The 141,311-nt window shown below is 36.3% G+C and overlaps 14 protein-coding genes and 1 long non-coding RNA gene across 31 annotated transcripts in view; 12 read left to right on the top strand and 3 right to left on the bottom strand.

The window, feature by feature from the left end:
- The window catches only part of LOC107549054 (transcriptional activator Myb-like), a 10,389-nt gene extending 9,442 nt beyond the window's left edge, over positions 1 to 947 (top strand). For all 3 annotated transcript variants that reach the window (XM_016229976.1, XM_016229975.1, XM_016229974.1), the window contains one exon: positions 1 to 947. This exon is cut by the window's left edge. The gene's annotated coding sequence lies outside the window, so the exon portion shown is untranslated.
- Positions 948 to 32,280: 31,333 nt separating this feature from the next.
- Positions 32,281 to 43,116, bottom strand: LOC107549052 (mitochondrial fission regulator 2-like). Of its 2 annotated transcripts, none has more exons than XM_016229968.1 (8): positions 43,037 to 43,116; positions 42,563 to 42,740; positions 42,329 to 42,433; positions 40,136 to 40,260; positions 39,689 to 39,891; positions 38,500 to 38,794; positions 38,239 to 38,422; positions 32,281 to 33,081 (listed from the first exon to the last, which is right to left on the bottom strand). In XM_016229968.1, the coding sequence occupies exons 2-8, from the start codon at positions 42,632 to 42,634 to the stop codon at positions 33,037 to 33,039; spliced, it is 1,029 nt and encodes a 342-aa protein (XP_016085454.1). In that variant the 5' UTR covers positions 42,635 to 42,740; positions 43,037 to 43,116; the 3' UTR covers positions 32,281 to 33,036. The 2 variants fall into 2 exon arrangements, with proteins under 2 accessions (XP_016085454.1, XP_016085455.1); XM_016229969.1 differs by lacking the exon at positions 43,037 to 43,116 and adding an exon at positions 42,868 to 42,888.
- On the top strand, positions 42,804 to 46,619 carry LOC107549053 (armadillo repeat-containing protein 1-like). 3 transcript variants are annotated; one of them, XM_016229972.1, is made up of 8 exons: positions 43,161 to 43,242; positions 43,958 to 44,122; positions 44,253 to 44,344; positions 45,008 to 45,194; positions 45,318 to 45,434; positions 45,528 to 45,602; positions 45,885 to 46,094; positions 46,128 to 46,619. In XM_016229972.1, the coding sequence occupies exons 2-7, from the start codon at positions 43,970 to 43,972 to the stop codon at positions 46,074 to 46,076; spliced, it is 816 nt and encodes a 271-aa protein (XP_016085458.1). In that variant the 5' UTR covers positions 43,161 to 43,242; positions 43,958 to 43,969; the 3' UTR covers positions 46,077 to 46,094; positions 46,128 to 46,619. The 3 variants fall into 3 exon arrangements, with proteins under 3 accessions (XP_016085459.1, XP_016085458.1, XP_016085457.1); XM_016229973.1 differs by lacking the exon at positions 43,161 to 43,242 and adding an exon at positions 42,804 to 42,900 and having other exon boundaries at positions 45,885 to 46,135; XM_016229971.1 differs by having other exon boundaries at positions 45,885 to 46,135.
- A 5,145-nt stretch (positions 46,620 to 51,764) lies between these two features.
- Positions 51,765 to 56,305, top strand: LOC107549036 (uncharacterized protein C1orf115-like). The gene is made up of 2 exons (XM_016229943.1): positions 51,765 to 52,180; positions 55,331 to 56,305. The coding sequence occupies exons 1-2, from the start codon at positions 51,935 to 51,937 to the stop codon at positions 55,466 to 55,468; spliced, it is 384 nt and encodes a 127-aa protein (XP_016085429.1). The 5' UTR covers positions 51,765 to 51,934; the 3' UTR covers positions 55,469 to 56,305.
- Positions 56,306 to 57,446: 1,141 nt separating this feature from the next.
- Positions 57,447 to 62,007, top strand: LOC107549035 (nuclear envelope integral membrane protein 1-like). Of its 2 annotated transcripts, none has more exons than XM_016229942.1 (9): positions 57,447 to 57,646; positions 58,141 to 58,262; positions 58,352 to 58,571; positions 58,714 to 58,786; positions 59,039 to 59,132; positions 59,282 to 59,396; positions 59,947 to 60,172; positions 60,885 to 61,052; positions 61,325 to 62,007. In XM_016229942.1, the coding sequence occupies exons 1-9, from the start codon at positions 57,541 to 57,543 to the stop codon at positions 61,536 to 61,538; spliced, it is 1,338 nt and encodes a 445-aa protein (XP_016085428.1). In that variant the 5' UTR covers positions 57,447 to 57,540; the 3' UTR covers positions 61,539 to 62,007. The 2 variants fall into 2 exon arrangements, with proteins under 2 accessions (XP_016085428.1, XP_016085427.1); XM_016229941.1 differs by having other exon boundaries at positions 58,138 to 58,262.
- Positions 62,008 to 65,126: 3,119 nt separating this feature from the next.
- ormdl2 (ORMDL sphingolipid biosynthesis regulator 2) lies at positions 65,127 to 67,332 on the bottom strand. Of its 2 annotated transcripts, none has more exons than XM_016229939.1 (4): positions 67,278 to 67,332; positions 66,684 to 66,858; positions 65,949 to 66,100; positions 65,127 to 65,692 (listed from the first exon to the last, which is right to left on the bottom strand). In XM_016229939.1, the coding sequence occupies exons 2-4, from the start codon at positions 66,855 to 66,857 to the stop codon at positions 65,557 to 65,559; spliced, it is 462 nt and encodes a 153-aa protein (XP_016085425.1). In that variant the 5' UTR covers position 66,858; positions 67,278 to 67,332; the 3' UTR covers positions 65,127 to 65,556. The 2 variants fall into 2 exon arrangements, with proteins under 2 accessions (XP_016085425.1, XP_016085424.1); XM_016229938.1 differs by lacking the exon at positions 67,278 to 67,332 and adding an exon at positions 67,038 to 67,192.
- A 1,148-nt stretch (positions 67,333 to 68,480) lies between these two features.
- On the top strand, positions 68,481 to 82,769 carry LOC107549051 (PAB-dependent poly(A)-specific ribonuclease subunit PAN2-like). 2 transcript variants are annotated; one of them, XM_016229967.1, is made up of 22 exons: positions 68,481 to 68,552; positions 70,024 to 70,294; positions 72,265 to 72,610; positions 74,100 to 74,196; positions 74,505 to 74,624; positions 74,980 to 75,099; positions 75,450 to 75,578; positions 75,698 to 75,897; positions 75,978 to 76,126; positions 76,663 to 76,769; positions 77,293 to 77,391; positions 77,644 to 77,726; positions 77,798 to 77,939; positions 78,074 to 78,211; positions 78,298 to 78,357; positions 78,510 to 78,600; positions 79,165 to 79,322; positions 79,431 to 79,574; positions 80,191 to 80,370; positions 80,457 to 80,550; positions 80,643 to 80,834; positions 82,157 to 82,769. In XM_016229967.1, exons 1-22 carry the CDS (start codon positions 68,505 to 68,507, stop codon positions 82,189 to 82,191), a joined length of 3,003 nt encoding a protein of 1,000 aa, XP_016085453.1. In that variant the 5' UTR covers positions 68,481 to 68,504; the 3' UTR covers positions 82,192 to 82,769. The 2 variants fall into 2 exon arrangements, with proteins under 2 accessions (XP_016085453.1, XP_016085452.1); XM_016229966.1 differs by having other exon boundaries at positions 80,643 to 80,846.
- A 2,347-nt stretch (positions 82,770 to 85,116) lies between these two features.
- LOC107549050 (zinc finger protein PLAGL2-like) lies at positions 85,117 to 89,568 on the top strand. 5 transcript variants are annotated; one of them, XM_016229962.1, is made up of 4 exons: positions 85,452 to 85,661; positions 85,857 to 85,898; positions 86,223 to 86,290; positions 86,551 to 89,568. In XM_016229962.1, the coding sequence occupies exon 4, from the start codon at positions 86,597 to 86,599 to the stop codon at positions 87,734 to 87,736; it is 1,140 nt and encodes a 379-aa protein (XP_016085448.1). In that variant the 5' UTR covers positions 85,452 to 85,661; positions 85,857 to 85,898; positions 86,223 to 86,290; positions 86,551 to 86,596; the 3' UTR covers positions 87,737 to 89,568. The 5 variants fall into 5 exon arrangements, with proteins under 5 accessions (XP_016085450.1, XP_016085448.1, XP_016085449.1 ...); XM_016229964.1 differs by lacking the exons at positions 85,452 to 85,661; positions 85,857 to 85,898 and adding an exon at positions 85,117 to 85,135; XM_016229963.1 differs by lacking the exon at positions 85,857 to 85,898.
- Positions 89,569 to 90,172: 604 nt separating this feature from the next.
- On the top strand, positions 90,173 to 92,434 carry LOC107549033 (trafficking protein particle complex subunit 6B-like). Of its 3 annotated transcripts, none has more exons than XM_016229936.1 (6): positions 90,173 to 90,441; positions 90,584 to 90,651; positions 90,881 to 91,016; positions 91,138 to 91,221; positions 91,636 to 91,729; positions 91,940 to 92,434. In XM_016229936.1, exons 1-6 carry the CDS (start codon positions 90,364 to 90,366, stop codon positions 91,969 to 91,971), a joined length of 492 nt encoding a protein of 163 aa, XP_016085422.1. In that variant the 5' UTR covers positions 90,173 to 90,363; the 3' UTR covers positions 91,972 to 92,434. The 3 variants fall into 3 exon arrangements, with proteins under 3 accessions (XP_016085422.1, XP_016085420.1, XP_016085423.1); XM_016229934.1 differs by having other exon boundaries at positions 90,878 to 91,016; XM_016229937.1 differs by having other exon boundaries at positions 90,174 to 90,441; positions 90,899 to 91,016.
- An 806-nt stretch (positions 92,435 to 93,240) lies between these two features.
- LOC107549025 (targeting protein for Xklp2-B-like) lies at positions 93,241 to 101,099 on the top strand. Its single transcript, XM_016229926.1, has 16 exons — positions 93,241 to 93,392; positions 93,949 to 94,074; positions 94,364 to 94,510; positions 94,605 to 94,722; positions 94,823 to 94,888; positions 95,848 to 95,970; positions 98,089 to 98,198; positions 98,291 to 98,454; positions 98,543 to 98,711; positions 99,406 to 99,544; positions 99,649 to 99,865; positions 99,962 to 100,057; positions 100,145 to 100,315; positions 100,402 to 100,548; positions 100,777 to 100,959; positions 101,085 to 101,099. The coding sequence occupies exons 2-16, from the start codon at positions 93,966 to 93,968 to the stop codon at positions 101,097 to 101,099; spliced, it is 1,974 nt and encodes a 657-aa protein (XP_016085412.1). The 5' UTR covers positions 93,241 to 93,392; positions 93,949 to 93,965.
- A 1,042-nt stretch (positions 101,100 to 102,141) lies between these two features.
- Positions 102,142 to 103,650, top strand: LOC107549032 (uncharacterized). Its single transcript, XR_001604527.1, has 3 exons — positions 102,142 to 102,252; positions 103,011 to 103,287; positions 103,633 to 103,650. It is a non-coding gene; the product is annotated as an uncharacterized lncRNA (long non-coding RNA).
- LOC107549024 (probable WRKY transcription factor 19) lies at positions 103,647 to 109,684 on the top strand. Its single transcript, XM_016229925.1, has 11 exons — positions 103,647 to 103,718; positions 104,208 to 104,277; positions 104,637 to 105,366; positions 105,636 to 105,829; positions 106,267 to 106,375; positions 106,507 to 106,600; positions 107,238 to 107,380; positions 107,807 to 107,878; positions 108,042 to 108,122; positions 109,213 to 109,345; positions 109,447 to 109,684. The coding sequence occupies exons 2-11, from the start codon at positions 104,241 to 104,243 to the stop codon at positions 109,537 to 109,539; spliced, it is 1,686 nt and encodes a 561-aa protein (XP_016085411.1). The 5' UTR covers positions 103,647 to 103,718; positions 104,208 to 104,240; the 3' UTR covers positions 109,540 to 109,684.
- Positions 109,685 to 113,969: 4,285 nt separating this feature from the next.
- Positions 113,970 to 124,634, top strand: LOC107549048 (CD63 antigen-like). Its single transcript, XM_016229956.1, has 8 exons — positions 113,970 to 114,073; positions 115,425 to 115,508; positions 121,401 to 121,583; positions 123,087 to 123,161; positions 123,248 to 123,340; positions 123,693 to 123,839; positions 124,026 to 124,109; positions 124,203 to 124,634. Exons 2-8 carry the CDS (start codon positions 115,443 to 115,445, stop codon positions 124,266 to 124,268), a joined length of 714 nt encoding a protein of 237 aa, XP_016085442.1. The 5' UTR covers positions 113,970 to 114,073; positions 115,425 to 115,442; the 3' UTR covers positions 124,269 to 124,634.
- Positions 124,635 to 126,357: 1,723 nt separating this feature from the next.
- LOC107549047 (LETM1 domain-containing protein 1-like) lies at positions 126,358 to 132,078 on the bottom strand. Its single transcript, XM_016229955.1, has 9 exons — positions 131,929 to 132,078; positions 131,515 to 131,672; positions 131,297 to 131,412; positions 131,124 to 131,206; positions 128,155 to 128,341; positions 127,953 to 128,054; positions 127,715 to 127,867; positions 127,534 to 127,630; positions 126,358 to 126,557 (listed from the first exon to the last, which is right to left on the bottom strand). The coding sequence occupies exons 1-9, from the start codon at positions 132,045 to 132,047 to the stop codon at positions 126,466 to 126,468; spliced, it is 1,107 nt and encodes a 368-aa protein (XP_016085441.1). The 5' UTR covers positions 132,048 to 132,078; the 3' UTR covers positions 126,358 to 126,465.
- Positions 132,079 to 133,050: 972 nt separating this feature from the next.
- Positions 133,051 to 137,123, top strand: LOC107549049 (gametocyte-specific factor 1-like). Of its 3 annotated transcripts, XM_016229958.1 has the most exons (8): positions 133,051 to 133,151; positions 133,383 to 133,539; positions 133,731 to 133,849; positions 133,980 to 134,106; positions 134,316 to 134,396; positions 134,589 to 134,652; positions 135,706 to 135,776; positions 136,987 to 137,123. In XM_016229958.1, exons 2-8 carry the CDS (start codon positions 133,455 to 133,457, stop codon positions 137,022 to 137,024), a joined length of 585 nt encoding a protein of 194 aa, XP_016085444.1. In that variant the 5' UTR covers positions 133,051 to 133,151; positions 133,383 to 133,454; the 3' UTR covers positions 137,025 to 137,123. The 3 variants fall into 3 exon arrangements, with proteins under 3 accessions (XP_016085444.1, XP_016085443.1, XP_016085445.1); XM_016229957.1 differs by lacking the exon at positions 133,051 to 133,151 and having other exon boundaries at positions 133,173 to 133,539; XM_016229959.1 differs by lacking the exons at positions 133,051 to 133,151; positions 136,987 to 137,123 and adding an exon at positions 136,168 to 136,509 and having other exon boundaries at positions 133,173 to 133,539.
- Positions 137,124 to 141,311: the final 4,188 nt, after the last annotated feature.

The raw sequence follows: 141,311 nt of genomic DNA, 5'->3' as shown, positions 1-141,311 counted from the left end.
TATGGGAAATGAATTCTCTATGTGGGTTCTAATTTTATGGATTTTAATATAAGGAACAATTTGCAGTAATTTATTATTATTTTGTATTAAGAATAATAATTAACTACGGTGGGCACCTTTGCCAGTGTTTGACCCCAGTATTGCTCACTTCTTAATCGCTAAACGTGTGTTAATTGTAAGGAGTGTGTGTCCTCCTAGCATTATCAAAATCATACACCCAAAACTAGACAAGATTTGTACTCCGTATCTGTGGGTGTCCGACAGAACTGCCCTTGCAGAGATCGTATGTATTTCAATGCCAAATGCCTAACAGCACTGCTATGTATTTCTGGCCAAAACAAACCGTGCCCAATGCCTAAAAATGACTTTGCCAAGTTTAAAAATTCAAGTTTGCCTAATGTAGATTTTAGGTGATATATCTAGTGTACAAAGGTACTCTGCCAGTTTAGTAGTGTTGCCATTTCAAAAGCATTCAAGATCGAAACCACAACATTGAGCTTTCACTGTATTAGCACTATTTCAGGTTTTAGATCAACTATGCAGAGATTTCAACAGAACAAAAAGTGTTTTTGTATTTGCTAAATAGGAAAAACAAGGTTTACCAAGCATTTTCAAATCAAGGGTTTAAATGGTCATAAATTTGCCTTTGAGATGATAAAACATTTCTTGATCATGTTTTCATAAACACTTTTGTGTGTCAATTTGTAATCAGATTTACATTGGTATTTCTAGTTTTTGAAACACTGAAATGATTGTTGCTTTTATACCTAGTCGGCTTGTTTTTGATATTACAATCAGCCTTTGATACTAAGATTGCAGTGTCCAATCAAAAGCATTTAGCAATAACGTTTTTGTTATTCGCTGCCTTTTTGTATTAGCTTCAAGTACAAACACTTTTTTTTACACTGATTATGAACTTTTCATACTTTTTTTATACAAACTTTTATAACTGCATTGTAAATAAAGTGTGTTTTGGAAAAAAATATCTGGCTTACTGGTTTCTTTTCCACTTTGAAACCATAATTGCTAAAGCCATTGTGTTTAAAAAGCGTGTTCTTCAGTGTGTCATAAAATCTATTCACTTACATTGATGTCAATAGATCAAATCAAAACTACTGTCTGCATTTGATGGCAAGTCTCATATAACCCTAAAATAGCAATTGATTTTTATTATTTAATTTATTTTAATGAAATGCTATACACTGACCCTAAAAAGTATTTGAAGACTTGAGAAGTCTTTTTAGCGTCTTTTAAGTCAGTATGCAAATATATATATATATATATATACACACTGTCTTAATTATGAATAATATCTTTTGTTTTATAACTGATAACAGAGGTATAGGAATATGTAATATTACTAAAATGCTTAAAATCTTTTGGTAACACTTTATTTTAAGATGTCATTGTTACACATGTTATATGTACTTACTTTTACAATAACAATTAATTATGCATAATTACATGCAAGTAACCTTAATCCTAACCCTAACCATATAGTAAGTACATGCAAATAATTAATATTACTCCGTACTTAAATGTATAATTACACTGTAACAAGGACACCTTAAAATAAATTGGAACCAACCATTTTATTTTTACATGAATGCAACTTTAATATTTTTTGTAATAAAATGCAACACCAAGTGGCTATGGCTTTTTTAATAAATGCCACTTGATTTTCAAGTTTGATTTTTTAAACAATAAAATCCAAAGACATTCATACATTTTTAAGTGTGACCTACCTGAGCCAAAGTGTATCTAATTACTTTTTGAGGTCACTGTAAATATGATGAATCATTTTGACCTTAAAGGGGTCCTATTATGCTCTTTTACAAAGTCTTGATTTTGTTTTGGGGGTGTACTAGAACCGGCTCTCATACTAGGTTGTTCGAAAAACACATTATTTTTCACATATTTTACATTATTACAACACCTCTCTCCTCAGTCTGGCATGAACGGCTCGAATAGTTCCTGTATCAAATGAAGGCCCGTCTTCTGAAATACGAAATGTGCTGTGATTGGTTAGCTGGGCCAGTGTGTGTTGTGATTGGCAGCACTCGGCGCCTGGTCGGGAAATGTCACGCCCCTTACCGTAGCCGCCTGTGAGCTTCAGTGTAGATACTGCGTCAAAATCAAATTAATTTGAGAGCGATTTAAACCCGGATGATTGTAACCACTCTAAGTTCATCTGCCTTGGGAAAGCTAGCGTGTCTCCGACATAGTGATAACACTCGTTGCCTTCTCTTAGTGCAGCTCAACCAGGTCTCGTCCCATTCGCCGATATTTGTGATATCACAAATCCCGAGAAACATGCGTTGTAGTTCAAACGAGTCGTTCGTTGTAGTTTTTGAAAAGTGTTTTCTGTTAAATAAAATATCTCCTTTTGAATTGGACTTTGAGCTTTGTAACTTTGCAGATCTTTTTTATGCTCAAACAGCAACATTACAGACTAACTAAAGTTGAAAAAGCATAATAGGACCCCTTTAATTCTCTTGAATAAACAACACCACATAAATGAAGGCAGCCATTTTCCATAGACCATTAAGCCATCTCAACAAGTGCCGCACTCAGTATTTACTCAAACACTTGCGCCAGTGAGATAACTACAGTACAATTGTATAGTATTAAAATGGTTCTGTGTAGCTCGTAACATCGGAATGAAATGATAAAGACTGAGTATAAATGGAGAGAATCTGGAATGACCTATTAACTCTTTATCAGGGTTTGTAGTAAGAGATATGCAAATGCCACCAACTGTATTCTCTCAGGCTATCTTAGGAATGCTTTCCCTGAATGCCAACACACCATCACACACACATTAGACCACATTAGATACATATTCTATTTGTTCATATGGGTGTGTTGACTGTTTTTGAGGGTGAATTTGAGATCTTTAAGCGAGGTGTTTTGTAGCGCGCTGTCAGTCCCCCAGGGCTTCACACTGATGGAAACACTTTCCAACTCGAGCCCTAACAGATGCTCCCCCACTGTGTGTGTGTCGGTGCGGGTGAGAAAATTAAGTAAAAAAAAAAAAGAACGGTATGGGTTGTATACTAGCATTTGAACATGTAAAAGTGCATTTTTGTGGTGTAGAAACTCTGCTTGAGTCTCTTGAGGATAATGCTTTTCCTGTGTGGCTGTTGAAGGCGGAGGCCCGGATCAGACCAGGGCCTAAATTTACAGCTGCCCAGCTCTCACATCATCCTGACCACCTGCTTGCTGGCCTCCCCACACCCACATTTAACCCAAAAACACACCAGAGGTGCCAAATATACATGGATACAGTGCAAGAAGAGCTGGGGAGCTATTTATGCTTCAGTACACTAGAATAATATCACAACTTTCAACCACCCATAACGTTGATGTACTGTAAGGAAGATATGTGTTCAAAACAGGGTGGTTTTCTGACAGAAAGAGGTGATGATGATCAAATATGAATTACACAGCACCTTATTATTTTCAATCACCTAAAAGTTTTTTAGTTAAAACACTACACAAAAGGGGAAAGGGAGGTAAAAATGGGGGGAGATGAGAGGAGAAACAAGAGAATTATTTTCTAAAAAGAGTTTTGCTACTGTGTCAGCTGATGTTCTTTTGTGCAAGCATCTGTTCACTAAATGTGTGTGTTAGTGTGTGTTTGAATGCTGTGGGTTACAGGAACGGAAAGGCCTGTCAATGAAGAGACATGAGCAGACTTTCAGAACAGGAGCACAGCCCCCCAAAACCCCACACACCTGCTCTCTGTCTGAGAGAGAGAGAAAGAGAGAGAGAGACAGAAAGACAGAAAGAAAGAAAGAAAGAAAGAAAGATGATGTGGTGGTGCTGGTGGGGGGTGTAGCACCACCCCAAAGTGACACTAAAAACACAGGTGCAAAGAGTTCCTTCCACTCATACACACACACACACACACACGCACACACACACCCTCCGAATGTGTGACCTTTGTGTTGGAAATATGGTGTGTGGAACGTTTCCGAACTCAATAATGACATCACATATGTCTCTGTAGCCATCCAATCAGAATCAAGGGTGAAAATAACAGGGGGGTTGGAAGGGAGGATCTGACCCCCACAAGTAAAATTTTTTAAGAAAATGTTTGGGAGATTTAAAGTAAAAAGTATATATTCATGTAAAGAGTTTTGTTCATATTACACATGAAACGTTTCAACAGCATTTTCCAGTTTTAGTAACTACAAAAGTTTATTATATTTTTATTATATTTTTTATATTTATATTTAATTTTTATATTTAATTGTAAAATTGTAAAATATTTTATATATGCTGTTCAAAATATATTTTTTGAAAGAAATTAATGCTTTAATTCAGCAAGGATGCATTACATTTATCAAAAATGACAGTAAAGACATTTATTACAAAAATTACAAAAGGTTTCTGTTTCAAATAATCATCAAAGAATTCAGAAAAAAATGTAGAATGGTTTCCAAACAAATATTAAGCACTACAACTGTTTTGAACATTGATAATAAGAAATGTTTCTTGATCACCACATCAGCATATTAGAATGATTTCTGAAGGATCATGTGACACTGAAGACTGGAGTAATGATGCTGAAAATTTAGCTTTGCCATCACAGGAATAAATTACATTTAAAAATATATTAACATTTCACAATACTACTGTTTTTACTGTACTTTTGAACAAATAAATGCAGCCTTGGTGACATAAGAGACTTAAATGAAAAAAAAATATTGCCAAGCCCAAAACCTTTGAAATTTTAGAATTAATTCAAATTTTAAATAGATAAATATATCATATAATTAAAGTATGTTTTCCACTGTAGTTTACATTTTTGTTTAAAAACCAGAGTTGACTTATTGCTAACTGTGCTAAGGACCTAAAAATTCAATTTGGGTTTGGGTTTGTGAGATGAACCTCAACATAAATTGCTTTTAAAAATTCAACCGCCCTAAAAGCTCTGACCAATTTACCTGTCAATGGCTAGTTTACATGATGACACAATCAAAGCAGACACAAACATGCACAGGCACCACAATGCAAACTCCACCTTCAGTGCGACTGACATACAAAACCACAGACTTTGCACAAAGCAATTAGAAACTTGCATTCATTTATGTCTCTAATTTGAATGGATTTGTATGTGAGTTTATAGGATACTAGTTGACATTAGGTGACAAGAATAACTCGGGCATTTTTCATATCTCTCGGTTGAGTCAGAGCTTCTTTTCCTCTCTGTGTTCAACAAGGCATCTCTGTGTCGCAAGTAGATTGGCACATAAATTCAGTTCGTTCAACCTGTCACAATAAATTATTAGCCGGATGTTGCAGCAGCGCCATTTTCCTTGTTTTTTCACTTTTGCACTCTCTCTCATTCTCTGGCTTACTTTTCTCTGACTTACCCACCCATACACACGAACACACACACACACACACACACACACACATGCGCATATACCCAATGGGAAGATTACAATAGGCTGATTTCCTCTGTGGTCAGGCCTAGTAGCCACTCCCTGTTCCACTGGCAGGTACAATGTCTCTGAGCCACCATGATAAGTCTATATGTGTGTTTGTGTGAAAAACCTAGCAGACTGTCACAAAATTTGCAACCCGAACATTAATTAAAAACTTGAAAAAAAAATCACATTACTGCCCATTTATGATGCTGCAGTAATGACCAATAATTACAACAACAAAAAAACAGTGGGAGGCATAGATAAAACATGTTTGTCTGTTATTTAAACTTTACAGTAACATCATCCAAACCACAATACTCATGTACAAACACTGCATTTGATGCACAAACAGCAGTTTTATGTGGGAAAAAGAGAAAAACATTCTTATGATAGATCATGCAGATAATGTCAACAATTACTTACTGTTAAATATGAGTATATTTGAATATGTTTGAAGTTGTATGTGTGTGTGTGTGTGTGTATACACACTTTTCAGTTCAAGTTATAAATACATTCTTCCAAAGTGTGTAAAACTTGAAATTAATTTATCCAAAAAAAGGATTACATGCGGAAATACTTGCGATCTTATTATTTAATGTGCAAAAAATAAAGTGCTCAGTGCATTTAAAAACCACAACAATCATTTCAGTCATGCAGGACCTTCCTCAGTGTTCACAGTTATTTATTTAAACAATTTTATATATGTTTTCTCACATATCAACACACATGTATTTAATCAATCATTTATAGACCAGTTACTCTTCATATGGATTTAACTCATTTCATAACTGCAACTTAATCTACTACATATCAAAACATGCCGCCACGACTGTTAAGAGTTTCCAACTAATAAACAACAACACATTTGTTTATATTTATACGTATGTCAAATTAATGTTCTATTAAGACCTTTAAAAGCATTAAAGGTCCAGTTCACCAAAAAGTTCTTTGTGCAATGAACACAATGAAAGTAGTTACTGAAAATCTTGACATCCACCCTACATGACAAATTACAAGTTCATGAGAGAAGCGACAAAACATGAACAAATCATTCATTTGTATCAGACCCTTTCAATGAATCTGTTAATCCAGTTCACAAAACCCGCCTGAATGAATTGTTCATTATCGGACTGATCTGGTTCATAATTTCAAACTCATTGAATCAAAGATCTGCTGGTATACATTTCTCAAATGATAAACTTCCTTAAGGGGAGGATGGATGAAACCTACAGTCTGGCCTGTTTCTCACACAAATCTTACATATGGCTTCAGAAGACAAGGAATATAGTGCATGAGTCATATGGACAACTTTTATGATACTTTTAATGCACTTTTGAAGCTTGAATGCTCTGGTTTAAATTAATTTGTATGGAAAAGAGGGACCAACACAGTATGCACAATTTTCTTTTTTGTTGCAAAGAAAAAACAAGGTCATAGCGGTTTGGAACAACATGAGCAATTTTCATTTTCAGGGTGGACTATCCCTTTAGCCTATAGCTGAAGCTCTTCAAAGTACATTCATTTGTCTGATTAATATGATACAAATTATTATCCGAGGTATGTTTAGCATGCAAATCAGCCTTACCAATTCAATTGTTTTATTTAAGACAGAAAAATTTAAATCAGCCTATATTACCTGTTAAAATGAATGAAGTGTAAGTTAAATCAAGACATTATTCATCTCACAATTACCAACATGTGCTTTTATGACACACAAATCAAGTGCACATTATAATCCAGACTTTTGATAATAACAATCATTTAAACCACTAACCATTTTCTATTAGTAAATATTTTCAAATGAAATTTTTTCCTGTGAGACAAAGCTGAATTTTCAGCTGCCATTACTCCAGTCATCAGTGTCATATGATCCTTCAGAAATCATTCTAATATTTGCTGATTTGCTGCTCAAGAATCATTTATTATTATTATCAATGTTGAAAAGAGTTGTGCTGCTTAATATTTTTGTGAAAACCCCCATACGTTTTTCATGATTAACTGTTGAATTGAAAGTTCTAAGAACGTCATTTATGTGAACTGATATCTTTTGTAACATTATAAATGTTTTTGATCAATTTAATGCATATTTGCTCAATAGAAGTATTCATTTCTTTCAAAAAACTTACTGACTTTTGAACTCTTCAAACTTCTCAACAGTGTATATTCTTCTACAAGTGCACATAGGGGGGGGGAAGTTGTGGCCTAATGGTTAGAGAGTCGGACTCGTAACCCAAAAGGTTGCGGGTTCGAGTCTCGTACCGGCAGGGATTGTAGGTGGGGGGAGTGAATGTACAGCGCTCTCTCTCCCACCTTCAATACCACGACTGAGGTGCCCTTGAGCAAGGCACCGAACCCCCAACTGCTCCCCGGGCGCCGCAGCAAAAATGGCTTCCCATTGCTCCGGGTGTGTGTGCACTTTGGATGGGTTAAATGCAGAGCACTAATTCCAAGTATGGGTCACCATGCTTGGCCACATGTCACTTCACTTGTCACTTCATATCAGTGCAGCTCAAAAAAATTTCAAAGTAGACAAGACTCAAACATTTAAACACATTTGAATGAAATTACAAAGACAGATTTGCGCTTGACAGAATTACAAGAACAGTGGAAACATGAGGAAGATGAAGTGCTGTGAATATCTGTCTGTTAAGGTAACGGTCGAAAGGATGAGGCAACACCGTGAGATAAAGATAAAGCTTGTGATGATGAGTGCATCAAAACAACCAAAAGCAACCAAAACCAAGTCACAAACACACCCCGAGGGATTGAAGTGACAGATGGTTTATTAGCGATAGAAAAGAGAACGCAGGACCAGACCCCTGCCCAAAATGATCCGCTGGCAACCAGACACGTGAATTCCAGCACACACTTTCTCAAACCCAGAGAAACATACACAGATTGATCAGATAAAGAGAAAGCGAGGATAAAGGGAGGAGGGCCGAGCGAGGGAGCGCTGCACTGAGGGTGATTAGCCCAAGAAACTGTCTCTGTCCTCAGATTTGGCCCCGTGTTGGCATGCGTTCGTTTGACCGTTCGTTTGTGAGAGTGCAGAAACCTATAGAGCAGCGTGCCAGTGGCTGATAATCACAGAAAAACAATATTAACTGTACACACACACACACACACACACAAAACAACAGTACAACAGTTCATAGATGAGAAGTAGGTCAAAGAGAAAAGCTACAACACAAGGCAAAAGTGATGCGAGAACAATAAGGAAACAAAGATCATTTTAAAAATCACTGAAATCAGCTAAAATATTTAGCTTCTTGTAGTCAAGTAGTCATTGCATTTCACTGGTGTGCACTTCTAGCGAATTAGTGATGGAATTAAAATTCTAGGTCTGAAAGTATAGTTCAGTTGTTACAGTTTGGAGACTAATGTGTTCATGTCAGAAGTACTGTAATTTGAGACACCAACTGTTTAAATACATGAGCTCTATAAATTATTCAGGTCATTCTACAAAACGGGTGGCATTGTGTCCCTCAGATACATTTTAAAAATGAATTAAAAAATGAACAGCTGACAGATGCCAGATTTCACAATGTGATGATACAGACATTTTTCTACATCTACACACATTAACAAAAATCCTGTAACTTTGTTTTATATTTAATATAAATATAACATACATAATGTGTGTGTGTGTGTGTGTGTATTAAATATTATTGTTTTTATTAAATTTTACTATTCCATAATCATAATCATCAGGTTTTCAACAATGACAAGTTAACATCTTTACAGGTTAAAAGGATAATCTTAAAATGGTAAAACTGTCAATCCTGTTACTATCTGAAGGCATAATTGTATCTTCAAGAATACAATTAACACTTAGATTAGACTGCAGATGACAATTAACCACTCAAATTATGAGTCTGAAAAATATATGCATTGTTTTTAGTACTTGGAAAATCGTAACTCCAATTCTGTGGTTGATTTCTGGTTAAAGGGACATTTGCTCAATGAAAATTCTGTCATTTACACACCTTTTAAAAAAATTTTTTATTGTTTTTCCTGTGGAACATAGAAGACCTTTTGAGAAGTGTATTTTTTTCCCTGTACAGTGGAAGTCAATGGGGTCCAGTGTTGTTCCTTGAAAAAAATTTAAAAATTATATATATATATATATATATATATATATATATATATATATATATATATATATATATATACAGTATATATAGATATATATAAAATATTTTTTAATAATATCTTAAAATTAAACCACATGCAAAATTAGGCAATTACTTACATACATAATGTGTATTACATACATACTCAAACTTAGATGTAGGCTACAGTTCACCCACATGCTCACATGATTTAACACAGAGGGCAAAACTAGAACTACCACTTCTGTGTAAACTGAAAGCCCAGAGGGGCCTGTTCAGTGACTGCTGGTCTTGCTGAAAATGATGACATATCCTTGTCGTGAACATTTCCTTATGTGAAACAATCTGCATATGTCCATATTGCTCATATAGGCCAAGCTATTCAAACACATAATAAGGCAAAACAGTTATTAAAAGGCAGTAAAAGTGAATATGAATAAAGAATAATGCGCACATGTGTATGTATGTGGGCTGGGGTAGTTTTGTTGCTAAAAAGTAAAAAGCAGCCTCTTGCTTCCCGCGCTAAATCAGTTTGTGTATGTGCGTGTTGTGCCCCATTCACCTGGTGAAATAGAGCAGAATGAAAAGACTAAATGGAGCTCATTATTCATCCTGATGCACACTCCCGCCACACACACACACGCATGTATACCCCCTGCCCTGAACCGCCAACACCAGGCTGCTGGCCGCTCTTTTGTTACCCTCTAAATGATCCTGACAGCAAATGAAGCAGCACACACACACACCCAATTTAGGCCACTTTTCATTGGTCACTGGAAATCACCAGCTTGAAAATCTCTAAATGTGTCGCTCAGTTACACTATATTCATTTTTCCAGGATCTTCATCTTTACAGTGATGCAACTGGTTCAGAATACTGTGAAATGAAAGTGAAAGTTGGTCTGTAAATGACAGTACAGGTTGGTCACAAGTCTTTCCGGTTTCTCCTCTTCAGTGGTGTTTAAAAGTGAGCACTGATTTTCCACAGACCTGTCCTTTTGTAGTATGTGCCATTTCAAATGCATTCCCACTTATATTTTAGAATCTGAACATAGCATGTGATTTGACTCCGGCTGTTATGATTGTGATGTAAACTCAATGACAGTCATTCATGAAATGAATTTCTCTGAATCGTTCCTAAAACACTCTTTCATAAATGTCACTTGAATATTTGTCAGTTGTATGAATAATTGTGAATTGTAAAAATATGTAATAAATAAATAACAGGTGATTTTCCCCCTTACTTTATTTGTACATTTTTCAAGTATTACAAAATTTTTCAATATTTCGAAATGCAGTTCTACATTGTATCATTTGACTATATAATGAGAGGGGATCAGAAGAAAAATGGGAAACTAAACTATCAAAATAATAGATAGTGGTAAATTGCAATCAGTTATCCCCCAAAAAAGATACAATAACAGGTGATTTAAATTGAAAGCAAAGAATTTAAAATGCACTTTAATTCAAAAGACTTTCTTTTTTTTTTTTTTAAGAAATTAATACTTTTATTCAACAAAGATGCATTAATTAATTAATTAATGCATTAACATTTATGATGTTACAAAATGTCAGTAAGTTTGCAAGAATTTTTTATTCCTTTTTTTAATTAATTATATCACTCTGTCTGTGTTGCATATATGAGTTAAAATGACTTAAAATTCACTTAAAAGTCTATTTATCAAAGTAAAACATTTTTTTTACATTTTTTAAAAATTATTGTGTGTGTGCTACAGGGGTGTGGCGTGAGTGTGTGTGTGTATGTGTGTTATTGTGTAGTGCAATGCAGTCAGGGGATTCCACAACACCTGCTCAAACATTATCACTCATTTTATAGTGGTACATTAAATAACAGTACTGCTTCTATAAATACACTCAAGTACAAAAACAAACAGACAACTCACATTCATATGCATGATATCAGGGAATATTCATATTAGACACAGTAGCCCCTCATGAGGGGGTTTCCAAGTTGTGTGTGTGTAGTTTTAAGTTTTATGCTGCTTTGTAGAAACTATAGAGTTAAAATTAAGTATATTAGAAACATGAGTGTATTTTTAGTACATTTTGTACCGTGAATGTGATACATACTCTCAAATAATGTTGCACGCACATACACAAACATGAGTACAACATACACAAAAGAAAAGAAAAGAAAAAAAGGAGAAGTAGTATATATGTGGTTAGCGTAAGAGAGCTGGAGTACGAAATGAAAACAACTCAACAAGTCACTTCCCCTATAGCTACACACACACACACACACACAAACACACACAATACCCCATTAATATCAAAGAAATATCCTCTTAGGACAGTGGGAGGAGGGATTTAGATGTTTTTTCATTCTGTGTTTGTGTGATTGGGTCAATACAGTGGAGGAGAGGTTGTCAATGATGGACAGTGCATGACGATGCGTGGATGTGTGAAAACGAGCGACAAGAGATTGAACCAAGGGAAAGTGTTAAAAAATAATGCTGATGATGTTTAGAAGAAATGCAGAAGCATGATAAAAAGAAATTATGCTAACTGTAAAAATACAATAAAAAATACAATATTTAATGCACTTTGTGTGTGTGTGTGTGTGTGTTTGTAATGTGTTAAATAGATTAAAAACACACACACACACACACACACACACACACACATATATATATATATATATATATATATATATAAATCATATTAGATTTACTTAAATAACAGCAAAAAAATGTTAGTACATCAAACAGAAAAGCTGAACTTGCACACCATCACTGAACACATTTCTGCACAGACACACAACTCGTGTGGAAAATAACTTTTGAGTTCTCTCATATCCACCCTAAACCACATCGCTATTAAACTGGGAAGCCACCACTCTGGGTTCCCCTTCACACACAAATGCATGCATCCATGCACACACACACACACACACGCAGAGAGAGAGAGAGGGAGAGTTAGGCATTATCAGAGTACAGCACTTGGGTAATGTGTCATCAGAAGCACTTGGGATTCAGACAGACCTAAGCAAAGATAACAGAGACAAAAACCACAGACACACACGCAGAGAAAGAGAGAAAAAGTGGATAGGATTGAAAAAAAGTAGAAGCACAGAAGGGCAGAGAGATAAGAGATGTTTTTGTATGTTGTTTAATGGATAAAAAGTGAGAATGACAACATATCAGTGAGGACTTCTCAAACAATCAACTACCTTCGTATCATAAATAAGGCAAGAACACTGAATATCTGAAAAGAATACTTCACCCAAATATGTGACCCTGGAGCACAACACCAGTCTTAAGTCGCTGGGGTATATTTGTAGCAATAGCCAAAAATACATTGTATGGGTCAAAATTATAGATTATTTTATGCCAAAAATCATTAGGATATTAAGTAAAGATCATGTTCCATGAAGATATTTTGTACATTTTCTTCTCTAAATATACAAAAAATTTATTTTTGATTAGTAATATGCATTACTAAGAACTTCATTTGGACAACTTTAAAGGTGACTTTCTCAGTAATTAGATTTTTTTGCACCCTCAGATTCCAGATTTTCAAATAGTTGTATCTCGGCCAAATATTGTCCCATCATAACAAACCATACATCAATGGAAAGCTTATTTATTCAGCTTTCAGGTGATGTATAAATCTCAATTTCAAAAAATTGACCCTTATGACTGGTTTTGTGGTCCAGGGTCACATATATAAAGCCAAGCTATTAAATGGGAAATTAAAAATTATAACCCATATTCTTTTCTACAAAACAAAAAAAATGTGAAATTATGAATATTACAGGTACGATGATTTAGTACTGAAGCTTTTAAGCTTTAATATGAATGCAAAAGTATCGGAAAATGTGGCCCATACTTGTTTTGCTATATTCCAAGTAATAAAATAGCTTAGTTTGAGTTATTAGACAGTGAGCTGAACTTCAGAAATGAACCAATTCATTGAAAAGATCCAACTTAAAACAACAATATGCTCATGAATTGGACATCATTCTTCTCCTTTAAAATTAATTTGAAAGGAGAGCTGTTGCATGGACAACCTTCACAATACTGTTTTTGCTTTTGTGTCCTTTTTAATGCTTAAAAGCATCCATCCTCATGCAACTACAGTGACCTGAGAACATTCTTTACAATTTTCCTTCTTGTGTTCCACAGAAGATATCATACACTTATGGAACCACATAAGGAGGAATAAATATTTTTGAGTGAACTATCCCTTTAAGTTTAAATTCGTCTAAGATGAAGACCAAAATGAGCAGAAATCAAAGTTATTTCTTTGTTAAATGATTCTTTCAACAGAATATATATGTTTTTATGTATGTGGAATTTTAGAGGAAATTTTGTTGTAAATATACTGTGCAGCCTTGCTAACTTCAGAATCGTTTGAAGAATTTGTCATAATCCTTTTATTGATTCCGTACTGACTAACTAAATATCACTTTTTTAACGTCTGTAAAGTTAAGTTCTGCTTTACAGTATTTTTCCATTAAGACCTTTGACAGTGAAACAGAACAAAAAAAAGTCATCATTAAAGTAAAAAAAGAAAGAAATCAAAGGTCACAATGGCTTTCAACTTTCCTCACACTTTCACAAATAATTTCAAGACTGTTGTCATAGTAACCAACAAGCCCAGAGACTGTTATGTTGAGCATATTTGAAGAATTGTCTCATTTTTCTAAACTCTGATTCATTACTAAAATACCTTAAAAGCCAAAAGAAAATAACCCAGAATGGAGAATGAAAGAAAGTTACCCATGTAGGCGAGCCTCCATCACTGCGGCGAATTAGCCTACCTTCACATTTTATCCTTTAACATACAAAGTCTCTAATCCATCTGAAAAACCACAGAAACACACACAAACTACATCACATACAAGTGCTCAAATGATATTTGCTTCATACTCACTTTGTCCTTTGAAATCTCACCAAATTGACTACATACAAGCCACACGCAAAGCTAAGTTAGAACAAGTAGATTAAGCCGACTCACCGTGTGATGTTTGATCGGAATGGGGAAGAGGGAGCATAGGAGTTATGCAAAACACACATAGATTCACTGCCACTTTTTGCATGGCTGACTCATTACTCTGCTTTTGGACAAACTTTTGGCGCAAAGATTAGAGTTCTGATGTTTAAGGGCATAACAATTTTAAGAAGCATAACGTATGAACACATAAATCAATCCAGTCACCTGCTTTTCAAGGTAAAGTCAATGTATTGGGAATGTACCGCAAATATTAGTCTACTTCCTAAATTCTCACAGACTAAAAAGAAAGTCCATGCGGCCAACACTATACAATGTAAGTCATTGCAAAGTGTGACTTTTGACATGGTGTTGTAGTGTAGTGCAATGTTAATTGCTAAATAATCTAATGTAGTGATAATGCTAACTATAAACTTTTGAATTAAGCATTTCAATTAAACGATTGAATGATTTTTATAACAGTTGCAAATTAAAATATTTTTTGTTAATTCCACAAGCTAAATTTGCAATATCATTAACATATATTATTATACTTGTTGTATAAACAAAGGAACACAAAAGCACACTAGCATAAATGCACACAAAGTCCAATATAATAATGAAGATTTTAACTGAAAAGGAATTTTAGTACTTAAAGGAATAGTTCATCCAAAAATGAAGATTTGCTGAAAATGTACTCACCCTCAGGCCATCCAAGATGTAGATGAGTTTGGTTCTTCATTGGAACACATTTGGAGAAATTTTGCATTACATCACCAATGGATCCTCCGCCGTGAATGGGTGCCGTCAGAATGAGAGTCCAAACAGCTGATTAAAACATCACAGTAAGTTATCCGTGCACCATTTATACAAGCAGTTCTCAAAATTTTCAAACCAGTTCTAAACAAATATGTTGGTGGATTTTGATATGAGAGGACAACAGGAGATGGACTTTTTATTATGGACTCGTATTTTGGCAAGAAGTGACGGTTTAAAGTTAAAACGCCTTATTTATGAATTTGTTTCTTACACTTTACAAGATGTTAATTGATGGACTGGAGTTGTGTGAATTACTTGTGGATTATTGTGATGTTTTTATAAGATGTTTGAACTCTCATTCTGACGGCACCCATTCACTGCAGAAGATCCATTAGTGGTGTAATACTACATTTCTTTAAAAATCAGAACAAACAAATTGATCTACATCTTTTAAATAGCCTGAGGTTGAGTAAATGTTTATTTTAGGGTGAACTGTTCCTTTAAGAAAAGACAGGTGCATGATGTCACATTTGTATTGGTGCATGTTGCATGTGCATTCATATGATTATACTTTATATATACTTTATTACTGATTATATGTTCGTCAAACATTGGTTTGATATTGTATAATTCTGCACTTATACATGTTTTATTATTGACATTTTTGCTGAAAAGTCATTAGATATCAAAAGTGAAAGTTCCAATTTGACAACTTGCCACATATAATGTGACAACATGCACTGATATTGAGACTCATGACAATGGGAAATATTCACTGGAGTAAAAAAAAAAAAAACATTTTGACAATTCTCCCCAGTCTTCCATATTTCACAGCTTAGAAAAGTAAAAAAGTGGATGTGAGCTATATGTGGGCAGGCAGACCATCAAAAAGTAGACTGTTCCTATTTAACATAAATAAATGTGGATGGTGAGGCGCCTGTTAGTCAAACTGGAGAAAGATATAAGGAAGTGAATTTTAAGGCATTAAAACATTACAAAACAAAGTTGAAAAACCTGAGGGCAAATGCAAGTACAAAATAGAAACAACACTGAAAATAAGACAAGAAAGACCTCCACATAACGCAATATTCTGTGTGCTGGAATTTTCCACTATTTCGCAATTGCCAAATTTATTGAGATAGTGTTTCAGGGGTTCCCTGGCATGGCAGAAATCCACCACAAACTGCCTTGTCTTGCTGATTCAGCTGAAGTTGTCCTGGCACACAATACAAATGGCCCCACCAGTTCCTGTACTCTAAATCATTCTCCATTGTTGATGCCGTATACAATGGACGAGTCGTCAGAACACATTTTAGAGAGGAAGTCTAACTGGTGCCCCAAGGTAATTAACTATACTTCTGGTGAATCATTACCATAGTCTTTCCTTTACCACCCATTGGTAAGATAATATGCTATCCTGGAAAATAAAGTCCCAGGATGTTCCACTTCATCACCCTTGTGAGGTTATTCACAAGTCAGATAGGACGGTGGTAAAGCCACTGGAGGTGTCAAAGAACATAAAATTGTGGAGCCAATTGCAGATGAATTGAGTCTGCCAGTTTGACCTGAAGTAGCCAAAGAATGCATCATTAAAATTAGAAGAACATTTAAAATGGAATGAGATTCACAGACATTCATGCAACTGCTGTAAGTGTAGTTTTAATGATACATTTCTTTCTTTTTCTTCTTCTTCTTTAATTATGAATTACCCATAAACAACACGTCAACAACTGGGCATTTCCAGAAACATTAGATGATATTAATAAATTAATGAATGTTTATTTAAATTTATATTGAATTAATTTATTGAGATAGTGTTTCAGGGGTTCCCTGGCATGGCAGAAATCCACCACAAACTGCCTTGTCTTGCTGATTCAGCTGAAGTTGTCCTGGCACACAATACAAATGGCCCCACCAGTTCCTGTACTCTAAATCATTCTCCATTGTTGATGCCGTATACAATGGACGAGTCGTCAGAACACATTTTAGAGAGGAAGTCTAACTGGTGCCCCAAGGTAATTAACTATACTTCTGGTGAATCATTACCATAGTCTTTCCTTTACCACCCATTGGTAAGATAATATGCTATCCTGGAAAATAAAGTCCCAGGATGTTCCACTTCATCACCCTTGTGAGGTTATTCACAAGTCAGATAGGACGGTGGTAAAGCCACTGGAGGTGTCAAAGAACATAAAATTGTGGAGCCAATTGCAGATGAATTGAGTCTGCCAGTTTGACCTGAAGTAGCCAAAGAATGCATCATTAAAATTAGAAGAACATTTAAAATGGAATGAGATTCACAGACATTCATGCAACTGCTGTAAGTGTAATTTTAATGATACATTTCTTTCTTTTTCTTCTTCTTCTTTAATTATGAATTACCCATAAACAACACGTCAACAACTGGGCATTTCCAGAAACATTAGATGATATTAATAAATTAATGAATGTTTATTTAAATTTATATTGAATTCATATTTAGTTTTAAAAAATAATTCAGTACTATTATTCAGCAAAGAAGCATTAAATTGCTCAAAATTGACAGTAAAGACATTTATAATGCTACAAAAGATTTCTAGAGCAGCAAATCAGCATATGAGAATGATTTCTGAAGGATCATGTGACACTAAAGACTGGAGTAATGATGCTGAAAATTCAGCTTTGCCATCACACGAATAAAATACATTTTAAAATATATTAAAATAGAAAACAGTTATTTTAAATTGTAATAATATTTCACAGTACTACTGTTTTACTGTATTTTATATCATATATAATTAAGGACCTCTTTCAAAAACAATTTTAAAAATCTGTTTTCTGAAACAATATAGTGGACATTGTTGTATTATGTGGCAAAATGAAAATTGCTGATGTTAATTGTTTTGACAGTACTAAACTAAGTTTAAAACGACCAGTGCATCAAGAAATAAATAGGCATAACTACTCAAAATTAATTGAGTAATTATTTATATGTGTTGACACAAGACTTGTATTAAACTAATGCAGTTCATCTGTTGAATTTCAGTTCAGTGAATTCCACTTCCTGGTGCTTTATTTCATCTTCCTTTGGGGCTAATTCAAATACCAATATATGAACTGAAATAAAATAATTGTGTATTTTAAATATGCACCTTTGGCTCCATTAGTACAATAGTAAACACAGCAGTTCTGTCAGGATGCATCAGTCCTCACGCATGCGTCCCAGAACTAACCTACCATCTTTCAGACCAAAACACTCCCTGAACCACAGACACGCCTTGCACACATACACACAAACACAAACAAATAAACTTTACTACCTCACCTCAATCTGTACACCCACACAGCCACATGAAAGACAAAAACTCTTATTTGCTGTAATTTATTCCTCTATATTATTTCCATTAACCTTTCTAACTTTTTGATGACGACCTCTGAGATCTCATCTCGTACACACAAAAACACTTCCAAGGAATTTTTAGCAGAGCAAATATTTAACACAAGTGGAGGGGGGAAAAGCTATGACATGACCCTATTAGCTTTTTATTATATAATATCAGCACACTAGCGTGAGCATACAGGTATGTATAGTGGCTTTGAGGTTGACTGACAGGGGAGTCATAAAGAACAGGTGCAGAGCCTTGAGACCTGATAAGAGCTTGTCATCCCTGCACCCTCCCCCATAAAGACACACACACACACACACACACGTTTAAACACATATACATATGCATTCATGCAAACATGCTAAACTAAGTTTAAAACGACCAGTGCATCAAGAAATAAATAGGCATAACTACTCAAAATTAATTGAGTAATTATTTATATGTGTTGACACAAGACTTGTATTAAACTAATGCAGTTCATCTGTTGAATTTCAGTTCAGTGAATTCCACTTCCTGGTGCTTTATTTCATCTTCCTTTGGGGCTAATTCAAATACCAATATATGAACTGAAATAAAATAATTGTGTATTTTAAATATGCACCTTTGGCTCCATTAGTACAATAGTAAACACAGCAGTTCTGTCAGGATGCATCAGTCCTCACGCATGCGTCCCAGAACTAACCTACCATCTTTCAGACCAAAACACTCCCTGAACCACAGACACGCCTTGCACACATACACACAAACACAAACAAATAAACTTTACTACCTCACCTCAATCTGTACACCCACACAGCCACATGAAAGACAAAAACTCTTATTTGCTGTAATTTATTCCTCTATATTATTTCCATTAACCTTTCTAACTTTTTGATGACGACCTCTGAGATCTCATCTCGTACACACAAAAACACTTCCAAGGAATTTTTAGCAGAGCAAATATTTAACACAAGTGGAGGGGGGAAAAGCTTTGACATGTCCCTATTAGCTTTTTATTATATAATATCAGCACACTAGCGTGAGCATACAGGTATGTATAGTGGCTTTGAGGTTGACTGACAGGGGAGTCATAAAGAACAGGTGCAGAGCCTTGAGACCTGATAAGAGCTTGTCATCCCTGCACCCTCCCCCATAAAGACACACACACACACGTTTAAACACATATACATATGCATTCATGCAAACATACAGTTGTGGTGATACAAACAATGGGCGCTTGAGTGCTTGGGCTGCTTAAACAACAGGATTTTGATAAAGACAGGGAGGCGGGTTGTGGAGATGGGCAATGCATCCTGTAAACACGGGCTATTTCCAATATCTACCTACTCAAAAGTACCCACCAATGCAACACACATACATTTTAAATATTTAAAGGACATAAATGCTCCATTCCAAACAGTGTTGTTATCATTAACTACACTCTACGAAAAATTCTGAAAAACTGTTAGAATTTCGTATATTGATTTTTCTCAGATGTTTTTTATTTTCGCATATTTTGAATTATGCATTGTATCGTGCTGTATTTTAGGGTTAAAGGAAATGCCCGTAAACCTAACAGATAATGTCCTGCCAGAAAATTACTAGTACTTCAAATTTTAAAACTAAATCTAAAACTGTCTTTCTTAATTTAAATAAGGCTGAAATAAAATGTAAATATTAGATGGAAAACAAAACAACAAATTAAACAAATAAACGCTAAAATTAAAGTGAAAACTGAAAATATATATAAAAAAAAATCTAATTCAAAATATTAATAAAAATTATAATAGTATATAAATAATGTTCTAAAACCTAGTGAGTTGCCTACATTTACGGCATCATGACGTGAAGGTTTTTCCAAAAGTAGCTATTTTAATTATGCTACCTCCTAAGAAGCTTCATTCTAGCCTTAAATTTTAAGGCAGCATTGAATGCATCCTTCATGGGGTAGGCAATCCCAGAATGCATTGCGGTGACCTCAGTGAAATGACTTCCTGAACACTGAAAAAAGCATCATAAAACATTGAATTAAAAAGTTGACTCTTTACCTAATATTTGCTTATGCTGTGTATTTTTATGGTTATTTGAGTGTTATGCTGTTAGCTTAGCAATATGCTAATGGTAAACTCTATTGAAGGCAATGCAAAAGCACTGCATATATGGCACACAGAGATTCTGCCTATGCAGAGTGCTACAAACTAGTCACTTATGAGGGTCCTTGATTAGGATGATGACTATGTAGTAAATATGCAGATCACTTTGTTTTGGAACAGTGCTAAAGATGAGAAACTGAGAAGAGAAGACAAAAGGCATATTTCAGTCATATATCTACAATTCTGTCATGTTCTGTCCTCCCATGCAAACACACACATACAAATGTGTGATCATACACACGCAATGACGAGGAAGGAACACAAAAATAAGAAGAAAGGATAGGATAGAAAAGGAGGATGTAAGAGTGGTGCTATGTGATCCTTCTGGCAGAACCAGATTGGGATAAGGGTGAATCACCACAGGCTCGGCTCAGCTCGTCTCTGCCCCCTCACCCTCCCATCACACCCTGGACCTCTCCCCTGGGATCCGGGATCAGTCCAGACACGCTAACACACACAACACAACCCGGACATGCACGACTAACCTGTACTGTCAACCTGCTTCTCATTCACGTCAACAATATCAGAGTGAAAGAGAGATGTGTGAACATGCACATGACAAGCCAGGGAAGAAGAGATGCATATATGTGTTGTTTACTGCAAAGTGGGGTCACAGAGATGCTATTTTCTTATTAAATTGAGATTTAATAACTGCAATTTCACTTACTAGGTAGCAACAACTGTGACCAAACAAAACTCAAAAACAAACTGAAATGTCTGTGGCCAACTATGCAGTGTAACACATACATATTTTTCAATGGAAAGCAAAATAAACAATGTAGGGAGTACCTAGTGTAAGTTATAGCTGAGTGCCAACAGCTACACAAATGTGAAATTACAAGGTCTTAAAGGGTGCTTAAGAGCTACACTGTAATTCTTTTTGTATTTTTTTACAGAAAAACACTGTAAAAATGCTTTCTTGGTTTTCTTACCACTATTAAATGTTTTAACATTGCATTATATGTCAGTTTACTTCAAACTGTCAAATGGTCATGGTTCATGGAAGTAAAAACAATGAATTACCATATAATTTTGATTAAAAACAATAAAAATAATCCCCAAAAGTCCCTGTATGGCCGGTCACATATTACTATATGAATAATTTTGAATAAATCAGTGTTTCGTATTATTTTTGTTATCAGTAATGCACAGTAAGTATTTTCTCTTACTTAATGCTAATGTTTATTGAATTTTAGAGTCGTGTGTTATTCTCTCTTTGCATGTATCACCTTTGAGTATTGGCCATGTTTTATGGACAGGCTCCTTACAATTAACTTTCTATTGAGTGACCATATCATTATGGTGGTTATCAATACATTTGACAGTAAAAAAGGATTTTTGTAATTCAAATAGGTATATTCATATTCTATCACTTTACATATATGGTTATAAGTTGTACCATTGTTACCATTGTATTTTATGGTGAATTTCTGACACCCACAGCTGCCAGTTTTTTGCCCCAGTAAAATTGACAATATTATTTACAGCATATTTAACCAGGTACAGATGGAAGCAGCAGGCCTTTGGTGGGGGAAACCACAGCTATTGTGGTTCAGTGGGAGCATAGAAAGAAAAGAAAGAGTGACAATAGAATAAAAAGACATATGGTTAGCAAGAAAGTTGGATTGCAGAGCATTGTCAACAGAGTCGTCAGCCTGCCAGACACATGGAAGAGCCACAGGCCATGGCAAACCTTCCAATCAGAGGTACCTACGTCAGTCTCCCATGTCCTGGGAACCTAACCAGCTGGTTTAGCTCAGAGATATCTTTGCCTCCAGTCCAAACAAGTACATCATGTCAGGCTGCAGCACTGATCCAGGAGTGATACAGGAGGAGACACAGCCAGGTTTCTGCCCACCTGAAGCACCTCTTACACTTCAAAACTGCTGTCAGTGCTTTTCAAAATAGACAAACTATATAAGCTAAAAAAGGGGAGTCAATGATTATTGGGAGAAATATTAAAAAAAATAAGGTAAATAAGTTTGCAAACTACCCACAGATGTTACAGTCCTTTGACACAGAGCTAAAATCCAATTGCTAGTACAGGTTCAAATTACTGACATTTTATTCTTGATGACTATTATAAACAGTGCCATGATACTTAACAAATAGCAGATGTCTCACATACTGCCCACATGGCACTTATTCAGACAAAGAGTAAACATTGAGACCTTTTCATGGTGATTAAAAATGACTCTTTACGCAACACTTCAACAAACACTTGTAACAACCCGACACAGCATTCATGACATTCCCAATCATAGTTATTAATGTTGTGCACTGCTGTTTGGGCTGCGTGTGCTGAGCTAAAGATGATCACTGGTAAACTGAAGCGCTCTTTTAACTTTACCAAACGCATTCTATATGAGATACATCAGATATACATCAAATAAACACAATATTACAATGTACAATTGCACAAAAGGCTGCAAACGAACAGCGCGCATCTGAAGTGTCTCTGAAGGAAATAATGCATTATTTATCGGCTTTAAGATATCGGCCAAATTTTCTTATCAGGCCGATACCGATAACAGAAAAAATGAGCATTTATCGGCCGATACCGATATGGTGGCCGATATATCGTGCATCCCTAGTTTTTGGAAGTGAAATAGGCTGTATAATTTACAGTGAATAACCGTAAATTGACATTCCCAGAATTCCCTGTGTTACATTTCAAATTTGATGTTTTTTTGTTGAAATAACTATGTTTCTTCTTAGATTTTTCTTATCGGTTTTGTATATTAGGGTTGAGTGTTTTTTACACCTAATGTTTTAAAATGTTTATTGCATTATTTCAGTTTCATGTGTGTTACCATGATGGTGTTTGGTGTTTGTGTGAATGACATGGCGCACCTTCTATATATGTTATTATTTAGAAGCTACTTGTGATGGGCTTTTGTTCATCATGTGACTTTCTCATCACCACCTGCATTTGGTGGTTATCAGTGTATTACAAAGGTACAAAACAGATGTCAGTGCTTCAATAGGTTGGTATATAATAACATTTTATCAGTTAATGAAATTACGGTATTTCACTGTAAATTTAAGTTAAAACCGTAAAACCTAAAACGTTGCTACCGTATTTTTTACGGTAAAATTCCAGTAACCACAGCTGCCGTTTTTTTACCGTAAATTTTACGGATTTTTTTTTACAGTGTGGATAAAAAGTGAAATAAAAAGCTGTATAAAAGTATTAGTATATTTCTTTTACCCATATAGCTTATTGACCAAAGTTTTGAACAGTAGGGTACCTCTTCTTATTAGGTAAAAAATGCCATAAATGATTTTTCCATCACTGCAGTATCGAAAAATACAATGGGCTTTTAAGCTTCAGTGTTTTACATCAATACAGATAATATCTATTTCAGCCAAGAGAAAATAACTCCTTCAGGACAAACTGCTTGCAAATAAGACATTGGTTAGTGATTCATAGAATTGTTACTTAATGATTTATGACAGCACAGTACGGACAAATATTTGAACATGCAAAAACTTCTAAATCCAACATTTAAATTGTTTTCAGTTCATTTAAAAAACAAAGGTCACAAAAGTCACAGAGACACGTGCTGGATAAATCTCTGATAACACACAGACACCCTCATATACAGATTCTTCCCTTAAATCCCTGTGGGACCCCCAGAGTCGCATGGAAGGTCACGACTGTTCGCGTGGGAAAATGCTGGACCGATACTTCCTCAGTCGGGACACAGAGATGGAATCCTGTCAGGCCTGTTTCCACCTTCTCCCTATTCTCAGAGTTCCGATCCCAGCATGTCCAAACCCGCCATGGTGAAGACTTGCTGAACGGGAAAAATATGACCCATGACTTGGGGATATTATTTAGGTTTGATTTGGGCTTGTTCTGTCAGAAAACATTGTTTGTTCTTCTCATTTCTTGTAAGGGTCACACTTTTGACTCGATCACAGGTCAAGTCAAGTCACCTTTATTTGTATAGCGTTTTATACAATACTGATTGTGTCAAAGCAGCTTTACAGTGTCAAACAAGACAATAGTCTGTCAATAATGCAAGAGGACAATAACAAAAAGTCATTTTTCCAGCTAAAGTCAGTTCATTGATGATTTAGTGATGTTATCATCCAGTTCAGCTCTCTTACAACAGTGTCAGTGCAATCAGTCAAGTGTCCCAAACTAAGCAAGCAAAAGGCGACAGTGGCAAGGAACCAAAACTCCATCGGTGACAGAAATGGAGAGAAAACCTTGGGAGAAACCAGGCTCAGTCGGGGGTCCAGCACAAAGCTTCAACTTCTCATAAAACACAGAACATGCCTGAAAAATCCTGATATACACGGATAAGCCTAACCTCTTCCCCTCCACCTCATTCACCACTTCTTCTTTCCTATAAATTCCAGAGATAGAGGAAAGAGGAGGCAAACAGGACAGACTGGATCTGACTGATGTATAGTTGCAAGAGGAGTGAGATGAGGATTCTCCATCTTAACGTGGGAGGTTAATCACCTGCCCGAAGCTCTGACAAGCAGGGTTTCGCCTGAAAGAATGAAGTAATTTTCCCCAAAATTTGTCAGTGTGCCATGAACAGGTTTTGCTACCTACGTTCTGAATTCTACTAAACCCGTACATTCCTAGTTCTAAAGGATTATATGTGTTGTTTAAAATTAGTGCACTTAATTGCAAATATTCTCATATTTCCCTTAGATAATGAATTCAGTTCATTTTTAAGGAAAGAACAGTAAAAATATAGTAATACAACTAATATAGATGCCACTTATAAAATGCAATCGCATTCATTCATTTTTGAGTGTCCAAATACTAATCTCGGATCCACTGCATTTTGCATATAAGCAATATAGCTTGTACTGGTGAGTATCAAATTTATGAGCCCAGTTACTGAGTTAGCCCATACATTTGTGTGTAGTTTGAGCACTGTGGTAACACTTTACAATAAGGTTTCATTTGTTAATATTAGTTAACAAGAACTAACAATGAACAGTACTTCATATTTATTTATCTTAGTTAATGTTAAAATCAAAAGTACTGTGAATTGATCAATCAATCACTTTAACAAAGTTTATTTAAAAAAATACTGTAAATATACTGTATATTGTTACATTTCGCATTGTTAGTTTATGGTAGCTAGTGCATTAACTAATGTTAACAAACAAGACCTTATTATAAAGTGTTACCAATACAGTCTCATATTAATTTTAAGTATTCTAATACACCTATCTATCTTATTTTACTGCATATGTTTGCTACTTAAGAGTTCATAACAATTAATCATTTTAAACAACAATACTTAATTTGCCTCAGTACCCATTATGATGTAACTCTCTCTTTACCCCTCTGAAAAACACCTGGCAATGTCTTGACATCCCTCTAGACACACCTTGTCATGGTTCTCCTTATTTGCATAGCATTTGCAAGTCAAATTAAATTATCTGCCTGATATCAGTCCAGGGGTCTCAGCAGCCAGTTTTCCACACATTCTGTCTGCCCCCTCAACCTCCCAGACAGATCTCAAACTACCACTAAAACATAGCCTCAAGCACAGACACATACATGCAACACACATCCAGAACTCCAGAAAACACCACACACCAGTTAATGAAACACACAAAATTAATAATTAAATTATTAACTACATAGGCCATTTGTGAACAGTGAGCAGTTGCAAACAGACACCACTGCATGAGTGTTTGTGCTTTCTTATTTATAGATTTTCTTATAGTTTAAACTCCCAATATTCTCCACCACATTTGAAAGAAAGTTGAACTAGGGCTGCATGGGCTATTTTTCCGATTTGATCGATTAATTTGAATTTAATGTTTTGCCACGATTTTATTTTTTAGAAATGGAGGAATTGCAATTTTGAATAGAAATATTACCAAACGTCAGAATTAGACACTTTGACAATATGCCAATGATAACAGTAAAGAGAAAAGAACGATCCAACCACACATCTGCGCACGCGATTAACCACTCACGTGTGTATGCTAGGCGCCATTCACACAAAATGCACTTTTGTGTTGACAAAGATGCGAAGCGGGCAGTGGAATAGGAAAAACATGCAAGAGGATGGGAGTGAACTTCTTTTAACTTGAGCGCCACATTTTTATAATGCATTTTCATGTATGAGACGCTGCAAGAGACACGAGCCCAACAGTCAAATGTCCCCATGTTTACTTAGAAAAAACAATGGAAAAGCAGCACAAGATAAAAAAATAAACTGTAAATACTAGCGTTACTGTATGTCTGATATTTCATGTTTGCATCATGGTGACAGGCTGAAAGCTGCTGTTGTTTTTATAGAATATATATAGTTAATAATAGCCTAGTCTACTGGTGTTACACCTTCAGTCATTTTGAATTTGAATTACCTTGACTTTTGAGATTTTTTAAAGCACTTTCCTCGTATTATTTCTCAACATATAATATGTATAAAACAAGTTTGTACAAGATAGTTTGTAGTTGAATTTCATGCATCTTTTCTGCAAAGATACTTAAGTGATTTGTTTAAAGGGGTCATATGATGCTGCCAAAAAGAACATTATTTTGTTTATTTGGTGTAATGAAATGTGTTTATGCGGTTTAAGGTTCAAAATAAAGAACAAGTTACTTGAATCATGTTGTAGTTACATTTTCAAGTTGACTAATTCAATCGTAGAAAATCGAGAATCAATTCATGAATAGTGACAGCACTTTATGTTTTATTTTCACATTTGTAAAAAAAGAAAGCTCAAAAGTTCGAAAGAAAAAGAGTGTAAGAAACTTCTTCCAAGCAACGTCACAATAAGAATTCTTGGGAAGAAACGGAGAACATAATGTCGCAAAAATGCTGTGGACCACTGCACTGCACATATATTGTGGACCGAGAGTACACGTGTGTCCCTGTCTCAGCCTTCATGATGCATGCATACTCACCCCTCCCCTCTCTCAGCGTGACCCCCACATACACAACTGGCAGACACATGACCGCCTCCTTGACACACCCTTACTCAGGGCCCTCATTTGCATAGAGATTTGCAAGTCAAATGAGATTGAATATTCCGTGTCCAGGGGTAGACATCTCCAAGTTTATTTCACCAACACACACACACACACACACTTTCCAGCCCAAACACTTCAGTCTCACACAAATTCCTGATACACATGCAAAATGTTCCTGGTGCTCATAGTTCCAGACACACAAACTGTAAAACAGACATATTCAAGCTAAATATAAAAGTGTGTAATTTCTGAGGAACTACCATCACCAAACTTAACTGTAAAAATGACAGGTTTACCACCAGTCATTGCTCAAAAAACAGTGCTACCCATACTCATGTCAAAGAGTGCAGGTATCCATCAACTTTTTCAGCAAACTTGGTTCTCAAAGTATTTTTCCCACAGGGATTTAAAAAAACCTAAATAATAAGTAATAAGCCATGAACCAAACCAGCAACCTATGAGATTAATCACAACATTATAAACTTTAATATGAAGCAAAAATAATTAAACAAAAAGACAAAGCTATAATCGAATTTTTTATATTATATATATATATATATATATACACATACACACACACACACACACACACACACAATATTAAGCCGTTTGAGAGCAATTGCTGTGATTTACTGGAGCAGAGGCAATTCGATTCTCTGATTGGTGGATTTCTTTGCAGAATCATGGGTAATGTAGTTTCTCACCAGGATTTCTGCTGCTAAATGTGATTATGTTAAAAAAGTCGATGAACATCCTCAGGGTCACAGTGAGCCTATCTTCAATGGTTTATAAGCTATAAAAATGTATTACCCTATGAAGAAAATGAATGGGAATTACTTCCAGAACTTGACTGTTGCACTCTATTGGTTGAGCATGTTGCAGGTAAAAATTCTCAATCCAACAATATTTTAATAGCACCTCATAGCCACAATGTTTACAGATTTCAATGGAACCAAGCTACAAACATCTTACTTGCAGTTGTAATATTAAACTAGGATAATTGAACTACTATAATTGAATTACTTTTTACATCTCACTTTTAAGCTGATATCTCAACATTATAGCTCAATGTAATGTCACACATTTGTATCATGAACCCCTGAGAAACAAAAGTACTGAAACATCAAATGTTTTCATAATCATGGTAACTTTTTAGTCATCTCATTAAGTCACGGTGAGTCAGTGTGTACTCACGGAAGGAGTCGGTATTGTTTGTGACCTAGTATTTGCCTTTAATTAAGCCCAAAAATACAATAATTAAAGCAGACAGCTGAAAAGCAGACGAACTAGCTCAACTCAGCCTACAGGTTCAACTTATTGAAACATCTTTTTCTATTTACCATCTCTCTCCTTGTGTGGAAATCACACACACAGAGCAGCTGACCCGTGACACATAGCAGCCACTCTCTCTTTCTTACACACGCCTATTTGTAATGTTTATGATTGCAATAAGAGCAGGTGATAGAGACAGGTGTGCTTTCCTGTTTATGGGGGCTAATAAAAAATACATGAGACTGTGAAAAGCACAAAGTAGTATTTAAACACACGCATAACCACTATCCACAAACAAAACATGCACGTGTGTGTCAGAGGGCAAGATGTGCGTAGAGTTCATATAAAAGTCTAAATGAAGTAGAAAGCTGCCAAATGAAACAGAAACAAAAGGAGAGCAGGAAGAGACAGAGAGTGACAGGAAGAAAGAGAGAGGAAAGAGAAAATTAGAGAGAGAAAAATAGATGGGGGCAGTGAAAAATTAACCCTTTCCTTCCCAGAATCATAAGCTTACTCATTTAAGAACTCAAATGACTCTCACGGGGAAAGTACCAAGCCTGGGCCAGAAAGGATGTTATATGCACACAACATGATGTTTATACAGTGCATTTGTGTGTTGTTAATGTTCAAATGAATTTAATTCTAGAAACTGAATTAGTCAAGTGCAGTCCTGACAAACGGTACAAATAGGGTCATACCAATCACAATGGGCCTCATGGGGCTTTGTGTTGAGTGTAAATAGTGCTTGTGTAACATGCACACATAAAAACAGATTATGTTCAATGACTTTAAACATGTAATTTGCACTTCCTGCTAAAACTCGCAGTGTAGTCTGTAGTCTGAGCTCTTTAACAATGCAAGTCAAAAGTCACATGAACATTGTAACCTCAAAACCATAAAACTGATTGTTGATCCACAAATATAGTGAAAAAAAAACAAATATTAAATAAGTTTTCATCAAGCTCTGAGGTTCAAGTGCTTTGTAGTGTTGTAAATACCTTAATTTGACCCCTGTACTTTAGTTGTTTAGCTTTTTGTCAATAGCATGGAAACAGAAAACACCTCTGGAACACAAACACACACACAAAAAAAAATCTGCAAATTGATGTGGAAAACCTCCACAAGGAATTCTTCTCCCATGTAAATAGGTAAATGTTCAAAATAGTGAACAAAGAGTGTGTTAGGTGACCAAACAAGCAGCCAATCACATTGCAATGTTCCTTTAAATCTTTGGCTTGACTTTGCATTGCAAATAGCTTCATACAAGTATGCAAATTCAAAAAGACACCAACTCATGAACTCTCGTGGCCTCACCCTTGCCTTTTTTCCCCCCACTCTTATCACATCTCTGCACTGTAGTGTTTGTTTCTCCTTCTCTGTAAAGTGGCCCTGTTCATAAGTTAGATATCAGTTTCTGCAGCATTGTTTCTGATTGAACGATGACGGCAATCCTTAAGCGCCATCAAGTGGTTCTTTGACTCGGTTTTTGTTCATAGAGGTTGTCAAGCACAGTATCTTCATGTACTTTACCTTTTTTATTTATTATACGTGGAGTTAAGAGCTCATATTAATATGGAATACGCACTTATTTGTATTTTAAAAATTAATTACATAGACAATTAAAATATTTACTGCATAAAAACGGGAAAAAATATTTAAAAATATATTACAAAAATATCAAAAAAATGTTTTATGTATATATATGTGTGTGTGTGTATTCCCTTAAACACTCAATATCAATTTTAATGTAAAAATCTGATGAAGAAAAAAAAAGAATAGACTTTATATTCAGTTTGCTACATGCTATTGCTAATCAGTAATGAATAATAAAAAAAACAACACCCACAGTGTTATGAAGACAAATATAAATGTTCAAAGTTTTGACAAGTTTTAGTAATACGCTAGCAAATTTATGGCAATTTAACAGTTTTGTGCCAACTTTTGACAAAACTCAAATTTCTAAACAATGAAAACAGAATTGTGATTTTTGTCCTCTTCCAAACACTCAAACCATCTTACATTGCTCAAAATCTTTGAAGGAAAGCAAATAGCCACCTACAAAATGATCAGCCAACAGATGCGGGCTGTGGTCAGGGTTGTCATTTAAAAAAAACACAAAAAAAAAAAAACAGTATTAACAAAAAGAAAAGGGGAGGGAAACACCTCATCCCCCTCCTGACAGTTTCTGTGAGCCTTGAGAACAAACAAACATGTGTAACGGAAACGTGGGGGCATTAAATTTAGTCCACAAGTTTCTCATTAGAGCAGGTGCATTTCTAAAGATAAACAAAAATAGAAAGCATTCGCCAGATATAGCAGTGGGGGAGAGATTTTACACTACAATATTCCACTCTGAACACCCTCCTGTCAGGCCAACATCACATGTCTGACGGAAGAAAAGGATCAATCAGATGTTCAGCGTGTAACCATTTCCTGTCTCGGTAGACCAGCATATCCTCTCCATGATAACCTTTAGTGATTGGAAGGATGTGGTTTACAGACACAACACATTGCAATTATTCCATCAAACAAGCATCCACCCACACACACAGATACACTGGGCCTGACAACAACAGTGTAAACATATACTGGTGTGTGGAGGCTGTTAGGTCAGGGTCAAAGGCACACACAATGCACATTCAGTGCTTCATACAAAAAGGTTTGCATATGTAGCTTTAATGCATTTAATGCCTTTTTATTGCTGCCATTTCTTTATATGGCAGGAAGAACAGTGATAGTATGCCCCTTCATAATCATAGAACTTTTCCTACAGAAAAATAGAAACAAATTATAATTTTTACTTTCATATTTTAAATTTTACTTCTGAGCATTCAGCTTAATTAGATATGCAATTAAAATTATTAAAATAAATTACTGAAAAATGTATTTAAATGACATCGCCAAACATTATTGCAACACATACTCTTTCAGGGCGATACAGGACACTGTCAGGGTTTATTTTGTGATAATTAATAGCTGCTTGCACATTATCCCGCTTATTATTATCCCACCAAATAAACAAATCATTTAATTAATTAATTACAATTAAGTTTTAAATTATTTTATAATTGAACTTTTATATTATCTTGACATTTCCTCTCCAAAAAAAAAAAAAAAAAAGTCCATTACAATGTATAAAACAATCAGCCAAGAACTGCAACCATTTTACGGAAATATAAATACTTTAGTGCTCTGAGGTCTTTTTCACTACAACTGATAACTGAGACGCAAAATGGTGCCAATAGCATTTACATGAACGAAGAGATCACGAGTTCAAGGTTTGAAAGAAAAGATGTGTGTAGCATCAGTTTCAGTTACTTGGATAAGGATATATATATATACACATGTATACAAGAAATTAGGAAATCAGACTGCTGGATGGTGTAACTAACCAGTCAGAATTAAGTATTCCATACAGCTGTATAATAAACTAGATTATGCAATAGCACACACTTTGAACATATCTGAAAGGCTTATAACTTGTTTATTGCTTCTGAATATGATACTGCATTAGCATTTTGTAGGAAAGGATGAAAATACAGGAGAAATATGGATGAACAAATAATTAGCAAATCAAGTACCATCAAGTTCGAAACTTAAAGACTGATAGTATTTTGTTCAGAGAACTTTTGTTAGTCCAACTAGGCTTTAAAAAAAATCTGTATAAAAAAAAAGCATTGCATAGATCAGACCATAATTATATACAACATTGGTGGCTGAAAGAAACTGACCTGTAGCATTATAAGATTAAGAATATTATAATTAATGCCATCCTGTCTCAATACTCATCATTAGTCATTCACAATTAAGAAGCCCATTGTACATAATATTTACAAATAAAAATCAGCATGTACAAAAATGATGATGTATGACAATAAATCTCAAAAACATGCACAGTGTACTCAGATGGAGGCCCATGTGATAAATTCAGAGAGAAACGAGGAAAGGGAAAGAGAGACAGTGCAACCAACAGTGACAAGAAATCTGTCACGTCAGTCAGTGACACAACTTTGTTCCTGGAAGACTTTAAGGTTGAGGGTCAAAGGTGAATGCGTCCCTGGCTGCGTCTGGAGTGAGGGAGAATCTGTAAACCAATACAACACTAAAGTCACAACAGCACACAAAGCATTCTCATTAAACTGCATTCTCAACTAAACTTTATAGCAAAACGTCAAGGCTTCTATCCAAGTACTGTCTAGTAGTGCTAGAAAACCAACACAGGTGTAGTAAAGTTTTGGAAAGTGGGGAAGAAAATCTCAGAGGAAGAAGACCACAAGTATTTCATACTTACATATATATATATAATCTGATTTAATATTCATTAACTTTAGATACTGCTAGGAAATGTGTTCAGTCAATGCTGATGTGGCTTGTTTGCACAGCTTTTATGTGGCTGCTGTACTGGACACAGTAATAAAAAGTCGCCCTCTGCTGGTCTAAATGCAACACTTAAAGGTGCAGTAGGAGATCTTGGAAAATGCTAACTTTAGCCTGATAGCACTGAAAGTGAATGTCCCACCCTCCCTGCAATCGCCATCCAAACACACGACCCCTGAACACATTTACGCTCACAGACCAGAATACCAGAGGCAACATTACTACAATAGGCTACATCAGCGGTTCCCAACTCCAGCCCATGTTCCGAAGTGAAGTAAACTTCAACGGATTTCCCCTGCTCAGGGAGTAGGGAGCAATGAACACTGTGTAGGGATCATATCAATCGGAACACAGTTCATGCACATAGCTCACTTCTAACGAGCTAGTGCGAGGACTGGATTAACCGCTGGGCTACATCATGTGTCATTCAACGGTGAGAAAACTTTAAAAGTAATACAATACCAGGAAGGAAGATCGGGTTGTTGATGTTTGTCTGCCATTCTCACTCTGTCTGCACAGCGTGCGTGAACGAGCTGATGACGTATCCGGTCTGCGCGAACCCGGTGCGCAGAGGTATGCTAATACATATGTTGACAGGCAGGTAGGAAAGCATATTAAAAAGCTCGGACCGAGCTAGACCTGCACTCCTGCTGGACTAAAGCTGGCCACACACTAGAGGATTTTAAGGCCGATTTTAAGGCCGATTTGCATCCCTGAACGATCGGGGGTGTGGCCCGATTTTGTGGCTTGTTGCAAACGATTTTTTGCCCAAAAAAATCCTCTACTGTGTGGTATCATTACGATTATTTATCTGCTCCCGATCGAGACGGAGTGTCCCCGAACTCAAATCAAAACTCTTGCTCGGCTACCTCTGACGTGATACCTGCGATAGCCAATGAGAGCGAGCAAGCGTCACCAACCAGATGTTGCGTGCTTCTATAGCTGAAACTTGGCAGCCACAAACATGCCAAGAAAGCAGAGAACATCACCTATATTCTTTTGTATACTTTGTTTTTCACTGCGAAACAACACGCGCCAGGAGAGCCAGCTGACAATGTTGATTGTCCTCTATTTGTTTTTCTTCTCTAGTCACGTTTGATCTCGCGAGTGTCCGTGAGATCACATGTCACTGTGAAATCGTTCCTACAATCAACAAGTGTGTGGTCTCGTGATCTGGTCGAATCATCTAGTGTGTCTGTGTTCAGAGGATTAGAAGGCTAAAAATCAGTTGAACTGTGGTCTACCATTGTTTTAAAATCGTTTAAGATTTGAAAATCGTCTAGTGTGCGTCCAGCCTAACGCAAGACCCATGGGACGGGTGCGGGTGGGTAGACACTCACGTGTGTGCGGGATGCGGAGGAATAAAAATTATTTGCGGGCCTCCCGCAAAATAGAAATATCTAAAAACAAATATATTGTTATTCATCTATTGCACAAAAACAACAAGAACAATAAATATAAAATGAAAACGATTAGCAGGCGCAAGCATAGGCAGTTTCTATTTAAAACACGTTTGCAGCATTGAGCAATGTAGCTAATCACAAACATATCTGTTGATTTCTGGAGTGCAATGGCCAATCAGAGGTGTTTAAAGGGATAGTTTACCTTCAGTTGCTGAAGGTGATCTATCCCTTTAAAGGGTTAGTTCACCCAAAAATGAAAATTAGCCTGTGTTTTACTCACCCTCGAAGCATCCTAGGTGCATATGACTTTCTTCTTTCAGACGAATCCAGTCGGGAGTTATATTAAAAATTGTCCTGGCTATTCCAAGCTCTATCATTGCAGTCAGCTGGTGTTGCAGTTGAACAGTCCACAAGTCGTCAAATAAAACGCGCGCGCATCCATAATAAAACATGCCTCACACGGCTCCGGGGGGTTAATAAAGTTCTCCTGTAGTGAATCCATGCGTTTTTGTAAGAAAAATATCCATATTTCAAATGTAATAAACACTTTTCTCTCACTTCTGGTATCTGTCATACGCGGAAGCCATTCCGGCGGATGATGTAGAAGAAAGTCACATACACCTAGGATGCTTCGAGGGTGAGTAAAACACAGGCTAATTTTCATTTTTGGGTGAACTAACCCTTTAAGTTAGAATTCACTCACCAGTCAGAGTTCTTGAGCAGTGCTGAGATTTGCGTGCTTACAAATTCTCATATTATAACACACAAACTGTAGACATTAGCCATTAAAAGATTCATTGGGCATATATTCATTGTGTACTAACAGAGCTTGAAAAAAAAAAATCTACATAGGCTACTTTTATGTGGGTTTTTGCGGACAGGAGTGGGACAAAACATGAATGTTGTGGTGGGGAACAGGACAAGATAACATATTTCTGCGGGAGCGGGACTGAAAAATCCGTCCTGCACAGGTCTCTACTCTGAAATGTCAAGAATCCAACCCGAATCCTGCTTCCAGCTAGTTTAAAGGGGTCATGAATTAAGAAATCAACTTTTACTTGAGCTTTTGATATATAAGAGATCGAACTAAAAGAATATCCTGTAAGTTTCAGAACTGAAAATGTCCTTGTTACTGAAATAAAAGCTTTTATTGACACCTGGCCCAGCGAACGCTAGATCCTGGAATGTGCCTGTAATAGATAGGTTAAACACCGCCTCCACAGAAGAATATCAACGCCTAATTTTGTAATTCTGTATGTCTGATTCGCGCATGACATAGTAGGGAAATAACATAAGTGGAGCTAAACCAGATCGAGCAACCAAGCAATAAACATGCTGTTAAAGATAGCATAATATTGTGCAGTGCCTGGTTGTGGAAAAACACTGTAACTGCATAATATTAGGAGTGGGTGGTTGAACTTTATTTTTAATGAAGTCTCCACTCACGTGAGTAAAACATTGAGCGTTTGTTCGCTTCATTTCACCACAGATTCCTTTGTAAACAAGACACAGGTCGACGCTGGATTAGCAGAGAGACTGAGATTAAAAAGCAATGCTGTGCCGTCTATATTAGATCCGACAGGAATGGCGCAGCACACTTTTGGGAGTAAAAAATATTTGTACTATGTGTCACTATTGCTTTGTTCGAGATCGCTTGATACGTCCTGATTATGTGTTTGTGTCTAACCAAAGTCACAGTAGGCTCCAACTATGAAGGACAAAGCTTGTCAAACAGACACACAGAAAGTTAGTTTGCTATGCAAAACTGTTATCCAATCAGCAGTGGGCGTTTACTTCCAAGTCTTCAATGCAGCACGCCCACAAAAACCAATCGTTTCTCAAGCCGGGCTCAAAACCAGGGTAGAAAATAGCCTATTACTTATTGATTTTGATGTTTTTGAATGTAAAAATCACGCGAACGTCATAAGTGGACCGCAGACAACAGTACAAAATAAATAATAAAAAAAAACAGTTCATGACCCCTTTAAAGGGATCATATGATGCTGCTAAAAAGAACATTATTATGTGTATTTGGTGTAATGAAATGTGTTTATGCGGTTTAAAGTAAAAAAAAAAAAACACATTATTTTCCTGCCTTTTTGAAACGCATCGATTTTTACAAAGCTCATCGGTCTGAAAAAGCGAGGTGTGCTGTGATTGGCCAGCTATCCAATGCGTTGTGATTGGCCGAATACCTCAAGCGTGAGACGGAAATGTTACATATTTACTGATTATAATGACTTATACTGTCTTTTTACGCGTTGCGTTGCATTGCGCCGTGTAAACATAAAACTCTGTCTTCAATTGTGATCGGAGAAATGACAAAAAACAAGTGCTACTCTACACTGCCCAAAACTCGCGTTTGAATCATCAGTGGCAAATACTTTAAATGAAAACGTACTTACGCGAGTCAGAACTGCCGGCAATTTAGTCTAACGTTACTCTGCCAGGATCAGTAAACAGTCCTCCATAAAATGCGCTGCACAGATCTGGATATTTGGGTTAAACTGTTCTGGAACTGTGTTGTAAATACAACTTAACCACTGATTTGTAGTCGTGTCCTCTTTTCTTTGCATGAACATTTGGGCGGCGTTATGCAAATCTTCCCACATAGTGAGGTAAATATGTGGGGGCGTGTTAGAACGAGCCGTTTTAGGTAGGTGTGGCTGACTCTGAACTTTTATAAAGAATATCTCTTTGGATTTGAGACTTTAGTCTTTGCAACTTTACAGATCTTCTTTATTCACCAAGAGCTTGTAACACTCCAAAGAGAAAGGAAAAATTTAAATCGCATCATATGACCCCTTTAACATCTATTTCCCAGGTTGGGTACAATGTTTTTTTTTAATGGCAATCAGAAACCCCAATCCCACCTCTGAAATCTGCAATAAATTTACTTATCTATAATCTAAGGAAGTTACTACTCAGAAGCAACAGCAACTAGTGTGTGTACATGCACAACAACACACAGATAAATATCAAACATTTGCTTATTCAAAAAAAAAAAAAAAAACGAGATGAGAAAACTGTTTTTCAGATTTTTCTGTAATTTTTCTCTAATTATTAATTATTATTATTATTACTAAAGAAAAATATCAAACAAAATCAGAAATATTATAATATTCCACTGTAAAAATAATAATTCATATTTAAGAAAAATACAATAATTTTATTGTTAACTGTAAAATTACAATACTAATGTTTATGGCCCTCTTTATGTCTTCATTTCTCATTACAAACGTGGGAAGATGGTTTGCGTTCCCAAATGCATGTAATAAGCAATCAGAGACACTGAAAACAACGGATCATGAACTGTTCGTGTGTGTGTAAAAAAAATTAAAATAAGAACACAGTGCCTCTGTGTTTTTGGTTTTGTAGATTCATTGTGCAACACAACTAATGGTAAAAAATGTTGGTGTGGCGATTTTTCTGTAATTTTAGAGGAAATAGAGTTAACTTACCCTGGGAGTGTCTGGACTGCTGAAAGGTGAGGGTTCAGCAGAGCAGTTCTCTTTACCAAACGAATCGTCCCGCTGTTTGTGTGCAAACTTCCTTTTCAGTGCTTCAGCGATAAGAGCTGCTGGATCAGATGAAAATGCTAAACCTTTACTTCTCCGTCTCCTTACTGGAGTTCCACCTGGAGATCTACGAATACAAACCCACGTTCAGTACTGAGCATAAAACGTAGCTGTGCTTAAAGTTTGATCACGCTAGATCCATACCTCTCCACAGAACGCAGTTTGACTTGATTTATGTCCTTCAGCACCTCTAACATGGAAGGCAGGGCAGCAGCCACTGTACCTGCAGATGGACCACACTGTGCAAGCTTTTCTCTTTTTGCTGACTGTCTTTGTCGAATCACATCTGACACAGACACCTCCACACAGCTGCCCATAGCCGGAGGAGGAAGTGGTGGTGGAGGTGGCGGTGGAGGACAGACAGGAGTGGAAGTGAGGACAGGAACTGGTAGAGGAGTAGAGCATGGAGTGCCAGGATCAGCTGGAAGAACGGAAGGGCCTGAGAGACATGAGAAATGCATATAAAATATATCAGAGTGATGCACTAAAGGGTTCATATAATTTATCATTTTATTTTTTCCTCTGTGTTCCACTTATCAATTATTATTTGAGGCAAAAATTCAATTTAGATTTAATGACCATTTTATACCTTCTCTCTGACCCTTAAAATAACATTTGCATATGAAATGAGAAATGCTTTGCTACTGCCATGGGATGTAAGATTTTTCTGGGATTAAATGTAGTTTTTACATGTACCTCCATCCTTCAATATAATGTCCTTTATGTAATGCCTCAATGACACAGTCACAGATTCACAAAATCAAGATCAGACTGAAAAAATAATCAGGGATTTTGTTATAAATTTGTTATTACCATAAAATTGCAAGCACTACACCAGTGGTATACTTAAAGTCTCCAAGTATTTAAATTAAGAAATTGTTTTAATTAAATGAATAATAAAAATATCTTTAATGCATTTGTAAAAAATAATCAATTAATAAAATACTATTAATATAATAAAATCTGACTTGAAAAACAAATTAAACCAAGATGTAAACTGAAATCACATTTATTTTTTCCTCCTTGATAACGGTTTTATTGGTGAACGCACAGTTCTTGAAACTTCTGGAATCACAAAATAAACTGCGGAAATATCTATACAACTAGGGGCCTTCGAGTGAAAATGGTTGAGAACCAGAACATCAAAGTTCATCAGACTTTCTAACTTTAAGCACTCTAAAAAGAAATCAACAATGTGTGTGTCTTAAAAAATGCAATCTGATCTCTGTGAACTTGGGTTTGTGGCTAAAATCCAGCCTTCTCATTACATGAGATCTTTGCTTTTGCAGAATTTCTATCAATCTGTCAGTTACAGAAATTGATAGCATGTTACCTGCTGGAGCTGAGACTATCATAGCGATCTGTGCGCGTAGTCTCTGCAGTTCCTCTTCCAGAGCTGAGATCTTCTGCAGGGCCTCTGGCTGGGTGCCCTGTCCCAGCGCCCTGCCACCCCTCTGAGCCGGGACGGACACGGAAATTGAATGTTCAGACCCCAATGAGGGAATCTCAAAAGCTTTCCTCAACGGGACGACATCCCTGTTATAAACATGGTAAGATGTGACGACACAGAACTTTCTCCATAAAACTTACAAAAATGACATACACACTCCATACAAAGACCAGAATTCAACCAGAAATCTCATAACAGGTGTAATTTCTGTTCAGAAGTATATTTAGCACTCATACAGATGCTGTCAGAGAGCTATTAATAAGCACATATTAGTGAGCTATTAATAAACACCAGACAATTGTGTTTATATCGCTTCTGACGTGTCACTACCTGAATTTAGTGTGGCTGTCCCCTTCATCCTCCACCAGCCAAAGCACATCCGCTAATGTAGGAATGGCTGGAGTGTCCACCATCACGTCAATATGGCCGTGTCTATTGAACGTCTGCAGAGGAATCTTGAAACGAAGAATCAGAACTCATTAGTGATGGTGCTCTTAAGTCCTTCAAAGACTTTTACATGCAAAGAGACTTTAAAGTGCTTCCCAAAACTCTTATTAACAATTCATATCAAGTGAAGACATGCATGTACTTTATAAAAGCATGCACTATGCTTGTGTTACAAAACCAATCTTAAAAGAATTATACTTCAATCTTATACAGTATATTATCCTCTTATATGCAAAAATGGTCATTTGATTTAAACAGCTAAACAGCAGCTTTGAGATTTAAGAAAATAAATTAATATAAAATAGGAAACTAGTCAAAGGTTAAAGGTGGGGTAAGTGATTTCTGATAGCCCATGTTGACATTTGAAAAAAACACGCCCCCACCCCAAAAGGGTCTCACCCCTATTTTGATAGCTCCGCCCCACACATACTTATGCAACCCAGGCAATGATTATTTCTGTGAAACAAAGCCAAACCAATGTTACACCGTGACACTGTAATTATGAAACAAAGCGACATATTTGTACTAGACAAGTGTAAAATTACCGTGGATAAAAAATATATATATATTCTGAACCCCATGTGGATTTACACAAACTGAGAAAGTCAAAAAGTGTTACTTTGTGCCCCGCTCTCCCCTACCTCTGTAAATAAATACAATATAAATTCATGTCTCGCGCATTTTAATGCCCTTTGAATGAAACGTGTACGTTCCCTTGGAACTGGAATCATGCCGGGATTTCATGTGAAGTCCACTTCGCAGGGCACTTACGGTCGAATAAGACAACGCTTGAATGCTGCTGTCGAAACAAGAGACCTCCTTACTGAAGTGAAAGTGTTGGCTGGTGTCACGATCTCGCGAACACGCCGGCAGATCTCCACCAAATTCGGGGGATCCCTACAACTCGAGGAGCCCTCTCGAACGCCACCCTCCGCGCATCGGTAGCCCCCCGGGATCGCTTGATCGGTCGGCGCCGGACCTCGAATTTAACCACCCATAACTCCCGAACCCCAGGGGCTATCCACACAGGGGTGGTCTCACTCAAGAGGGCCTCGAGACGTACACTCGATTCGTGTTCGAGAGGGTTCCTTGAGCTGAAGGGATCCCCCGAATTTGGTGCAGATTTGCCGCACCGTTACGGAGATATGGCCGTTCAACGTTTCAATGGTTTTCCATTGACTTAAGCTTTAAAGCGTTTCATCCAGGTCGCCAGTAGCAAACAATGGAGCGTGCTCTGCTGGACAAACTAAGTAATTACACAATTTCAAGCATTTTATCTGTGTTATATGTTCTGTAAAAAAATACCGATATATTGGCGACAGGCTTATATCGGCCGATAATATCGGCAAAACGATATATTGGTCGGGCTCTAGTCTACACTGGATGCGGCGTGGCACGACACAACAAATCCCTGACAGAAAACTGCTGCTGCGTTATATTTATGATGTATTGACACAAATTTCAAATGATTTTCAACAGTCGCTTTGTTGTGTCCAGTGTACTAGACAGACTTTAGCTGTTGCGGCGCAGACACAGTGTTAATCACCTATCGAGAAGAAACAAAGAAGAAACAAAGCAACCTCAGCGTCCTATCACAGGCCTTCCGCTCATTGAGTTCTCTCCAGCGCTGGAAAGCTGATCCGATATTTACACAGGTCCTACTACTTGCCTTAAGCCTTCTTTTGTTTCCGCAGACGTTTTCCTCTTTTGTTTTTATCTCTATTTCTCTGTCGCTCGGCTAATGTCCGTCCAGTGCACTGAACGCTCTCTCCTCCACATCATGAGTAGACAGGCCCCTTACTGCTGATTGGCTACAAGTCTGTTTTGCTATTCGCCCGAATCGTTTTCTGAAGCATTTTTGAAAAATCACTTACCCCACCTTTAAGTTAAAAGTGCACTTGCTATATGAGCATATATATATATTTTTTTTTAAATATTTGATTAAAATAAAATATGAATAAACACTATGAGTATATACATAAAACTAATGTGTATATGATTTTAGTGATATTTTTCAAAAGTACTCAAAATTACAAGAAAAAATTAATTGGTGCAAACAACAGATTACATGTTTACCTGAAACCGCAGTCGGGGCTGAGGAGAGAGGGGAAGGTTTGTCCCAATCATACGGACTATGCTCCGGTACTGTCCACAATATGTACTGTCCCATACAGGAACCAACTGCAACAACACAGTGTTCACAACAGATGTACTGTTAAAAAGTTGCATTTAAAGAACCTGTAAAACTATGCTTTTTGTTTAAATAATATAAGCAAATATATTTGCATTCTAAATAAATTTTCACTTCACCATGTCAGGTGGCACTCCAAAGTACTCCAGGACACATCTCAGCAGGTCGGCGATGTCTTCCAGCAGAGACATTGACCGCTTCCACGCTGGATTTCTGCTGATAGACAAACCAACACCACACTGCAGCAAACTTCTCCACGTGACCTCAAGGATCAAATCAGCTGCATTCCATTCAATTCTGTAACAAAAGCGCCATTAAAACGTGCAACGTTACATTTTAAATACTGAGGAAAACTAGTGGCATCAATGCGAGAGCAGCGTAATTAAGTAACGTCAAGTAATGAACTATCTGCATCAGTAAACACCTTCTCCGGCATCTGCCACTACCCTACGTCTGGGTGCGTGAGAACACGCACGTATATCAAACCTATGCTTTAATGTGCGCTTAATTTAAACACATATCCATCGTATTATTAGTAACATTGCAATTATATTTACAATGTCTATTTGTTTTATGCGTATTATTCACTTTACCTCTTCCTTGTATCACGCTTTCCGTGCGAGTAAACTCAAATAAAGCTCTTTGCGTGAGAGCGTTTGTGATTGGTCGGGAGAGAAGGGCTGGCGCCTGTAGCCAATCGGCTTGAAGAATTTAGAAATGTCGTCAGAGGCCTTCGATCAGTCATTTTGTTTGAACGGAAGCAGTGGGAAGTTTTGTATTTAATGTGTACGCTGTAGTGGTGAGTAGTACACTGTAATTTTATAATTGAATCAACATTTTGCACGAAGTAGGTTTTTGAGAATGATGTATAAGACGGTTAAAATTAATAAAAAAGGATTCTCTCAATTACAGGAATGTAAATTTACGTTAAACGCAAATCTGAATTCCAGCGATGTAGCTTTCATGCTAACAACAGACTAACGTTAGTGTATCAGGAACTGGTTGTCTCAAGGTTGTTAGTGTCTTCAGCGTTTGTGCTGTAATTAATTGTTTTTTTTCTTCTGTTAACTCGTTTAATTCCACCGGTAATATTAATGAACAAAATTGACTTTTGAGAAGTATGTGTATTTTAAATGTATTTGAAAATGTATGCGTCTTGATTTACGTGGCTGGGGTGAATGGTCACATGACCGGAGCTGTTGCTCTCTTTGAAAGATGTTGTTTATGTCAAAGCTCCATAAAATGAACCATGTAAAACATGCCACAATACTCCTACAAATACTTTATTATTTAGTACATATACTATTTAAAGGGTCTATTATTAATGTACAATTAAACAGTGCTCTGTCTAATATACATCATTATCACAATTCATACAAAATGAGTCCGGTGGGAAAACCAAGAGATCGGTTTTGAATTAATGAAAGTATTGGAATATGTTTTAGTTTTACAAGTGGATCTATGTAATAATATATATTTCAAATAATTTGTTTTAATATCCTTTGGTGTTATAGATATCCACAAAAATGATGGATGCGTTATCAGTAGTCACACAGCTGCGGGACCTGGCATCAGAACCGCAGAATCGGGAGGCAATTGTTCAGGACCAGGGTTGCCTTCCAGGACTAGTGCTGTTCCTCGACCACAAAGACCCTAAAGTACTTTTTGCCACCCTCCAGGTACACCCAAATCTGATTTGTCAGTGCAGAAGTTCTTGTTAAACTAACAAAGAGCCAGTTGTGATATTAAATCGTGTTTAATGTCTTGTATGTTTCTTGTACTGACTACTTAAGGCTTGTGTCTCATCAGACTTTGCGATACCTGGCTGAATCGCCTCGCAACATCAGCACCATGAAAGATGAGCTTGGCATGATGGTGAGCCTAGAGATACTGATGAAGAGGTGATTTTAGTTTATTTATTGAAAGACAAGTTTATTTATTTTACTTGTAATATCTTAAAGTCAACATGAAATCTTTTTTTTTTTTTTTTACTTTTTTAAATGTCAGAGTTTTTCTACATTTTTATTTCAGTTTTAGTTATTTTAGTACAAGTTAAACTAAGTTAATATTTTACTTTTATTATCTTAGTCAACCTAAAATCTTAATTTTAGTGTCATTGAGACACTGTTATACATTTTATTAATATTTTGAATTAGTTTTTTCATTTTAATTTTAGTAATTTTATGTTTTTTGTCATTTAAAAAATGTATAGTTTTTATTTATTTTATTTCAATTTTAGTTATGTTAGTACAAGTTAAACTGGATGAAAATTAGAAGTTTTGCGTTGGCAACTAGCTGAAATAAAACAAGTTTTTATTTCAAATTTAAAATATGTTTTTTAAATATTTTATTTCAGTTGAATGTTTACTTCAATTAAAAATTTGTAAAAAAAATATATATATAATAAAGTAAAGTTGTAAAAAATTAAGGTTTAAACCACGGTTATTATAGTTAACTAAAATGTGTTCTTAGTCTTTCTTTGCCCAATCCACCAATCAACATTATTCCAAAAATTGTTTTCATGATCTTTTATATCCTTTCCCCACTTTTTCTACTGTTTGAAGGACTGGTATGACGACTGATATTACAGACCTTGCACAAGAGGTGTATGATGTGTTGAGTGCTCAAACACAGCGACAGGCTTGTCAGACTCCAGAGCAACAGAAGAGGAACAAACCCCAGTTCTTCATCAACAGCTCTAACAAGAAAGCAAAATCAGTTACCCTGCATATACAAGGCTTAGATGGGGCAGTATGTACCATAACAAAGCTTTCACACATGCACTTTGTTGGTCTTACCTGGCCTGGGTCGTAAAACATTTCTCTCATATTTATGCAGATTACGGAGTAAAAACATGTGGCATTGTGTTGACAGGATCAGAGAGGTGTGTGTGAGGAGGCCCTTTTGAGGGTCAAAGGTGTAATCAGTTTCACGTTCCAGATGGCTCTGAAGAGATGTACTGTACGCATCCGTGCCGACCTGCCCACTGAGGTACACAGTATTCCTCTTTCTGTAAGGAGAGAGGCAACTAATAAAAGCAGAATTGTTTTCATGAAATGCTAAAAGCAAATATCTTTTATCCAGAGCCTGGCCACTGCTATTGCTGCCACAAAAGTGCTTTCAGCTAAGCAGGTAGTGAAAAATGAAAATGGAGAAGAGGTGGGTGTTTCTGTTGCTTTTAAGCATGTATTTAAATATGTTTCAGTGAGAATGATGATCCAGGGCTTAATATCTTGCTGCTGATCTGGTTGGGTCTGATTTTCACATGCCTTGCCTCTTTAAATGAATAAATATATATGCATAATTGTTTTTTTTATATACATATTTATACATTTATATTTTAATTTATTTAATTCCATATATATATACAGTATGTGTGTGTTTCAATTGTTTTATGACCCATAAACTTGCTGTTATTTATTTACATGGCTATGGTTACAGGTTCTCATTCCACTCAGCACCTCTGGCTCAAAGGTAGAAGAGAATTCCCACCTGCCAGATTACCTACCAGAGGACGAGAGTCCGGAGAAAGAGCTGGACCGTGCCGTGTCCCGTACTGGTGCTAAACAAGACACCGGTGGCAGCTGGCTGAACACAGCAGCCAGTTTCCTAACTAAAACTTTCTACTGGTAAAGCTTCAGTTTCACAGACTTTTCCTGTCTGAGTTTGGACCTCAACCTTTTTTTTTTTTTAAGAAAGATCAGCATAGGAGAGCAAGTTGCACCACTATCAGAGCTTAAAGCACTAATGCAAGGTTGAGGAGCTGACAAATGTGCTTTATCAGTTTATGAGCACAACCTTTCACACAAAAATGTGTGTGAGATCTCAGCCACATCGCAACTCTGTACTGTTATATAGATGTTGAGTTCATGTTGTACATTTATGTATATGAAGACATGTCTTTCCACCCTTTCAGGATCAGAAATGTTCTGTTTCTGCTGTCATGTGTGTGTGCTGTATTGTCTTTCCACCTGATTTCTTGTAAATATTTCCATTTTGGTGTGTTATTAGGGGAAGTATCTATGCTGAGTCTCATCTAATAATGGAAACAACTGAAAGGCAGATTAAATGTCTAATGCTGTTTTGTGTAAAGTAAAGGTTTGGAAGGAAGAAGTCTGTACTGATCTTTGTAATGTTATTTAAATTAAGTGTTCAAAATATGGGCTTTCATGTTGAAAAAGGTGAGTGAATATAGATGACCACACCAAATCACTTAGTCTTTTAATTTAGTTGTAATATGGTTTATTGATACAAACAAAAAGTTTGAGGATAAACTAATTTAAACAAATTTTATAAATAAATTAATGACAAATACACACAAATTTGTGTCAGTATAAATGTTTTACCATACATAAAAAAATAAACGATAGCATTAATTTAAACTACATAAATGAAAAACATAGCCAATTAAATTTATGTAAATAACCTTCCTTGCTACTTATAATGGCACAAGTTTAGCATAACAGTACAGTGCAATAGTGTGTTAACAACCTCTACAGTTAAGAGGTTCTGAGCCTTTTCTTATAATAACAATAAATGTGCACACCTTGGCCCATCTTTTGAAAACAACAGCAGTGCATCAGTCAATTTGTAACATACTTGTAAATGTACATAGTACATATTAGCATCAAATGGAATACATGGGTTTGTATTGTATAACTAACAAAATTGCATTGCAACTGAATTCTCTGTTCAGTATTTCATACTAGAATATAAAAGTGTAATATAAGAACAATATAAATAAAGGATTTAAAAATAAAACATCTGAAAGCATATAAAATTACCAAGAAGAAGTGTAGTCTATGTAACTACATAAATTTCTCTAGTTTACAGTCTGGATCATCTAGTAGTACATACAGTGGTCTCACAGCTGAATCTGTAAAATTGTTTTCACTCAGGTCCAGCTCTCTTAAAAGTGAGTGCTTCGATCTCAGTGCAGAGGCTAAAATTGTGCAACCCTCCCCTGTGACCCCACAGTTAGACAGCCTATACAGAAAAACATTAGTTACATATAAACAATAATATAGGCATAGATCATTAATAAAATAAAAAATTTAATTTAGATCAGACTTTTTTTTATATAGGATAATCACAATTAATTTCTCTGAAAGCAATTTTGAAAGTTTTAGATATAGCATTACCCTGAAGTGTCCAGCTGACAATGTGGATTTTCCAATCCAGCGCAGAGGAATCTTGTAGATTATTTATTCCCAAATTCAGTTCTCTAAAACTTGAGGATTTTTCTTCAAGAGCAGCAGCCAGTGAATCACAGCAGTCCACAGTTAAACCACACTGACTTCAACTAGGGAAAACTGATATAGAGGCATTTTATTTAATATTTTTTACATGTTTATAAGAAGTCTGTTATGCTCACCAAGGCTGCATTTATTTGATCAAAAATACAGTAATAGTAACAGTAAAATTGTGAAATATTATTACAATTTCAAATGACTGTTGTTCAAATGAATGTTTCCTATTTGAATATATTTTAAAATGTAATTTATTCCTGTGAAGGCAAAGCTGAATTTTTAGCATCATTACTGCAGTCTTCAGTGTCAGATGATCCTTCAGAAATCATTCCAATATACCGATTTAGTGCTCAAGAAAAATTTCTTATTATTATCAATGCTGAAAACTTAATTTTGAAAATGTAATGTTGAAAACTTAACTTTGCTGCTTAAAATTTTTGTGGATCTGTTTTCCAGGATTATTTGATGAAAAAGAACAGCATTTATTTGAAATAAAATGCTGAAAAAAATAATTAAAATCTTTACTGTCACTTACTATCAATTTAATGCTTCCCTGAGTCTGTGAGCTCATTACTGCTCAGGTCCAGCTCTCTCAGATACGGCGGGTTTGAGTTTAGAGCGGCAGCGAGGACAGCACAACCTCCCTTTGTGACCCCACCATCTCCTAAACTGTTATGAAAAATATTCTTGTTCATAAAATTCATAAAATCTTGTTAAAACATTTAAAACTAGGTACATAATTTGCTGAACAGAATATCAGTCACTATTCAGCATCCAAATAAATGCAAGAAAAACCAACTGACATCAATATCACATCATCACTGTTGGTTGTAATTTAAACTTTAATTGTATACAAAGTATAACTTTTACAAACATTGAAAATTGTTAGCATAACCTTTGACTGAAATTACCTGCATAGCTAGCTTGCAAGCACTAAAATTAAAGAGAACAATTAGAAACAAGCGCTGAGGCCAAAAAATCAACACCCACGTCTGTGATCTCACACGATGCCAACCTGAAAAGACACGATATGCTTCAAGAGTTTACTGAGGGTAGGATCTAAACAGAGATTTAAAGCCCTTACCTCAAAATCTGTATTTTACAGTGAGGGCTTCCAAGTCCATTTGAGAGCATTTTCACTGCTTCATCATATATTGCGTTGCCACTCAGATCTAAAGCTTTCAGAGTAGAGAAGCTGGACCTCAAAGCTGAAGCCAAAGACTGACAGGATTTCTCAGTGAGCAAACCGTAACTTAGCCTACGGGTTGAAAAATGAACATTTCGGCCATTTGGTAAAGCTTAATAATTATAATAGTGTATATTTATAATAGCTTACTCTAATGTTTCAAAAGTCTGGGGTCGGTAAGATTTTTTTAAATGTCTTTGAAATAAGAGAGAGATCATTGAGTTCATTGAGACAGTAGAAGAGATTTATGGACTTTTCTGGCATGGACGTCTCCTCTATCATTTTCTTGATATATTCAGCGGTTTCCTCTTTGCTCTGACAGGCTCTGCTACCAGATTGAGAAAGCAAGCCTTGTCAAAGGCTCTGATTGGACTCCAATGAAAGTCCCAGAAGGAAGTGGAGGAAAAGGTCCAGGTGTCCATTCTCACTCTGTAAGGACTTGTCAATGGCACACTTATGCAATTCAAACAAGGTGGTCTCTTCATGATGAAGAACGTTGCTGTGGTGGATCTTAAACATGTAATATACATACATGGCTGCCAGAAACTCCTGAATGCTCAGATGGATGAAGCAGTACACTTTGTTCTCAGTTAATGCAGACTCCTCTCTGAAGATCTGTGCGCAAACTCCTGAATACACCACTGCCTCCTTCACGTCAATCCCACAAGCCATCAGGTCTTCCTCATAGATTATAAAATGTCCAAGGTTTCAACAGCTAAAAATTATGATTTTTTTAATTTTCTAGGAAAATGGATGAAAAATGAAAATAAGAGAGTATGTCATACAATAAAAGATAAAGGACAGGAAACCCTGAGAACTATAAACACACAAGAGCAGGTGATTGAACAAGACGTCTGGACACAATGAGGGAGTGATTAGTGAACAAACACATGACATGGACTAAAAACATGACATTTTAAAAGGTAAGATTGTGATTATAATTGTGATAATATTGTGATATGTAAGATAAGTGTACTGATATGAACAAAAGTGAGACAGGAGAAAGATAAGGGGAAAAAAACAATGTTATAATGTACCACTAATTATCCACTTGAACTTTCAGTAAGAGAATCTAAATATGTATCCATTAAGTATGTTCAATCAAAAGAATGTATGACCTAAAGTATACTGGCTTGTAAAAGACTTTCTCGTAATCTATAAATGGTGTGTGATTTCAACACCGATGTTGCAATTTACAAAATACAGCAAAAGAATGAGGAACCACTAAGTTAAGTTGGAGAAGTTAACTGGTTTCGTACATGCATGTGGGTTTGAAAAAAAAAGGTTATTAAAGACACTTTTCTCTGTGGTTAAATTGTATACACTATTTTACAAGTGACCTCATGTCACTAACATTGTGTACACACACACACACACACACACACACACACACACACACTTGAAAGGCTGTAATAAGTGCTGTGATTGTTAGTTAATTCTTCTGCATATTTCAAAAACATTATGAGTATATAAAAATGACTGCATATCCATGTACACTTTATGCCATGTGATTTTGAGAACATCACATGCAAAAACCATCACCAGTACTTTTAAAGCAGTGAGGCATCATACATCTGTCTTGTCTTGAATTAGGCCCACTCACTTATAGAATAACAGTAACAAAGCTGGTTGCCAAATCAGTAACAATACTTTGGCTTGATGTATTATGCATGTGAGTTTTGCTTTGAAATATGCCATTGTGTAATTTAAGTTAAAAATGACAACAACAACAGTAAACACATAGTTTGTAAATAACACACCCAGTTAAAGAATTTGATATTTTTATTGTCACTCTTGTTGTCATCATAATGTAATCTAATTAAAGAACTGCTGCCTTCAAATATCATGCATATAAGCAAGTTTAATATATTATTTTTATTCCGTTTTTTACCACAGTGATGCTGATGATAGGGTGTCTGGACAAAGATTATGACAACGTTTAAAACTGAACACCCAGTAGATTAGAAATACTACTAAACAATTGAAAACGAAAGTTGAGAAGTATTCGAAATTAAAAAGCACTTATTTAACAGTCACTGTAATGACAGTTTATAACTCCCAGCCATCATCGACTGTAAAATTAAAATATACCTTTTAAACGTTCAAGTTGAATTCACCTATTCGTATAATGATTTAAGGCCAAGCCCAAACCTTTAATTTCAATTATTTAAGAAATAGCCTACTTACGAACAAGCCGAGTATATGTCCACACGTCCGCTCATTCTACTTTCGCGTCAGCGATCGCTCCTGTCAGTCAATGGTCACGTGGTCACAAAGGGGCGGGTCAGCGCTTAGCTCACGTGCTTCAGGATTTTGGTCTTTTCTTTCTTGCTTTCATGACAGCGTTTCCAAAATATTGCTGTAACATTTTATGTTATTTGTAGAAAAAGGAGTATAGCCTATTATTGTAAAATATAATAGATTAAATTCATTTGAAAAAAATGCACATTCAACAAATATGGTACTTGGTGCCCTGTCCCCTTAACTTTTAATAAATACTTTTCTACTAATTTAATTTAATTTCTTTTAATGAAATTAACAGCATGTGTTATTTTAAGAAATGGAAATGGGCTAGCCTTGATCATTAACTACAAACCAACATTTAACACCAAACTGAGAGGCTAATTTTGTAGTCCATATGATATAGGCCTATTTACAATCCCTTTTTTTTTGGTGCCATTTATTGTTTTTTGTTCAAATCTTTATTTTTAAAAGATTAATTTTGATGCAAATTGCAAAGTTACACCAATCCGGGGTTAAAACTGTTTTTAGACCAAAATAATAACATAACTCATAAAAATTATGTTTGATGGCCTATGAAATATTTCACCAGTGAATTCAATAGAATGGACATTTAATTGGATTTGAATACTTCCCTGAATATACTTGCACTCTAGTCTTTCAGACGCCTACCTGGGGTGAACCTGATGATGTTGGACTCCAATCAGAGCTGGAGTCCATCCAAACCCAAACACTGCGGAGCTCCTCCAAGAGGACGTGCGTATGCAGTCCTGAGAGTTTGATCAGAGTGCACGAACAACACGATAGTGAAGACCATGAAGCCGAAGTCGCTCTGTGTCCCGCGGCTTGGCCTCTTTGAGGACAGATACAGGCGGCAGGTCGACACCGGCGCACCGGAGCAGAGCCTCGATCAACCGGTAGAGAAGAGACCCAGAGATCTGCGCTATACTTTACTGCCGGAGAGATCACCATACGAGCCTTTAGTGGAAGACGACAGCCAACACAAACTAAAGGAGGAAAAGAAAGCAAAAAAGAAAGAAAAGTATAAAAAATACAGGAAGGTAAGATGAATATTACACTTGTAGTGTAAAAAGCTTCACTAGTGCTGTTTTTGTTTTCTTGTAACTAATACACTAGCTTTCAAAAGTTTGGGGTCGGTCAGATTTTTTTTCATGTATTTGAAACAAGTCTCTTTTGCTCACCAAGGCTGCATTTATTTTATACAGTAAAACCAGTAATATTTTGAAATATTATTACAATTAACAAGAACAGTTTTCTATTTGAATTTAAAAATGTGGTTTATTCCTGTGATGGCAAAGCTGATTTTTTTTGCATGATTACTCCAGTCTTCAGTGTCACATGATACATCAGAAATCATTCTAATACATTGGAGCTCAACAAACATTTCTTAATATTTTAAGAAAAACAAAAACAGTTGTTCTTAATATTTTTGTAACTGATACATTTTGTTTTAGGATTCTTTGATCAATGTAGCTATTTTTTTGTCTGCTCCTAAATAAAATACACTATCAGAAAAAATTTACAAAAGCTGTCACTGAGCGGTATTTAAAAGGTACACCTTTTAGGTAGGCTACTAATATGTACACTTTATGTACTAATAATATATGCATTTAAAGTACCAATATGGACCCTTTAGGTATGTGTATACCTTTTGAAAAGGTACCACCCCAGCAACAACTTTTGTACCTTTTTTTATGAGAGTGTATGGTAAAGGTCTTTGTTAAACTAACAAGTGTGTATTCTTATGTTACTGGTATTATAAATAAAATACAAGAATGTTACCTAGCAGTGACTTTTTCAATTTCACTAGTAACGTGTCATATTTATTCACTGTTGTCACTATACAGACAGGCCTACTTGTTCGTTACTAGTGCATATTATTTGCTAGTAGTTTACGTTCCGGCAGTGACAAATAACTGTTCCAGTGGTATTGGTAAATTTGTATTTTTTTGTGGCTCAGATATCAACTATTCTGTTCTGATTAATTTTATTTCCAGTTGTTGATGTTGATTTTCATTTGCACAAATTTGAGGGTACTTTAGTGAGGAAATAGGATAATTCTTCAAATTTGTCAAAATGATGTGTTCCTGATTTAAAATGTCACAAACTCTACCACTGAGTTCAGAATGGTAGTGCCCTGGTCATGAGTGAAAGGGTGACATTATACAAACAAACAAAAAAACTGTCATGTGTTATTCAGTTTTTCAGATGCTTTCAAAAACAAAATGTTTTTTTTTGCAATAACCAGGAAATTTTGATTATGAAATCATGCACAGTCCCCACTTCAGTTTATCCTTTGTATATAATAACCATATCAATTGTTATTTTCAGAACAAGCACATGTCTTTTTCAGGGAATTTGCTGACCCAGTGTTAGACTGGGTCATAGATCAACAGGTAACCTGTGTGGCATCTTAGACTATTTCCTTATCAGACTTAGCTGATTAAAACTGATGAGACAGAGTAAATGGAGTATCTTTAGCAAACAATCCACTTAATATCTGTAGAATCATTGTTATTTTCTCCAAAACATTTACAAGTAACTTGATCAAGTTTGGTGCTAATGGCCAGCATTCTCAATAATATAAAATAAAGGGCTCAACAATAAGGACTTTATGTTGCTGGCCCAGTTGGACCATCCAGTATTTTAGATTTGTTCCTCCATTTTCACTGGCCACAACCATAAATAGAACAGATTTTCATATATATATTTTAAATAATTTAAACCATTACAGAAAACCAGCTTTTTGTGTTTGCAAAGCATAAAACACTTGTAATGAATGTAGATTCAGTAAATTTAGTGCATGTGTTTTTGGCCATATGCAGACCTTTCTAGTGGACCTAAAATACAACAAGGGCTATGTAGTCAGAGAGTTATTTGTGTTATTTTGGGAGGGAGAGGGTCATTCAAATGGCATGGAGTGTTCCATTGTCATGCAGAAGAAACTTCCTCCCTCAGGATGAAGCAGTGCATCCTGTTTCAGACCTGCTGTCACACAGAGAGACAGTCACTAATGTAAAGCCACTAAACTACACGCTGTTTACAGGTTAAAATGATAAAGTTAATCCAGCTAAATTGTCTACTTGGAAATCCTTTAAGTATTTCCTTTAAGTGGATCTCCTGGATCTGTGAATGAAGCCATGTTGCCTCACCCCCAAAATAGCTATTTTCAAAGGAACTGTTTTGCATTTTAATCCAATTGTTCAGATGATTTTGATTTGCTGCTCAGATTTACCAAATGCCAAAGCACGGTGGAAAAACAAATGTCCTCTTACAGCCAAATAATTGTATTTAATTTTTTTACAATAATTAATTACCCAAGAATGAGACAATTAAATAAACAAAGTAAAATTGGAAATGAAAAAACCCCCCACACCAAACCAACAGGGGAAATACAAACCAACAAGACATTTTTCCCACCCCAAACCCCCAGAACATAACACAACAGTGCTATCCAATAGTAAGAGTGGAGAGTATAGGAATAAAACTAAATAAAAGGGGATCAGATCTTTTCATATAACAAACGTTGCAACAGATTTAAAGAAATGTATTATCACATCACTTGCTCACCAATGGATCCTCTGCAGTGAATGGGTGCCGTCAGAATGAGACTTCAAACAGCTGCTGAAAACATTACGATAATCTACAACTAATCCACACCACTCCAGTCCAACAATTAACAGCTGTGTGTTTGTAAGAAACGAATCCATCATTAAGTGTTTTAACTTCAAACCATTGCTTCTGGCTAAAATAGAGAGTTCTCAGTCCACGATATTGCTTTCTCTTGTGAACAAGTCATCTTATATGAATCAGGAGAGAAATATGCACGGATCAAGGATAAACAAGAGTTCTAAACAAATATGTTTGTGGATTTTGATCTGAGAGAACAAAAAGGAATGGACTTTTTCACTGGAGGAAGTGACCGTTTTAGTCCAGAAATGATGGGTTAAAGTTAAAATGCCTAAATGATGGATTTCATTCATCCTCATTCTGATGGCACCCATTCATTGCAGAGGATTCATTGGTGAGCAAGTGATGTGATGCTAAATTTCTCAAAATCTGTTCCGATGAAGAAAGAAACACGTCTACATCTTGGATTATATTATATATATATATATAATATATTGGTTGGCTAAATTATATATTTGCTTTGTGTGTGTAAATTTTTCAACATTCTGTTTGTCTTACAGAACGTAGGAAAGGCTCTTCGCTACAGTTGGAAATGTCTGATGTTGGGTCTGCAGAACTTCACTGTGGGATATTCCACCCCTCTTTCCGCTGCTGCCTCAATTGTCCCAGATTTCCATCCGGGAGGAGCGTGGGGTTGAGACAGTCTGTGACCAGCATTTGTAATTTACTAAATCTTAAACACTAAACCTTTATGAATCATTTAATGCTGCACATCAAGACGATTTGACCCTGGGCAGCTCGACCTGTCATGCTGTAAACTGTTAAACTGATGTAAATATCTGCTCTTCAGATTTGTATTAAAGTGGAGTTTCTAACTTGCATTTGAGTTTTACAGCTGCAAGAAAGACATGTTTCTCTTTTTACTCTGAGATCTATCTGTATATATTTTGCTTTGGCTGAAAGAGAATATATGAATTTCTGTATTGAAGTAATTAAATATTCTTGTATTACAGAACTATAGGCTACTGACATGATTGATTCTGTAATTATTTTATACAAAGGCTGGAATGTTTCTCTGTCATTGTTCCAGCAGCAAATTGCAAGTGATGGTCACCTGCATTCATGCTCTGTAGATGTAATGTTGACAAAGGTGAAAGTGATTTAGACTCTTAACTGGAAGAGATAGGTATGTTTATGGTCTGTAAATGGAATGAAATGCCCTCTGAAATAACTGTTTGATTTGATTTAATCCATTTCATGGACAAAAAAAAAGATTTGCTTGACATGAGAAAGCTGAATGTTCTAGAGAGGGAAGTAAGAGTAAGTGTTTTCAAAGGAGGCCAAGAGCCTTAAAGACAAAGGATGGGATTATGAGAAACCACAACAGGAAAAGACAGTCTGGCACAGGGCATGACTTGTTTAATAGGGTTAGTGAAGCTGAGTATATGTCATGCTTGCAACACCTGTTCAAAAGGAATTAAGTGATTCATGTGATTTAAAAAAAAAACTCTGGGTGGGACTGTTTTTGTCAATGTATTTATTAAATTAAAAGTTATATTTTTATGCATATTCACCAAACATATTAAGATGCAATGTACAGTACATCAGTATAGACTGAATAAATATATCACATCAAAAACATGTTAACATATATGACATATATTGACACAATGGTTTAAAAAATGAGAACAAATGCAGTATTTTATAAGATCCTTTTTGACTTTGCTGTTGATAACATGCAAAGTCAACATGCTTTTTGACTTTGCTGTAACATCTTATATCAGTTTCTGTGAAGACATGTGCATTCCTACCAGGATTCATTTAACTTACAACAATGACAAACCATGGTTCACTGCAAAACTCAGACAGCTCCGTCAGGCCAAAGAAGATGCTCACAGGAAGGGGGATAATGTCTTGTATAAACAGGCTAAATACACACTGGAAAAGGAAATCAGAGTGGCAAAGAGGAATTATTCTGAAAAAATAAGGACTCAGTTCACTTCCAGTGACTTGGCATCAGTGTGGAAAAGTCTAAAAGAAATCACCAATTACAAGACACCATCCCCCAGCACTGTGGAGAATCAACACCTGGCAGACGATCTGAACGAGTTCTACTGCAGGTTTGAAAAAACACCCCACACCCATCCAAGAACTGTACTCGTCCAGAGTGAGCAAAAGGGCTGGCAAAATTACTCTGGACCCCACACATTCAGCACACTCCCTCTTTGAACTGTTGCCATCTGGTCGACGCTACAGAGCACTGAGCACCAGAATGACCAGACACAGGAACAGTTTCTTCCCTCAGGCAATCCATCTCATGAACACTTAACAATAACTGTGGAACACACACTATTTATTCACTCATACACTTATTTATCTAACACACATACTCGGTCTACACCTCAAATTTGCACATAATATACAGTACCTGTACATACAAAAACTGTCTATTGTAATATACCTGCACATACAACTGTCAATTTATATATTTTTATTCCTTATTCACTTGTTCTATTTTTTTATTATCTGTGTTTTTTGTTCTGTCACTGTCATTCTGTTACACTGTGGAAGCTTCTGTCACGAAAACAAATTCCTCGTATGTGTAAACATACCTGGCAATAAAGCTCATTGATCCTAATTCTGATACTTACAGACGTGTGATGTAGTCGAAAGATGCGCTGTTTCCTCCAGTGCAGCAGGTGACGCTGTTCAGCACTCAAGTCTCGTTGGTAACGTCACTCCGACCATCGAAGAAACGCGAGAAGACATCATGGCGGGATTAATGAAATCCGAAAGTGGCTTTAGAATCGAAACTGTCAGATTGAAAGTTATCTTGACTACTGTGTTGTTTTCATTTCATTTATCTCAAACGTCAGGTAAGCAATGGTTATGGTTTAATATATTAGGTTTATATATATTGCTTTTAAATGATTTAGGACAATTAAGAACGCTAAGTGTTGTTAGCGTACTGTGTGTAGTTGATGTAATTAGTTAAAGCTGTAAAAACGGATCTTTAAAAAAAATAACGATATGTAACAAAATCAATATTTCATGTCTCAGCCAGGTGTTTTGTAGTAGAACCATCACTTCACAGGAGATTGTTGATTGGAAAACATACATATTTTATACATTATAAATAAATAAATAAAAAAAATTCCCCCCCATAATAGCATATTGTAAATTTTGGGGAGACTCACACACACACACACACACACACACACACATATATATATATATATATATATATATATATATATATGTGTGTGTGTGTCTGTCTGTCTGTCTGTCTGTCTGTCTGTCTGTCTGTCTGTCTGTGTATGTGTGTGTGATTCACAAAAAGTATGACTCTGTCATTTTCATCTTCCAGCAGGTGCCACCCGTCCCATTATAGAAGTTAAAGATGGACAAGAAATCAAAGTACAAGCCTCACAACATTTTTGCTACAATAACTCCATCGTACCAGGATGGAGGGAAACATGGACTAGAATACAGGTAAAAGGCTTTTAACTATGAATCCTGTCAATGAGCGCAGTAATTTTTGCATCAATATTAACAGCGCCTTCCCCTTATGTGATTGACAGGTGAGAGTGTGGAGCACTACAAAGCTGAAGGTGACGGTGGTTAATGATGAGCAGGACCTGCAGGAGCTTGAGCATGTCAGCATCTGGAAACTCGTGCAGTACTTCGTTCATGAACAGACCAATGAGACCTTCGTGAGCGTCAGTCTCTTTAACAACAAGACCTGTTTCAGAGTGGACCCTTCAAATTCCCGTACACTCTATACAGTACAACCTAGTCGACGTGAGTTGAAAACATGTTTAAAAGAAAACAAAATCCAAATAGAAGGGAAAACCCATTCCAGCCATACTGAAAAGTCTTACATACTTTGATATGATCAGGACTGTGATATTGATTTGAAGATTTACGTTGTTTTTCCTCCTAGATTTTGACATCTACCTGTTTTTGGTTTTTCTGGCTGGACTGTTGCTGTTTTGTTTTGCAGACATTCTAAGCAGGTAATTGACGTTCATGTACTTAAAGGAATAGTTTTTACTGATTTACTGAAGATGTGCTTACTCTCTGTGAGTAAAATGATTACAACTGATTATTTTGGGTGAACTGTTCCTTTAATCAAAAATTAAAATTAAAATGTGTATTTTAAGACAGTTGTGCTCTTCCATTTCCTGGATGGAGGCACAATTTGGGTTCTTAGACAGACATAGTGTGTGTAACTCTCTGTGCTCATACCTGCTTTTTCTGTTTTGTAGAAGTCAAGTGTTTTACTACTCTGCTGGCATGAGCACTGGAATGATCGCCTCCCTCATCATCCTCATCTTCGTCATCAGCCGTTTTTTACCCAAGGTAGATTCCTCGCATTCTTTAATGTGTTTTAAACATCCTTCTCTCTACCATTGAGCACCTCAGGGTTTTGTTCGGCTTTGTGTAGCAGTTAATTGTGAGATCTTATTAAATGGTCTTATTTTCAACATGTTTGTTTCCTTGGCCTGTAGAAAAGCCCATTCTATGTGCTGCTGATGGGTGGATGGTCTTTTTCTCTCTACATCATCCAGCTGGTGTTTAGGAATCTCCAAATCATTCTTAAAGATCACTGGCATCTGGCTATCAGTAAGAGAACCATCAAAACATTGTGATGTAATTCAACCCTGGGTAAGGTAAAAAGGGTTTAAGAAGAATTTTTGATTTAGCCTTTTTTTTTTTTTATACAAACAAAAGTAAGTTTTTTTTTATTGTGCATAAAAGCCAATATAAAACACATTTATTTTTTGCAATATTACATTTTTTATATTATTTAAATAATATGAAAATTAACTTTTTACATAGTTCTAATGAGCATAAATACCAATATAAAACTAATTTAATTTCTGTAATACAACATTTCTGTGTGAAACCGTATTCAATGAGACATAATGGCTGTGGATGAAACTTTTTAACTGAGTTGTTAAAATTGGGCTAAAGTATATTTTATTATTTTATGATAGATAATAAAGTATTCACAATTTATTGTGTTTTTTATTTAGTGAAATATTATGAAACATAATTTGTACAGTATGATTTGATTTCATGTTCTCTTTTAAAAAACATTTTCTTGATTAATATTTATGCAGTCTTTAAAGTATATTAGTGGATGACTGTTCTTAGTTTTATATATGTTTAGGTTATGCCATTGTGGTCGGGTTCATCAGTTTCGCAGTGTGTTACCGCTATGGCCCCCTGGTGGATGAGAGAAGTATCAACATCCTGTCCTGGACGCTGCAGATATTCGGCCTTCTGCTGGTGTACGCTGGAATTCAGGTCCAGCAAGTGGCTCTGGCCATCGTGATAGCTGCATTCTGCTCCAAGAACCTGGAGTACCCTTTTACCAAGGTCTTCATGCTTTATCAGTGAGTATATAACTATAATAAATGCTGTTCGAGTACAGGTGCATCTCAATAAATTTGAATGTTGTGGAAAAGTTAATTTATTTCAGTAATTCAACTCAAATTGTGAAACTCGTGTATTAAATCAATTCAATGCACACAGACTGAAGTAGTTTAAGTCTTTGATTCTTTTAATTGTGATGATTTTGTCTCACATTTAACAAAAACCCACCAATTCACTATTTCAACAAATTAGAATACTTCATAAGACCAATAAAAAAAACCATTTTAGTGAATTGTTGGCCTTCTGGAAAGTATGTTCATTTACTGTACATGTACTCAATACTTGGTAGGGGCTCCTTTTGCTTTAATTACTGCCTCAATTCGGCGTGGCATGGAGGTGATCAGTTTGTGGCACTGCTGAGGTGGTATGGAAGGCCAGGTTTCTTTGACAGTGGCCTTCAGCTCATCTGCATTTTTTGGTCTCTTGTTTCTCATTTTCCTCTGGACAATACCCCATAGATTCTCTATGGGGTTCAGGTCTGGTGAGTTTGCTGGCCAAGCACACCAATACTTCAGTCTGTGTGCATTGAATTTATTTAATACACGAGTTTCACAATTTGAGTTGAATTACTGAAATAAATGAACTTTTCCACGACATTCTAATTTATTGAGATGCACCTGTACATGTTGAACAATGTAGTCATTGTCTTCTTGCTGAATGATTGCGCTGAAGGAAGCTGAAGCCAAAGAAACTTGAGCCACGGCGTCTGCTGACAGAAGAGGAGTATCAGAGACAGTCGGAAGTGGAGACACAGAAAGCTCTGGAGGAGCTTAGGAAATACTGCAGCAGTCCTGAGCTCAACACCTGGAAGACCGTCTCCAGGCTCCAGTCCCCTAAGAGGTATGAGAGGATATTTTAAAAGCAAATAAAGTGTTAATAAAATAATGTTCCTTAATGAAAAATGTTTTTTCTGACTATTATTTCATATGTCAGTATTTAAAAATATTGCAGATTTTATTGAATGATCAATGCTTCAGAATGTTGAAGAATCATGCTCAATAAGATGAATACGGATACAAAAACAAATATACAGAAAGACTGTAAAGGAATTTTTAATGTTAATGTAATTTTTATTTAATGTTGTGTAAAACCGTACTCTGTCTTGCACTCAGGTTTGCAGACTTCATAGAGGGTTTTCCACATCTGCTGTCCAATGAGGTGTCAGTTCACACACAGGAGTATGGGCTGGGTGGATCGTTCTTTGAGGATGAGCTGTTCTCCACTGATGAGGAAAATCAGGAAGAGGAGGAGGACGGGTGGGAGACGGATGATGATGTGAAGCCAGATGTGGCATCTCTTCGACTTAACAACACACGGGGGAAATGACCGATGAACTGCATTGGAAAGTATTTAATTTTTTAAGCAGATCTGAGATCTGTTCAAGTGTAGCATTTACTGTTCTTCTGTAGGTACCTGTTGGAGGTTTTTTCACTCATGACTTCAGACTCTGATGCATTCGTAATGGACTATTAATGTGAAAATGCCCTGTTGTTTTCATGGTTCGTGAGAAAGGAAAACAGTTGTTTGATTGATTTATTTTTCTTTAAAAAATGTTTTAATTTATTCATATTTTACTTGTCTTTGAATTTGTGCAGAGACTTCCTGTGTGAGAAGGGAACTGTGAATGCTGTATTGTTACATGGACTGTATTTTATGTGTTGTTTTTACGTTTATACTACTAAAGCTGTTGATCAGAAGAGGCACATGTCATACAGCTTTTTGTGGCCATTGACTGGAGCTGTAAGTCTGTTTATGGTCAAAGGATTGTTTTTATGAATGAGTAATAAAATCAGAGTAATACAATACAGTGTGTCTTAATGTATTAACATTAGTTTGTAAACTTAAAATGGTAAAATCTCTCCAAATTCAGTGTTAAATACATCTTTGTAGTGACCACTTGGTGGCAGCATAAACCAATAGGGGCTTTACATGTCAACATAGAGCTGTTCATCAAGACTAAGGTTGATAGTGGGTATTTCCATTCACCTTTTTTTTTCTTAGAAAGAGGAGATTTTGCATTGGGATAGTTGTCCTTGTTGTTGGATAATGTGCCAAAATGCATCAGGAGCTTCTAGTACTGCTTTATTTGCAACCTTTCTCTAAGGACAAAAAACTTTTAACATTACTTATACATTTTATCATCTATAGATGTGGCCCACAATATTTTCACCTTTCCTTTTCTCCACAAATGTAACAATTCATAGAGCATCGTTGAAGTGAACATGCTTTTGCGTCCACACGTATTTCTTTGCTTTGCAAATGAAAACCACAATAGTAAAGCTGAATGTAAGACGCAAAATCATTGGAATATTTTTCTCCCGTATTTAGGGGCTTCGTAAACCGTCTATTGCACGTGTTTCCTCTGCAATAAGAAACGAGATCATCTTTTTAAAAATAAGGTTCCCCTAAAATTTTCACTTTTCTTCGGTCTTGTTTTTATTATCGCTGACTCACTTCTACATTCCCTCTTCACCTCTCCAGTAAATGAACCTGTAAAAATATAAAGTCGTTCCGCAGCCGTCAGCAGAATAAGACGCAGTCCCTCTTTAACCAGTTGCACGGCTGATCAGCTTTTGGTTTTCTTTATACAAATGCTGTGGTTTGGCTGACCTTCATCGATCAGTGCAAGCCTTTCTTTGTAGCAGGTTTTGGAACAGGAACACGAAGAAAGCAGAATTGCGAGAAAACAGCAGAAGGATTGTTTGTTCTGTCACGCACGCACCTCTCAGGAATCCCGCCTCAGCTTTTGGTTTTGGATCCGATCGGCTTAGAAAGGCTGAATCTAAAGTTGCGGGCAAGAACAGATATCACAGCCTTCCTGGTCGCCGTTCTTCCTCTGCAGCTCATGCAAATGCTGTTTGCACTCCAGCGGTGACATCAGCGGTGCTCCCCGTGTGTCACTTGCACAGGATTCCTCAGTATTCTAGCGCACTGAGCCACAATACTATTTGCATGTACTTCCGTGGTAAATAAACAGCGTGTGTTACATATGCTAGGCAAATCGGTGGCACAGGTGGGCCGAGGACACTATTCCCCTCTTCCCTGAAATGCAGTTGGGAGACACCTGAGCCTGTAGGTGGGGATTCCCGTCCAGCTATCGGCTTATCGCTGTCGCTGGGCTTGCCCCGTCCGCGTGTAGGTGTGCAACATGTAAAACTCACGGATTTCCCCCGGTACACCTTCACAACTTATCCAAATGCGTGTCCATATTCATCGGACTGACACACGGCCGAGTCTGTGTCTGTGTGCGTGTGTTTGTTTAGCTTCCTCGTGGCTCATGCTTACACCTCTTCCTTGTTCACCTGTGTGGTTTGTTGTTATCCAACAGGTAAGAGGCGAGGATTCCCACGTTAACCCTTCATCTGCATGTGGTTAGATTGATCCTGTAGTATTATGATTGCTTCAGATGATTTACATGCTTCCTCTTAATATGATGCAACTTCATGCCACTCTCTCTGAGCATCAGACTTTAATGTTGTGTTCATTATAATTATGTTTATCATATTGACTAAACACCGGTGGCTAAGCAATGAGGGTCATATACTGCCACACGTGCGACTGTAAATGTCATTTCTTTGATATAGATCGATGTATGCAGCGATTTGCATATCATATCATCACATTAGGTGCTCTGAGACTTTGCATTATAGTCCAAATGACTTTATGACTGATAAGTTATCTTGTGCAAGAGCCATTTCAATTATACCAGTGCAACACCACACAACTGGGCTGAAAAAAAAAGAACATACCTGACTGGAAATTTCATACTGAAATGTCATATTGTGTCATTTCCTTATTGTGACATTGGGTCCAAAAGTAAAAAAATATGTCATCACAAATGTTAACGAAACGATGACTCTAAATATCATCATAAATTTCAGAAAGCCAGATTATGTGGTGTGTCTTCTTTTTGCCTAAATGTACTGCATGAACTCCACAAGTTTGTGTAAAACCTGATAATCGTGATCTCCAGCGTTACTTGAGAACGACCCAAAAACCATCTCATCACGTACGTTTAACATAAAAAAGGAACATGGAAAACGTAAAAAGTGCAGAATATACTATTTCTTTTTCATTTAACATTCTAATGTTTTATTTTTAAACATTCTGAAACTTTCAGATTACTGATTAGATTTTGAATACTTCATTTTCAATGTGGTCTCAAACTTTTGTTACCCACTTTTGTTTCACTTTTTATATTTTTATATTGTGAACAAACATGATCCATACAGACTTGTACATTTTGAAAATCTATAATTATAATGTATGCGCACCAAGGCAATTGCCTCAAATTGGAATGTTTCATGATATGATGAAAAACGTAAGCAATGAATATTAAAGGGATAGTTCACCCAAAATGAAAATTTTAAGCAGATAAACATCAAATTTTCACTTTTGGGTGAACTATCCCTTTAAGAGAGCACTTTAAGCTTGTTTATCATATCACATTCATACATTGTCACAGATCACTGTTTTGCATTTATGGAGCAAATGAAATGAAAAATGCAATAAGACAATTCAAATTCAAATCAAAATCAGTTTTTCTAATAATTCAACATAACTTATTTACTGCAGTTGTCCATGTTGTATATATACTAACTAGAACACTGACAAAAACTGTCTGAATATTGTAATTCAGCGCTATCATGCTTTGACCCCACAGTGACAGAGCTTGTTGTGGCAAATAGGTTTATCCAAAGTGAAACTTAATAAAAAATTTATATCAGCAGGTGATAATTTGGCACATTGTCTGGTGCAATGCAGTCAAAAACATCCTTGAATGTGATCAATCTAGAAATTGTGATGGAGATGTAAGACAGGATTTAAAAAAAGAAACGCCATGGACTGAATAAAGCTGAGCATGGAATGCTCAGCTTTTTTTAAATAGTGTACTTCTGTCCAGCACTAACTAGAACACTGACAAAAACTGTCTGAATATTGTAATTCAGCGCTATCATGCTTTGACCCCACAGTGACAGAGCTTGTTGTGGCAAATAGGTTTATCCAAAGTGAACCTTAATAAAAATTTATATCAGCAGGTGATAATTTGGCACATTGTCTGGTGCAATGCAGTCAAAAACATCCTTGAATGTGATCAATCTAGAAATTGTGATGGAGATGTAAGACAGGATTTAAAAAAAGAAACGCCATGGACTGAATAAAGCTGAGCATGGAAGGCTCAGCTTTTTTTAAATAGTGTACTTCAGTCCAGTGCAGTTTTGGTTCCTTAAGGCCTTACGGCTTTGGACCAAGGAAGCATCATGTGGAGAATAAAGGAATTTCAGTCATCTCATTTTATCTCCATGATGCTACATCCCATCCACAAGTGGGCTAAAGTGTCATATCAGTATTTATTTATACCAAACAGACGAACTCCATGAAACTGAGGCAACTTGGGAAGCAGAACACTTAGTAGTGAGCCTGTGTTTACTAGGAAATGAGTAGTATCATATTTGGTGTAGAAGCTGGCCAAGATGTACCTACGAAAAAAATAACAGCATTTATGATTATACTGTAAAAGATTATATATAATTGAGAATAAACAATAAAAAATGTATAATCATAAAATAGAATAAAATGTAATAAAGAATATAAATGAAATAATAAAAGCTGATACAGAATTATAATTAAAAAATAGGTAATTACTGATTATATGATGACGTAAGAAAGCAGTTTATATTAATCGCATATGGTCCTATTTCTGTCAGTTACTAGAGAAATATGAATATGACTCACAGTACAATAGGTGAGATGGTGAGGAACTTTCTTGACGCTGTAAACTGGACGCCGTAGTCCATCTGCTCCCAGTGAGTAAGCAATCGTGCCTTGCCTTGGTCCGGTGTCTCAAACGGCGTGCCTTTGACGGTATGTAAAAAGAGATACATGGCCTAGATGGCAGAAAAGTGAGTTAACACTTGACCACTGAACGAAGAAAACAACTTGTACATGTTTATTATATACAGACACAATATCACAATTACTGATGCTTGATGTGGCTTTGTTAATGTTACTAATGACTAAAGTGTCATTTAGCTGATTCTTTTATTATTGCTTTAGTGTTCTGTGAAGGATTCACAATGGGATTGAGTAAATGATAACAGAATTGTTCTTTTTGGGTCAACTATCATTCCTTTAAAAAAACATTTTAATGGAATACTTGAAGCAATTTATTTATTATTTAATCACCCCAAGGCCATCCAAGATGTACATGAGTTTAACTAATTGAAGGACTGGAGTTGTGTGGATCACTTGTGGATTATTGTGATGTTTTTAATCATCTGTTTGCACTCTCATTCTGACGGCACCCATCAGAACAACTGAGCAACTGATATATTGCTACATTTTCCCAAATCTGTTCAGATGAAGAACCAAGCTCATCTACATCTTGGATGGCCTGGGGATGAGTACATTTTCAGAAAATTTTAATTTTTGGGTGAACTATTCCTTTAAAGATTTCTTGCATGGACTGACCAGGTTGTGAATTATATTGGTGAGAGTCCACACCACAGGCACACTGAGAAAAGGGATGCTGAGTAAGACCACATGCAGGGCAGTGGTGAGCAGCAGGTAGGCCAGCCAGATCCCCCTGCTATTCATCACCCGCGTGTTTGGGTTCACCTCGCTGTGAGCAACGCCCACATTCATCCTGCACGAAAACAACACCCGTGATATGCTTCATGCAAACACCCAAAGCCATTAAAAACATACAAGGATGCCCTTTAACAGAGACCATGCTCTGTACAATGAGACATTCGTTATCACAATTACATAACGTTAACGTCTGCGACGATAACTTGTTTACAAGCGACCGAGACTAATATGTACTTTGCGGAGTCTAATGCGTAGTATGTACACCATTCATGCAAATTTATCATCCGAACACTGTTAGCTATCCGGCTAGTGGATTCAACAGTAGTTCAGTCGTCGCTGATAAAAGATGGCAAAAAGCGCCATGAAGAAGAGTCATGAAGCACAAATGAAGCAAGCAATAAAAACAGCTCAACGTTAAAGTACATTAAACTGGTGTAAATAAAGAGCTAATGTTGTCATATGACAGCCACCCACCTTGCGAAGTAACCAGGAAATAGAGACTCTGCGGCTGTGTCTGCAAACCTAGCGACCTGCCTACGTAGACAGCATTCTAAGCGCGTGTGTGTGCGGCACGTGCGTATGCAGCGCAGAGGGTTTGAAACACAGCCATAGATTCTCTCCTCCATCTGACCATTACCACATCGAGGATTTAAAATGTGTTTTACTTTGTTTCATTAATTTTTTAATTTTTTATTTCAGTATTTTAGTAAGTATTTTTTATTTCAGATTATATCATCAGGGTATTTTGTGTAGGAATTTGTTTAGATATGTCTCAGCCAGCTTGTAGGGAATATGTAGGCTAATTTATCATTTTATTTTCAATTATTCTACAATTAATTTAAATAATATTGTTTAAAGCGCCTATGATGATTCCGGATGCAGTTCAATCTCACCCGGAAGTGCAAGCTTGTTTTTGTTTTGAATGAAGCGAGTAGTGTGAGAGCATATGGATCCGAGGATAACTGTATTCTAAAGGTATTGTTTTTTTTTCCTGTTAAATGTCCACAATACACATTTAGGTCCCTTCCTGCTAGTTTGTTGAAAGAACTTTAGAAACGAATTGAAATCCTGAGTATAGATGTCGCACACCTCGATAAGATAACATCCCGTTTATTTACGTAGTGTGCAACAGTATTGCTGTGTTTCAAAACCTAGTGAGCTGCCTACCTAGACAGAAGTTTTGGGAAGCATTGGCGCGTCATCCAGAATTGGAATGTGCTTGTTCAACTCATGCGGATAAAAATGCTGTCTAGGTAGGCAGCTCACTGACTTTGTAAAAGCAGCACATGCCGTAAATTCATTTACTTTTTTTAAAAATATATAGATGAAAGAATGGACATTTTATTGTTCAGCTTTATAATATACAATTTTTTAATAATTTAATGATTTTTTAAGATGATTGAATAAATAACTTATATATATATATATATATATATAAAATTTATCTTTATTTATAATTGTATTTAATTTTGATATTTGTATACAATAAAATTAATTAATAGATTAACAGAAAAAAGTTTTCTTTTCATTTTATAATCTAAATGATTTATGACTTTTGTGGGATATAATGTTATGGGAATTTTACACTTATCTATAATAGATTAGAGGATGTTTCAGTATTTAAATAGTCAGAGATTTTTTCCTGACATTTCCTTTCCACTGTCACTTTAGTTTACTGTTGAGGTGCCTGGAGTCGCCATCATGAGACAGTCCAATCGCTTCTTCTTTTGCGGTCACACATCTGGCAAGGTGAGTGAAGGAGTAAAGCGAAAATGGATGTGGAACAAATTGTTTCCTCCTTTCTCTTTTCCCGCAGAATAGAGGGATGTTGTGTGTGAAAAGTTTTGCTCTGAGCTAATGTGGGAACATGCTGCCTACACTTCAGCTGTAAACACAGGTAGAATTCATAGGGCTTTTTTATTTTTGTGCTTTCACACATTCCTAATTTTCTCACAGGCTGATCAGCTCAGACTATTTGGTAGTTGGATTTTTCAGCTTGTCCACAAAATTAAGTGGAAGAGCTTAATGTGCATGGATCTATCTGTCTCACCACAACAACTTATATTGTGGTTCATTGAAAAACATCGAAAAAGATTTTGGTATTTCATTAGTAAATGTCTGCAGTAATGTCATTTTCCAGCATGTAATTGACATTTACTTAAAGGCACAATATGTAAGATTTTTTTATTTAGATATCCAAAAACCACTAGAACAGTGTTATATATTTTGCTGACTTGTGCACTTACATTATCCCAAATGTTTTGAAGAATGTTTAAATCCAGAGAAATAAGCAATTTTAACTAGTGACACGGAGCGTGTCCATAGTGTCATTGTGTCGCCTGCCAATGACGTCATAACCCCTCGATTTCTGGTTTTGTTTTGTAGAAAACATGGAAACACCAAAGACGCTTTAATATGTTATGTGTTTTATTAGACCGGTGACGACCGCACAGAGTAGCATAATAACAGAACTTTCAAACGTATGTAGTATGATAAAACAGCACTGCTTTTTTTCTCCACATTCGCATGGCCGGAAGGAGCGGAAGCGGTCGACTGTGGCATAATTAAAGCTCCGCTGCTTTCGAGCCGTGTGTCACGCTCGTTCAGCGGCCTCGTTTCGGTTCGGCGGCTTTCAGCCTCAACCTGCTTCATTCTACTACGTTAATAAATCATAAGCTCATCCATGATCATGATTTCTGCCCGAGTCCCGTCGGATTGCTTCGGCTGTGGGGATGAAGACGACAAATCCCATGATTCCACACTAAGTCACGCCGTCATCAAACTACGCCTTTGCCTCTTTGTTTATTTTGAATACGCGCCCTCTAGCGGCGAAAATTACATATTGTGCCTTTAAAACTTAATTTTTTATTATTATTTTTAAATTGTATTTAACACATTTTTTACACATTTTTTATAAAGTAAACTGCAAAAAAGCTAAAAGACAACATTGGTAAATAAAATTTTGAATTGGTCACAATATACTATATCTAACCATACATAAAATAGATAATTTCCCTTATAAATTTTAACCTTATTTTCCATTTATTGACTTCTGGTATAGATTTATAAATAATGACAGATGACATAATGACATTATTTTTCAAATGCATTCATCAATATGCACAAACTTATATAGTCTCTGTAGTAAAATATATAGTAATCAATATTAATTTAATCTCTTCATTGTGATTTGTGCATTTGTGTCAATTATTTGTCATAGGTTTCCCTGCGTGATCTACGCACCTTTAAAATGGAGCATGAATTTGACGCGTTCTCTGGCAGCCTGTCTGATTTTGACGTGCACGGTAACCTGTTGGCGGCATGTGGCTTCTCGAGCCGTGGCCTGAATGGACTGTCATGTGACCGGTTCCTCATGGTGTATGACCTGCGCATGATGAGGGCCATCACCCCAATGCAGGTCCACGTGGATCCCCTTTTCCTCCGCTTCATCCCCACATACACCTCCCGCCTGGCTATCATTTCACAAACAGGTATGATGCATGTTACGTGTATGTCACAAAGGTGGTAGTACTGGTAGTGGTTCAACGGATCACAAATCTCACGGTTCGGATCACATTACGGTTTTTGACCCACGGATCGGATCATTTTTCAGATCAGCAAGAAATATTTCAATTTAACTTTCCATTTATTACTTAAAGCGAAGTACTTCTTTGATACCACAGCAAATACTACTAGATTTACTAAGAAAGTTTAAACACGATTAAAGAGACAAGAGAACAGCCAGTAAAAATAAGAACAAATACACAAATTACAAGCATAGATAAATACAACAGAATATGTTACAAATAAAATAAGGTTGGTAGTATTCAAATACAGAAATGTAATGATTAGGGAAAATAACACTGCATAGTGTTCACTGTATAAATTAAATATCGATTTTTATCACAGCTGTTTTGTTTGGTGATCATTAATGACAGCAGCAGTATTTATATGCCGCCGTCCCTTTAAGACCTGATGCACGGATCCGATATAATGATACACTTCACATCCGATTTCTTTCTCAGCTGTTTTCATTCACTTGAGATATAACTGACTGCGTTTATATGAATGCTTGTCGAGATGGGTATTTTGTCATAATTGTATGTGTATGTGTCTATTCAGAGGATTCAGAAGAGGATTCATTTCGGTGTTCGCGCGGCATCTGAAACGCTTGAGTGTGCGGCTGTGCGCGTAGAGAACAGCGCGCGAGTAACGAATCGAGTTCCCTTTCGCCTTTTCTCTCTGGAATTGTTTAAAATTCGTTTGCTTGTGTAAATACGAACAAATTATAAACTTATACTCTATTATGGTTAAATTTTGCCATTAATCCGCGGACCATATGCGTGCCGAACCGTGGGGCTTGGTCCGTATGGATTACGGTTTAACTACGATCCGTTTAACCACTGAGTGCTGGTGGTATTTACCTAACTGTTGTGACTGAAAGGAGAACTTTAATGTTAATACGCAGAATACAATACTATGAAAAATACACAGGATAGTATTGGTGTGGATGCCACACCCCAGTCAACTGCCAACTGTCCCTGATGTGTCGAAGAAATGTTGGGGGATTTTTATTTGCAACTTGCAAAGTATTTTAAACATCCAGTAGTGGTCTCCTTTGGATTACCGTTGTTGTCCCAGCCTCACATTTAATCTAGTTATTTTCTTCTGAAGCTTACTGATCTTATTGCAGTTTTTCAGCATTCAAAAGTCCCACCTTACTTTCATTTCCCCTTTGGTGGTTGTCATGTTGTCCACATAGATTTTCAGTCGGTGAGTCACATGAACTAATCATGCTGAAGGTGCTAAAGAGCATTCCAGTGAGGCATTACAAAGTACTTGGCTTGAAGACATTCTGACTCAACATTTTCAATGCATTTAACAACTGTAATGTTCAGTATTTCCAAGTAGAAAATTAACTAAATGAAGGTGGGTTTCGATTTTATTCTGGGAAAAAAGGGAAGTTATTAAATGTTTTTTTTTAATATTTCAGGTTAGACATAAATTAATTAATTATTAATTATATTGTAAATAAAAAATAAAAGATTTCATAAAAATAAAAGTCTTAAGATGGTTTTAATTACAATCATTTTTAAAACAATTTTATAAGAACATTAATTTTCTTTCTTTCTTTTTTTATTTTAAAACCAGGTGAAAAAGACTCTTGCTCTTGAGTTAGAAGTTGAATCAGACTCACTCTGTCAGTACATCGTTCTGAGTTGTTACTGAGTTTACAGTTGACCCCCTCACTGAACCGCAAAACATATTTCCATTATGTCGATTTACTTTTTGGTTGTTTATTTTTAAATATACATATTTACAACATAGAGTTGCAAATTAGTAATGGTAGTCTGCTAAAAAAAACAAAAAAACAAAGAAATGTTTTAGAAAAATATTTGTGATTGTTTTTTTTTTTGTCAGTGAGTTCCTGGTGTGTGAGTCTGTGTCTTTGTGTCTGTAGGTCAGTGTCAGTTCTGCGAGCCCACCGGCCTGGCCAATCTGGCTGATATTTTCCACGTCAACACTGTGGGGCAGCTGCTGATGAGCTTTGATGTGTCCTCCAGCAAACAGGCGCTCTCTTTTGGGGACTCTGGTGGCTGTGTGCACCTGTGGTCCAGCGCCCCTGAGGTGTCCTTTAACAGTTACTCCAGGGAGACTGAGTTAGCCCTGCCCTGCCTGGTGGACTCCCTGCCCCAGCTGGACTGGATCCATGAGCTCATGCCTCTGTCTCTTCTGCCCATGCCCCTCACCAGTACCGAGCCACTGCTTTCTGATTGGCCCACCTCCCTTATCACGCCCAGCCCCAGGTATGACTGAGTCATCATAATTACATAATTATTATATATATACACAGTAGCATTTAAAAGTTTGGACGGAGTTTTTGAAAGGCGCCTCTTATGCTCACAAAAGCTGCATTTATTTGATCAAAAATACAGTAAAAAAATAATATTGTGAAATAATATTACAATAAATTTTTAATGTTATTTATTCCTGTGATGGCAAAGCTGAATTTTCAGTATATTATCTATGTTGAAAACAGTCGTGCTGCTTTTTTTTGGGGGGGGGGGATTCTTTGATGAATAAAAATATACAGCATTTATTTAAAATAAAAATATCTTCTATCATGTCTTTAGTGTCACTTTTGATCAATTTAGTGCATCCTTACTGAATACAGTTTTTAATTTCTTTCTAACCTCAAATTTTGTTCTTTAGTATACTGCATATTTTGGCAAATGTGGTAGGTCATCTGGGTATTCTGTGCATACATACAGTTTGCATACTGTGCACAATATGCATACTATATTTTGCAGAAAATTGTAGAGTAGTGTGGTATTCTGCACAGTCCTTGTATCTGAGTGTTACTGTGTAATACTGCCCCCTGCAGTATGTCTAAGGCTGGGTCATGATCAAGTCATACACCTGGGGCCCGTCGCTAACTCAGTTGGCTGGATTTGATTGTTGACGATTTGGCATGATCTTGGATTGTTTGGTTCTTCGAAGCTCATCCCGGAGTTGCTGTCATAACAACAGGTCCGTAAGCGTAAACCTGCTCGGGAGCAGGCATATTTAATGTAAACAGGATTTTTTATTTTTAAGCAGAATTGATACTTAAAATCTGTCCTCTACCACCGCGACTTTATTACAAGAGTACCCTACTAATCCAGGGACAATAATTTAAAAATAATAATCATTAAAAAAATTATTTAAAGATAATATAATAATGTAGTATAGTCTTTAATAATACAGACACAGCCAGTTTTATTCACTGAAAGATTTATTCATCATAAAATTATTACTTCACAATTGTATTCGAGTCTTACTCACATGCTATACAGATAATGTAGCTTGGCTGTTTCCTTATAAAAGTAAAAAAATTTGTCAAGTTTTTTATTATATGATGTCATTACATTGCTGTCTTGCCGCCAGCCAATCGCTGCATTGCTGATCGTTGTTTCAAATATCGATACATAGCCCCTTTTAAACCAACCCATGAACGCGCAATTATCTCAGATAACTCAATCCAGCCATACTGATCATCAACAACAGGTGCGTTTGAAGAACCGAATTAGCCAGATCCTGATTTGCACGATGATATCATCTTGGATGTGACATTTCATCTCGGATGTAATAAGCGACGTAGGAAGAACGGGCCCCTGGATCAGTTGTGATATTTACTAAATTTTAGCAAAAATACATTTGGTATCTCTCACTTTTTTTATTCACACTAATTTCATTTACACAGTTTTTGTATATAAATTCCCCCAACAAATGTAAATGTGTTCTTTTCACTGTCAGACGAGCCCCTCTGGTAGATCCAGAGATTCTTAGGACAATGAAAACTGTGGGCTTTATTGGATATGCCCCCAATCCTAGAAGCCGTCCCAGAAACCAGGTAAGCATGAGCTCTTTTCAAATGACACATAACTTGATTCTAGTTTATATTTGTATGGTCTAAAGATGGCAAAATGCTAAACTCAACAGATTTGAAAGATTTCAGATGTGTGATCTAAATGTGTAAACATGGTAAACAATTATCAAGACAAATATTTTCCATATGTTATAAGAAGGAAGTGCTATCTTACAGTAATGGAGCTGATCTAGAGTCTCTGGTATGTTATTTGACAATGTGTCAAGCATTTCAGTGCAGTAATGCTGTCTAACCAGTAGTTTATTTATGCTTTTTGTCTCTGTTTTTGCCAGGTTCCTTATAAGATTAAAGACATAGAGCTTGAGTATGACAGCTATAATCAAGTCCCAGAGTCTCCCATTGGTCGAGATGAGGAACCGCATCTTTACATGGTTCCAAAGAAATACAGGAAGGTAGTGATCATCCATTGTTGTGCATAATTCTGTGATCTTTGGTAATGATTACGTATTACATGAGGGATTTTGTCCATTACAGTTCTTTTTAGATTAAATAAAGTTTCATATATATATATATATATATATATTGTTTTTAGAACAAAAACGGAGCTATTTTCATGCAATTTAAGAAACGTAAAAACTAGAGGGGGGGATATGAAAACTAAGTCAATGAAAATCTTACTGCAGTTGAATAATAAAATATTAATCACAATGCCCGATTGTGGGATCACTGGTGATTCTCATATTTATTATAAATACCTGAAACACTGGGTTCATACGGTTCTGATTATGTGGCATATATTTATATCAGGTGACTATTAAATATTCCAAACTGGGACTGGAAGACTTCGATTTTAAGCACTATAACCGGACATTGTTTGCTGGTTTGGAGCCTCACATACCCAACGCTTACTGCAACTGCATGATCCAGGTAAAAACACACACATACCATTTTTACTGCATTATATTATTATATTGAATATATTATATTTAATATTAAATATATGAAATGGTGACGACTTTCAATGTTATGATTCATCAAGCAAACATTAGCGTATATATATATATATATATATATAGTTATAGTTATACACATTAAATGTAATTGCCTGGTATATCCCTGAGGAATCTAAAAAAAAATCCCAAATGTCACCATGCCCATTATATTAAAAAGTTCTTGGAATTTTTTGAGCTCGCTAAGGAATTTTGGGAATGCACAACTTTGGATGTTCCAGCTTTCTGGAATTTTCTTAATAGTTAATTCTGTGTATGCTGTGGCAGGTGCTGTACTTCCTGGAGCCAGTCAGGTACTTGGTACAGAATCATTTGTGTCAGAAGGAGTTCTGTCTGGCCTGTGAGTTGGGGTTCCTTTTTCACATGCTGGATTTGAGCAGAGGAGACCCCTGCCAGGTACATTAACACTTTCATTTCAATCAGAATTCATCCCCAGCTGTATGTATGCATTCAGAGCTGTCAGCCATGCATAGCACACACACACACACACAAAGCACTTGTTTGTTCCTTCACAGGCCAGTAATTTTCTCCGGGCTTTCCGGACAATCCCGGAGGCGTCGGCATTAGGTTTGATCCTGGCTGATTCTGATGAACAGACAGGGAAAGCCCGTCTGGGACGTCTTATCCAGAGCTGGAACCGTTTCATACTTGCACAGCTGCATCAGGAAACACTGGAGCAGGAAGGGCCACAGGCATACAGAGGAGCCAGCAGCAGGTGTGGCGCTGCATCATTCTTGAATTTAATGCAATAATTTACACAAGAACGGAATGTTTTATGTTTTGTGTCCTCGGCAGTACGCTGGGTTCCTCGGGGGAGTCTGTGATTGGCCGATTGTTTGGCTGTGAAGTGGAGAATAGCAGTTTGTGTCGCTGTGGAAAGGAGACAGTTCGCTCCTCCTTGACTTTGCTGTTTACCATGCACTACCCTGAGCAAAGATCTCCAGGTCAGAACCACCAAACTGCACATCATTCACACATGAATCCATCTTTGTAGACCAAAAAAATTCCATAAAAAAATACGGTAGCAATGTTTTAGGTTTTACGGTTTTAACTTAAATTTACAGTTAAATACCATAATTTCATTAACTGATATATTATGAAAAATCTAAGAAGAAACATAGTTATTTCAACAAAAAAACTGGGAATTCTGGGAATGTCAATTTACGGTTATTCACTGTAAATTATCTTTTTCACTTCCAAAAACGGTATACTACCGTAAAATTAATGTCCAATACATGTAATGTCCAATACAGTTTTTCACTGTATATAGTAGGGGAATTTACCGTTAACCATTTAACATGATTTTACTGTAGCATTTTTACAGTCTTATACCGTTAAATTCTCATTCTCGTCATTTGTTACAGTGCACTTCATGGGCATGAAGTACAGATGTTTTGCTTGAGTTGTATGGTTTGATTTAGATTTTTGTGCTTCTATAAACTGCATTAATTCATTAAATAAATGGCTTTCATTTGGACAGATAAGACGATAGAGGAATACGACTTTGCAGAGATCCTGAAGAAGAGTATTTGTCTGGAACAAAGCACACAGGCCTGGTGTGACAACTGTGAGAAATACCAGCCAACAGTAAGATTTTACACACATAAACACACGTTCAAAACATTAAAACAAAAATTGGACTCAGCTTTTTATTTTGAAAGAAATTAATACTTTTATTTAGCAAGGATACATTAAATTGGTCAAAAACTGTAGTGAAGACTATTTCAAATAAACGCTGTTTAACTTTAACTTTCTACAGTACACAAAAAATCCTAAAAAACTAAATGCATTAGCATTTCCACAAAAATGTCCAGCAGCACAACTATTTATTGAGCACCAAATCAGCATATATTAGAATTATTTCTGAAGGATCAATGTCTTCTGAAAATTCAGCTTTCTCATCACAGGAATAAATAACTTTTTAAGATATATTTAAAATAGAAAACTGTTATTTTTAATTGTAATAATATTTCACAACATTACTTTTTATTGTATGTTTGATCAAATAAAGGCAGCTTTTTGAGCATAAAATACTTATTTCAAAAACATTAAAAAATCTTACCAACCAAAAGTGTAAAACCACAAATGCTAAATATTTATGTATTTTTAGGTGCAGACCAGAAATATTCGATGTCTGCCTGATGTTCTGGTGATCAACTGTGAGGTGAACAGCACTAAGGAGGCAGAGTTCTGGAAGGCACAGACTGAGGTCAGACTCATATGATTGATATACAGTAATGCCTTTACAGAATTCAGCCATAAATCTGCCCTTAAATGTTGGAGTCATTAATTAAAGATGCCTTAGTTACATTATATTTTTCTGTCATATTATAATACATATTATGCATTAGCAATGCAACAGCCTGTTCATTCAGCTGATCGGTATGTTATTGGAGTGTAACACTCTAGGCACATTGATTTGTCTTCATTTTCAATTCATCTTTTTTCTTTTTGTTCACAGTATGCGTACAGCAAAGCTTTGAAGAAAGAAGCAGCTGAACCTCCCAAACCCAAAGAGCCTTTACCGACAGAATGGTGTTTAGAGTAAGTGTGCTGATTGTAGAAATGCCTCTGTCTATATGTTTTATGTATAATAATATATAAATCATGTACAGGGAAGAGCTGTGCAGCGTGGAGGGCTTGACCTTCGACACTCAAGCGGAGGATATGAGGCACGTGTGGATCCCTCTCAGTCTGAAGATGTGCATTAGTAAGACTCAGGGCTTGGAGGTCAGCAGCCTGTCTGAGGGAGAGGAGGTGAGGAACATCTTTTTCACTCTTTCAACTTCATTAACCACGTCAAGATTTGTCATATCTAGGAAAGACGACTCATCTTGAGGTTATTTAAACTGACCTTGCACAAATAAATTGTGTCTTGTTTCTTCTCATAGCTGACTGAAAGTGAAGAGGCAGAAGGAGCGTCTGTCTTTGACCTGGTTGTCACCGTATCTCATATCCAGGATGCTCGGACCGGAGGAAATCTGGTGGCACATATCAAAGTGGGCGAGACCTATCATCAGAGGAAAGAGGTGTGAGCAAATCTTTAAAGTACTTGCTAAACCTTTGACATAATATGTTGGACATGAGGGAACTGTGTTTTCTGTCTTGCTTTCAGGGAGTAACACACCAGCAGTGGTATCTGTTCAATGATTTTCTGATTGAGCCCATCGACAAGGTAAAAATACCAAACATCGGGCAAATTTCAACTTTTCCTATTATAAAACACCCTTATTACCATATATTATGGACTAGCACATTAAGTTCTGTATTCCCACTGGAAATGCATCAAATGTGACACTGAATTGTGTTGCAATATGTCTCCATTAGGCTGAATCAGCTCAGTTTGATGTGAACTGGAAGGTTCCTGCTGTACTTTACTACGTCAAGAGGAACTACAATGCCAAGTATGATTTGCGAAGTATGTGATCATTTATCTCACAGAATCTACTTTTCGCCTTCTCACTAAAAATGTGTCTGTGCTATCACAAAAACATTATGAAATGTGCATTTTATTAAGTCTTATAATATGCATACACTACTGTTCAAAGAACAGTGGTCATTATTCAGTATTTTTTTTATTAAATTAATACTTTTATTTAGTAGGGATGCATTACATTGATCAAAAGTGAGAGTAAAGACATTTATAATGTTACAAAAAATACCTTTCTTTTGACCGCTCTGTTTATCAAAGAATTCTGAAAAGAAAAATCATATGGTTTCCACAAAAATATTAAGCAGCACAACTGTTTTCATCATTGAAAAGAATCAGTGTTTCATGAGCATCAAATCAGCATATTAAAATGATTTCTGAAGGATCATGTGAATAAATTACATTTTAAAATCTATTCAAATAGAAAACAGTTTTTTAAAATTGTAATAATATTTCACAACATTACTGTTTTTCTGTATTTTTGATCAAAGAAATGCAGCCTTGATGAGCATCTGTTTTAATTATTCCTTCATCTTCTCAATTTCCTCCTAGTTAAGAACCCTATTGATGCCAGTGTTCTACTGACGGAGGCCTCTTTGGCACGGAAACAGAGGAAGAGTCACGCCACATTCATACCCCTCATGGTGAGCGAGATGCCGCAGGCTGCAGACCTTGTTGGATTGGATGCAGAATTTGTCACGCTCAACCAGGTCAGTGGGAAACTCTTTAATATTCTATAATATAGTATAATAAATATTTTTTTGACATTTGGTCCTACCCCAAAATTGTAATGCTTTTGTGTGTTGCTGCTTGAACAGGAAGAGGCAGAACTGCGCAGTGACGGGACCAAGTCCACCATTAAGCCCAGTCAGATGTCTGTTGCTCGCATCACATGTGTGAGAGGCCAGGGAACCAATGAGGGAGTGCCGTTTATTGATGACTACATATCTACACAGGAGCAGGTCACAACACTTTTTGAATCATTCTAATTGTAACATAATAGGAAAATGTCACATTATAGGGAAATTACCTTTTGAATTGATCAGGACCTGTTAATGACCTCATAAAGTGAGAACCACAGTTTTGTGCCTTATCAGGAGAGATGTGTTATCTGTTATTGTCACTTGTAACAAGGATTATTTTTGAATCATTTAATCGGAAGGTGAATCACAGGGAACAACTATTACTGTACTAGTGATTTCCACATCTTTGCTTTCTGTGTTTTTGTCAAAATGTTGGAAAAACCTTTCTGCTGCTTACTAGTTCAGAATCAGAATGAGCTTTATTGCCAGGTATGTTTACACATACAAGGAATTTGTTTTCGTGACAGAAGCTTCCACAGTGCAACAGAATGACAGTGACAGAACAAAAAAACACAGATAATAAAAAAAAAAAAAAAATAGAACAAGTACATAAGGAATAAAAATATACAAATCGACAATTGTATGTACAGGTATATAACAATAGACAGCTGTATGTGCAGGTATATTATGTGCAAATTGAAATATATTATTATGTTTATATATTATGTTTAAATATATTATTATTATTATTCGTTTTTCATCTTTGCATGTACAGGTGGTGGACTACCTGACTCAATACTCTGGTATCAAACCTGGAGACCTGGATGCAAAGATTTCCTCTAAACATTTGACTACTCTGAAATCTACATATCTGAAATTGCGATTTCTTATCGACACTGGCGTTCGCTTTGTCGGCCATGGGTTACAGAAGGATTTCCGGGTCATTAACTTGATGGTGAGCTGAATTTTTGGGAAATTATTTCTATTTAGTATTTGGACATTTTTAAATTGTGAACAAATATTAACCCCTTACATTTTTAGGTTCCAAAAGAACAGGTGATTGACACCGTCTACCTCTTCCACATGCCTAGGAAACGAATGATCTCTCTACGTTTCCTCGCGTGGTACTTTCTCGGTAGGTTTCTTGCATAAACTTTCCCTTATCTCCTGACCTCATATGTCATTTTCTGTGAATCAGTGTTTTTTGCTTTTTGAACATTTGTTTAGATCTGAACATTCAGAGCGAAACTCATGATAGTATCGAAGATGCACGGACTGCCCTACAGTTGTACAGGAAGTACGTGGAGCTGAGTCATAACGGTGGACAAGAAGAGTTCCGGAAGGTTCTCAAGGCTCTCTATGAGAAAGGACGCAAACTAGACTGGAAGGTTCCAGACATTGACTCTGCAGATGGTCAAGGTAGCCCAAAAAGTACGAATCACTGACATGGAAGTGAGATTATTTCATAATAATATATATTAGTGCTTATGTCTATATATAACAGGTATTAAATAAGTACATCAGTACAATAATTTTACAGGCTGTTAAACAGTTTAGAAAAAATGTTTTGCAACACTTTCACAGTTGACTGATATGGGTTTGTCAAATGCAGATACCAATGTCCTGTGAATTATTTTAATGCTAATATACTGTGTTTATATAATACAATAAAACGCACACAATGAGGAGGTAACCCTTCTGTTAAAGGAGTAGTTCACACAAAAATGAAGATTGGCTGAAAATGTACTCACCCTCAGGCCATCCAAGATGTAGATGAGTTTGTTTCTTCATCAGAACAGGTTTGGAGAAATTTAGCATTACATCACTTGCTGGATCCTCTGCAGTGAATGGGTGCCGTCAGAATGAGAGTTCAAACAGCTGATAAAAACATCACAATAATCCACAAGTGATCCACACGACTCCAGTCCAGCAATTAACGTCTTGTGAAGTGAAAAGCTGTGTGTTTGTAAGAAACAAATATTTATTTAACTTCTGACTGTTGCGTCCGGCTAAAATATGAGTCCTCTATACATAATATTGCTGTCTCCAGTGAAAAAAGTAATCTTACCTGAATCAAGGGAGAAATATGCACAGATCAAACCGTTTTTACAAGCAAAAACATTCCAAATCCGTTCTAAACAAATATTCTGTGTAATGTGAGAGGACAACAGGGGATGGACTTTTATTATGGACTCATATTTTGGCCAGAAACAACGGTTTAAAGTTAAAACAACTTACTGATGGATTTGTTTCTTACAAACATGCAACTTTTCACTTCACAACATGTTAATTCATGGAATCAGTCGTGTGGATTATTGTGATGTTTTTATCAGCTGTTCGGACTCTCATTCTGACGGCACCCATTCGCAGAGGATCCATTGGTGAGCAAGTGATGTAATACTACATTTCTCCAAATCAATTTCCAATGAAGAAACATACAGATCTACATCTTTGATGCCCCGAGAATGAGTAACTTTTTAGCACATTTACATTTTTAGGTGAGCTATTCCTATTCGCCCAAGAAGGCCAAATATTGGCCAGTTAATCATCCTGAAAAGTAGAATTGTCTATCTCTACAAAGTGTTAATTGCAAAAACTGAAATATTTCAATTTAACCACATAACAAAGCATGTGCCCATTATTTAAAAAAAATCTTGCTTTCATAATTTTTTTTTTTTTTGCGTCTACAATTTTAACAAATGTTGTTTGATGAACTTCTGATGCTCTTTTCCCCTTTGCAGGTACAGCTGTGTTTCCCTCTGTGATGGGTTTATGATTAGACCCATGTTGGTTATATTCCTGCCAAACAGATGCCAGCATTTCACCAGTTATTTCTTTCAGTTCTCCTTTAACATCTCTTGAGCCAAATTACACCTCTTAATGAGTATATTTCATTATCATTAGATGGCAAATCTGAAATGAGGCTTGTTATACTGTTAGAAATGTTTGTTTTGTTATTAAAAACTGTTGGAATCAAAGGAAATGTTAAAACATTTCATCATGTCAGGGTTTTCTCCACTGTATTGTGTAGCCTGTATGTGGTATTAAGAAGAATATGCATAAGGAACAAGGGTGGGAAATCTGTTTTCAGGACTGAGACCTGATTCAAAAATCATTAACCAAGTGTTTTTTTTTTGTTTCTTGTGTTTGACTCCGCGGTGGCTTTTTTCACCAAGGTATTTATATTGTGTCAAAAACTGCACCTTATGCAGAATGTGAATTACTGCACACAGTATATGAATTAAGCAGTCAATGGGTTTACTGTGTTATTTTCTATTGTGTAACTATGATGTACACTTTCATTATGTGGCAGCTGAATAAAAACTTCTGATTAATCTTTGAGTCTATTTCAAAGCTCGTTTCAACTGTGGATTTTTTCAGCAACTTCAATTGCATTAAAGAAACCATTATAAAAAAAACTGAGGGCTAATGTAGTCTCAAAGTAAAAAGAAATTTCAATCTGTTTATCTAAGTTATGCCAAAACAATAAAATGATATTCTATAAGAACACATAAAAACAGGATAGCATGCATTTAATTAAAAAAAAGAATAAAAAGCCATGGCAATATATGTAATTCATATACATTTTCAAGTTATGCTCTGATTTAAAATACTTCATTAGCTGGATCAGAAGCTACTCTTCTGTATGGCATATTTACTCACAATCATTCTCTGAATCATTCTCTTGATTTGGTTATTCTCCAAAGAAACAGTAAAACTGGTCTGAGGATTTATAAACAAAATGATCTGAATTTTGAATTCATGTGTAAAACATGAACATTTTAGGTTCATGCTTTATAACTGACGATGTTGCTCATACAGATTTCTCTGAAAAACGGTTGTTTTAGTAATAATTTATTATTGGTAAACTTTTTAGAATGGACATGTCTCTCGTCTGGAGCTGTAAGTGCTGGAAATATTTTTAGCCCTTGACACTCTTGACTTGACAACAATGATGTATTATTTCTGTACTACTGATTAAACAATGCATGCCTAATCTATTCCTTACCAGCAATTATAACTCTGCATATGCATATATATAAAGCATATACAAAATATATATTTATTCAGTTTATTACAGTATGTGCAGCTCGCAACATTTATTTTCCTAGTCTGTACTTTTCCATATAATGCCAACAAACAATTTACAGCACCACATTACAGCACAATATTTAGTACAATTTCAACTCTGCATTGTATATTGTGTATCTGTCTTATTTTATATTGAACCTTTCAGCAAACTACTGTTTGCTGAGCAAGGAAATTGCCCCCCCCATCCTAACTTTTCTGTTTTAACATTTTCCTTTTAAGGACAATTAAGAACCTTCTACCTTCTCACAGGTATTGGGTTTATTGTTGTTAGTAATTTTATAACAGGGTGAAAACTAGATGTGAGGAATGCATATATTAGATTTGAAAGACAACAATATGCATTTACTGTAACCTTGCTTTAAAATTCTATTGCATTAAATGCAAGAATAACTGAAAATATATATACATAGAGAGAGAGTTTTAATGGCATTCTTTTGCACTGCAAAAATGACGGCTTTGTTTTATTTTGTTAAATTAAAATACTTGCAAAATGTACATATGAATTGAATTCATAATTAAATCTAATATCCAAAAAGTAATTAACAACAATGATAATAATTTCAGCACTATTTTGTAGAAGTATTCTAAAACAATTTTAAATTGGTTAATTTTCATTATCCAACTTCTGAATTTAAATATACACTAGCCTATAATATGTTAATATATGCATGTGTTTAAAGTAATATTATAATATATAATACTTGGATATTTCTATGTATTATTTTAGGTTCTATCATAATTCTTATAAATAAATAATTTACACTTACTGAGCTTCTTCAATGAGCAGTTACCGACGGTAATAATATAACAATTTCAAGAATCTTTATAGTCAAATAATGTTACTTGTTCTGACTGCTCTTCGTTAAGTTACATTCAGTTTCTCACGACTTTCCCGGATGTAATTGTTGCACGTGCAATTATAACGTTCCATTGGGAAATGCAAACAATAGAGAAGCATTACTCGTTACATATACTCAAAGTAAAAACGAAATTGTACTAAACGTTTTCTCCAAACAATGCATAATGACCTCAAAAGGGAAGAAAGTTTCTGCTGCTTTGTCATGTGCGTTCTCGCATAGCAGGTTTCATTGGCAACATGCTCGTGCAACAAACCGGGCGTTGTAAACAAGCTGAATGATGATATATTAATTGTATCTTCTCAGATACAGTATTATTCATGATAGAATTCTAAAAGATGTAAGTTAATTGTAAGAAAAATTACTTTTTCCTTCACTAGTGAGCTGAAATAATTCATAATTTTTGCAAACTGCCGTTCCGCGTCATTTACATTTGTTTCTGCTTATAGAAACACTGTGATACTGCAATGTGAGGTTTTATGATCGTTTAAACGGTGAAAAATAAGTCACCATAAAAGTTGGCCGAAGTGGTGTGACGTCACGTTCCCACAATGCACGCGCCATCAGTGTTTAGAGGGACAGAAACAGCGGGCCCGAAAACTCCCTCAGTATTGAACAAACAATCAAGTATCCACTGCGAACCGTTTTTGAGAGTTCATCGAGTTATGGCTGGGAAACGACTTTTTAAAAAAAAATTATCTGCACCCTTGTGAGGTGTAGGATGGATGAATGCGTGTGAAATGCGACTTTAGCGGGGACCAAAAGTTTCTGGTGAGCACAACACTGTTTTTATGCAAATGTTATAGTGTGAATTTAGGACCGCGTGGACTGTTTACATTGGTGTTCAGATGTTTGAAACCCTCATAGAGTTTCGGTAAGAAAAATTACTTTTTCCTTCACTAGTGAGCTGAAATAATTCATAATTTTTTGCAAACTGCCGTTCCGCGTCATTTACATTTGTTTCTGCTTATAGAACTCACTGTGATACTGCAATGTGAGGTTTTATGATCGTTTAAACGGTGAAAAATAAGTCACCATAAAAGTTGGCCGAAGTGGTGTGACGTCACGTTCCCACAATGCACGCGCCCATCAGTGTTTAGAGGGACAGAAACAGCGGGCCCGAAAACTCCCTCAGTATTGAACAAACAATCAAGTATCCACTGCGAACCGTTTTTGAGAGTTCATCGAGTTATGGCTGGGAAACGACTTTTTAAAATTTTTTTATCTGCACCCTTGTGAGGTGTAGGATGGATGAATGCGTGTGAAATGCGACTTTAGCGGGGACCAAAAGTTTCTGGTGAGCACAACACTGTTTTTATGCAAATGTTATAGTGTGAATTTAGGACCGCGTGGACTGTTTACATTGGTGTTCAGATGTTTGAAACCCTCATAGAGTTTCATTAAAAGAAGATATTTGAAGAATGTTGGTAATCAAACTTTTTTGGTCACCATTAACTTTAAATCGCGAAATATTTTCTTTTGCGTTCCACAGAAGAAAGAAGTCATACAGGTTTGGAAGAACGGGACAGGATAAGTAAATGACAATTTTTTGGGTGAACAATCCTTTTAATGAAATACACAAATCCATTGTGGCTTTATTATGTTAGATACACATTTAGAGAATAGAACCTTAAGGGGGGAAATCATCTGTAACACTTTGTTTTAAGGTGTCATTGCAGTGTAATTATACAAATAAGTACTGAGTAATATTAATTAACAACATGTACTTACTATAGGGTTAGATTTAAGGTTTCGTTTAGGGTTAGTTGTGTGTAACTATGCATAATTTACTATTATTACTGTGGTATAGACACTGTAAATTAAATGATCAAATCATCACCTTTTTGTTTCTGTGCAGAAGTCTGAACATGCAAAATAACAATCTTCACTCCCAAGAAAAAATCACCTGTAGGAGCTTCTTGTCAGGTACTTGCTTTTTTCTTTAAAACGGGTGCCCAATCCTGTTTCTGGAGATCTACCTTCCTGCAAAGTTCAGTTCCAGCCCTGCTCCAACACACCTGTTTATAATTATCAAGTGTGCCTGATTAGGGTTGGAGCTAAACTTTGCAGGTAGGTAGATATCCGGGACCAGGATTGAGCACCCCTGCTCTAAAACAACGGGACTATGATTGTACTCAATTTCTAACCTTGAATCATCATCATCACTGATCGTTGGCCTTTCACAGATGTACAGGGACATACTCCCTGAAAACTACCCATATATGTGAGAAAATGTTCCATGGCAAAGACCAGCTAAACAGCCACCTGCAAAACCACGACCCCAACAAGCAGGAACTACGGTGCGAGGAATGTGGAAAGCATTACAACACTCGTCTGGGTCTTAGACGCCACGTGGCCACACATGCCACCTCCGCCGGCGGTGACCTCACCTGTAAGGTCTGTCATCAGGCGTTCGAGAGCATGCCGGCGCTACTTGAGCACTTGAGTACGCACACCGGCCGGCCTCCTCCGGGGACTGTGGTACGGGAAAGGAAGCATCAGTGTGAACGGTGCGGCCGGCGCTTCTTCACTCGCAAGGATGTGAGGCGCCACGCAGTGGTGCACACCGGTAGACGGGACTTCCTGTGCCCACGTTGCGCCCAGCGCTTTGGCCGTCGCGACCACCTCACCCGACACCTGAAGAAAAGCCACACGCAAGATTTGGAGACCCTTCCTCCGATTCCCATTAAGGAGGAGCCCAGTCCCACTGTGTGCTCCGTCGGATCTCCGAAAGATGCCACAGAGGCGTTTTCCATGGCCATGTTCAACCCTCAAGGCCTTCCGAGCGCATCTACCTCAGGGGTCAATCATCACCATCACACAATGGTGTCTGGCCCCCTGTCCAGCCCGATGGGTGTGGGCTGCTACCTTGATCCAAACAAGCCTCCTCTGCAGCAGTACCAGCAGGCTCACAGATATCAGCCGAGTTCCACTACCTCATATCTGAAAGCGGAGATGGAGAACTTCCTGGCCGAACTCCAGTGCGGGCCAATGCCACCGCAGGCCGCCGTGGCAACTGCCATCTCCAGGCCTGGCGACCTTCTCCCTGACACTCTGGGAGGTCAGAGTGCCCATTTCACCCTAAGGAACTCAGCGTTCACCTCAGCCGAGCCGCCTACCACCTCCGCCAACATGGACCTCTCGCACCTGTTGGGCTTCCTGCCGTTCAGCCTGCCTCCCTACAGCACTCCCTTGGGATACTCCACCACCACCATCACCACTGCGTCCCCAAGCCCTACCTCTCAGATCTCTGGGCCGCTTTCCTCATTTCAGCCACAGTCACTGCATGAGCCTCAGGCTTCAGGGCACTTAAACCAGCTCTCTGGTTTCTCTCCAACTCTACCTCGATTCCATCAGGCCTTCCAGCAATGACGTCGCCCAAGTCCACTATGACCTGCCAGTCAAACGCAACAATTCTGTTGCGTCATTGCCAAGTAGCTTATAGGTAATGAACTGGAGACGGTGAAGTTAGGTGGGTGCGAGGTCTTCGAATGGATCCTGTAAAATTAGACAAAAGGATCACTAGGATAAGATGGAGTTTTGCTTTTAGAATAGTTTTAACTTTGTGGTTTTTCCTAGAGGGTCTTCAGAGTGTTTTGTAGTGATAAATAGACTTATCAAATTCATTTAAAAAAAATTAAACTGAGAAGTTAGCAAAAGAAATACCTCTATTTTTGTCAAGAAGGAAAATAATGCTATTACAGTGTTCTCCGTTGTATAATGAAGCACTTTTTATCAACGGCACTTCTAAGACTAAAGGTGCGGTCACATTTATTATTGATCTGCAAATTTTTTCTGCAAATTCCAGTCATTTCAATAGGATTCGACATGGGAGTTTTGCATCCGGATGAAAGAAGAGTCAGTTGGTCATGCAAATTTGCCACGTTGACCGTTTTGAAAGTGACTTATGTGTGTGCTTTGCTTCATACATCTACACTATTTACCTTTTTTTTGTCCATGAAATTTCACAGAAAATTCTCTGTGACCGCACCATAAAAGTCAAGTTGAACTGTGGTCTTAGATGTACCTCTCAGCTCACGGTCACACAACACAAAAAAACCTACCTCTCTAACTCTTGTCACGAATAGGATTCAACCATTTGACAAGAAATGAAGCAAATACTCACGCAAATTGCATGAAGAATGTTATCTCATTTGATTTTCTTTTTCTTTTTCTTTTTTTAAGAATGCTCAATGGTTTTAGTTATGAGTCAGGTGATTAATTAGCATTTAATTAATTAGCTTGTGTTGATTTTAGCCTTTAGGTAAAAGTTTTTATGCGCTGTTGTGTTCACATCCTCAATGTTTCTGAAAGGAGTCACAGTTATTGTGTAGACTCTTCTCCTGTAAATCCCCATCTCTCTCTGTTCATTCCAGAGTATTTTGTGAATGAAACGCAGAATAAAGCGTTGATTATTCTGGAATTGAAAATCATAATGAAAAGTGAACATTTGTTTAAAATGAAGTAGCCCATCCTGACAAATTCCCAAATATGGGAACTAAATAAAATATAACTTTAATTTTTCGTTTAGCAATAAACAAGAATTGGTCATATTTGTGCCCTGCATAATGATGTAAAAAGAATCTTGGGGGGAAAAAATGGTTGTACTGGTTTTACATAGTTCTCACACTACAAAGTTTCCCTCAATGTTTTGCCTGGATTCATGAGTATCGGACAAAATAAGCTTAGCACATACCCTGTCATTGCTGGAAAAGCACTTCAAGTATCTCTCCATGCTAAGCCAGGAGCACTGTCAGAAAAGAAAATGTTTTATCATGTAAATTTGAACGGTATTTTAGTCTATACTTTTGACTCGGTGTTACATGCACCAGTGGCCTATAAGGTAACTGTGATGGCATATGTTGTCAACTCCATTTTGTTTAGGCCAGCTGAAGATGTGAATTAATTTCATGAGTTTCATTTTATTTAGAAACCGTCGTGGGCATTTCCTCCTTTGGCTGAACTGAAATGAAATGGACCTCAACTCAACTGTGATGTTTAGACTCAGACTGATCTACCTCAGTGAGGTGCACACTGTGCACAGCTGTACTGTACCTTTAGTATGAAATGTAAAGTTTCATTGGTGTTTTACATCTTTAAAATTCCAAGCATTGGAATTTTTGGGTTCCAAGGATTGTTTGTTTTCATAAACATTCTGAAAGCAAGGGTGAGAGAGATTAAGGTGTATTCAGAAAGAAACAATGTTAAGGAAGAATTAAGAAATAAAGCATCTTGTAGAATTTGAGATTCTTGTTTCATTCATCATTTACTGTCAGTAAAACGATGATGGTTTGTTTTTGGCAAGGCCATTAAAATGTAAGTTATTCATTCATATTAATGCAATAGGCTACTGAAAATCATGAAGATGTTAAGTACTTAATGAATTAAAAGTTATAGACTATAATTATAAAATATAAAAGATAAATACAAAAAAAATTGAGACCAGTAACCGTGTAATGTAAATACAAACATTCATTTACAGGTGTTTCTATAATTTTATTAAATATTTAATTGTTGTAATAGTTTTATAAACTGAACCAAGTGTATCATTTTATTTACAAAATACAATCATATACTTTACAAAGACGTTAATGTTGTGATTTATAGTATTAAGACAAAAAGGTTTCGCGTATTAATAATTGTAAACCAGTTTAGCTACAACAGGCATTATAGGTTATAAAAGTCAATCGGGTGTTCATGACTGCGCCACTTTTCCCTACTTTATTTCCACTTTACATACAAAACAAGACGGAAATCTCTTTCCAAACAAAACGAGAGAAAAACATTTCACGTTCAGGCATATACAAGGGCAGCTAATTCTCAGCCAAACAGGAAGTGGAACGGTTGTGAAGAAGGACCCTATTAATAATTAGGGAACTGGCGAAATATTGGAATTTAGTTGATTATTCGCACAATGAGTAGTGTCCATTTACTAAAGTAGTAACTGATTTATTCCCATAGTCAGTTTGGGTCGCTTGTCAGTTTCAGTCTGGTTCGAGATGGCGGACGAGGCTCTCTTTCAGTTCCTGCACAGTGAAATTATTCAATATGTCAACAGTGCAGAATCTGGGGAATCGGTAAGAGCCGGAGATATACTGAAAACACTGTCTGTCACAGAATAGTAGAATAGCGTATAGAGCTAAGTTAGCCAAGCACACTAATAAAACAAATAGTGAGAATATGGCATGTTGAATTAATGTCGTGTACTGCTGTGCACAGGAGAATGGACGATGTGTCTCTAAACTTGAGAGCATGGGGTTTCGTGTGGGACAAGGACTTACTGAGAGGTATCATGGCGGATCTTTTCATCCATAAATCCAAATGTTATTCTTTAGTCAAGGAGATCCTCTGCTGACATCCTATAATCTGATGTTGCAGTTTTATTTGTGGTTCTGCAGATTGTCCGTGGAAAATCCAAATTGAACTTTAAATGGTTTTTAATTATTTTACTAAAAAATGTAAAAGACAATTTAATTAGTAGTAGAAATAATTAGCCATTTGTTCTTGTCTCAGCAGGCATATTTCTGTTTGCAGGTTTACCAAAGACACACCACGTTTCAAAGATGAGCTTGATGTTATGAAGTTTATCTGCAAAGATTTCTGGACCAGTGTTTTTAAGAAGCAGATTGACAACCTGAGAACAAACCACCAGGTGTGTACATTATAATGTTACTTTAAGCTTTATGGCATCTTAACTCATACATCTTAGTGAATCTCTTCATTGACTAGAGGTGCTTATTTAGAAAAGCATCACATGTTCAAATTGTTTGTAGGGTATTTATGTGCTACAAGATAACAAGTTCCACCAGCTGACCCAACTGTCTGCTGGAAAACAGTATTTGGAACATGCGCCAAAGGTAAGCATCATTAACAGCTTTAATTGTGCGTTGAATAAAAACATAAAGCATCTTTTATCTTGTCATTTATTTTTCCTTGAAAATAGCATAATGAGATATGTAGTAATTCAATTTGTTTACAAGAATATTATATCTACAGATGAGGAAGAAGGAATATATAATATTTAATAAAATATAAAAGAATGCAATTAAAGCGGTAGTCACCCAAAAATGACAATTTTATCATCATTTACTCACCCTCATGTCGTTCCAAACCCATAAGACTTTTGTTCATCTTCAGAACACAAATGAAGATATTTTTTATTAAATCTGAGAGATTTCTGTCCCTCCATTGACAGTCTACACAACTACCAGTTTGATGCTTCATAAAGGGATCGTAAAACTAAATTCTCTCTCATTTTTTCATTCCTGCAGTTTTTAGCCTTCACATGTGGACTGGTCCGAGGAGCACTTTCAAACCTTGGTGTGAAAAGTATAGTCACGGCGGAAGTGTCAGTCATGCCTGCCTGTAAGGAGCACATTTTATGCCACAAAGTATACAAAATAACCACTAGATTTTCTGTACTTTTTTTCGTGATCTTAATCTGAAATTGAGCATCAGTGAAGTTAGTTCTCTTGAGTCTGAGCTCATCAAGTTCTAATTAAATGTTAAATGTAACTATTTTTTTGTTTCTTGTCTCCTGTCATCCCTCCTCTTCTGCACTTTCGTTCTTCTTAGGTAAATTCCAGGTGATGATCCAGAAGATGTAGTTCACTACACAGGAGCGTATTGCTCAACATGTGCATCTTAGTTTTACTGCCTTGTCATTTTTTTATTGCCTTGCCCATTTTATTGTCACTATGATTGTTTTTTATTTGCATTAGCTTGCAAACTACTGGCATTAAAAGTGTTTTGACATGCAAATGTCAAGCCTTATTGTACTGTATTGTGTTAGTATTTTGACATTCATTATTCTCTATCCACATTCACTGTTTTGATAATTAATTTGCACTGATGACATTAAAGCTGGAATCCTAGTATGATTCTAGTATGAATTTGTTTTTAATGAAAAGGATTTTTTTTCATGAATTAATTAATTTAAAGAATATTGAGAATTAATCCATTTAATACCAGTGGTCACAATAGTGCCCGTAAGAAGGTTTTCATTTATAAAGCTCTAAAAATGTTACTGACTGGTGTTTTAGTGAATTTCCTGCTAATATGGAAAACAATAAAGGGTCAATTAAATATGTGCAGTGTCACATTTGTTACATGTCCATAGTAGTTTATTTCATGTTTGCGCCATGAGAAGATGATGGCTGCATCAAAGCGCCAAAACAAAAGACTAGTAAAGTATCTTAACATAAAGAAATGACAAAGATTTTTGATCTTTAAGGTGTCTAGCATTACTATATGAGTTCACAGTTATTCAGTTTTGTTGAGTGTGGTCATAGAATGAGGAAACATGTTGATGGTAACAATTGTGACCGGTGGTATAACAGTGCATTTAGGTATACACACATCCAATTGCATGTGTTAGTGAAGGCTGCACTAAAATGTTGCAATGACAAAGTTACAGTGAATATTGCACTAAAGTAAAAGTTCAAATGTTACAATATTGATGTTGTAATACTGGTAGCACTAATATAACAATTTTATGATATACAGTATGTTACAATAAACTAACATATTTAAAATACAAATTTTCACACTTTTCAAAAAAAAAATATTATTGATTATTTCAACGGGTTACTAATGAGTATGACACATCATTTGGTTAATTTTCATGTCTGGGAAAAATTTGGAATTGAACGGGTTAAGATTATTGTATGAAAATATAATATGATGATAACTGATCAAAAAAAGATCGCTTTGTAAAACAGTAGAATAATTTATTTATTTAAACTAACTTCAGTCAGTTTTTAAATGTCCTGCTGTTATGCTTCTTGTGCGTTCAGCTAATCACGTGGTTAATGCGTCACAAACGCAGAGCTAATAGGAAACGAGACGCGCCGCGTTGAGCCCTCTGATTGGCTGATTCGTAAACGCAGTTCTAACGGCACCAACATTCAAACTACTAGCGTTCGCGTCGGGTTGTTTTGTGGCAGGAGGGTACGAGCGTCTGCTGATTAAACATTTTGCTGTCTTTTTTCAGCCTTTCAGGTTGTGGTAGGAGGCATTGGTTGGAAGCGTAAGTATGGGGTTTACACATTTTTAAGCAATATCATATTTTGACTTTGACTGCTGCGTTTAAATTAAGCTTTAATTGGTGTGTGTGTATTGGGCCGTAACAGTTAACGTTAATCGTTGCAAGACAAACTTTTAATGTTCAATGCAACGTTAATAGACCGACAGATTTCAACGTTTGTTTTTTTGCTCAATTTATTATTGTGATCTTAAATTATGTGAAGATGTTATTTAGGTTTCGTTTGTTTACATTTTGTTCGTAATTATGAGGAATGAGAGATGTAGGCGAATATTTCATATGAACTGATTCTGAAGTGATCGGTCTGAAATTAAGTTATTTTAGAATATTGGTACACTATACGTAAATTAATCGTATAATCCATAATTGTTGGATAAATCGAGCATTTTGGGCATTTTATTGCAGTTTGGGCCTTGAGTCTAAGACTAGCCAATAGCTGCCATTTTGCGCCGCACTGCGCAGTTAATGTAATTTTCTGCTTTACTATTACAGCATTGTTACAGATTCCTCTTTAAAGCCTTTTTCTTTTTTGATTTTGCAGAAGTTTTCTGTGTGAATATGGAAGGGGACTCTGCTGATGCATACAGATGGGATGCCCCTTCTCATGTTATGGAGTCTATAGATGATTTTGCCCTGGACCCTCAGGATAATGCTGACCAGTGGTTTGGTAAGGCTTTTTACTCTTTATGCTTATAATATACTTATTTTTATGTTTTTATTTTATATACATTTATGTATAAAAAATATTCGTATGCGTGTGTATATACATATGTATGTGTATATTAATACTTTATGCATTTAGCAGATGCAAAGTGACTTAGTGCATTCAGGCTATACATTTTTTACCAGTATTGGGTTCCCTGGGAATTGAACCCACGACCTTTTGCGCTGCTAACGCAATGCTCTACCACTGAGCCACAGGATTATCAACTATCATTGTTCTGTTTTACTATTAGAGTTGAAGGCAACTCCTAAAAGTGGCACTGTGGAACAGCTCACCACCCCTTTACGGACCGCAAAGCCATTTGATGAAATCCCCAATACCAACAGACCCAACGCTGTGGTGTCTCCCCTGGTCAAACAAGATGAGATGACAAGCTCAGGTTGGGGGAAAACTGCTTCAATTAGAAAACTCTTAGGAACAACTTCAGTGATGTTTGTTTTGCACGTGTGTTCTTAATATCTGCTCTGCTTCAGATGTCAAAGAAAGCACCTGTACAGAGGTCCCATCTAACATAGTCGCATCATGGGGGAACGTCAAAACTGCAGCTGCTCCTGGTCAGGGCCAGAAATCTGTTCCTGCTCAACCACGCAGGTAAATGAGACCTTATTCGTTATTTTTATACACCCTATTAAACAGTCCATTTTTGTTACGCTCTTCTTACATCGGTTAACTGTTTTGTTTCTTCCTGCAGAGTGTCCAAACGGCCTGTGCCTAGAAACGAAAAGCCTACAACACCCCCTCTTGTCAAGAAAAGAAGGTATGTGCTTCTAAATTTAGATCCGTTTTTAGTCTATTACGGGGTGCTCAATTAGCCACTTTGTCTCGATGCATAGAGTTGTACCTGCTACCACAGTAAGGAGAGTTTTTGATCAGCGGTGAAGGTAAAATGAACTGAGAAATGTTTACTAAGCTGTGGAGGGCACCTAGTGGGCATTTAGGAGACTTCACTGGTGAAGTGGCTTGTAATTAGGGTTGGGTACCGAACTCGGTACTTTTAAGGGTACCGACCGAATTGCGTCGGTACTACCAAGTACCGATTCACGTTAAATCAATCGGTGCCAAATTTCGGTACCTGAGAACGTATCTGGGCACATACGCTACAGCGAGAGAGAGACCCTGTGACGTGATGTCACCCCTGCAACCCGTTCAAACAACACACAGGGCAAGCCGAAATGTTCTGAAGTGTGGTTACATTTCTAGGGCCATATGGTTTCTGCAAAAACGTGGATGGGATCATGGTTTCTGCAAAAACGTGGATGGGATCGTGGAGTCCAATCCATTCATAAAAACGTAATTTACTCAATAGCGTGGAATGCCACGGAATTCGTCAGTTTTGGACTAATAAATCAAAAGTTGCCACTTAATTCGAATCATGATATGAACTAGTGTCTGTGAATATTAAAATGCAAAAAGGTGGTTTAAATATGAATCCTGCATTTCCGCTTGCCGGGGGGAAAGAAAATTGTAGAGCCCTATTGTTCAAAATGTTGAAATTGAGACTTTCGTACTTATTTTTTCACTGAAATGTTTTTGTAATTACACAGTAAAGTACCGAAAAAAAGGTACCGTTGGGTACCAGCACCGAAAATCATGTACCGGTACCGTACTGGTTAAAATGTGAATGGTACCCAACCCTACTTGAAATGTGGGATGTTACTCAAAAATTAAGAATATTGTATGGTTTTTATAATAAAATTTTGGTTTATCTCCTCACAGAAGCTCAACATCTAGAACTGTGCGACGCAGTGGTGCTGGTGCGAGGAGCAGTGTCCGGCTGAGAAGCAAACCAGCCATTGCCTCAAAGACCTCAGATACTGCCTTTGCCTCCAACACTACACAGTAAGTGAAACTTTTATTAGTCTGAATTGGGGATGCACCGATACCGATATCCAAATGCCAAATGCCCCGATACCAAACGCCGATACCACACAGCATGTGATAAGCGCCATATTCAAACAAAGAAACGCAGAAAGGAGTTAAGGATGTCTACTACGAAGTATATGTATGCAATGAATATAATGTTAAACATTCAGTATTAACGCCTGTATAGCTGATGTGCGCGAGCTGATAAACAAAGCGGCTGAGTGGATTGAGCGCGACGGTGCAGATGCGCGAGCTTGTCGATTGAATATATCTTTCTCACAGACATCACTGGAAAGTTTGTAGTTCGGTCGGATACGTCAAAAACAAGTAAGTAAAACAATGCACAAGTTACTTAACGGTGGGGAGAGAGAGAGCGAGCGCGCACTTCTGTTGGGTGATCTTTGATGTTCACTCAATGAGCACACGCATTATTTGGATTAAAACAAAATCATAAAAATAATATGATTCATAGGGGCATTCACTATAAACATCATTTATTTTCAACCTTAGGCATACACGACTTTCTGGCGAAAGTGAATCTAGCAGCCTGTGTGAAATGCACTAGGCTGTACTACTGTCCTCTCATTCTGCATCAGTACAAATACCTGCACGCGTTGCGCGTGTTTTGCTTGCTTGAGTGTTTCTGCATTATACGCGTGGCTTTGAAATATAAATCGCAGCACGTTTCAGATGAAGAAAACGCGACTTCTATTTCTGAAAATATCACAGTTAGGAGATTTATAACGAGTGGTTCCCTGCATTATTACAGCAAAGCGCGTCATTACAGTACTAAGTGGAGTAAGTTCACTAAGTGAAATGGAGCACTAAGTGAAATGGAGCAGCTCTAATGCTATTAAATTAAAGATGATGTACCATAGAGCAAAAAAATAAACAGTGAAAGTAACAAAAACTTGTAAAATACATTTTAATGGTCATAATTAAATATAAAATATCATATAGTGCAGGACACTATAGTTCATTTATGTAAGTGAGGATAGCAAAATAAAGTAAACTGACAAATCATACCCAAAAATTCTTCATACAGTGGACTACCAGTAAAACTGATACAAATTTGGGTCCAAAAATTATTCAGACCGAGTCTGGGGAAAAAAAAGTTCAGGTTTGCATGAAGCTGGGTGACAGCATGCCCAGGAGACTACAGGCTGTCATTGAGGCTAAGGGTCACCCGACAAAGTATTGATAGTTGTGTAAATACTGTCATACTAACAGTTGTCTGAATTATTTTTGGTTGATTGTAATCTATTACATACCTTTCTATCAAAATTATCTAACATTATCAAGATGAATTTGTTCTGACACAGTTTAACTCTGAGTTCTTGTCATTTTATTACCATTTTCTAAACTATAGCGAATAAACTGTGATAATGTGAGAAATGTTGAAGGTGTCTGAATACATTTTGGTTTGACTGTATCTATTTGATAAATGAAGTTAATCAACTAACATTATACATGCCCTTTTAGTTTCTGTACCCAATATTTAAAAAATGTATGGTATCGGTGCATTCCTAGTCTGAATAGTCAGCAAAGTCAAACTACACTACTGTCCAAAATTTGGGTTACGGTGGTGGGGTTGTAGTGTTTTTTTTTTTTTTTTATTATTATAAAGAAATGGTCTTAAATCAGCAGAGATGCATTGAATTGATCAGAAGTAACAGCAAAGACTTCTATGATGTTAATAAATAACATGAATAATAACAAATATTTCTTGAGAAAATCAACACATTAGAATAATTTTTTCAAGGAAACATGTGACACTGAAAATCTGAAAATTCAGCTGTGCCATCCCAGGAATAAATTACAATTTAAAATAAAAACAACGTCTTTAAATTGTAGTAATTTTTCACAAAAGTAATGTTTTACTGTAATTATAAAATCAGCATAAGAGACTTTTCAAAACATGAAATCATACAACTTCAAACCTTTGCTGGTGAACTCTTGACTGTCTTTTTTTTTTTTTTATATTGGTAAAGAACTGGAGCTCCCCCTTGGGTCTTGCCAGTTGATTCAACTTCAACTTATCAGAAGGGTTTAATATTAAAGAATTAAATTATATATGCTGTCTTTGAATTTCAGGCAGAAAAGCACCGAACAGCAAGAGCTGGAACGCATCGAGGCACTGCAGAAAGAGGTGGCAGAACAGCGTCGGAAGAATGAGGCCAGCTACAGGGCTGCACTGGCAGGCAGTGAGTCATTGGCAACCATCTACTATTTTTAATGAGAGCATTGCATTTTTTTTTTAATGTTTTTAATTGGCTGTTCTTGTGTTGTTTTAAAGGTCAGCTTCCTAAGAAGCATGTGCTGTCCACCACCATTCCCAAAGAGTTCAACTTCCGCTCGGATAGCAGGCTGAAGAACCACATGGATGGAGGCTCTGCAGAAGACGACTCGTACAAGGAGGTGAACTTCACCTCTCAGCTCCGCAAGCACCCACCTTCCCCTGTGAGTACAGTCACTAGGATGAGTAGTTGGATACTTTTTGAAGCTGCTTGTTGATTTCAAGTGATTTGAATGTTGTCTCATTCTGTAGTTGAAGGCTCCAAAGGGAACAACCATTCCCAAACCCTTCAACCTCTCCAGAGGCAAGAGGAAACTTGATGAAGCAGGAGCCTATGTGCCGATGGCCCAGCAGATTGAGCAGTTTCAGAAACGCACTCCCACCCGCTATCACCTGCGCAGTCGGCAGAGCCAGGAAAGAGGTGCGTCTGCTCTCAGACCCTGTTTCTGGTGTCTTTGTGGCCTTGAATGTTGTTAGGATTGCATTCTTGTGTGATGCTGTTAAAACATTTATTCACCCTCGGGTAGTTCTGGAACCGTATGATTTTTTTCAGTGGGATGGATACATGATCCATTAAATTTTTATATTTTCATTCATTTTTATTTCATCTGAAATATGGGATGAGTAGTTGGATACTTTTTGAAGCTGCTTGTTGATTTCAAGTGATTTGCATGTTGTCTCATTCTGTAGTTGAAGGCTCCAAAGGGAACAACCATTCCCAAACCCTTCAACCTCTCCAGAGGCAAGAGGAAACTTGATGAAGCAGGAGCCTATGTGCCGATGGCCCAGCAGATTGAGCAGTTTCAGAAACGCACTCCCACCCGCTATCACCTGCGCAGTCGGCAGAGCCAGGAAAGAGGTGCGTCTGCTCTCAGACCCTGTTTCTGGTGTCTTTGTGGCCTTGAATGTTGTTAGGATTGCATTCTTGTGTGATGCTGTTAAAACATTTATTCACCCTCGGGTAGTTCTGGAACCGTATGATTTTTTTTCAGTGGGATGGATACATGATCCATTAAATTTTTATATTTTCATTCATTTTTATTTCCTCTGAAATATGATGAGTAATTTACCCTCCAGGCTTCTTTTGACTAATTTTGCCTGTGTTTTATTTGCAGGACCATCACCAGTGAAGGCTGAGAAGCCAAAAATCACACACCCCAAAACACCACAGCTACTGACTCGTCAGAGACATCGTCCCACAATGGTGAAAAGCACTGCAGAAATTGAGGCTGAGGAAGCAGAAAAAATGCAACAGTAAGTTTTGCTGAGACTTGTGTGTGTGTGTGTGTGTGTGTGTTAATGCTTAAATTTAATTGAGCACAAGAAAATCTCTTCAAACTTTCCTTCTGCCATCTCAGGTTTAAGTTCAAAGCTCTAGAACTCAACAGGAAGATTCTAGAAGGGGCTTTGGTTCCTAAAAAGCCAGGTAGGAAAGAAGTTACCAAGCCTGAGGGCTTCCAGCTGGAGATTGAGAAGCGACTTCAGGAGCGGCAGGCCAGTAGGAAGCCTGAGGAAAAAGAGGACCACACATTCCATCCCAGACCGCTACCAACTCGAATTCTGGAAGAAGTTGTGGTTAGTAACCATTCTCTCAACCCCTTTTTTGGGTTTGTTTAGTCGAGGTCGTGATGTCCTTTTTATAATTCCATTGTTCCTTTTTTCACCGTAAAGGGTGTCCCAGAGAAGAAAGTTCTAAATCCAACTGTTCCAGAATCACCTGCATTTGCTCTTAAAAACCGTGTGCGAATGGAAAAGAAAAAAGAAGAGGTACATTTTAATCCTGTGCTTTTTTTATTTTTTTAAATATTATAAAAATGATATTTGTTGACTCAACTAATTCCATTGCACCTTCAGGAGAAGCCTCCTGCTCCAATTAAGGCACATGCTGTGCCCCACTTCCTGCCCTTCCAGCCCAAACTGCCAGTCAAGAGCCAGGTAGAAATGTGCCCTTTCTCATTTGAGGAACGTGAGCGTGAACGAAGGGTCATGAAGGAGAAGAAACTGGATGAAATGAGAAATGAAGAGGTATTTTCTTTATGGTGTAGCTGAAAGTCTTATTGATCTTCATTTCATAATGGTGGCTAAATGGACTGTCTCACCAAATCTCACAGCTACCCAAGTTCAAGGCCCAACCCCTTCCTGACTTCCATGAAGTGCACCTCCCTGAGAAAAAGGTAGTAGAGCCCACCAAACCTGCTCCTTTCAAGCTGATGGTTGACGAACGAGGAGCGGCAAAGGGTGACCGCTGGGAGCTGATGGTAAGATCTTCATCTGAGCCTTTCCTCTTCATCTTCCATGGATCATCTGTTGTTAAAATTACGTTCTACTGGACCACACATGTCCAGTGTGCTGGCTTGGCGTTTGTGTTTGCATACTTGCAACTAGCTAGCCAGTGGAACTCCCTTTTAAATCTGAGTCTCTGCATTTGTGACATTGTTTACAATCTCTGTTGTAACTGGTTCATTCCATTTAAAATGTTTCTCCAGATGAAAGAGGAGTTGAAACGACAGGCTGAAGCCGCATGTTTTAAGGCACGACCAAACAATGTAATGCACAAAGAACCATTTGTACCGAAAAAGGAGAATCGCTCCATCTTGGGTATGTTGTGGCAGGTGGTTTTTGTAATCTTTCCAATTAGTGTTGCACTACACATTTTTGAAGACTATGCAGTGTTTTATTTATACACTTTAATTAAATTATTGTAATATTTCTTACTACATGTTAAATAAACCTAGCCTACTGTAGCTAAATAAATGAAGTTATTTCATATTTGTTTGTTCTGTTGTGCTTGTAGTTTGCTTTTTCTTAAATTTAATAAATCAAATTAAAATAGCTATAACGAGGTATATATCTTTATTGTGAAATAAAATGTCTCATACCGTGAAATAAGATTTTGGTCATATGGCCTACTCCTACACTGTAGAAAAAAATCTGTGACATTTACAGTAAAATACCGGCAGCTGTGGTTGCCAGAACTTCACTGTAAAAAAATATGGTAGCAACATTTTAGGTTTTACAGACTTTACTTAAATTCACAATAAAATACCGTATTTCATTAACTGATGTAATGTTAATAAACCAACATATTTTAAGTGTTAATATCTGTTTTGAACCATTGTAATGAACTGATAACCACCAAAAACTGGTGGTGATGAGAAAGACACATTATGAACCAAAGCTCATCACAAACAGCTTTTCAACCTGAGGAGGGCAATACTCATATATAGAAGGTGCACACAGTCTCATTCACACAAACACTAAACCCCATCATGGTGACACACACAATACTGAAATAATGCAATAAACATTAATTTAACAACATTAGATGTAAGATTAAACCCTAATGTACACAACTGATAAGAAAAAACTAAGAAGATGTTATTTCAACAACAAAAACATCAAATATTAAGTGTCATGCAGGGAATTCTGGGAGTGTCAATTTGCAGTTTTTCACTGTTAATTATACAATGACTTTTTCTTTTTCACTTCCAAAAACTGTATTTTTAACAGTATTTTTCTGTGAAATTACATTAAATGTAATATAAATATTTAATTTTACAATGTAAATTTTACAATAAACATTAAAACTATATAAGTTAAGTAAAGGGCAGAAATTGTATTCCATTAAAGCTGCATGACTGTCAGCAGTGCATGGTTGAACACTAGAGGTACGTGTCTCACATTCGTTAAGCTCATGCTTTGCTGTCTCTACTCTTTTTGTCTTGGAAAGACTTTGTGCCCCCTCCCCAGGGCCAGCTCTGCGTGCCTCTATTATCAGTTTACTGTTTGTGAGCCCCCATCTCTGGCCTGCCTATTTCTGGTGAGGTGGTCACGGAGTGATAAAAGAGGAATCTGACAGACTGGTACTCTGTGAGCTTCCACAAAACACCAGAGAACAGTCTGTTCAAACCCGTGGCGGAAAACACATGTACTTAAACTGAACTGGTCAAACATCTTTACAGGTGGGTGTGAAGTTTTTTGAGAATTTATTGTAAAATATCTTATTTGGAGTTGAATCTGAAGACATTATTAAGATGAAGCTTTCAGTTATGCTGGAGAATAGCTATGCTTTATTTCATACAGTACTTTTCCACTTTTTGGACTTACTGTATGTGTATATCAGTAGTTACAGAAAACGTATGGGATATTTCTACTTTTAGAAAGATCATTTGTCATACTGCATGCACCTTAAATGAAAAAAGCTATGAATTTGAAAAACGGTACAGCTAAAAATATATCAATATTAGGGTTTTCAATAATTGTAATACTAGTAATTTAATGTCATCTATTTAATTGTAATATTGTTAACTTGGTTATTAATTACATAGTTAATTGTATTAATTTAACGTTAAATAAAAGTTTAAAGGTCCTTGTTATTTGACAGCTGTGCGTGCAAAACTTTGTCTACCTGTGTTTTATTTTGGGAATAAAATAAAATAAAATGTTTAACCAGTCTTAATTGGATCTATTTATCTATTTTTTTTAATGGGGATAATTTGGGTTCTTTTCAGCTGGTTATGCTGGGAGACCATCTTAAACCTAAGACCAGCAAACCAACTTAGTCTGGTTTAAGTGGATTTATTTCAGCAGGATTTCTATTAAAAACTTGGAAGTAATAACAATGACGTTCACTGTGTGTGCAAATCTATTGGCCTAATAGTAATTTTGACCTAAAAAAGACCTTGTCTTCAATACCTCTATTTATTCCCCATCTCTCTAGCACAGCCTTACTTCAATGTCTTTCAAGGGCTCTATGAAATTCCCTGTGCCTCCGTCCAGCCCCACAACCCTGGAGGCCAAGGTTGATGACTTACGGTTTAAAGTGGAGCAGCTCCTTTTGAGCCCAGAGAGAAGTTGCCCCATGTGTGGGACCTGCATTCAGCACAGCACACTGCATGAGACCGTGACCAGCCAGCTGTCAGCTCAGACCAGATTGTTGGATTCTCTTGAAAAGAAAGTCTTGGAGATGAGAACAGCTCTGGAGGACCTGGCGCGTGGTACGTAGCCAGAATGCAGTGACAATCAGATATTTTAAACTGTTTTAAGGAGATAGTCCAACCAAAATTCTGAAAAATCTGTCATCATTTTTTACTCGCGTTGTTCCAAACTTTTTTTTTTCTCCTGCTGAGCACAAATATTTTGAAGAACGTTAACAACCAAACAGTATGGGTTCCTATTGACTTCCAAGTATTTTTTTGTCAAAGGGAACCAAAATTGTTTAGTTACCAACATTCTTCAAAATATCTTCTTTTGTGTTCCACAGGAAAAAAAGAGGTGTCATACAGGTTTGGAACTAAGTTGGTGTCTAAAAAATTTTCTATTCTGTCTCTTGAATATGAAAGGTCTGGAGGACAGACAGTGTGAGAGAGTGTCTGTGCCATTAGCGGCTCTACAGAGACGGAAATCACTGCCTGTTCGAACCTCTGCGGTCAGTGGAAAGAAGGCCATCAGCCAGAATTACTTATAAACGGTTCCATTAACTCTTAAGACTATAGCAAACAGTCATTGCATTAATCAACATGGCATAAATCACATTTAAGACCCATTAACACCAAGGACGATAACTGTATTTTAAAAAAAATTATGAGAATGGGAAAGTTCACACCACAACTATGACGATAATGACACAGAAGGACAATATCATTTGAATTACTTTCAGAATGATTTTTTTTCCCAGCTGATGAATGAAAAAACATCGACAGCCAATCAGAATCCATTCCATTTTAAAGCGTTTGAGCATTTAAAGCAGCAAACAGCAAAACTGATGTACATACATATAATAAACAGAACATAATCATCCATTATTGTTGACAATAAAGCAGTAATTGTCACATTTATCGTTCTTCGTCTGAACCCTTGTCCATGTATTTTATACTTGTTTGTAAAAAAAATGTCCTCTATCACTCTTTATTGACAGGAGGAAATCTATGTTCGCTTGGACAGAGACTGTATGGTGCCACATGTCTTTAATATGCCTTCGGAGAAAGGTAACTACAATAAAATGGAATTACACTATACTGTATATATCATTTGGAAAGGTGAAGTGGGGCAACAGTAGTCATTTTTGACGGACATAAATCTGAATGACGGGTCTGTTAGCATGTTAATTATGCACTGCAGAATGACAGGAAGACCCACAAATCACCTGACTAAAGAACCAACAGTAAATAAAAGGTTATACAAAAACAATGACTTAAATGGATTAAATGGATTAAAATATTTTCAAATATTTGCTATGAATGTTAGGCTTACAAATTGAAAGTATGTATAGTACAACTTACATTTATACATATTTATTGGGGATATTTCACAAAAAAAAAGACTTCAGTTTCTTTTGTTTGTGCAGGTATTTTGCTAGAAATCAATGAAAACAACGGAACGAGAACAGAGGACCATCAACCTAAAAAAGATTCAACAGAGGTTAAAGTTCAACATGAACCTAAATTGCAGATCAAGGGAGAAAGAGGAACATCCACTGTAAGCCCAAGATCGGATCTATCTCAACATCAAACACAGAAAATGAATAAGGTTGAAAATAAGAACATGCCACCAAACGAGAATGATGTCCTGAAATCCGTCATTGCTGCATCAATGGTGACCCAGAGGATTGTTATTGCTCCACCTAAGAAGGAAGCCCAAGATGACAGGAAAACGTCACAGCTAAACACCAAAGCACCTGTTCCTGTGACAACGACTGGGGTTTTGCCCAACACAATCGGACTGAAGCATACTGAAGCAGTGAATGTAACCCTACCAAATCGTACCGTACCGAAAACAGCTGAACTGGTTGTTCCAGCAATGCCTCAATGTACAGCTCCATTGGTACCCAACAATCCTCCCAAGCTGACTTTACCAGATTCAACACCGATCCAAACATTTCTTCCTGTAGCAACTGTGCAGAGTTCTGGACAGTCATCAGTAAATACACCTACAACAAAAATGACAACATCACAAGATGCAACATTGTTACCACCAAGCCACAAACCACCAAAATCAATGGGTCTGAATGTTACTACAGCCACCAAAGAGGCTTTCGTGCTCAGACAAGTGCAGAGCTGCCCTAATTCCTTACAGAGGTAAAACAAGCAATGGATGCATTGTTTGTCTCCCAATTTAAACTGCAATTTATCACTGTTGGAGCAGTGATTGAGTTGATTGAAGCAGAAAGTGACAAATGTCAGTGAATTAGATAAAATATACTGTTTTTGATCAAATAAATGCAGCCTCTGTGAGCATAAGTGATTTTAAAAACATAAAAAGTTAACCTTTACTTTTTAACGTGTGTGTGTGTGTGTGTGTGTGTGTATATAGATTTATAAATAGCAAAGTTTTTCATCTTATATAGATTACAGGTCACTGGTGGAAAGGCAGATTTGGTCCACACAATATCAACACCTCTGGCTAATAAAGGGACCGAAGCAGCCATAGCCGCAAACCATGTTTCAGGTGGAATACAGATTAAAATAACTCCAGCTACAGACAAGAATCCAGTACAAACGAAGAACAATAACCCTCCTAAGACATGTTTTAAAGTTATTGGTACGTTTTTTTAATTTGTTCTATGTTCATAATAAAATAAAAACGAATTAAAAAATATATAGATAATTTCAAAGGAAATCAAGTTCAAGTGTAATTGACAATTTCAGTAAATTGTTTTCAGAAGAGAATAAAATAACCACCGAATGACAGTGAGGCACAGTGCTTGTGTGAATTTGTTTTCAAAGGTTAAAGAGGTGACAGGAGGCCTCTAGTATAGCCTGACCTTAGAAATCTGAAGTATCTAGAGTATGATAATCCTTTGTCTATGGCACATTATTGTATCATCCACTCTCCCGCAGCTGTTCCCACTCCAACCCAACATGAAGAGCATTATAGATCAGATATCAACACCATGAATGTCTCATAGTGATGGCTGACCCAAGATTCCCACTTGTCTGAAAAAGACTTGTAAAAAGTGTCCTCCTGGCTCTTTTCAGATGATGTTTCACCTCAGCCCGCGCTTTTCAATCACCGGTTTGTGTCGCTGAAGTCTAACCCTCCACCCAGTGATACCTTCAGTATCCACACCAGAGAAGTGCTGGGAGGGTGAGATGATCATTTCTGCTTACTGTAACTGTTAGCATTTATTTCACTTGAATCAATTATTTATCATTTACAATTATTTATTTAGCACCTTTGACATTTTTTGCCACCGTATTAAATATCTGTATCATCAGTGGTCGCTTTGGCAAAGTGCACAAATGTACGGAGACTAAGACAGGGATGAGACTTGCTGCTAAAATCATCAACACAAGAAATGCCAGAGAAAGGGTAAGTAGATCAGATCTGTGTGCATGTTTAATACTTCACAAATATAACTGAAAGCATCTGCACTTTAAATAGAAGTGCCATTAACATACATGTTGCTGTCAAACTAGTGCTCTGCTACCACAGTTTGTTTTTATTACCAACAAAACAGTACCATAATAAACTAGAAGTTATTTGAGACATACAAAACAAGTTGGATATTTACATGTAATTCACAATTACATAATCATCTGAACAAATTTTTATAATTGAATTTAAAATCTGCTGTACCACTCCAAAAGATACATAAGCAGGACTTGATAACAAATTCAGTTATTTATATTTTTTTAAAATAAGTGATTTCATACAAATGAGTTATTGGCTAACAGTTGTGATGTCCAGTGAAGGTACTGGGAGTGAATCCAAAAACATCAAACAAGGCAGTTAAACAGCATCCAGGGTCACTCGGTCAACTGCTTAGTCTAATTAAAGCAATACCAGTGTTATAGAGTATTCTGGGTACAGAAAAACAGAAAAAGAAACTTGTGCAACCCTGTTTGCTTCATGTTAGGTGTTGAACTGGAGAAACAATTAAAATCTCATTCGATTTCTGTTGTTCTAGCTTAAGTGGCCTCTCTCCTTTTCTGGGTGATGACGACAGCCAGACCCTCAACAATGTGCACCACGAGAGAAGCTCAAAGTTTCATTCGGAACGCCTGAATTTTTAGCTCCGGAGGTGGTGAACTTCGATTTTGTCTCCTTCCCTACAGATATGTGGACGTTGGGAGTTGTCACATACATGCTGTAAATCACATTAACACACACCAGAACATGTAATTCACAATTACATAATCATCTGAACAAATTTTTATAATTTAATTTAAAATCTGCTGTACCACTCCAAAAGATACATAAGCAGGACTTGATAACAAATTCAGTTATTTATATATTTTTTAAAATAAGTGATTTCATACAAATGAGTTATTGGCTAACAGTTGTGATGTCCAGTGAAGGTACTGGGAGTGAATCCAAAAACATCAAACAAGGCAGTTAAACAGCATCCAGGGTCACTCGGTCAACTGCTTAGTCTAATTAAAGCAATACCAGTGTTATAGAGTATTCTGGGTCGCCTCCAAAACAGAAAAAGAAACTTGTGCAACCCTGTTTGCTTCATGTTAGGTGTTGAACTGGAGAAACAATTAAAATCTCATTCGATTTCTGTTGTTCTAGCTTAAGTGGCCTCTCTCCTTTTCTGGGTGACGACGACAGCCAGACCCTCAACAATGTGCTTATGGGCAACTGGTAGGCCACTGTTATATCAATTCTATACACAACAGAACATGAACTAATTACAAACAAGCACTGAAACATCTATTTAGAAATCATAAAATCTACAAACAGCTCTAAAGAACGTTTTAAAAGTGAAATCTTTTGTAAAACAACGTCCCCTGTTGGATGAGTGTAGGTACTTTGATGAGGATGCATTTGAGCACGTGTCTGCTGAGGCTCGGGACTTCGTTTCCAACCTGTTGATCAGAGAAAGAAGGTGAGAATGAAAAGTTCAAGAGACTAATACTAATTACATCTTAATATGATAATTTATCAAAAATTTCTTTTGACACTCCAAAACCATGTAAAGGAATAGTTGACCCAAAAATTTAAACTTGCTTAAATTTTGACCTCAGGCCATCCAAGATGTAGATGAGTTTGTTTCTTCATCAGAACAGATTTGGAGAAATTTAGCATTTCATCACTTGCTCACCTCACCAATTGACCTTCTGCAGTGAATGGTTGCTGTCAGAATGAGAGTCTGAACAGTTGATAAAAACATCACAAAACTTCAGACCACTCTATATGAACCATTGGTGAGCTAAATTTGTATGTAATGCTAAATTTCTCCAAATCTTTTCTTGAGGAAGAAACTCATCTACATCTTGGATGCACTAAAGTTTCAGCAAAATTTTGGGTCAGCTATTCCTTTAAAAAGGGGTCCTATTGTGCTTTTTCACTTTTTCAACTTTAGTTGGTCTGTAAGGTTGCTGTTTGAGCATAAAAAAGATCTGCAAAGTCCAATTCAAAAGGAGATATTTTATTGAACAGAAATCACTTTTCAAAAACTACAACGAATGACTCGTTTGGACTACAACGCATATTTTCCGGGATTTGTGATATCACAAATACTGACGAATGGGACGAGACCTGGTTGAGCTGCACTAGAGAAGGCAACGAGTGTTATCACTATGTCGGAGACACGCTAGCTTTCCCAAGGCAGACGAACTTAGAGCGGTTACAATCATCCGGGTTTAAATCACGCTCAAATTGATTTGATTTTGATGCAATATTTACACTGAAGTTCATTCTAGTACACCCCCAAAACAAAATCAAGACTTTGTAAAAGAGCATAATAGGACCCCTTTAAGAATGTTCTGTGTAACACAAAAGAAGATGCTTAACAGAATGTCTGAGCTGCACATATCTATACAATGAAAGCTTAGCACGACTATTGGCAGTCAAGCTCCAAAAAAAGATGCAAAACACTATAAAAACACAACCAAAGTACTTCATACAACTTTTGGTGTTTATTCCAAGGTTTCAAAAGATTTCTCTCTCTCTTTTTTTCATTTTTTTTTTTACAGTGGTCGTCTGAGTGCTACACAGTGTCTCAAACACCCGTGGCTTAACAACATCACTGAGAAAGCCAAGAGCACCAACATTGTGCTCAAGTCTCAGGCTCTTCTCAAGAAGTATATGGCCAGACGAATGTGGAAGGTGAAACTTTCTTAACACAACTTTCTTAACACAAGATACTAAATGCTTTCTTACTCACTTCATTTCTCCTTTATCCTCTTTCACCTGTCTGCTTTGTGCAGAAAAACTACATAGCTGTTGCTGCAGCCAATAGGTTTAAGAAGATCGGAAGTTCAGGTTCCCTAACTGCGCTTGGGTCAGAGACGTCCTACTGACTGTGCTCACTATGTGTGCTTTTATAATATGCAGATAATGTCTTTGTATTGCTGTGCTGTATTGCCACCCACCTTTCGTATTTGAATACTCTCTGGCTGCCAATATAATGATTCAAATGCATCTGTAACATGCAATAAAACTGATGTACCAAGTAAATATTTCTCTTGTATTTTCTTTTGACATCACATTGTTAAACTCTGGTGTTTTTCAAGGATTCATTAATTTATCACTTTTGTTTTTGCCCAAATGTTATTGTAATTGAAAAAGCATGTGGATAAGAATGAAAGAAAAGTAGTAACTCTTAAATTTAGTATAGCTTGCAGTTGACTATTCATATGTTGATGTTGTATAGTAGACGAAGACCAGTGTTGTGATCATTGAATCAGTTTTATCCTAAATATGTACGGAATACTGGTGGCTTTTGTCATATTTTGTGAGGTGAGTGTTAGACCATAAACATGAAGTACAAGCAGGATGTTCAAAACACACCTATGTTGCTGTTACCACAGTAATATAATGCAGAAGAACCTGTTTTTGAAAATACATTCATGTCATTCTTTGGCTGATAAAACGTATAATGCTCTCCCTTTTTTACTTGGATAAATAAAGTAATGTTATGGGCTAAATAAACAGTGTCATGCCCATTAGAATTGCACATTTGTCCTCAGATTTTGAATGCAACTTCAAAAAACAAAACAATAAATTGGTTATTTTTTATTTTTCATTATTGAACTATTTTTTTCAACTTTGCAGAGCAATATCTTTTTTAGTAATCATTAATCAGGCTTCAACATAAAATGAGATCACCCCGCCCCCCTTTTACATTTAAAAACAGGAAAAAAGTTACAAAATGGACCTTAAAAGGGAACTTGTGCAGATATTAGTGGAATTTAACTGGAATTAAAATTGCATCATTGCTGATGATGTCATCAGCATGACTGTCATGCAATCATTATGTTTAAATCATCCTGAGCTTAACTGAGAAAAATACTTAAATCTAAAAGTCTTTTACGTTTGTTTTGTAAAATTTCAGAATGGCTCTGATTAAATTTAATCCAGAATTCCCTTTTCCATGACTGCACAAGGTTGACTTCCTTTAAATGATTGTGGTCAATTTTATTTTAATTTTTTTATTTATATAGACCTGTGGTCTATTAAAATTATTTTATCAGGCCATGACAATGCTGCAATAAATTATATCACACTGGGCGTGAATGTGTAACGGGAAAGATGAAGCTAAATAGTTTCTAATCTTTGCTGGCATCTTCAATATGTCAAATTATATTTGCAAGACTGTAATAAAATGATCTCATATTAATTACTATAACAAACAGCATTACGCCTTAAAACATTTATTAGTGATATGGACTGGTTAGGGTTTTATATATGATCTCATAGTCATATGATGTCAAATGAAAATTAAAATATGAACTTTGAGACATCTTTATTTATGTTGTCTCAGTGGTTTTAGACTTAAAGGGTTAGTTCACCCAAAAATGAAAATTAGCCTTTGTTTTAATCACCCTCGAAGCATCCTAGGTGTAGCCTCAGGGTGTCCGCGGGTCCTTAAAAAGTCTTAAAATGTCTTAAATAACGTTTTCCTAATATAAGGCCTTTAAAAGTCTTAAAATGTCTTAAATTCGGATTCGATGGGTCTTAAATATTTTTGGTCACATTATGCTAAAATATCTTCAGTCTGACGGACCTAATGACTTTACAATCATTGGACAGACCGAATATTTTTTCTTCCCCGCGGTAAGTTACTGCGTCTTCAGAGAGAATTGCAGTAAGTTAGCAGAATATAGAATACAAGGCTCTCTCTGTTTGTCTCTTAGTGAGAGACTTCAGAACAAATGAGCGTGACAGCACACATAAACTCAGAAGAAACACACTGAGCTAAAAATTCACAATGTTTAGTTTATTCATAACATGATAAGTAACACCATGACAAGTGAGCTATTTTGCTCAATATTCTCACGACGCAAAAAACAAACAAACATTCAAAACACCTACAGAGTGCACGCATTACGTGAAGTCTAGTGCGTGTGCGCATTTACAGTGCCTTCTTTCACTGCATGATTCAGTCTATTAAAATACATTCAGAATGATCACAAATTCAAGACATGGGGGCAGACAATGTGAATATTTATACCACTTCTTATAGTTTCTCAATTTCACATGGAAGCATGCCTTTTTTCCCCAAAAATTACCATGTACAAATAGACTTTACTGTTTTATTAAGAGACTTGCATTTTAGACACCCTATTGCCTGTTTTTGCACTATTTCGCCAACAAAAATTATTCCAAACAAAGCCACAGCGCTGTTTTGCATCTTTGAGCAACATGACAGCGTTTTTACCAGCATGATAACACACTCAGTCAGTTGAATGAATGACTCAATGACTCACTCATCAAGTGACTTAGTTGAGAAATATGTTGAAAAGTATGCATTTTTCCCCTCAACATTTCTTATTTGTATATTCATAAATGCATTTAAAACATTAATCTCATAACATTATTTATTGCAGTTGTAATTATTGTTATTTGCAGTGTAAATTATTTAATCTGACTGGCAGCAGCCCTATAGTGTATATTGAATTTGATCAATTGTAATAATTTGGTTACAAATAGGCCTTTGTAAAGGTAAATAAAAATATGCAGATTTAAGTATGTAAAAGCTGATAGAACACTGATGAAAATATTGCTTCAGAATAAATTGTTTACTCCACCAAAAATCTCAGTGATGCAGTTATTTTGCAGGGATATTTTGTATGGAATATTGTCTGCTGACATTAAAAGTTCACTGTATATCGTAGTAATAAATATAATTTATTACTGCAATGATATTTAGTTTTCTTTTTAATTTAAACACATTAAATATTACATATATGTATGTAATAAAATGTGTATTTCCATTACACGTTTAGGTCTTAAGTTTCATATAAGATGGTATTAAAAAGGTCTTAAAAATTCTTAAATTTAACTTGTTCATGTCTGCAGAAACCCTGAGCCTATGTGACTTTCTTCTTTCAGACGAATCCAATTGGAGTTATATTAAAAATGGTCCTGGCCCCTCCAAGCCTTACAATGGGGGTAAGCGGGTGTTGGTTGTCAACAGTTCAGAAGACGTGAAATAAAGTGCGCGCATCCATAATAAAACGTCCCTCACACGGCTCCGGGGGGTGAATAAAAGCCTCCTGTAGCGAATCCATGCATTTTTGTAAGATAAATATCCATATTTCAAACGTAATAAACACTTTTTTCTCACTTCCGCTGACTGTGGTATGCGGAAAACATGCAGACGGATGACGTAGGACGTCGTGTGCGTGCCTCTGAGAAATGCAGGAGCAAAGGAAGCAAAGTTTCCTTACTTTAACAAAGGAAAACCAGTCTCTTGGCTTATATCAAAATCCTCATTTTGTGCTTCTAATTCGGCGATTTGTTTTGCTCTCTCTTTGCGCTCATCACTAATCACGCAAAAGCCGACGTCCTACGTCATCCGCCGGAACGGCTGCCGCGTATGACAGAATACCGGAAGTGAGAGAAAAATGTTTATTACGTTTGAAATATGGATATATTTATCTTACAAAAACGCATGGATTCGCTACAGGAGGCCTTTATTCACTCCCCGGAGCCTTGTGAGGGACGTTTTATTATGGATGCACGCACTGTATTTCACGTCTTCTGAACTGTTGACAACCGAACACCCGCTTACCCCCATTGTAAGGCTTGGAGGGGCCAGGACCATTTTTAATATAACTCCAATTGGATTCGTCTGAAAGAAAAAAGTCACATACCCCCAGGATACTTCGAGGGTGAGTAAAACACAGGCTAATTTTCATTTTTGGGTGAAATAACCCTTTAATACTGACACCTATTGGTGCGAAAACATTACATTTGTTTACTGATAATATACTCATCCATATAATGTCCATTAGATAAACTAATATATATATATATATATATATATATATATATATAAAATACATTATATGGATAAGTGTATTATAAATATATTATATTTATTATTATAAAGTATTATTTATATAATTATGAATATATAATTTATAATAATTATTATTATTTATAACTTGACCATTATAGTCTTGTGATGTCAACATGGCGCGTTCATGACAAGGCGACCTACACATACCTACATAGAGATTGTACGATGATATTGTACACAGCCTAATTAAAAAAAGCTGTTCACTCCTTTGTGTAAAAACCTTTCCAATTATAAAAAATACTGAGTGCACCTTTAAAATGTGATGCTTGTATTGTTGTTGACAATATCTGTTAACCATTATAAACTATTAGATCTGTTTTAGGCCATTGAAATGAGAAAGAAAGGTTTAGAGTAAACAGAAGATTTCTGTACTAGGCTCAGCCTCTTTTGCAGTAAGGGGTGGGGCGCACTTATAGGAGGGGTCACATTTATACAATCCAACACTCGACTACTTATACTCGTGTACTGTTGCTTGGACAGACAGCATCCAGTTTTCCTGCACGCGAGACTTCACATTTTAACCAGAAGTAAGCGTTTTTATTTCACCGATATTTTTCTCGACGGGCGCGCGGCACCTTTAATGTAACACGTGACGGAAACCTCTCCGGTAATCTCGAGACTGAAACGAATGCCACGTTTTCTCTTCGTTTGTAATGAGTACTGGTTGTTTGTTATCTTTAGTATTTAAATAACGAGAAATCCTCGAAATTTCACGCGGGGTGTAATTTAGTTAACCCGGTGAAAAGTCACATTGTTTCTTCTCCTTTGCTATTTTCTTGTGTCGTAGCTTGAATTTCATCAGTTCTTTCGGAAAGAGCGAGGCCTTAAAACATTCGAACCCTGTTTCAGTCAGATTTAAAATACCATAATGTGAAACTTTCTAAAGTTGAGAAGTTGGCCTGGGAGTTAAGAAATAAGGCGTTTGTGAATCCCACGAGGACGTGGATTATTAGGAACAAGAACTACAATTTATTTATTTACAACCAGCATACTGAGTCAGTTAAAGATCGTGTAGCCTTTAAAAAAACGATTTGACAGGAAACCTTCACGCTTCATTTAAAACAACAAACTAAAGATTAATCTCGTGACTGCAGTCAGATGAAGTAATAACAGTTTCACCTTTCTCACGGTTTTATTTTGTTCATTGTTACTTAAGACAAGTCGGCAGTTTTAGCTTTTCTAATGTAAATTTTTACCTGATTAATTTTTCTTTTGTTCAGGGTAAAGAGAATGAGGACTATAGGGCTTAGGGTCCAAAACCCACATTTTACCTACATTTATTTGAACTATAGTCATTTTGTTCTCAGAAACCGCACGTCTTTCACAAAATTATTTTAACATTTTCCATATAATTATATAAAACGTGGTTAATCTTTTTGTCTCTTGAGATACTGTGCAGTGATACTTTGTCCTGTAAGAACTGTCATCACACACTGGATGAGACATCAGCCACTCAGAAAAAGTATTTTTGAGTTATTTCAAGTAATTTTGTCATGAAGTCAAGCATAACATGTCCACCCTGGAAAATCTTGGAGGAAATAATCTGATTTATTTATTTAAAGGTTATAGGCATCTATATAATTGTCATTTTCAGTCATAGCTTAATATCACTTTGTCATCTTTCACATTTCGTCTTTACATATTCTTGCCCTTTGACGTTATTTTAGTTTCTTGTCATTTTTATGGTGTCTTTCAGTTGCTTGAAAAGGATATTTAACTTTCAGTAATATACGGTTAATTATTAGCTTCATTTAGCTGGTGTCAGTACACTGACCTATATATTGTTTCTGTATTTTTAACCTTGCAGGTATTAAGCACAGTGGCTGTGGTCTCTTACTTTCATTTATGTGTTTTTACCTTCTTTTTTTCTCTCTCTAGATTTAATCGAAAATCACCATGGCTGTAGAAGGAGGAGCAAAATGTATCAAATACCTGCTCTTTTTCTTTAATTTCATCTTCTGGGTGAGTAACAAATAATGTCTGTATTATTTCACATCATATTTCACATTAGCTAGGGCATGTGTTATAACTGCTGGCCCGTTTTCCTGAATTGTCATTGGCTTATTGCATGTTATCTGGAGGCTTTATTGTAGGGCTGGGTGATATGGCCAAAAAATTATCACTATTTATTTTTTTTCATATCAGTCGATATCGATAATTATCACGATAAATGTAAGATTTTTATTTCTTTCAAGTTTAAAGGCAGATTTTTGCTCCAATGTAAAAGTTGTAAAAACCAGATGGTTAATTATGGTTTTAAACTTCTTTCTGGTCAGAAGATGACAAACACTTCGTTTTTGAATTCTTGACACTTTTCCAGTCATTTTTCCTTAACAAAATAAATATCTTAATAGAAAAAAATAATTTCTTAGTTCTGCATGTTCTAGTAATGAGTACTATTGTTTCAAATCAAGAAACAAGTTTGTGTTGCCTGATAATATTAATAATAGGCCTATAACTTTTTTTTTGTCTCTTAGAAATACACATTTGATAGTAGCTTGAGTTAGGATGCAGATGTAAATTTATGTTCATTATCAAAATTGGTAATATCTGTAAAAATTGTAGCAATTTCATTTTTATATGGTGAAATTTAATTATTCTGACTGTTTGAGGTGTTTTTTTTGTTTTTTTTTTAACCATTGGTCTTCCATACTAGCATACATAGATCATGATAATCACAGTTAAAAACACAAATATAGAGCCTCAATACCATGATAAAAATGTAATATGGCTTGTAGGTATTTATGAAAAACAGTAGTCTAAATACATTTCTAAATGCATAAACGCTATAGCTTAATCACAAAAAATACTGTAATTATATTCCATTACTCCTCCTTCGATACATTTAATGCATGTTGTCTACATTAATAATATAATCAAATTTGACACGAATACCCACATTTCTGACACAATACCATGGTGCAGTTAGTGCTACTACAGTAAATGTAGTTAGTGCTACTACGTGGTAAATTATGGTGATTTGTAGAATAAAAAGCCTTCTGACTCTATCGTTGCCACAGTGTTTCTGCTGTTTGTCTGCTGTTTCATCTGGCTGTAAACGGAGTTATTTGTGTTCCTTGCTGAATGCAATTGCTTCACACTGGATCTCACAGCACTGTTCAGTGTCTGTGAGCGAGACTCATCAGCGAGTGAACCTGTTTTTATACTGTCTGAGATAGGCATGGGCCGGTATGAGATTCTGACAGTATGATAACCTTAGATAAAAATATCACGGTATTGTGATTTACAGCTCTAAAATGTTATTTTTAAATGTCTGGATAAAAAACAACAACTTTTTTTCGCCACTGAACACAATACATTATATTTTTAAGAAACATAGAACATTTTGGAACAGTAAACATGTCTGGCTAAATAATTAAAATAATTGAATTGTAGAAACATAGAACATTTTGGAACAGTAAACATGTCAGGCTAAATAATTAAAATAATTGAATTGCTCTTAATTAAATTAAGTGCAATCACTTAAGTGAACCTAAACCTGCAGCTCAACAATAATCAGAACATAAAGTATTTTCTGTAAAAAAAAAAAAAAAAATCCTTCTAAATGGAAAAAAATGCAGTAACTTAAGTGAGCCTAAACCTGCAGCTCAACAATCAAACACATAAATCAAAACATAATTTCTTTAAAAAAATAAATCAATAAAACATGCAGTCATTAAACCTGCAGCTCAACAAGGTTTTTGGAGACATGCTCACTTTCTACACATTCCTCTTTCAATCCAAGTTATGATGCAGGAATGTTCACCTTTCCTGGATTAAGTTTGGAGCGGTGAGGTACGAGGATGTGTGCACATACACCATAAGGAAAGAGAGCGCGAGTGTGTCACACACACACACACACACACACACTGTCTTTCTCCATACAACACTCAAACGGTGGCAAAGACACCTGAGAGCCAGCAGTTTGTTTGTTTTTTAAATGTCGTGATTTTGAACAGATGTAAACAATGGCAGGAGGTATAGCGAAGTATAGACGTGATACCAGCTAAATTTAATTATTGTACTAAATCGCAGAAACGTAGTACTTTAGTCTGCTATTCCTCGCTCTGTGAAGTAACTTGAGGGAGGAAACTAGTTGACGTTAGCTAGTTAATTAACCATGTTATCTGCCTCGGTAGCAAGCCAAATAGTATTTTTCAACACTGAAACAAATGGCGGGTGGGTCTCTGTCTTGATAGAGGGAGAAATGAAGATGACACAGATATATAGTTTATGTACGACCTGGAAGTATTTATTTAGTGATCGGCGCTAAAACGTCATCTGTACGGAACGTCATTGTGTACGGAACATGGTTAGTCTACGTTACCCAAAAAATTCCCATATGGCAGATTTCATATTTTTCGACGGGGGAAAAGTTCCAGGGATTCACCTCCTTCGGCCATCTCACACACAGGGGGAGGGTTCGTGTGACTCGTTACACCCTTCGCTGCACACAACTGAGGGAGAAAAAAACTGTGCATACCGCAGGAGCGGTATAACGGAAAATTTTAGTGCTTTTGAAACCATGACTTTTCCAAACCGCGGTATACCTTGAAACCGGTTATTGTCCCATGCCTAGTCTGAGATGGTTTTTATACAGTCACAGATGGAGTGAACGCATCTGCTCTAGTGAAGAACGCCGCTGTTTGAACTTTGATCCGAGAGGATAAACTCTCCGAGTGGCGTGCTTCAAATGACTAGTGCTCTTTCGTTCCGCCTTTGCCTTCATAAACATTATATCGAACATTTATCGAACTCTTGTTATCGTTTATCGAGGACATTTATATCGCGTGATTAATTATCGTTATCGATTTATCGCCCAGTCCTACTTTGTGAAAGATTTATACAAAACGCTTTCCTAACCCTGACTTTTTACAATTCATGCTGTCTCACGTTGACTTTAGTGAGTGGCTTTAAAAGGAGAAATAGAATGGACAGTTTTTTTCCTCTACTTCTCATACGTCTTGTGGTATTTCACAATTACTCCTCTCCCTCTCAAAACCTCAAAATATTTTAAGAGTTCGTATGTAACTATGACACAGTTTTGCCAGTCAAGGAGCTCTAAGGAGAGCAAAATAAGTTTCCTGTTATAGTGACTCGGACTGAGAGGCCAGAAAATTTCACAACATTCAGCAATACGTTTCCTGGCTTTGTCAGATTACAGGAATACAGTCATTTAGTGTTAGCATGTAAATCAAATTTTTCTGTTGAACTTTCAAAGACCAATCACTCATGAGCTTGGGTGTTTAGGATTTTGATAGGGTTTAAGGTGTTTATCAGGAACTGGGTAAACCTTCGCATTATTACATGCTTAAAGTGTTTATGGCTGTCCTTCAGCAGTTCGCTGATAATGCAGGCTTCCTTTTAGGTCATGGAAAATAGCACTCACTTCATCCCAGCGAGTTTGTTTGATCACACAAAGCACTGCTCTCTCATGCATTTATCTTGTGCTGTTGGTGTTGACATTGTTTGGTGTCTAAGCATTCCCAGGTGTAAATGTGCACACCACACACTCTTTTTAAAGTGTAACCTGAGCATTTAGTGGTATGTTTTCTGAAAGAAAGAAAAACATTCTTGCATGTACAGCACTCTATCCTTCAAATTGACAACATAGTTGCTAATGGCCATGTACTTGTATGAGCTTACGGCTTGTTTTTCACATATACTCTGATGGGGATGTGCACAAGCTCATTTTTGCACCTATATTCCTGTGATCACACAAACACACTGATCTTAGTTTCTGTTGCACTGTTTGGACAGACTTAATTTCCTAAACTACGTTTGAACACTATTATGTATATAATTATTTACAGGAAGGAATTATTTAGGTATCTACCTTGATGTTGCTACTGCATTGACCATTCTGAGCACTTTCTTGAATTCACCTAATCTTATTTTTGTTTTAGATTTCGTTTTCTTTTTATTCCAGTATACCCCACAGTACTTGAACTACTATGTTTACTCAGAAAGTTTACTCACCTTTTGTAAATTAAATAAATGTTTTGTGACACAAGAAATATTACTTTAGTTATGGTATTCAGTGAACATCAAAATAAATGAGAAATGTTGTGAAAATATCATATGTCCACAATCATAAAGATGTGTATAGTTCAGATGGGTTTAAAAACGGTGCATGTGTGGAACTAATGTAACTTTCCCAGGGAAATTGTCGCATCTGAATAGGACATTCATGAATTGTTGCATTGTTATAAACTCTGATTTAAGAAAGGTGGTTTTGGTGATCTCTGCAGTGTCCTGTGTTCGGATGGAGAGAGGGGAAGAGTGAAGGTGTGGAGCTTTTGTTTCTCTCAGTTGGGTGTCTTGCTTTAGGCTTGCGAGACAGAGTTCAGATGTTGATTCTCGTGAGAGTTCTTTGTTTTTTCAGACTGTGACCTTCTTCTGATCCAGCCAAATGGCATCAATAATCTTACAATTATATCACATGGAGATTCTTAACCGTAATGTTAGAAAGCACAAAAACAATGGATCTGATGTTTCAATTATCATTTTATTTTTTTAAATAATAATGAAACGGTTCCACTTCTGTTAATTTTAGATTATTTAAATTTCATATTGGGTGCATTTCCTAACCAAACATTCAACCATTAACAATTCCAGTGATATGAGAATTAGAGTTGTGTGTTTGATTTGCAGCAACAAACTTCTTTTGAACTAGAAAATAAAATTAATCAAATTACTCTGTGGAGTTTTGTGCTGGGAATTTAATAGTCTCTTATATTTCTCAGTGAAAGCAAGATTTTAAAGTTCAGTGTCAGTCATGTGATTGATCTTCCTATTTGCGATGGCATCATGTGACTTTCCCATATGAGTATCAACGTTCATCTGTGACGCATTCCGTGAAAAAATGCCAAGGGGCAACTTCAATATGGGCTGATAATAGACAATTAAACTCCTTATTTAGGACATTGTCATGGGTTTCTTTATCTAATAATAGACACTTAATTTCAGTGTATATCTTTATTTCACTCAGCAGGAATTTTGCTCAGGTACCTGCTGCCACTTATTACCCTCAAATATTTACACGGGTGTTTTTCTTTTATACATTAGCCGGATTGGTGTAGTCATAAAAGTTGATCTGGGTTGTTGACTTGCTGTGAGAATACCATACATCTTACATTTGTACAGCTGACGCATACATATTACTAAACATCCTTTACACTTTGCTCAGCTGTGCCGATCAGTCCTACTTTACTTAAGAGACATTTACACAGTACATTATTTGTGTGATAATGATGGTGCGTAACTAATTCCTGATTGCTGACAAAGTTTACATAGCATGATGGATGGATATTTCAAGCCAGCGCCAATGGCAACTTAGTGTACTGAAAGTTGCAAAGAAGCGTTCTAATAACTTAACCACACCTAGTTACAACTCCCTTTTTTGTTTTTCTCTTTAATGCTAATGCAATAAGTTACGGTACCATTTTTTTCCTTTACATCTTTAGTGGAAAACAACACTCAAATAGAACCTAGTTAATATGAATTATTCATTCTAAATTAAAAGATAGTTCAATAATAAAATAGACTCTGATCAAAGTTGGTGCTTTTATTTCATTTGACTCTTTGAGATAATTTGAGAATGCAAACACATGACATGACCTACTGCTTCTGTCTTGAGGCTCCAGTTCCTCTTTTTGTCTCTTTTTCATTATCGTTCTTTCATTGTTTCAGTTTTTATGATTCCAAATAAGTGACTGTTGTAAGTTTAAAAATGTAGGTTGATTGCAGGTTAATGCCAGTTTAACTACAGAATGAGGAATAACTAAATAACTATAGAAGAGTCTGTTAAAGTCACTGTTTTCCACACTTCTTCTCTCTGTCTCGTATCCCTAGCTGTGTGGCCTGGCCTTAATAGTTCTGGGGGTATTGGCTAAAGTTTCTATCAACACCACAGCCTTCCTCAAAGGAGACTCTGGGTCTCCTCTAGTGCTGATAGTGGTGGGAGTCGTCATCTTCTTCATCGCATTCTTTGGCTGCTGTGGCGCCTGGAAGGAGAATCAGTGCATGATCACCACGGTAGGGATGTGTGAGGAAAATATTTGTGTTCTAGTGCTGCAGTGCATATAATGAGATTCAGGTTTTCTAGTAAATGTAAACTAATTGCTGTTCAGACAATTTCGCTAAGATAAAGGAAATGGTTTAATTGTTTAGTGTTGCTTCAGCTGCTTGCACTAGGGGATACATTTTGTTTGCACCATTTATTCTTAACACTTACCTATTAATTCACAAGCTCTTTGTAAACAAAAGCTTAGTCACCAAGTATTACATGACATTTACCTTTATTGCTTTCAAATGTGTAATTAGGAAGTAGTGCTGAAATCCATGCACTGTTTTCAACTTATTTTACCTCATGCAGCAGTCAGCTGTCATAAATTGTAGTTGAAAAGGGAGAAAAATGCTATATTGGATATATAAGATAAATTAAATGTTGATTTTTCCAAGTTGTACATTTAGTTTTATTTATTGTTTATTTTCTAATTTAATTATTGAAATATTTCATTACATGTTATATATGTAAATAGATTAACATGACAGATTTGGGAAATGTGTGTAAAAATAATCTGGAACAAGAAATAATACTGCTAATAATAAAAAAATAACAATAAACAATATTGAAGCAATAAATGGGATTAATTCACAAACTGGGAAAAAAAAGAGAAAATGCAGATTAATGATCAAATCTAGCATGCACTGGGGTAGAGGACAATGTTACAACGTTAACATGTAAATGTGTACTTGTTAGTATATACTGTTGTGTTGACTGACTGAAATATGAATTTTATATGTGGGCTTATGTATTAATTAAGTTTAGTGGTGCAGCACGCTAATATTAAAGTTCACGTGAACCAGAAGTTGCTGCCGACTTTTATTCCAATGAAATATTGAATAGAGGTTGGGGTTTTATTTGAGTGCACCTCCTCTCCATCTCTCACTCGCAGCAAATTAATGGTTGGAAGAGAGTGGTTAAGCATACTCTGACCAAACTCTGCGAATCTGACGTCATCAGAGAAGGAATGCCATTCCAGAGCGGAAGCTAACGTTCAGATTTTGATTAAAGACAAACATTAAACTACCAAGACAAACATTGTTTTTAGTAGATTAACTTCATGCAGACTTGAAGTATTGCCCAAGTAACTTGGTACACATTTACACCATTTACACGACATCTAGGCTATATTTCCACTAACTTGCTGCTGATGCTTTTGTTTATTTACTGACTGCTGTAAAGCTGCAGCATGTCTGTGTTGACATGGTCAACACATGGCCAACAGGTCAAACCAGATTCCTTTTGACATAACACTTAATTGGAAGAATAGATGTGTATCTGCATATTTGACTCAAATGGATAACAAACGGTTAGAATGAACTGGCGCCTCAGAATATGCCACTGTATGCCTACACAAATACAGTAGCACAGCACCTATCCTCTCTCAATAAAATCATTAAAATCTTTGAAATGCTATTCCTTGACTTTCTTCACCTTTATCAGTCACCTCTACTTTATTTATTCTTTGCTAGTTTGCTGTTCTTCTCTCCCTCATCATCATCATTGAAATCGGAACCGCCATCGCTGGATATGTCTTGTATGGGAACGTGAGCACTCTTCTCATTGGCACTTCATTTTTATTAATCTATTTCCTAGTACCATTTGGCTCATAATAATTTATCTTTCTCTGCAGCTGACTGGTCTACTGAATAAAGGCTTTGACACCATGATCACAGGATACAATGAAACAAACAACCATGAAATCCTTGATACTATACAGCAAGACGTAAACCCAAACCTCTCACATTTTGGATGCGCTGCTCGTCCAAACAATACTTGTGATCCTGCTCCGATTTCCATTTTCACATGCACATGATCGTGTCTCAAGAGTTTCTCCCATTTTGTTTGCTTAGTGCCATCTGTTGACGCTAAACTGACATCCTGCTTCCTCTTGTGCTGTTATGTGGCTAAAATTCACTTTAGACTGTGTACTGCACTTGCTCTCTGAAATTTGACTGATTTATTTTTATTTTATACACACACACACTCTCTCTCTCTCTCTATATATATATCATATAATATTACTTATAAAAAGACCAGTTAATTTGTAAGTTGAATTTGTAATGTCTTTCTTCTAGTTCAAGTGCTGTGGAAGAAACTCCTCTATTGATTGGTTGAACTCAAAATTCTTGGCTCCCAATTCAGTCCCAGACTCCTGCTGTAAAAACGTCACTCAGAATTGTGGTGAAGGAGCTATCCGAGACACCAGCAAAATCTACATGGATGTAAGAAACCTTTTTTTTTTTCTTCTGTACGGTGGCTTTTTTTACAAAGAAATTCTACAAAAAATTCTGTCTCTGTCCTCCTAGCTAAAAGTTTTTAAATAAGACTAGTTCAAATTGGTTATTGGACAGAATATGTGGGATGTGCTATAAGCACTTAGATTTTGTTTATGTGTTCGTTTAACACAGGGATGTCTGCCCATTCTGGACAAATTTATAAAGCGACCCATCCTGTGGATCGCTGTGGCAGCTCTGGTCATTGCATTTGTGCAGGTAAGACCTGCAAGATTAGTTTTCTATTATATGCACAAAAACATAATTGCAACCTTTTTCGTACACTAACCAATAAATTTTTTTTTTGTGTAGATCATAGGCATTGTGTTGTCCTGCATTCTGATGCGCGGCATCCGCAGTGGCTATGAGGTCATGTGATCACATCTAGTTACAGCACCTCACCCATATCAGCACATCACTTAAAGCTTTTAGAGACTGTTTAGGTGTTTTTTTAAAACTATTATATAAATGGCAATTATTATCCCCCTTGCTGTGTAAGTTGAGAGTACTCATTTTCTTTGAGAATGAAATATCTATGATGTCTATGCTTCTATGACTAATCCAGTAGATTAGTCTCCTGTTAAGTCTCAGATTTATACTTTAGACATCGTTTAAACTTTATCTTTACTGCAGTGACATTACTTTGGGTTACAGGACAACAATCAATTAATTACCGATATGCCAAATTTTATACATTTATAGAACATTCTTGTCAAAATAAAAGAAATAAAATGTTCTAAACAAGTTTGTCCTTGTGTTAAATAGAACATAATGAACTTAAATATTTAGAGTTATTTCAACTTACTACTTTGGTTGGTGAATCAATGCTACCTTGATGAAGGATGCAAACAGAGACCATAAAGTTTGAAGTCTTTTTTTCGTACACTAACCAATAAATTTTTTTTTTGTGTAGATCATAGGCATTGTGTTGTCCTGCATTCTGATGCGCGGCATCCGCAGTGGCTATGAGGTCATGTGATCACATCTAGTTACAGCACCTCACCCATATCAGCACATCACTTAAAGCTTTTAGAGACTGTTTAGGTGTTTTTTAAAACTATTATATAAATGGCAATTATTATCCCCCTTGCTGTGTAAGTTGAGAGTACTCATTTTCTTTGAGAATGAAATATCTATGACGTCTATGCTTCTATGACTAATCCAGTAGATTAGTCTCCTGTTAAGTCTCAGATTTATACTTTAGACATCGTTTAAACTTTATCTTTACTGCAGTGACATTACTTTGGGTTACAGGACAACAATCAATTAATTACCGATATGCCAAATTTTATACATTTATAGAACATTCTTGTCAAAATAAAAGAAATAAAATGTTCGAAACAAGTTTGTCCTTGTGTTAAATAGAACATAATGAACTTAAATATTTAGAGTTATTTCAACTTACTACTTTGGTTGGTGAATCAATGCTACCTTGATGAAGGATGCAAACAGAGACCATAAAGTTTGAAGTCTTTTAATAGAAGTTCAGGTCTTCTCATACTGCATTCACTATGTACTTTAACACCGAACCAAACGGCATTGTCTCTTTATATAAAAATAGAATATTGCAACAAAAAGATAACGGCAGGTATTGCACCTAATTTATTCCTGTGTTTTTAAGTAAAAGGCACCTGTTAAAAGGCTGAATAAGAAGATCCAAGTCATTTCAGAACCTGACAAGGCTCATTTAGCATAATATTAATGCTTTGACCAAACAGCTTATTGCTCACAGAAAACAGCTTCTTATTGGATAGGTCAGGAACAAGGTGCAATATTCTTTGTGTTGTTTTGAGAACTCAAAATAAATAATACATTTAATTAAAATGAGTATATGCTGCATTGTAGAACTTAGCTTAATAATATATTAAGAAATAGACTTTATCTCCAGTATTTTGAAAGACTGTAAACCTCTTTCCAGTCCTGTCATCTGATTTCAAACTCAAAAAAATTGATTTCTATAGTGAAACATTTGAAACAATCCGAGACAGACACTTGAAAAATGAATGTGATGGGTGATACTTAGTGCAGATTTTAAACAAAGGTACGAAATGCCTCAAAACGCAATTCACAAATGACTGCATGAACAACTATTGTTAGCAGAATAAATATTCAGAATGAAAATGTTTCAAGATAAGACCAATGAGCTTTAATTCCAAATGGTTGCATTTGGCATACGTTCAGTGTGCTTTTTTTGTCTCCGATCAGGTTAGAACCTCTCTGTAAATGTACATCACTAATTACACACCCTGTCTATATGGAAGAAAAAAAATGAATGAAATTATTCCACAAGTTCCAGAATCCCGATGACATCTTTCAATGACAATGTCCGTCCTATCTGTTCCTTACTGAAGTAAACTAAATTGGATCTCCTAGAAACACTTTTAAAGAATGGCAGGCCCTTTAAAGAATAATTCCTGCAGAAACTTCAAAAAATCCCTTCATAATGAAAGTAACGTGTGACTGAGCCAAAGGTGTTGCGCTGCTTGAATTTGCAAACATGAGTCTGTTTGTTCCCGTGGTGTTTTGCCTTTGGGTGTGGTGGTGGATTTTCAGCACTGGGCATTAGGAAGAGAAGTCATCTACTTCCTTCTGAGGTCAGTGACGTGGGTTTAGGGTAGTTTACAGTGAGCAGCACCATACTGTGCAAATAGAGGGAGGTCTCTGACTCTGGTCAAACAAGAAGGAAACAGAATACACAATGAATGTGCAACACCGTAACTGTCATCTCAGTTTCAAAAGCAAAACCGTGGTTTCTTCTGTTATTTGTTCATGCCATTCAACACAAACCCCAACTGACTAATTAAGAAACATTCAGGGTATATTAAAAGTTAACTTTAGAGTACATCTATGTTCAAATACTGAATACTGTGCAGTACACACTATACTTAAGAAAATAAAATTAAAAAAAGTAAACTAATGATTAATATTAATATGCTATACTGTTATCATCTAGAATTGTTTAATTTTGGGGGGAAAAGTCTTACATTTTGGCAGTTAAATGAAAAAAAAATTACTTTTGGTTAATTCGTAACACTGCACTGCATTGTGGAATACAGTATCCTTGGCAATGCATTCAGTTGTACACTAGACATTATTTTATTGTCTACGGGGAATTTGCATACAGAAATGTTATGTTTATATGTTTGCACAAATGAAATGTTATGTTTAAATTATCTAATTAAATATGCATACATATCCAGAACAGAAATCTGATCTCTGGATAAGGCCAGGTTCAAAATTCTTATTTCACATGAACTTTAAATGCTTTTCACAGAGGGGATTTTGGACATCTGTTTTTATCACTCCATAAATCAGAAAACACTGTCAGCAGCCAGAAAATGATTTCACCATGTTTTTAGGAATAAAATGTTGTATAACATCAGACAAATACATATTCAAACCCCTCTGTGAAAAAAAACAACCCTAAGAATATAGATAGCAATAAAACTGTATGTAAGTTCTATTGAAGTGGAGGTTTCTGGGAAACAAATAATAATTTTAAGATAACAGCCTTTAACATGAATGGCTCAGAGTAGAACGTCCAGGGTGTCATCTAGTAATTATGACCTGACGTGAACACACCATAAAAGTAGCATGCTAGTACGCGATGTTGAACACAGCCTTGATCTTATGGCTTGTGTACCTTTGAGGTGTGTTGAGAACTGCAACCACTGTGTGAGCCATTCCTGGCACTGCCCTGGACTCAGACGGTCAGGATTCAGCCCTCTCACGTAACATGCCTAGGAGATGTGATGTAAAAATAGTCTTAAATCACAAAATAAAGTCTGCTTAAATGTAATAGGCAATAAAAAGTGACCCCTGACCTCTCTGAGCTCCGCATCGTTTAATTGGTGCACGCCTAATCGGATAATGGCGTGGTCAAGCTGCATGAGTTCTAAGGCATGGCTGTTCAAGCGTCGACCAATCCAGAAGGCTGGGAGGCGGGGCGTCAGGAAGAGCAAAGGACACAGGTGCCTCTGAAAATACATTTTAAACAAGACAAAGACTAAATAACAAACATTTAAAGTGCATTGTTCAACTAGCTGATTATTTGAAGCTCACCATCTGATCTGCATACATTCTCTTGACACCCAAGGGAGGCCCAGAGAACAAAGTTCTCACTGCATGGATATCAGACACCACAGGATGGACTCCACTTCGGACCTGCAGACACATTTATATTTATTATAAAGTCAAAATCTGAATAAAATAATAAAGGCTATTGTTTTACACATACGTAACATTATGAATTAGCTCAGGCTACCTTACTGCAGAGCTCCAAGAGGCGGCTTTTGAGGCAACTGTCTTGGACAGATGTTGACATGCTCTCCAGCCCTTTGACTATAGCCCAGTGGTGCTTTGCTCTCTGGGCATGATACACCCCCTGAAACTCCACCAGCTGCTGTGGGGTCCAGAAGTGCCGGATCAGAAGCTGGCGAGGATAGAGGTACCTAGAGGATGATGCAGGCATGTGATCAGCTAAGGACAAGAAAGAAGAAAAACATCCACCTCTCCCCATTTAATAATAACAATAATAATAAATTATTATAATATTATTATTTAAAATATATTTTAAATGTATAAACTAATCAAAGAAATATACTGTTGCAAAATAATTATTGTGCTGTAAAATAAAAAGCTGAGTATTTAATAACTATTACTGAAAAAGTATTTAAATTGTAAAAATCTAAATCAATAAATATGACTATTAAAATAATACTATTGTGCTGTAAAATAAAAATAATATTTAATAATAACAACAATAAACTTTAGTGTTTTATTTAGTGTTTATTATTTTTAACATTTTAAAAATTAAACTTAAAACTTAAATCAATAAAGAAATATTGCAATGATACAATTATACTGTAAAATTAAAAAGATTAATAATAAACTTATTAAAAAAATTATAAATGTTTTTTTATTTAAATTATAAAATAATATATAAAATAATAAAGAAATATATTACTATTGCAAAAATATTATTGTAATATAGCTAAGGATTAATAACAATAATAATATTTATTTTAAAATGCATCCATTTTTCACTCAGATTGACAATTTGATATCTACATCTGTCCAAGACAGCCGACTCAAAACCCACCTTATAAAGCTCTGCATTAAGGTAGCCTGAGCTAATTCAATATTATTAGCATTATTATTATTATTAATCCTTTGCTATATTACAATAATATTTTTGCAATAGTAATATATTTCTTCATTAAATTTGATAATAGAACCGTTAAGAGGGTGTTTTGAGTGTACTGAATGGGACTTATTTTTTAATGATAACGATTGTTGTAGTAACTATGAATTGTTGAATGATACAATAACCTGCTACATCAATTTCTGTGTAAATTCTGTTGTTCAAACAAAGAATGTCAAAATCTACCCAAATAACAAGCCATGGATTAACAAAGATTTGAAACATTATTTAAATATGAAAAAATTGCTTTCATGCAGCATGATTAGCAGAACGTAAAGGAGTTAAATAAAGCAGTTAAACGTAAGATAAAAGACACACAGAAGGAATATAAAGAGAATGTTAAGAAATTCAAAAGAGGAAATGCAAGAGATCCATCATCCCAGTACCCAAAATACCTCATGCAAAATTGGTAAATGACTTTTGTCCAATTGCGCTCACATCAGTTCTTTGCAAATGTATGAAACGCATAGTAAGGAATTGTCATCTCAAATTGAGAGATCTATCGACCCCCTGCAATTTGCTTACCGGGCCAATGCCTCTCACTATTTTGAATAAAGTTCAACATCATTTAGATAAGCCAAATATGTAAGTTAGAATACTCTTCATGGATTTTTCGTCTGCTTTTGATAACGTCCAACCAAACCTTCTTTTAAAGTGCCTTCACAATTTAGGTGTTAGTAGTTGGATGATTTTATGGATTAAGGAATTTTTAATAGACCGACCTCAGCGTGTTTGTATTAATAATGTCTTGTCTGACTGCTTGGTTTTAAATACTGGGGTACCACAGGGATCTGTACTGTCTCCAATATTGTTCTCTGTATACAGCAATGAACTGCAGTGTGATGATGATAACCTCTCCCTCATAAAGTATGCTGATGATATGGCATTGGTCTCCTGTCAGAATGAAATGAATTGCTCCTCATATTTTGAGTATATTGACAGTAGTATCAGTTGGTTTGAGAGCTATGATACAAGCCCTGTATACAAACCAGTCATTATAAAAGGAAAAACTGTAGAGCAGGTCTCGAATTTGAAATATTTAGGAACAATCATTGACAATAAACTTAACTTTGAAAATAATGTAGAGTCCACACACAATCTAACTATGGTATACAGGTCAATGATTGAGAGCATTCTTACATATAATATTGTTTAATGGTACGTAATATAACAGTTAAACAGAAGAACAAACTTTCACAAATACATAATCAGGCAAATAAGATCACTGGCCATAAACAACATTCACTTCAGGTCTTATTTGATTATTTGATGGAAAAACTGCAATTTGTTTTTCTTCTCTCTTAATAATGTTGTTGTTGTTATTGTGTGTGGTCGTTGTGTACTACCGCAGCTTTAGAGTCCAAGACAAATTTCCTGTAAAGGACAATTAAGTATAACTTGACTAAACTTAAAGATCATACGCATCCCCTCCACTCTACTTTTTTGAAATGCTTCCATCAGGGCATATACTCAAAATTCCTCTGGCCAGAAGAAATGCGTATAAAAAAATAATTTGTCCCAATAGCAGTTATAATTTTAAATTGGATTATTGTTTGAAGTAAATGCAAGAGAATGGTTGGTATTAAATTATTTTTCTATATTACTGTGGATGATTTGAAATGTGTAAGAAATGATGGGGGTACTGTCAAGTGTTTACATTTGTTCAATTCTATGTTTGTGTCGTTAATGTGTGATGTGTTTTTTTTTAAGCATTAATGTGGATGTATTCATGTCACCAGTCAAAGACAAATTTCTGCTCTGACAAACAGAATGGACAATAAAGTTAAAGTTAAACTAAACTAAATTCATGTGGGTCATACATCCCAGGTCAGAAAATACTGAAATATGAATAAATATGGAAAAATCACATTCCTGAGGATGGAAGTATCATCGGATAAATTAATGGAAGAGTGACAGATAATAAAGGAGACATGCAATATTCAATCAGTTTCAAAGATGCAAAAATACTCCATAATTGCTTAAAAGGCAAAACACTGAATAATCAGCGTAGTAAGATGCTAAATACTCACATAAGGATGAAGACCACATCGTTGACAAAAGGAGGTACTGATAAGATGACCAATGGAAAGGCTTTGATTAAGTCCCTGCGGACCTGAAAGCAACACACAAAAATGATAACAATTTAATACAACTTATAACAGCAATATATCCCATAAATGTCTGCTTCAGTTCTTTGACCCACCTGCCTGATTTTCTCCATATCACGGTAAGGCAAATTCTGGTGCTCTATTCTTTCACTGAGCATGCGGGCTACGATTCTTCTCAGTTCTGTACCATCTTGAAACAGGAGCTGTAAACCTTTATAGAAAATCATAAAACCTATATTATAACATATTTGCCCGAGATGGTTTGAGGTTAAAAATTCAGTAATGATTTTAAATATATATTATTCACTCTGACCTCTCATAAAAGTGTGATGGACAACGTAAAATCGTGGAAAGCGACGTTGCAGGAATCCCTCATATTTCCCATTGGCCCATTTCAGACCGGACACAACGCTTCGACCAATTCCATGTCTTGCTTGTGAAGGTGAGTAGTGTCTAACAAACCACAAACTACTACACATACATACATACATACATTTGTGAGATGTCGTAACAGGGCAGGGCATGTACTGTATTTCCTGGTGAACCCAGTGAAATATTTTCTCTGGACAACAACTAAAAGGAGGACAGACAATGAGACATATTTCCAGTGGCCCCACTTGTATAATTCATGATGAAACATTATCTTCAGTATCATTTTATAACGAGTCTATATGCAAAAACACCGCCTACATATGATCGATCATCCTGAACTTGTTATGAATAGTACCTGGATTTTGTGGAAACCAGACTAGGTGTGCAGAGACTTGCTTTGACCCCGACAGGTCGTTTTCCGTACAGTAAGATCAATGAAGTTCCGCGGCACACTCCTCTACAGGACAGCGCCATCTTGGACTGAGCAGCTGACAGTTCTACGTGGGCGTGTCTTCAGAGAATGGAATGCGGGCGCGGCGCTGTGATTGGCTGCTTCAACAACCGCATATATAGTACTCAAAGCGCACCACTTTTTAAAAAATATTTTTTTGTCGATAGATACCGTAGTATTTGTGTGATTGGAGTCTTCATTTCAAAACCATATTACTCTCCTTGGCTCAAGCTAATTAAAAATGTATATATATATGTACACTGCTGTTCAAAAGTTTGGGATCAGTACGATTTTTAATGTGTTTTACAGAAGTCTCTTCTGTTCATCAAGGCTACATTTATTTGACCAAAAATACAGAAAAAAACGTAATATTGTAAAATATTATTACCATTCAAAATAATGGGTTTCTATTTTAATATCCTTTAAAATATAATTTATTTCTGTGATGCAAACGCTGATTTTTCAGCAGCATTTCTCCAGTCTTCAGTGTCACATGATCCTTCAGGAACCATTCTAATATGCTGATTTATTATCAGTGCTGGAAACCTGAAAAAACTTTTTTTTCAGGATTATTTTATGAATAAAGTTAAAAAGAACAGCATTTATTTAAAATAGAAATCTTTTCTAACAATATAAATCTTTATTATTCATTTTTGTCAATCTAACACATCCTTGCTGAATAAAAGCATTCATTTCTTTCAACAACAAAAAAAGAAAAGAAAAAAATGGCTGACCCCGAACTTTTGAAGGTAGTGTATATTGTTACACAATATTTATATTTTGAATGTAAATGCTGTTCTTTTTAACTTTTTATCCATCAAAGAATCCTAAAAAAAATATCACAGGTTCCAAAAATATTACCAGCACAGCTGTTTCTAATCTAATTGAATCTAACTGAATTGAACTGAATGGTTTTATTTAACTTTATTTTATATATAAAGCCGTTTTGCTAGTTTTCTGTTTGCTGTCTGTATTTGGAAAAGTGTTGACCATAGTATATAATTATGATAATTGTAATGACGAAACAAATGAAGGTTTTGAAGTAGTGGGTCACGTGACATTCACAGTCCATCTCAATCAAGGGCAGGGGAGCGCGCGCCATACCTCAAGACTACAAAAGCCAAAGTGTAAGTGTTCTGACAAGACAATGCTATGAAAAGAAATTAGAAAGTATTGCAAGTTGTGATTTTATTATTATATATAAGAAAAATTGTAAATGTTCTTGATCGAACTAGGCTACTTTAACTTTTGGCGTTCGACGTTTTCTTCTTCTCTTGTTTAGCACGAGCCACTTTTCTACTAATCATTGTGCTTTTTAAAAACTTGGCTTGTTTTTAAATTGGGCGTGTGTTATTTAGGGTGACATTTGATCAAATCCAAAGGAAAACGCAAGGTCAAGCAAACTACCCAAATCCCCAAAGGAAGCGAGCATGGCCACTGTTAGATTCGGGAGTAGCGTCGGTCCGTCTGGAGTCCACTCTGAAAGTCAACAGCACGGCTGGAATGAAGAGAAGGGTAATTTAGCAGTTGGATTTAATATAGGCCTGCCACTTCTGAAGTCACAATATTACGGGCAAACACGTCCATCTAGTGCGTTCATATAGAAAAACAATAGACAAGTAGCGCAGTGGAACAGAAAAAGGCGTTCTGTGTGAACCAGCCACAAGAGCAACCAAGTTTTATGATGGTGCTTCTTGTTTTCACAGCTTATGGTGAAGACACTGTTGACGCCAGTGACCCCAACAGGCTTGTGCAGTGCCCATATGACAAAAACCACCAGATCAGAGCCTCTCGCTTCCCTTTTCATGTTCTCAAGTGCAGGAAGGTGGGTTATGGGGGGGGGGATCTTCTCCATGTGTTTGTTTTTCATATCATATTTATTGAAAATGTGAGGGTGTTGTGTTCTTGGCATTGGTGTTGTGAGGACTTTATCTGTCCACCCCCATCTGTTTCAGAACCACCCTAAACTGGCTAGTGAACTGAAGACATGCCCCTTCAACGCCAGACACTTGATTCCCAAGCACGAGTTGTCTCATCACATAGCAAACTGTGAAGACAAGAGGTCACTGAATGCTGAAGATGGTTAGTGTTGCCTGTTTGAGCGTGGGCTGTTGCTGTGATATTTGCGTTCTTTCATGGGACAAAAAATCCTTTTGTTGTGGTGTTTGGATGAAAATTTAGATGAACTTGTGAAATCAAAATGTTGATTTTAAAACCACTGTACTTTTCCAAAATCTTGACATTTTAAAGATGCGTTCATTTGTCAATCAGGATTTATTTTTATTTTTTAGGAAATGTAGAGTTGCTGGAGAAGTTTCAGGTGCCTGTTAACTCCTGTACAAACCCTTCACCCTATGAGGACTGGGAAACAGGTATGTGACCGGTTGAGTGTATGGGGTGCCATTTTGAGTAGTTTTCGTATACTAGGCTTCTGCTGTATATCTACTATGGCACTTTCGGTTTGCCTTATTTAATATGTATAGTTTCTGGGTTCTGTATTTTGGTTTAAATGAATAAATCCCTTCTTTCTGGATGATTCCCTCTGTTTGGCCCTATGATTGCAGAGGCGGATGATAATGCTGCTATGTTTGTCTGGGGTGCATCCAACAATCAGCTTGCCCAAAACAAGTGAGTCCTCATGTTCTTTTTTTCCCCTTGAACTTAAATCCTCTCACCCAGTAAGGCAAACAAGCAGTGTTTCTGAGTAGTGATGCACGATCATGATTTTTCATAGCCGATTCCGATACCGATTTTTTTTTACAAGCAAACTGGCCGATTCCGATACCGATTTCCGATTTATTTATTTTTATCAAGCAACAAACAATAGAAGTACACACAAACAAGATGTTTATTTGGTATTTAACAGGCTAAACTGGGTTTTGGCTATTGAAACCAACAACTGTAACCATCTGAAATGAACAGCAGTAACTGCGCAGTAAGTAGGCTATATAAATAAATTATTCCAGAATGTTAACTACGGCAGGTGCTTTTTAAATCCCATTAAGTCAATGTAATTTTAAGGTAAAATAAAAAATATTAATCCTATAGCCTACAGAACTGACATTTAATTCTGGCTTTTCAAAAGTGCATGCGAGTTCATTACAAAAAGAAGCATTTCAGCTTTGTCACAAGTTAGTCTGTTTCGTTTCTCATCCAACACGTGAGAAGCTGAGCTGAACAAACGTTCACTGTCTACTCGCACAACTTCAGCGAGTGCAGGAAAGCGGCTCTTATTTGTGCGCCAGTACACCAACGGCTGTTCGCTTCTTGGTATCTGTGCCTCAGACAGCTCTGCATTTCCATCGTGCATCGCCAACAGTGAGCTTGCTCTGCGTGGTATTTTTTTCTGCTGGCGCCTCGGCGCACACTTCTGGAAAAATCGGACGAAAAAAAATACAAAACCGGCCGGTTCCGATTTATGGCCGGTCAACCGGTGCATCCCTATTTCTGAGCATTACATTTTTGGGTAAATTACCCTTGTAATGGTTTGATTGCAAGTAACCAAGTTTAATCACTAGGGGCACTAATATAAACATACACTTTTTACTTATACCTGCATGAAAAAAAAACATGACCCTTGCCTGATGTTTTCTGACAAAATAGGGCTAAAGTGACTCCACTCCACAGTGATTTATTTATTTATTTTTGCTTTACATACACTTGCACTCATGTTTTTGTTAGGCCAGAGCCATCTACCACCATCAGTTTATCCGATGGACTTAGGGCACCACGGACTCTTCCATGGAAACTCTGTAAGTACTTTAACACCCTTAATTTAACCGGAGGTTTTAGCTTTTAAACAAGTCTGCTGTTCTATCCATGGGAGTTATTAACGCTCCTGTAGATGGCAGCAGCACTCTTAGCTGATTCAAACAGTCCTGTGACATTTTATAAACCGGCTAGTTGCATAAACACAGCCACTATGTTAAGACTTAAGAATTAGGTTCACAAACTAGTAGTAGACGAAGGATTATTTATTTCAAATTTAAATTAGACCGATCTACCTTTTTGTGACAATTTAAAATGTTATGACCAGTCTTGAAGAAAAATTAGATAACTTAAGACTAATTCAAGCTGTGTGTGTAAATCTAAGTAACACTGTTGTCATTCTCACTACGTTTCCTCCCTCTTTTTTTTACCAAGGATGTCACCACTGGATGGACTTCACGGACTAATCTTACTTATTTAATACTTAAAGACCTGTGATTTCTAGCCTAACTTTGAAGTCTACTTATATTTAGAAGTTTTTAACTTTAAAGTGTTGTGAAATTTCCCTTTTCTTCTTTTCTTCAAGCTAATACACTGTCTGTAAACTGCTATGGTCCATGTGAAGAGATGCTCCTTATTGAAGCAAACAATTTCGTGTCATATTTCAAATGAGATGCCAATCTTTCTGGACCATTGGCTTTGAACTTTTTTGCTTTTTGTGGAAGTGGTAGTCTTTAATCCTGACCTGTATGCTTCATTAAAGATTTTAAGTGCAAACCTCCATTGCATTTTTTTTCCCCTTCATTTTTGAACCATAGAGCAACAGAGCACAAATTAAGTAAAATATTACTTTAGGGAATTTGATGCGTTTAGTTTTAACGTAACCATAATTAACAGAAGTTGCTTTAGGTTTTTAAGATGAATAGTTTGGGTTATAATGACTGACTTCATTTATAATGGACAAATGTCTCATGGATTTGATGGTGTTTGCACAAGAACACTGAGCAAGATCTTAAATGTTTTTAAATACAAGATTTTTGTAAATCGATTAATCTGTCAGTACATTAACAACTAACAATAGTGTTTATAAATTAACAGATCGATAAATGCTGTAAATTGTTGCATTATTGTAACGGTCTTTTGAAGTGTTTTTTTCTACCAGTTAAATTTCATTTAATTTTTCAGTGTGCTTTGAGCATTTTTAATTAGTGTGTGCGCGACAGTTCTGTCTTTTTTTTTTTCCCCCTGTTACAGTGGTTTATTTGAGTCACAGAGAAGATGGGCTAGTGTAACCCTGTGTCTGTGGCAATATGAATGGAGCATGAGTTAGTATGGCAGGGCCACCGGTCTGCCCCTTCTTCCTCCTCTCCTCTGCCTTGTTTAACCCGCACAGACAGTCCTCTTCTCCCCTGCTAGCTGCACTGACAACAGACATTTGCACAAATGTAGGCAGGGCTGATTGCTCGCCCCCCTCTGGCGCCGCTGTATCTGGGTGCCTGTTAAACACAGCTGTGTAGTGCTTCCTTTGGTGCACTGTTGCTCTGAGGAGCCGTTTACAATCTCCCTTTCATTTTTAAACTTCACGCTTTGGGCATGTGAGCAAATTAAGTGGAATGCTGTTGGAATTTTGTGATGCTTTGTTGCATATTGGTTAAAATTCAAGAGAATTTATCCTAAAATTATTTACTTTTTTCAAATGCTGATGTAAGTATACATGCTTTTTGTTTTTATGACCTATTGAAGACCGCATAGAATATTTCTTTTGTCACTGCAGGGCCATTTGAATTGTGTTAAAAGGCTAGAACTATTAAATATGTTGAAAGAAATGGTAATCAAGTTTCATTACTTAAAGGGGTCATATGATGCGATTCCAATTTTTCCTTTCTCTTTGAAGTGATACAAGCTCTTGGTGCATAAAGAAGATCTGTAAAGTTGCAAAGACTAAAGTCTCAAATCCAAAGAGATATTCTTTATAAAAGTTAAGAGTCAACCACGCCTACCTAAAACGGCTCGTTCTAACATGCCCCACATGTCTACGTCACGATGTGGGAAGATTTGCATAACGCCACCCAAATGTTCACGCAAAGAAAGAAGGCTTAACTTTTATTCTCGCTGTAGTATTGTTGTTGCCGCCGCCGCCATGTCGTGAAGACGCTGTGTGTTTCGTTGTGAAAGCGAAACTACTTTGGTTGGCCTTCCAAAAAGATGATATCCGCTTCGTCATGCCTGGAGCTGATCCGTGCTGGTTGCTGAGGAAATACATCAACTTCGTGCTGTGGATCGCTGGATCGACTTTCACCGTGGACGAAGCGGAGTCCAGCCCGGGGTCGTCACATGTGGTTGCCGCAAGCTCGCCGGACGCGCCTTCGTCGAATCCACTGTTCTCAAGCCTGCCCGCCCGCCTCTGCTCACTCGAGCCGGCCTCCGCTCACTCCAAATATTCAGATGTGTGCAGCACATTTTATGGAGTACTGTTTCCTGATCCTGGTAGAGTAGACTACAATGCCGGCTGTTCTGACTCACAGACTGTAAGTATGTGTTTTTTATATTTAAAGAATTTGCCACTGACGATTCAAACGTGAGTTTTGAGCAGTGTAGAGTAGCGCTTGTTGTTTGTCATTTCTCCGATCACAAATGCAGGCATGGTTTTATGTTTACGCGGTGCGTTTAAAAAGACAGTATAAGTCATTATAATCCATAATTATGTCCCCACTGGATGCAACAAATGCCTAGTTTATAATGGGTTTTCATGTTTTTGTCTCGTCGCTCCCCCAGGACATAGCATCACAGTATGGTAAGGGGCGTAACATTTCCGTCACACGCTTGAGGTATTTGGCCAATCACAACGCACTGGATAGCTGGCCAATCAAAGCTCTTTTTTCAGACCAATGAACTTTGTAAAAATCGACGCGTTTCAGAAAGGCGGGGCATAGAGGAGAAACATTGTACAGTATGTGGAAAATGTGTTTTTTGAACCTTAAACCACAAACATTTCATTACAACAAATACACTTTATTTTTTATACTTTTTTTTTTTTTAGCAACATCATATAACCCCTTTAAAATACGTAGACTACTGTTGAAAAGTTTGGGGTCGGTAAGATTTAATATTTTTTGAAATGTCTAAGGTTAATATTACAGCTTAAAAATAAATTTACATTGGTTTATAATATTAAAACATTACCATTTTAAAATCTATTTTTAATGTTTTGAGAATTTTTTTCCTGTGATGCAAATCATTCTAATATGATTGTATTTTGTGCTCAAGTAACATTTATTTTCGGTGTTGAAAATGATTGTGCTGCTTAATATTTGTTGAACCTTTTTTTTCAGGATTTTGTTAATAGAAAGTTCAGAAGAACAATTTGAGTTTTTGTTCATAACAATATAAGTCTTATTAATTAAAAAAAAAGACTGACCCCAAACATTTAAACAGTGAACTTAAATATAATGGATAATGCATCAGATAAAGAACAAAAATACAACTCTTAAACAGTACATTTCTCATTATTATTATTATTATTGTTGTTGTTATTATTATTACCATTATGAGCTTTTATATTATAGCTTCATGAATGGTATTTGGAAAATGCAAACCTGATGGGACCTCTTTTTTTTTTCTCTCCCATATCTCAATAATATAGAATATTGCCCCGCTCCTCAATTCTTTAATCTTAAACCATAACTAAATCAGATCTGAATGCAGAGACAAATCCTAGATTACACACAAGACATGCTGCAACGTGACTGATAATAAAGACCCCTCATTTGCATCTGGTTTTCTCCTCTCCAACAGATGCTGAAATTATCCAGCATCATACTGTAGTCGCTCACACGCTTCCATTTGTTCAGCATTTTATGTTTGACACGAGCGTGTCAGTTCATCATTAGCCATGATGGTCTGCAGAATGGGACAGTCTAGAAATGGGGCACTCGTACCCATCAGCTATCCTGATAGAAAAATAGTACAATAATGTAGAATTGCATTTTTGTCTCATTCATCTGGATTTTAATGGGGTCATAGGCTATGCTTAGATAATAAAATTGGACATGAATGCATCTTTTGGAGCAGAAAATTGTGGTGTTGTAGGAGTGTGGTTCTCTGCCCTTGCTCTGGATTGCTGTATACTATTCATGATTTGCAAATATATTATGTCCTTCAATTAATTTTCCCCAGAGAGAAATTCTAGCAGCCTGTGTTGTGCCTTTCTGTTTTACAGTTACATCAGAGAGTGCCTAACATCAGCGTTTGGTTGCTGTTTACTGGACCAATAATAGTTATTTAGTAGAATTTCAATTGCATCAATTATGACTTTATCTCAGTTTTGATTTGTCAGTTTCAGCTTCTCATAATTGACTTAGTATCTCAATTTAGATTTTTTCTTTTTTTCCCTTTATCTTATATTGATTTTCATTTAATAATTGACTATCATTTCCACTTTTTATGTCAATTGACTTTCGTTTTCGACTTTCGATATCAACTGTCAGTTTTGTACCATAATTGTATCTCAATTTTGACTTGATCGCAATTGACTCAATTTAAACTTTTTCATAATTATGACTTAATATCTCATTTTGACTTTTCATCTCATAATTGACCGTCTATAATTTTGTAATTTTGTCTTAATTAAAAAAAAAAAAAGATTTACCAAAGCATGTTTTTTTTTCTTATTTGGTGGAAATGTTGTGCATTGATTAGTATATGCTAAAGCATTTAATTCAGTGAGTGGTGCCCAGTTCCCATCTTAAAAATAACCTGTTTTTACATTTAAATTTTTAATTTCAAGTAGTCTTATGAGTTAGTGTAAAAATGATCAAATCATGAAATTTGATAGGTTTAAGCGGTAAAGCACATTGCACTGTGCGATCTGTTGTATGGCATAATTTAAGTTGTGTGTTTTGTGTACAGGTACGTATTTGCAAAAAATAGTAATATGAACATCCTACAGATTTTAGTCCTCATCAAGACGTTTGTGACACTGGGTTAAAATAAGTTTTCATTATTGTCTTCAGAAAAGAATGATTTAATCTGTTTCTGCTGGTACTTCAATGTTGATAATTGAAGTAGAACTATTAAGGGGAAAAAGATACCTAAAGAATGTTTGATCTTTGGACAAAAATGGATTTTAAAGCAGATTAAAGTTATTTTCTTCAGTGTTCTCTTTAATATTTGCACTAAATTTATCCAGCTTAAAGTTTTCCACTTCCAACTATAAACCTTGATTTGACTTTAACAAGATTTTATCTCATTTAATGCAGCGCATGATGCACTTAAATCGTTGTCATGCACTTAAAGCATTCAATATTTGCTTTAAATAGTGCTCTCTCTTTGAGGGTTCCTGAAGCCCAGACAGTACAGTCAGTGGGGAAAGGATGCAGTGTATTGTTTGCATGCAATGTGATAACTGAAGGACTCCGAGCTTAGGTTGAGGTCTCCGCACTGTCTGGGTCACCATCTGCGTAAACACTGTGTGAAAGAGCTGTTCAGCAGGACTTAACGCGCTGCAGTTTGAGACAGCATGTTTGAAAAGGTTCAGCAAGACATTTCTGACAGTCGGTACAGCATGAATTTGATTACAT

The sequence above is a fragment of the Sinocyclocheilus grahami genome, unplaced genomic scaffold (assembly GCF_001515645.1).
Source record: "Sinocyclocheilus grahami isolate Dianchi unplaced genomic scaffold, SAMN03320097.WGS_v1.1 scaffold361.1, whole genome shotgun sequence".
NCBI lineage: Eukaryota > Metazoa > Chordata > Actinopteri > Cypriniformes > Cyprinidae > Sinocyclocheilus > Sinocyclocheilus grahami.
The sequence above is the reverse complement of the archived record's forward strand: the minus strand, read 5'-3'. Positions and strand labels throughout refer to the sequence as shown.

Coding starts and splice junctions, on each gene's coding strand:
- LOC107549052 (XM_016229968.1), bottom strand. CDS start 42,634: ATGTCTCTGCTGGAAGACATCGCCGACCTGCTGAGATGTGTCCTGGAG. Junction 40,261..42,328: donor AGCCCCGACTGCGGTTTCAG/GTAAACATGTAA, acceptor CTTCGTTTCAAG/ATTCCTCTGCAGACGTTCAA. Junction 38,423..38,499: donor AAACTGCGTTCTGTGGAGAG/GTATGGATCTAG, acceptor TTGTATTCGTAG/ATCTCCAGGTGGAACTCCAG.
- LOC107549053 (XM_016229972.1), top strand. CDS start 43,970: ATGATGGATGCGTTATCAGTAGTCACACAGCTGCGGGACCTGGCATCA. Junction 44,123..44,252: donor TACTTTTTGCCACCCTCCAG/GTACACCCAAAT, acceptor GTGTCTCATCAG/ACTTTGCGATACCTGGCTGA. Junction 45,603..45,884: donor AAAATGAAAATGGAGAAGAG/GTGGGTGTTTCT, acceptor CTATGGTTACAG/GTTCTCATTCCACTCAGCAC.
- LOC107549036 (XM_016229943.1), top strand. CDS start 51,935: ATGAAGCCGAAGTCGCTCTGTGTCCCGCGGCTTGGCCTCTTTGAGGAC. Junction 52,181..55,330: donor AGTATAAAAAATACAGGAAG/GTAAGATGAATA, acceptor TTTGTCTTACAG/AACGTAGGAAAGGCTCTTCG.
- LOC107549035 (XM_016229941.1), top strand. CDS start 57,541: ATGGCGGGATTAATGAAATCCGAAAGTGGCTTTAGAATCGAAACTGTC. Junction 57,647..58,137: donor TCATTTATCTCAAACGTCAG/GTAAGCAATGGT, acceptor TTCATCTTCCAG/CAGGTGCCACCCGTCCCATT. Junction 60,173..60,884: donor AAGGTCTTCATGCTTTATCA/GTGAGTATATAA, acceptor ATTGCGCTGAAG/GAAGCTGAAGCCAAAGAAAC.
- ormdl2 (XM_016229938.1), bottom strand. CDS start 67,087: ATGATAAATTTGCATGAATGGTGTACATACTACGCATTAGACTCCGCA. Junction 66,101..66,683: donor CCAATATAATTCACAACCTG/GTCAGTCCATGC, acceptor TCTGCCATCTAG/GCCATGTATCTCTTTTTACA. Junction 65,693..65,948: donor ACCATCTCACCTATTGTACT/GTGAGTCATATT, acceptor TTTTTTTCGTAG/GTACATCTTGGCCAGCTTCT.
- LOC107549051 (XM_016229966.1), top strand. CDS start 68,505: ATGAGACAGTCCAATCGCTTCTTCTTTTGCGGTCACACATCTGGCAAG. Junction 76,127..76,662: donor CCCTGAGCAAAGATCTCCAG/GTCAGAACCACC, acceptor TCATTTGGACAG/ATAAGACGATAGAGGAATAC. Junction 76,770..77,292: donor GTGAGAAATACCAGCCAACA/GTAAGATTTTAC, acceptor ATGTATTTTTAG/GTGCAGACCAGAAATATTCG.
- LOC107549050 (XM_016229964.1), top strand. CDS start 86,597: ATGTTCCATGGCAAAGACCAGCTAAACAGCCACCTGCAAAACCACGAC.
- LOC107549033 (XM_016229934.1), top strand. CDS start 90,364: ATGGCGGACGAGGCTCTCTTTCAGTTCCTGCACAGTGAAATTATTCAA. Junction 90,652..90,877: donor GGACAAGGACTTACTGAGAG/GTATCATGGCGG, acceptor TTCTTGTCTCAG/CAGGCATATTTCTGTTTGCA. Junction 91,017..91,137: donor ACCTGAGAACAAACCACCAG/GTGTGTACATTA, acceptor AATTGTTTGTAG/GGTATTTATGTGCTACAAGA.
- LOC107549025 (XM_016229926.1), top strand. CDS start 93,966: ATGGAAGGGGACTCTGCTGATGCATACAGATGGGATGCCCCTTCTCAT. Junction 94,075..94,363: donor TAATGCTGACCAGTGGTTTG/GTAAGGCTTTTT, acceptor TTTTACTATTAG/AGTTGAAGGCAACTCCTAAA. Junction 95,971..98,088: donor TTTGCCTCCAACACTACACA/GTAAGTGAAACT, acceptor TTTGAATTTCAG/GCAGAAAAGCACCGAACAGC.
- LOC107549024 (XM_016229925.1), top strand. CDS start 104,241: ATGGTGCCACATGTCTTTAATATGCCTTCGGAGAAAG. Junction 104,278..104,636: donor TAATATGCCTTCGGAGAAAG/GTAACTACAATA, acceptor TTGTTTGTGCAG/GTATTTTGCTAGAAATCAAT. Junction 107,879..108,041: donor AATGTGCTTATGGGCAACTG/GTAGGCCACTGT, acceptor GGATGAGTGTAG/GTACTTTGATGAGGATGCAT.
- LOC107549048 (XM_016229956.1), top strand. CDS start 115,443: ATGGCTGTAGAAGGAGGAGCAAAATGTATCAAATACCTGCTCTTTTTC. Junction 123,162..123,247: donor GATATGTCTTGTATGGGAAC/GTGAGCACTCTT, acceptor CTTTCTCTGCAG/CTGACTGGTCTACTGAATAA. Junction 124,110..124,202: donor TGGTCATTGCATTTGTGCAG/GTAAGACCTGCA, acceptor TTTTTTGTGTAG/ATCATAGGCATTGTGTTGTC.
- LOC107549047 (XM_016229955.1), bottom strand. CDS start 132,047: ATGGCGCTGTCCTGTAGAGGAGTGTGCCGCGGAACTTCATTGATCTTA. Junction 131,413..131,514: donor CCATCACACTTTTATGAGAG/GTCAGAGTGAAT, acceptor TTTTCTATAAAG/GTTTACAGCTCCTGTTTCAA. Junction 127,868..127,952: donor GAATGTATGCAGATCAGATG/GTGAGCTTCAAA, acceptor ATGTATTTTCAG/AGGCACCTGTGTCCTTTGCT.
- LOC107549049 (XM_016229958.1), top strand. CDS start 133,455: ATGGCCACTGTTAGATTCGGGAGTAGCGTCGGTCCGTCTGGAGTCCAC. Junction 133,850..133,979: donor ATGTTCTCAAGTGCAGGAAG/GTGGGTTATGGG, acceptor CATCTGTTTCAG/AACCACCCTAAACTGGCTAG. Junction 134,107..134,315: donor GTCACTGAATGCTGAAGATG/GTTAGTGTTGCC, acceptor TTTATTTTTTAG/GAAATGTAGAGTTGCTGGAG.